The 139,085-nt window shown below is 56.4% G+C and overlaps 3 protein-coding genes and 1 long non-coding RNA gene across 14 annotated transcripts; 2 read left to right on the forward strand and 2 right to left on the reverse strand.

The window, feature by feature from the left end:
* Positions 1 to 5,848: 5,848 nt before the first annotated feature.
* LOC134478168 (basic proline-rich protein-like) lies at positions 5,849 to 22,611 on the reverse strand. Of its 3 annotated transcripts, XM_063258631.1 has the most exons (3): positions 20,916 to 22,611; positions 8,127 to 8,272; positions 5,849 to 6,493 (listed from the first exon to the last, which is right to left on the reverse strand). In XM_063258631.1, the coding sequence occupies exon 1, from the start codon at positions 22,609 to 22,611 to the stop codon at positions 21,394 to 21,396; it is 1,218 nt and encodes a 405-aa protein (XP_063114701.1). In that variant the 3' UTR covers positions 5,849 to 6,493; positions 8,127 to 8,272; positions 20,916 to 21,393. The 3 variants fall into 3 exon arrangements, with proteins under 3 accessions (XP_063114701.1, XP_063114694.1, XP_063114696.1); XM_063258624.1 differs by lacking the exons at positions 5,849 to 6,493; positions 8,127 to 8,272 and adding an exon at positions 18,564 to 20,443; XM_063258626.1 differs by lacking the exons at positions 5,849 to 6,493; positions 8,127 to 8,272 and adding an exon at positions 18,564 to 20,732.
* On the forward strand, positions 21,478 to 73,813 carry Gng12 (G protein subunit gamma 12). 5 transcript variants are annotated; one of them, XM_003478823.5, is made up of 4 exons: positions 21,478 to 21,616; positions 40,566 to 40,617; positions 71,778 to 71,893; positions 73,040 to 73,813. In XM_003478823.5, the coding sequence occupies exons 3-4, from the start codon at positions 71,801 to 71,803 to the stop codon at positions 73,163 to 73,165; spliced, it is 219 nt and encodes a 72-aa protein (XP_003478871.1). In that variant the 5' UTR covers positions 21,478 to 21,616; positions 40,566 to 40,617; positions 71,778 to 71,800; the 3' UTR covers positions 73,166 to 73,813. The 5 variants fall into 5 exon arrangements, 4 of the variants coding, with proteins under 4 accessions (XP_003478871.1, XP_012998415.1, XP_012998414.2 ...); XM_013142960.3 differs by lacking the exon at positions 21,478 to 21,616 and adding an exon at positions 22,445 to 22,854; XM_013142959.3 differs by lacking the exon at positions 21,478 to 21,616 and adding an exon at positions 39,528 to 39,551.
* Positions 73,814 to 82,824: 9,011 nt separating this feature from the next.
* Positions 82,825 to 85,314, reverse strand: Gadd45a (growth arrest and DNA damage inducible alpha). Its single transcript, XM_003478824.5, has 4 exons — positions 85,134 to 85,314; positions 84,832 to 84,933; positions 84,463 to 84,691; positions 82,825 to 83,494 (listed from the first exon to the last, which is right to left on the reverse strand). Exons 1-4 carry the CDS (start codon positions 85,175 to 85,177, stop codon positions 83,381 to 83,383), a joined length of 489 nt encoding a protein of 162 aa, XP_003478872.1. The 5' UTR covers positions 85,178 to 85,314; the 3' UTR covers positions 82,825 to 83,380.
* A 16,107-nt stretch (positions 85,315 to 101,421) lies between these two features.
* Positions 101,422 to 114,415, forward strand: LOC106025570 (uncharacterized). 5 transcript variants are annotated; one of them, XR_010050670.1, is made up of 5 exons: positions 101,422 to 101,501; positions 102,836 to 102,913; positions 105,059 to 105,108; positions 105,319 to 111,026; positions 112,400 to 114,415. It is a non-coding gene; the product is annotated as an uncharacterized LOC106025570 (long non-coding RNA). The 5 variants fall into 5 exon arrangements; XR_010050666.1 differs by having other exon boundaries at positions 105,815 to 111,026; XR_010050665.1 differs by having other exon boundaries at positions 103,078 to 111,026.
* The last annotated feature ends 24,670 nt before the right edge of the window (positions 114,416 to 139,085 follow it).

A 139,085-nucleotide genomic window follows, 5' to 3' on the forward strand; every position in this document is an offset into this window, starting at 1 on the left:
ACACAGCACCAAATGCATAGGACATGTTTGGAGATATAAAAAGGAAAAAAAAAGTGGCATCGCTGATATTAAGCTGATCAGGTAAACTATTGCTGTCAATAGTGCTGATACTAATCCATGCACTCATTTATTCATTCAACAAATGCTTAGTCTAGGAGCAGGGTGCTGCTATGGAAGGCACTCAGATGACCCAGGTGACTGGGTCTGGGTGGCTGACTGCCAGGCTAGCTCTGCTATTGGTGAAAGGAATTCCAGGGAGAGTGCTCGGTCAGCTCAGGGATACACACACCCTGCATCTCCTCAGCCCTCGAATATCCAGAGTTCGCAGATCGGGTTCCCTTCCATAATGCAAGCAAACATGGCCCACTCGCCAGAACCACTGCGCTGCATACACTGATGGAGCTGCACGCTCCGTCCAGAACCACGGTGCCCAGGCAGGGCTGGCCACAAAGTTTCCTTTAAACGCCAACTCTGCCCGAGCATGCATGCTGTCATCTGGCACTTGGGAGGCTGAGGCAGGAGGAGCGCTGCAAGTTCCAGGCCACTCTGAGCTACACAGTGAGCTCAAACTCAGCCTGGACTACACAGAAGACTCAGTCTCAAAAACAAAAAATAAATTAATTAAAAATAAAAGGCCAGCTCTGACAGGTAAAGGGTTCCACACCTCCATCCTGCTGATAGTCTCGGGCAAGTCTGCTTGGGGACTCGGAGTGTCGGCCTGTGACGGGAGCCGGTCTTGTTCTCCTGGGTCTTCCCAGTGCCTTCCAGAGCAGCACCCAGCTCCCAGACTAAGAGTTTGTTAAATGAATAAACGACTATATGGATTAATATCAGCTCAGATCTTGGGAGAAGCATGTGACCATCCTGAACAACTCAGCAACTGTGTCTCAAAATATAAACCACAAAGGGCTGGGGTGGAGCTCAGAGAAGAGGGTTCTGGGTTCCATCACCAGTGCTGGGGGAAACGTGATTTGCAGAGAACACTAATTCTCCTGAGCAACCTTTACAACTACAGTGGGGAGGGAGAGACGCCCCGGGTGTCCAGCTCCCAGCCAAGGCGAGGCAGAGCAGGGCAGCCTGTGTCCCTCCAAACAAACCATCTCTTCTCCCTGTCTGTTCCAAGTGGGCACCCCGTGTGCCACACATGAAATCACATTTATGCACCACGTCCCCCGCCCCATGTAAGTGACGCAGAAGGGAAATCTCCGGGGCCATGGAACAATCGTGTTGCGCTGACCAAACGCAACACTCCAGCTCCACGAGCTCAGCACGCTCCATCCGGCTTCCCTCAGCTCCCTCGGAAGCCGGGATTCTCTCGGGATAAAGTCCGGTGACCGCAGCAGCCCTGCCTGTCCGGCCCAGCCTCCCCCGCACCACAGGCACCTGCTCCCGCAGGGCCCAAAGGCACAACCGTTCCCAGACCTTGCCATGCACCGGCCCCGCCTCGAATGCTTCCCACCCGACGATCACCCCTCACTTCTTCCAGCCCGTCCAGGTTTTCCTGGCGGAGTGGACTTTCCACTCCAGACCGTTTGAGTCCATTGCTCCCACCCCAACCCTCGAGCCTCGCTAACACACTCAGCGCTCTCCTGTTCTTCACTGATTTGATGCCACCTGCAGTTTCTCCTGAGGTGTGCAGGTGCCGCTTAGATCTAAGGTGGCTCCCACGGGCCTCGTGGGCTGCAAGCTGACTGGCTGGGGGCTGGGCTCACACTGTGTCCCTCAGGGGATGCATCCAGGGTTGTGCTCACAGCTGACCGTACTGTAGGAGGGGGGCCTGGCTGGAGGTGGCACTGGGGTGACCCAGGGGGGGTCCCTGGCTCCTCCCTCTGGCTCTGCTTCCTGCCCGCCATGGGGTGAGCGCTCTCCTGTGCCAGGCGCTCCCACTGTGCTGATCCTGGCTGTGTCCTGAGGTCCCCAAAGCCTCACGCAGTCACAGATGGGGCTTTTCAGAGGGGCTGGGCCTAGAGTGTGTGACGCTGAGACGGTGTGATAGCAGGATGAGGTGAGAGCTGCCCCCTCCAGCAGCCTGGATGACACAGGGGACAGAAAGACACTTAAGGTCCCTTGTTCCTTTGCTGCCTTGTGAGCACCTCCAACTGTTCTCCTCTCTGACACCAGCTCAGAGTCCGCTGATGATGGACTCAAACCTCTACAAACTGTGAGCCAAATAAACTTTTCCACTTTAACTTTGGGTGTTGGGTATTTTTACGAGAAAAGTAACTCAGATAACCCTCAGCGCCTTTAAGTGGGATCGGGCCAGCGTCTAAACGGAAACATCATTGCTTGCTTATGGTTCATGTCTCTGTCACAGAAGGGAAGCCCCTGAAGGGAGGTGCTGCTTCGCTCCCACCCTGGGCGCCCAGCGCCTGGAACAGTGCCTGTGTGCACACAGCGGAAATGTCCGTCTGCACGCTGACTTCCCGGCACACTCAGCCGCTTCCCTGCCCCGGGCACCCCATGCACCCCCCAAGCGCCCACCTCCAAGTCGCTGCCCTCACTGCCCTCCTGCCTCCAGGGAACCTCTGGCCTCTTCCATGGTTCCCACCGCACACACAGGAGAAGCGGCCAGAAAGGACAGGAGGGGGTACTACAAGGGAGAGTGAGAGAAACTTCCAGAACAAGGTCACAGCAGGAGGCAACTGCCACGGAGAGCTCCGGAGTGGGAGAAGACCTTCCTCTCCAGAGGGAGAGGCCGGCAGCCACAGCTGAGGTCACTAAGCCTTGGCTGAGATCTGCGTGTGAGTGTCTACTTGATTCCCACCAGAATCAAGTGGACGCTCGTGCCCCTCCTCCCTCCACCCAAGCCGCTCTGATCCCAGGGTCCAGGTGCCACTCCACCCTCCAAGTCCAGGGCCTCCACAGCCTGGGGGCAGCCTCTCGGGCCCCCAATTCTATAAAAGAGGGCTCAGGCTTTTCAAACTCTACCTGTCCTGCAGTCTAACAGCAAACTCCTCAGGAAGCAGAGCAGGGCAGGTTTTCCGGGTGCCTTTGAATCCTGGCCCCAGTTCTCACCCCCGCCTGGACGCTGACACAGAGGGTGCTTCCTTTACACACTCGAGGCAGGAGGACGTGGCCAGGTCCCCTGTGGCCCATTGCCTGGAAACGACCATCTCTGGGCTCCGCGGAAGGCGAGAGAAGGGAGCTGCGTGGCCGGAGGCAGAGGGGAGCGCTCGGAACGCCAGGCTTTCCCCCAGCCATCCGCCTCAAGCCTCTGGCCAACACTGACTGAGGGCTTCGACGTGGGGATTTCTTTTCTGGCTCGGGTTAACCCAAGCAGAAGAGGATTCACTGGCAGGGTGGCAGAGCTCAGAGAGATGGTGAAGTAGGTCTGGGGTGCAGACAGCCGTGGAGCCCCAGGCCTGCGAGCACCTCACCAGGTTTGACTGCTGGGGTAAAGACGCTGCCCTTTTCCCGTCCCCGTCCTCATCCGCCCCTGGGTGACTGCTTGGTGGAGCTGTCTCCTGCGCAGGGCCAGGGCTGCAGAATGGAGCGGACCCCCAGACAGAAGAGGGGAGACACTGGGGGAGGCAGCGGCCTGCACCGCGTTCTCTACACCCCGAGAAGAGAGGATCACCTCTCCATGAGACGCCCCCAAATGACTCCCGAGAACCACAACCCCAAAGTCCCCTCCTCCAAGGCCATTCCTCTCCTCTTGTGCCAACTCTTAGGGCCCAGTCCTCAGACCTCTCCTCTACCGCACAGCCCCCAGCGAGCCCAGCCAGGCCCAGTTTTAAGAATATCTGTGTACCAAGGCTGCCAACCTCTGCCCCAACCTCTCCAGTCACTCGGCCAGGCCCACCTGACCATGAGCCCTCACGCCAGGACCTGGCAACCCTGTATCTGGGAAATCCTGGCTTCAACACCGATTCCTGATGCCTGCCACTCCACAGCTGATGTGACGGGTCCCGTGGACCCTGCATCCATCTCCTGTCTCCACCATCACTGTGACCAAGCAGCCCCATTTCCTATGGAGCCCGCTCTCCGGAGGGTCTTTATGGGATGTGATAAAAAATACAGGCAACGCCACCACTGGGCACCATCCGCAGAAAGGCAGCTCACAGAAACAGGACACTGGGCCCTCGTCCACCTCAGTCACCAGATCTGGCACCATGTGACTTCAGGCTCCTCCCTAAAGCCAAAGTGACCGGGAAAGGGACATATTTCAGATCAGTTCAAGACACTGAGGCAGCGGGACAGTTCAGCTGAAGCCCTCAGGAGAGTCCTGCAGAGCCGCCCAGGATGGGGTCAGGAGGGAGGGAGGAAGAGTGGTGGGGGGACTCACTCGCACCTGGTGAAGCCTGCATTAAACTCTGGACAAGGTGAGCTCCTGACCCTAGCCCAGCCTGGAGGTGCCTGTGTGCCTGTGACGCCTGTGCCCAGCGATGTGCGCCTGTGATGGCAGGCAGTGGCTCAAATGTCCCGGAATCAGGAAGGACAAACAGCACAGCTCCCTGACTTCCCAGCAGCGCACAAGAAGGCGGATTTCCCGGCTTCTGCAGCTCGTGCGGGCCTGTCCCTTCTCTGCCTCAAGGCCTGCAGGTGCCTCACAGGCAGGCTCCTCGGACCCGGCCACCACGTGTGACTCCAGCGTCGCTTCCAAGCTCAGCCAGGAGGATGCCTGCCCCCGAGGAGGGCAGGGACCGTGGGAATGAGCCCTGCTGTGGGAATAACCTGACACTGCAGTCCTGAGCTAAGTGTCTGCCTCAGTCTAGGGCCGCGTGGGGACAGGAGGAGTCATGCATCGCACACATCCCAGGATGCAGGGGGCTGGGGACCCCAGAACCAGGTGCTGCAGGTCCAACCTGTGCTCCCAGGATACCCCGGGCCAGCACACGCCAGACACACACAGCCCTGGCCCAGCCTGGGGGGACCAAGCTCCTAAGGGTCCTCCACCGAAAGGTGGCCAGGACCCAGTGGACAGAGCCCTGGCCAGGCACCCTGAGAGGCCCAGCAGTCCCCCCTGGGTCAGAGAGAAAGTGTGACCTCTAGGTGTGGGCTTTCGTGAAGAAAGGTCGCCACCTGGTGGACATCTGGCCACACTTAAAAATATGGGAGGAAACTAGAAAGGAGGAGAGGAAGCAGAGGAGAGGGAGGAGGGAGAGGGGAAGGGAGGAAGAGAAGAAGGGAGGGGAGGAGGGGGAGAAGGAAGGGGAGGAGGGGGAGGAGGACAGGGAAGGGGAGAGAAGAGGGAGAAAGGGGAGGAGGGAGAAGGGGGAAGAAGGAGAGGGAGGAGGGAGGGGGAGGAGGGAGAAGAGGGAAGAAGGAGAGGGAGGAGGGAGGGGGAGGAGGGAGAAGAGGGGGAGGAACACGCTTCTCTGCCATCCTAGGGCTGCTCCTCCCTGCAGAGGCGCCCAGGCCGCCAAGTTCCCGATCATCCCAGCATAACGCGGCTGCCACCCGCACACACACATTGCATCCCTGGTTTCCTCATCTTAGCAGAGTCACCTCCATCCACCAGCTGGTCCAGCGAAGGAATCGGGGAGCTGTGCCCGGCACTCCATTCCTCCAGTCCTGTCCACACCATCCCATACCTTGTCCTACAAAGTCTGCCTCTAAAAGACACCACGAGTGATCCACCTGGACTACAGCACTGATGGAAACCACCACCAGCCTGTCCCTCGCCCACCGCCCTCCACTCCTCCTCTGCGGTCCAGCCCACTCACCTTTCTATCGGGTTTCACAGCATGCACGCCCTTCCCTGCCCCAGGACCTTTACACCTGCTGCTTTCCCAAGCTGGCAGTCCTGGCTCCTCTGCTTGCTTTCCAGACACAGCTTGGAAATCCCAAGTGGATTTTAATGTAAATTAAGTCTCGGACACTGTTTTTTGTTTTCAATTTTTATTTCTCTTAGCACCCACTCGCAGTACCCAGTTCCAGCCACTGTGGGCAGGTGGTCCATGGACAGAACGTGTCTCGGTTCTTTTGCTCCCTCGTCTCTCCCTCCAGGGTGATTTTTATGACATCTGGACTCCTGTTGTCTTCTTTCAGAGTGTGTTCCTTTGTGCGCTTGTTTTAAACACCTTTCTGCATTGAGTTTTTTGTTTAAGTTTTCCAGTTCCCCGCTCATTTCAAGGCTTTAAGCTCCATGAAGGAGACACCAGAGCTGCTGGGCTGTCCTGTGGTCCCTCGTGCCCAGCACAGAGATCACACCGGGTGTTTCTGAAGGGTGGAGGAAGCTTCTGATTCCGATCAATATAATGACTCAGGGAGTCCCGTCCTGTGCTATTTCATCAGGTAGCTTATTAAATATGCTACGGTCGCTTCCCCAAAGAGAACATGTGGACGGTGAATAGGACCATGAGGGGGTGTCCGGCACTGTCGGCCACTAGACAGATGTGAATTTAAAACACAGTGACAAAAGCTGGGCGTGGTGTCGCATGCCTGTCATCCCAGCACTTGGGAGGCTGAGGCAGGAGGATCACTGAGAGTTCAAGATCAACATGGGCTGCAAAGTGAGCTCAAGGCCAGCCTGAATCTGCACGGTGAGACCCTGTCATCAAGTAAATAGGTACATAAGTAAAACACAGTGACATATTACTACCCTCTGTCAGGAGGGCTGTAATAAACCATGGTGGTGACAAACACCACTGCAGAGATGAGTGCTCTGCCTTCACCATCTCGCTGGTGCCAACCCACCATGGCCAAGCCACCCTGGGAAACGGTTCTATGTGCCACTGCTGAAGCCAGAGAAAAGACTGATGCTCAAAGCCTGTACACAACCAAGTGTGGCAGTGCACTCAGGAGGCTGAGGCAGGGGGATTCCGAGTTCTCAGACACCCTGGATAACTGACCCTGACTCAAAGTACAATTGAAATAATATTCTTTACGATGGTCATCCAGAGTTAACAATGAAAGTGCGGAAATCTGTCCACAACACTAAAGACTCAGAATATTCAGCCAAGGCCCTGGATCCCACAGCAATGTCCTGCATGAGTCCAGATGAAGACCCAGAGCCCACGACAATGCCTCCCACGAGTCCAGCTGGAGATCTAGAGCCCACTAGAAGGACTCAGGCCAGTCTGTTTTATGGATCTGTGCTGGGAAGGCCCAAAGGTCAGTGGTAAAAGCCAGGAAGTCCATGCCACTGGGGTGAAGGAGCTGTGGGATGAGGGTTCTACACTGGAGCCAAGAAGTCACACTCACAACAAAGACCAGGGCTGCCCTGAAAGCACCACAGCCATCCTCAGTGACACGGAGGCCCCAAGCTCCTCCAATGATAAGCACAGTAGAATACATGCCAGGAAACCAGCATAACGAGTTCATCCTGGAGACCAAGAAGTACACGTCTTCCCCTCCGGAGCCAGGAAGCGATGCTCAATGTAAGGACCAGAGCTCCCTAAAGTGAACCACTGCCACCTCACCAACAAGGTCCCAAGCTCCTCCGATGACAGTGGTTGAACTCACATTGGGGAAGCCAGCATGACAAGCTCCTCCAGGGGAACCAGCAGCTCAAACAGCAACACTTAGAGAAACCCACAACGCCTAACTCATCTTTTCCACCTCTCCATTTATGCTGGCAACTTTCCTCAGGTGGATCACCTACGCTCAGCACCATGCTGATTTAATTCAGCCTGCGTTGTTAACCACCAATTTTTAATCCATAGCATGTACACAAATGTTCATTTACAGTAGCTTAATGACATCGGTCAGAAAATGCAAACAGTCTGCATGGTGGGTGTGGATTTAAATGCTAGAGACCAGTGCCATGGAACACTGATGAGGACAGGAGAAGAATGAACCACAGACTTGAGTTGAATGGATCTCTAGAGAGTTATGCTAGGGGGGAAAACCCCAGTCTCTACAGGTCATGCAACTTATGATCCCATCTAAATGACACCTTTCAAGACAGCACAGCTATGAAACGAGGAGGCCATGCTCTCTAGGGGTTTGGGCCTTTAGGGTGGGGCTGCAAAGGCCAGCGCTCGGGACCCCAGAGAGGGGGACTTTACTCTCCGTCTTTACTCTCCGTCTTGCGCCCAGTCCCAGACCATGCTAGACTCTTGCACAATGTTACCAGCAGGAGAAACTGAGGCAGGGCACCTTCCTGTGCTGTTTCTTAAGACTACGTAAGAACAAAATGTTTCATCTTAATAAAATTTCCAGTGAAGAAAGTCTCATCGCACCTTCAGGGCGGCAGCTCCGGGCACAGGACATGGGACCACGGCCAGGGTGGAATCAAGGAGCCCGTTGGAGTTCACTTCACATCTCCCCGATGCTGTCCCCTGACGCGGTGCTGGCTGTCCCTGTGTCCTGCAGAAGTCAGCTGCACCTGCAGAGAGAGGAAGGATTCACTCCACATTTTTTTTCTTCCCGAAGGGTTTTGGTGGCTCCAGGCTCCACTGCTTGCTAAAACAGTCGCCACCTCCAAAGCTGGCTGTGGCAGCAGCATACAACTACCCCCGTGGTACCCAGACATCAGGGATCTCCAGAGAGCCAGGACAGAGACAGCTCCCCCTGGTGTAAGGTCAGTTCTGCTTGGTAAGAGGCAGATGGGCCCGCACCCCACCTGCTGCAGCCGCCAACATGGCCGGGCTGCCTCCGCTGTCTGCACTCAAGGAGAAGGCCCTTCAGCAGTAGTATTTCTGCAGTTTTTCCGATCCCATGTCTTAGTCTGAGTCACTCCTTTCAGTCTAGGTCCTGATACTTGTTTTGTGTCTAAACAAAGGTCCACAGACGTAACCTGCAGGCCAGGTGTGGTGACACCCACCTGGAATCCCAACGCTCAGGAGGCTGAGACAGGAGGGTCACCACGAGTCTGAGGCCAGCCTGGACTACACAGTGAGTTCAAGGCCAGCCTGGGATACATAATGAAACCTTGTTTCAAAATAACCAAAAAAAAAGGAGTATGTGAACAGACCTTGTGGATCAGTGTTTTCCAAGTTCAAGATCCTTGAGCCGTTAGCAACTCAAAATCCTACCCACTGAGTAGGCAAAATCCAGGATTGGTGTAAAAGATGAAATAGGAGAAAAATATCAAAGTGAATCATAAATCGTATTTAAAACTCCAGGTGAGCGTGACTGAGTAAAAGGATGACACGGTCTTGACTTTACAGAACCAGCAATAGGCAGTGCTTGAAATATGAGCATTTTTTTCTCTACTAAATAGCAGGTTTGAAAAGTGAACCTATTTTTAATTCTCACATTTCCATGTCAACCCAGAAAAGAGGACACCTCAGTTTCCAGGAGGGAGGACACGGCTCTGTGACGCTGTCCCAAGGAGGGAATGAGCAGGTGCTAATCCCGTGGCTGTGTCTGAGCCACATTGGCCACTGGCTATGGGCCACCTGCTGCCACCTGTGTCCTCTCGAGCTTTCCCATTTCATCTCCCTTCCCTGGACTCCAGGGGACAGGTGCCTGAGCACTCCCATCACTCTGGGCAGCTTTCCGTCCAGCTCGCTGGGCCCTAGCCACATGGGTGACACCAGTCACCCCCTCTCCACTGTCCCCTGATTACATCTAGGACCAGAACCATCGCGCCACCTCAGGGCCACATGTGATTGCCAGAGCCTGGCCTCAGGGCACTCCTGCCTGGCCATCAGATCCATCTGCTTGTCTGTCCTCTTCTTGGCCATGGACCTTAGTTACACCTCAGAGGTTCCCAGCCCAAGCTGTACTTCAAACTCTTAGAAAGGCACACATGAGCTTCTAATAAATAACCAGGAAGCCACAAATACGCTCCACGGCCACAGCCTCTCCTCCAGAGGCTCAGCCCCCTGAGCAAAACGTTTTTAAAACTGAATCTGCACTGGAGGCGGACAAACATTTTCTTGTCATTCTTTATCATCATCATTATCATCATTATCATCTCCAGTTCTTGGAGATGGGGTCTCACTATGTTGCCCAGGCTGGCCTGGGATTCATGGGGATCCTCCTGCCTCAGCTTCCCAAGTGCTGGAATTACAGAGCCACCATGCCCGCCTCCTGCCATGATCCCATCAGCACTACAGCACAGCAAGGATTTCCACAGCATTGACACTGCATCAGTGGGCACAGGCTGACAGCCGTGACATGCAAGAGACGGTCTAAAGTGGATGGGAAATGCATGCGTGTGGTGTCTTGCTAAGGTGATACCACCCTATATAAAGGACCTGAGCACAGCATGATTTGGTGGCCTCAGGAATTCCCAGCACTTAGCCATATCAGGCCCTGAGATTTGATTTTATGACTGTATTCATTTCTTTTGAGACCAGCCTTCTGTTGAAGTCTAGCATCGAGTAAATAGCTTGGTAGACCAGATGTCTGTAAGTGGAGCTCACCCTGTAGGGCTGGAACAGAGATTCCAGTAAGTGTGTGGGAAGTTCTCAGAGCTGAGCTCACACAGTAGGGCTGCAGACAAAGCAGCAGCCAGTGGGCCTCACATTTCCTTCCAATGCTTTCTTTCAAATTCTTTTATAAATTATGATCTAGATGTATGTAACAGCTAAAAATTTAATCTAAAATATTCTCTTTTCTTGAAGAGAAAGCATGAAGTTCCATAGAAGTAAAAGAACAGAAAGAAAAGGTGAGGTGGAGGAGAAGAGAGAGGCGTTCTAAGGAGCCAGAGGGCCGGGAGAAGGCACAGAGGATGGGGGAGCGCGCGAGAGCCAGGCTTGGAGGCACTGGGGCCTCTGCTCAGCTCTGCGGTCTTATTCTCAGCCCTGGCCATGCGCAAAGGCTGCTAGGGGAAACCAGAAACTGTCACCACCTCCATGCGGGCTGCCACCCTCTACCTGCCACGCCAGCACTTCATGCCTCCAGGAGTTGCTGGCCCGTGACTGATAAAGGTGACCGAGTGCAGGCCAACCTCTACTCTTCCCCACACCCCATCCAAGCAGAGACACAGAGAAAGACGGCACAGTTCCTAAGAATCAGGGAGACGGGACGGGGGACAACCCGAAAGGTCAGTGCATATCCCAGCGGCAGGAACAGACTTGGGAAGCTGAGGCAGGCTCGTCTCCCCACCGGGGTGAGCACCTGATCCCCTTTTGGGGTATCTCACTACTCCAAGTGAAGACACCTTAGGAACCAGGAGGCTGCTCTCACAACGGGCCAGCGAGGCCTCCGCTGTGGTGAGGTCAGAGGGAAACGTTCCCATTGTCCACAGTGTGTGTGGGAAAAACCACATTGCCCCGAGCGCCCTAAAATCCCACCCTCACTTGGGACACACCGTCCTATGTGCCGGCCAGGTTCCACCGTGGCCCTGGCGCCCTCTCCTCTGACGGTCTTTATCTGCACTGTCCCCGCTGCCTCCACATCCCTGATCCATTCACAGCGCTTCCCTCTCAGACCACCTTGACTGTAGAGGAGCCAAGATCTCATGGTGCCAGGTCCGGTGACTAAGGCAGGCGGCCCCGGGGGATGCTTCTATTTAATAGAAACTGCCGTAAACAACTGAGCAATAAGGTGATCACGAGTACAGTGAGGCCAGGGATTTAGCTCGGTGGCACCCGTGCCTGCCTGGCAAGCATGAGGTCCTGAGTTTGATCCCCGGTACCAAAAAGAACAAAAACAAAACCAATAAAATAAGAAGCCCATTAACTATTTAAAGAAATTGTTACAGTAATTGACATGTTGCTGTTACAGCCTTCAGAGTAATCCCCTCCTTTCACCTCTTAATGCCACCATTTTTAGCAAGATGTCTGTTACTGCGGTAAGTTTTGCTTAAACATTCACCACCACGGGGTCCCATCACCCCGCATAAGTTTCTATCACCCTAACATCTATCGCTTCTTTACATCCAAAAGCATCAAAAACCCTTCCTTCTAGGTTTTAGCATGCAGATGCAGTAGATGGCTGTCACCTGCAGCCGCGTCTCCCTTAACCGCATGGTGCAGAGAGACGGAAACAGACGCCCAGCGCTGCACCTGTGTTCTAAGGGTGCAGTGAACAAAGACCCGGCTGGGAGGCCGAGAACCGGAGGGACCCGGGACAGGCACAGGGCGAAGCAAATAGCGGAAGACTGAAGAGAGTCCATCCAACAGAAGAAGGGCTGCCGGAAGCCCAGGTTACCAACGGAGAAATGCAACTGGCCGAAGCGCTGCTGTGAGTGACTGGCAGACCTGCACTGCGTCATTCCGGATCCATCCTGGTGCAGAGGACAGAAACCCAACAAACAACTGTGCCCCAGCTCACCGACATCCGGTGCTCTGGACACCAGCTGGGGCTCTGATACAGGCACAGCTGGAGCCAGGGCTCAGCCACAGCTGTGACCCAGGTGCGCTGGCCCCAGCCCGCAGCTTCCCACAACCACCTGCTGTTCTCATGGGGGCACACGCACTGGGCACGAAACACAGACCCCACCCGGGGCAGCTCCAGGGGTCCTGGCCACTCTGGGTCAGCTGGGGAGGCCAAGCCAGCAGTCCTGGGGAGAAGGTTGTCTTCTGTCAGTGCTGCTTGGTGTCTGTTGAATGGCTGAACTTTCTTATGCACATCCTTTCTCCGCCCATCCACCTGGTGACAGGGCCTCGTATTTTTCAGAAGACCTGCGGATCCCAGGTGCCTCGAAGAAGACTGAGCACACACAGCCAGCAGTGGCAGAGAGACCTGTCCCTCCAAAGTCCATGCCCCGAGTTGGGGGGACTGGAAGGCTCCGCCCGAACTCCAGCTGAACTGGCGTGGGCTGAACCTGTACCCACATGGAAAACCATGTGCGTCCCACCAGCCCCCGTGGAAGTGTTTCCCTGGGAGACCTCTGCAGGCCCGAGGTCTTGCTCATTCTGGAGGAGCCAGGGCTGCATGCGGGCGCCCTCTGGGGCAGCTCGGGGCTTCTGGATTGGAGTGCGGTGGGAAACAGGTTTGATTGCACGCCTCCTCAGCCCCAGCGAAAGCACTGAGGAAGGCTAAAGAGTCAGTCAGCTGCAGTTCCTGACACAGTCCAGCTACAGCGGAGAAGGTTTGTCAGTGAAGATTTGTAAGAACACTGTCCATCTCTTATGTCCACCTCTCAGACCAGTTAAACAGCTGAAAGATTGGAAATCGGGAGAGGGGAGGAAAGGAAAGAAAAAGGGATTAAAAAGAGTGGAAGGAAAAACACAAACGTAGCTTTTGTAAATGGGGAGAAGAAGAGTGAAGGGAGGAGAGAGGAATGGAAAAAAGCATGAAAATGTATCGGTACGGGTGCACCTTCTCCGCACGACCGTGACCTTCATGCATGGCTAACATGCACTAATAAAAACTATAGATCCAAAAAACCCAAAAGGTGTTGCTGGGGCAACACCCAGGTCTGTCTTGGGCAAGAAGAGCACCTGTGCTACCGTGAACAGCAGAGCAGAGCCCTGGTCCCCAAGCCTCCCTCGTAGGAAGAGAGGACAGGGTAAGGACTCCACCGTGAGACACAGAATTCCGTGTGCAAAGCAATTCGCAAGCAGCAGAGACTACGAATCTCCAGTGGAATCCAAGAGCGTGGCCTCGCCAACCAAGAGCTCCGGCAGATTCACCCACGAGTGGCCGAGGCCATGCTGCCAGCTGGAGCCCTGTAGGCCCTCACCCCGCGAAGGAACAGACCTGACCCACGTCCTCTCGCTTCAGAAACAGAGCTGTCGCTTCATTTCTCCGCTGAGCGCTCCAGGCTTCCCCCACTCTGGTCCTGGTCCGGCTTGGAGCCATTGTTCACTCGTCCTGTATTCAGTGAGCACTGCGCTGTGTCAGGCAGCGCAAGAGGCCCTGGGACACTGCAGCAGGCAGCAGACATGGTCACTGTCCTGGAGGACCTTGTCGCCTGGGTACTAGGTCACAGCGAGGGAGCAGTACGAGCCCCCCGAATGGCGCAGGGTGAGGAAAGCCGTGGGATGAAGGACAGGAACAGTTTCCCCTCCTACCGGAAGCACCCAAGCCAAGAAAAGTGCAACAGATGATCTTCTCTAAAATACTGGCGAAAGGACAGGAATCCCTGAGAGTGGGAGAGATGGCCAGAAGAGGGGCTGAACCCCACAGCACCCCTGGAGGGAATTTCCTGGCCAGAGCACAGAGGAGGACTTGGGAGGAGCCTGAGCGGGCTTGGGGAGATTGAGCAGGAGTCACAGGACTGCAAACCAGAAAGAGGGTGCACGTGAGGAGTAGCCCAGGGATGGAGGAGGCCCGGGGCGCAGAGGTGAGGGAGATGGGCTGGAAAACCTCAGTGTGGGCTGCATCCATGCAGATCCCACTGACAGAGAGAAAATCAGCCACAATCCTGCCAAATAAAACAAGATCTGAGAGGATTAACCAGTTTCCAACCAAGTTTATTCCAGAATAAAGTTCCAAATTATTCATAGGAGGACAAAATTACCCAGCAGAGTCCAGCAGGCCTCTGTAAGGAGATAGTCAGCCGAGCTGATCCTCAGGCCAGGGGTGACTCTGTCCGGAAGGATGCGCGACCCCCCCTGGAAAGCCAGGAACATGGGAAGAGCCCGGGGAGGCCTGCGCAGGCCTGACCTCTCGAGGTGGACACTTCTGCGGAGGCACCTTTAGTACCTTCAGAATTCAAATGTGTCACCCGTGCTTGGTCATCTCAAGATACGATCCACAGACAAGAAATGACCCCAAGTTTTATTTTAAAACACTATCTGGATAACTGCATAACAATCACCCAAGATTTCCGAACTCTAACACACCGGAACACTGGAATCCTGGAATAGAAAAAGGAAACCTCAGCAGAAGAATAATTTTGAGATTCGCCCATGCTCAGAAGAAACCCTGTGGACGCTGGGGGCTGGGGTGTCGGGCGAGGCGATTTCCAGGCTCACGGTATCCACGGCTACAAAGAAGCAGCTGTGTTATCAGAGGCCAGGGGTAATAAACGCTTTCCTCCCTGGAGCAGGTGCAGGAGCTGAGGTCCCATCCCCGGCCAGTGCAGCCAGCTGTCACCTCACAGACTGCTGCTGGCCAGTTCGACCATGCCCGATCAATCTTTTCTTCAGGAAAGAGCTAAATGGGCACTGGGCAGGAACGGTCTGCAGATACATTTAACTTCCTGGTATCCAAGCACGTTTTCTACCAGGGCCCAAGTCCAATGCTCTGGACTAAGTTTCAGAGATGCGTGAGTGCCCAGCGTCGCTCAGACTGGTGTTGGTGACCCTAAGGCATGTGGCAGCTTCAAGGCTGGGCAGTGTGGGTATGACACAGCAAACCTCCCGGGCCCCACTGAGGCCTGGAGGCTATGGGGCCTGATGTGAGATGTGACGGAGGGACAGGAAGGCAGTGACTGTCCCACTGGCTCCTGGGCTCCCCTCTGGGAGCAATCTCGCTCCCTTCCTCTCCTCCCAAGGACCACTGTGCCCCAGACTTTCCCGCCACTGTGTCGGACACACTCAAGCCAGCGGAGGCGAGCCTCAGTCCTCCCAGCAGTCCTCCCTCAAGCGCCATAGCACCTAAGTGGACACTGTACTGCAGGAGGAGGGACAGAGCTGCAAGGGCAGGGCAGGCTTTCCACACTGAGACTTTGGCCACCCAAGTGTGAGTGTCCTCATGTCTTAGTTTTCTCTCATTGCTGGGACAAAATACCAGACACCCAAAATGAAGGAAGGAAAGGTTTCTTTAGCTCACAGTTTGTGGAGGTTTTAGTCCATAATCAGCTGGCTCCAAGGCAGGGTGGAGTGGCACAGGGACAATACTTCAAGGCAGCAGCCAGCAAACTCAGCCAGGGCAAAAGGGGCAGAGTAAGCCTCTTCTCCTCCCTTGTATTGTACACAGGCCACCCCGTAACCCTTTCACCACAGGGTGGTTGTAGCACTCACAAAATCTCCTGCTTCTTCTTGCATAGGTTGAGAATATTTACAAAGTAAGAACCCTGGCTCCCTGCTGAGTGTCTCTTAAACTTCTAAACTGTTCAAGTTCACACAGTGTATGGCCCCTAACACCTCACTTCCATCCCTTCCTATAACCCCTCCTCAGAACCCAAAGGCCTTTACCATAAGCAGACACCACTATTTTCAAATATAAAAACTGACAGATACTGAAATCTTAAGCACAGGTCAAATGCAGCTGCAATTTGCACACTGAAAATGTTTTCCGGTCCAACTGTCCACCCTAGAGATTGCCACACATCTTCTTAGAGACACTGATACGTACTTTAGGCTGTGGCCCATCACAGCTGTCTGTCCTGTCCGGTCCTGTTCTTTTCTTGTCAAGCAGAAGTTCTCATAGACCATAGGTGCATGATGACTGTGGCTGTGTTCCAATAAAACTTCATAAAAACAGGCAGCGCTTTGCCTCTGTGGCCAGAATTCACCGACTCCTGACCTGACCTACACAATACCCTTTGAATTCATTGTATAATATTCAAAAAGATGCATACATGACATTAAAAATGCACATGATTTCACAGAAAAGCTACAGCAAAAAATAAATAAAATAATAATTAAAAAGCTACTGGTATAAAATGCTGGGTACCTGAAATCCCACTGTTACAAGCAGCTGACTTAGAAATGTTACTGGCAGTCAGAGAGGGCTAGGTCCCCGGGGCAGAAGCCCAGACACCTTGCAGCTGTGGGGGAGACATACACCTCCTGCTGTGGGCCAGACCTCAAGACAAAAGAATAAACAAATCTCAGTCCTAAGGATTGATATTCTACATAGTTCTCTATCACTCTGAGGAAGCCAGGAGCCACCATTCCAACCCCTCGGAAAGAGTCACTGCTGTTAAGCATGGCTGCTCTCTGCCTGACCGCTTCCCCACTTGTTCCTGATTTAATCAACTTTACCTGAGAATTAATCTTACTGTTAACCATAGTTCTGTCCCACCTCATGCCCACCTCGAAAGTTCTGTTTTCTCCCACTTTGGACCCACCTCACTTTGTGGTTTTGCTCTATAAAAGTCCCTAGGAAAGACAGAGACCCCAGCAACCCGCTCAGGACCCCCTTCTGTCTGTCTGTCTGTCAGTCTGTCTCTCTGTCTCTCTCTGACAGAAACTTTCTTTCTCTCCATAAATATATTCTGCTCTTAACCTCTGCTGTTCCTAAAATTCATTCTTTGATTTTAGAGAACATTAACACATCCCAGACATCTAGCAGGTTGGGAGTTCCATTCCCCTGTATCACCGCCACCTCCAGAAAGTCATTATTGATACTTCACCAAACGTGGCAGATGTGAAGAAATACCTGTACAAGGCTCTTCACACTCGCACGGGAAACCTCCCTGAGCTCTGACACTCTGACACTCGGGCATCTGTCCTGTGGTTGGTCTCACTCTGATGTCTGTCTGCTTTCGTGGGGTGCACTGCTCCCAGCCACACACGTGACTTGCTTTCCCTGGGGACCCCCTGCGTCCCCACTGGCTAGCTGGGGGCTCAGGTGCTGAGCCTTGGGCTTGACTTCTCATATACTGACAACAGTACCCACAAATTCTGCGCCTCTTGGTCATAAAGCAGAAAACTCCACAAATCCTCCGATGAAGTCAACTATTAAGCATCCCAAAGGAGCATCAGCTCCAGCTAGGAAACCCCATCCAGAGTTAGAATCTGCCTGAACCACTCCCACCAGGCTCCAGCCATAGAGGACCCGCCCTCTGGTCCGCCTCCATGGGTCCTCCCAGCTCCTGCCCTTGGCCTTTCCTGTCTCAGCAGGCTCCCTGGGGATTTCCAAGCCTGGGATCCTTTCCTGAGCTCCCTGCTGCATGGGACACGACAAGGCAGCCTCTGACGGAGCAGAAAAACCAGTTTGAGAAACCCCAGCCCAGGTGGCCACAGACTCAGGAGGAGACGGCTCTCCGTCACTCCCAGGGCAGGTTTAGACCGGTGAGGTCCAGGCAGGACCAGTGGAGTCCCCAGTGACCACAGTGGTGGTGGTCATCCTGGGCATGGTGTCCTGAGGGGTGTGGACACCTGGGCACCCAGAGACCAGCTGAACCCTTGCTTCTTCACCCCTTCCTGCCCTCTCTGCTTCTCACTGTAGTCGGGTGTTGGTGCCCAGACTGAGTCAGGTCCCAGTGCGTTCACGTTCATGCAGGAACTGCACCGACCCAGGGAGACTTCACAGGGGCTGAGGGTGGGGAAAGCCACTTCGGTGAGGTTTCACTGCCTGTTAGAACCCCGTCCTTTCGAGGCCAGAAGTGAGAGCTTGTCAGTGGCCAAGCCTGGATGAAACGTCCTCTGCTGGGGACGGGGCTTTCATATGGTTTGTGTTTGTTTCAAGCGCCCCCGAAGGAGGAGGGGGGAAAACGCAGAGTCAGAACACAAAAAGGGGAGGAAACCTGGAGAAAGAAAACCAGGAACCTAACCGGCTTGTAGCATCCGGAAGGGACAGGACACTGGGTTACCGTCACGCCACGCCGGGAGGCCAGGTCAGGTCCACTGAAGGGCAGCCGTGCGTCACCACCCTGGCCACCCGACCCAGGGGATGTGGGAGGTCGTCTGGCTGCAGGGCATGCTGGGAGCTTATCCCAGGTGCCCAGGCAGAGCTGACGCAGGACTCCCTGCCGACTCCCGGCCTGGCCACCGGGGCTGCTAGGCCCTGCCTGGGGAACCACTCTGCCCCTTCTTCCAGTCCCATGGGGGGTGGAGGTGCAAGTGTCCAAAGCCCCAGCAGGAGCCCACCATTCTGGGGTCCTTACCTCTGCGAGTTCATGCTCTCTAAAATCAAAGAATGAATTTTAGGAACAACGGAGGTTAAACAGTAGAATATATTTATTGAGAGAAAGAAAGCTTCTGTCTGAGAGAGACAGAAGGGGTCCTGAGCGGGTTGGGCAAGACTGTCTTTTCCAGGGATTTTATAGAGTAAAACCATGAGGTGAGATGAGTTCAAGGTGGGGAAAAGTGGGAGCTCACAAGGCAGATGGGCATAAGGTGGGACAGAACTATAGTTAGCCAATAAGATTAGTAGTTCAGGTAAAATTAAGTTGGGGACAAATGGGAAAGCAAGTTACATACGGAGCGGCATTCTTAGAGCTGTAACTTTTCCCCTAGTGGGATGGGATTACTTTCTCAGGGTAATAGGGAACTAATTAGAATATCAGGCTTTAGGCTGTGGATGCATTTGTTTGATCCTTTGTCTTGAGGCCTAGCCCACAGCAGGAGGTGTCTGTCTCCCCCACAGTCCTAAGGTATCTGCTCTGGCTCCTTTGAGGACCCAGCCCTGTCTCACTGCCTATAATATTTCTAACCAACTCAGTCTGCAACACCGGGCCTCCTGTGCCGCTAATGCTCATTCTGTGCAGCTGGACCTGACACCATCCTGCGGGCGGCCCACCAAGGCACAGGGTGCATCTCCATGTGGCCTGCCCGGCTGGTTTCCACTTGAATCAGCATTACATCAGCCCGAGCCCAGAGAAGACACCCAGCGGCAGGCCCACGTATTCCAGGCAGGTGGAATTCTTGGGCCAGCCACTTCAAAATTCTCCAATAATTTATGACCATTCACTCTGTACTGGGCCTCACACATCAGGCTGCAGGTCCCAGGAAGAAAGGACAGGGACATGGGAAGTGGGACTGGAAAGCAAGAGAGGTCAAGCCAAGGCCCGAGAAGAAGGCAGGAGTTTGGCCCGTCCATGTGAGAAGCCCTGTGGTCAGCGCAGAGTCCTGAGCTGGGGCAAAGAAGCTGGAATAATGTCACCTGCTTGTCACCTGCATGCTCACCTGTCACCTGAAACCTAGGTGGAAGGCCGGAGGACACAGAGCCTCCAGCTGTCCTCACACTTCCTGCAGCTGAAGGTGGCACTCTGGGACACACAGGTGTGACAGGCAGCAGGCACATCTGGAACCTGGTACCCCAACTGGTGACAGGGTTCCAGGGGATGTGGCCAAGGTGCCAGCAACTAACAGAGCCAGGCCAGTCCTTGCACAAGAGACCAATGCTCAGCAGCAGAGTCCCTGACCCCAGGGGTGACGTAACTACCACAAGAAGAGACAGAAGCAAATCCACCAAAAAGGGGGGAAAAAACAACAGCAAAAGGCAGGAGGTGTGGCCATTGGGAGGTGGAGGACGAGTCCTGGACCTCAGGAAGCACGAGGATCTGGGCGTGAAATCCTGGCTCTGTCACTCTCGGCATGGGCTTCTCTTCCCTATGCTCCAGTGAGGCCCGCGGCCTGATCTCCGGGAAGACAGGAGGCTCACACATGCAGAGCGCCTGCAGCAACATCTGCCCCGCAGGAAGCTCTGGTTAAATGTTAGCTCTTGTTATTCTGTGTGGCTCCATCCTTTCCAGCTGCCGGGTGCAGAGTCCTCGGTGGCCATCTAGTCCTGGGCTCTGAACTGCCCTGCCCTGGGAGGTGGGGCGGAGTCTACAGGACCCCGCCTTCCCCTGGGTCTGCACACACCCTCCCTCCTGAGAAGGTGACTCTTCTGGCTGATGTGGTGCATGGGACCTGCTAAACTGATGACGGTAAAACATTCATACTTGTTCCGTGCCCACCTCTGTTTTTCAAAACCGGTTTCCACCTGCTGTTGGTTGACCCCGAAGATTCTGAATGTACGGTCTAGAGATACAGTGGAGCGGACCAGCTGTCTCTTACCTCAACTTGCCATAGGCCAGGATTTTCATCCAAGATCCCTGGAAACGGTCCACGAGAAAAATCAAATAAACCAAATAAACCACAGGGATGTTCGAGAGAGACGACCCTGTTTCCCACGGTCCCCACCAGAGCCACTCGGCCGTTAAGAGTTTCCCTGGGCCACTCTTCAGCTGTGGGCAGCGGCCGTCACTGCATCACTGCCCATACTGTGCAGGCCCTGGCAGCGGCCCCACTCGGCAGCTCAGTGCGCCGGTTCAGGATCAGGCTCTGCCGCTGGCATAGGTGGGGTGCAGCCCCCGACTCCTCAGCCAAGTTTTTCTCCTAAAGCTGGAAAGGGCAGGAGGACCGAGGCTCAGACACAGACACGCAGGGCCAAGCACCTGCTGGCCAGTGCTCCCAAAGAGCCCAGCAGCCACAAAGCAGGCAAAGCCCTAATCCCGGCCCGAGCCTCAGCCACCCGTGGCTCCGACGCCAGGGCCGCTCTGGCTCCAGCGACCAGCCTGTCCTCACCTGTTAGCACCGGCTCTCTGGCAGAAAGCTGATGCTTGGCACAGTCCGGAAGTGTGTGGAGCAGTGAGATTTCTGTTCCTCCACTTGCTGTGCTCTTTCTAGAGCTTCTAGAGAGCCTCTCTCCACAGTCTCCTCCCGTGGGCTCGGGTGTCCCCGTCACCTTTACTTCCACGCTGGCTCCAAAGCAGGTGCTCAATACCGTTTGTTGAATGACTTATGAATAGTAAGAAGCTTGGAAGTAAAAGCTGCTCTTCCATCCCAACCCCAAATCCATCCAGAAACGACCAAGCAAATCCAATTAATTCCTGGGTATCGGCCAAGTTCTGGGCCTCGCGAAACCCCAATTCCCGCGGGGGGCAGAGCGGCAGGAAGCCCAACTATACTCACTCGCGGGCACACTTGTGGCTCAGGGCGCTTTCAGAGGCCCCGGACTGTATTCCTGGGAAATCTCTGGAGCTGAGCCTGACGTGGGCGGGGCCTAGCGCGGCGCGTCCGGGCCGCCGGGGTAGGGTCGGGCGCGGGCCGGGGCCTTGAACGCCGCGCCTCGGGCCCTGGGGGCGGGGCCGGGGCGGGGCCGACGGGGCGGGGCCAGAGGATCGGCTCGGATCGGGTCGGGTCGGGCGGGCTGAGAGGATCGGATCCGGAGAGGCCCAGCCCGCGGAGACAGCAGCGGCGACCCCACGACTCGCGCCCCGCGCCAGGTGAGTGAGTGCGCGGGCGGCTGGGAGCTGGCAGCAGGGGGTCGGGAGGTCCCCGAGGCTCCCACGCCCCGGGGTCCCCACACCGGGGCCCCGGGCACCCGCGCGCGCCACGCCCCTCCCGGGAGGCCCTGAGCCCCCGCGCGCCCCTGGCGGCGGCCGCGATCGCGGGTGGGAGGCGGAGATCGCGGCACGCGCGGGTCCCTTCCGAAGACCCGGGCGGTTTCTTTCCTTTTCACTTCGGGCGCCTCCGCCAAAGCGTCCCCGCCCCGGTCGTCCCTTCCCCGGGTGTCGTGCGCGCTCGGCTCCGGCCGTTCCCAACTTCGGGAGGGAAGCCTGGTGCCGCCCGTGGGCTCGGGAGAAACTTCTGGCGTGGGGGTGGGGGACGCGCCGGGCCTGCCGGCCGCCCTGGGCGGGTATCGGGGTTGCGCACAAACAAGTGGCCGCCGCGGGGATCCGGGGAGCGCGGTGCTTGCGCCCACGCGCCGCCTCCAGGGCTGCGCCAAGCGGGAGCCGCCGGGACTGCGCGCTGGGGAGCCGGCCGGGCTCCGCGTTGCTTCCTCCCCGCCCCCTGCCGTCCCGAGGACGCCGCCTGCTTCCCCGGGCGGCCGCGACCTGGCCGGATGCGGTGCGTGCGGTGGGTCTCCGCGACTGCCGGGTCTGCGGGTTGCGCCCTGGGGTCTTCGGCCCGGATCGGGGCGCAAGATCGATCGTCGCTGGGGACCAGGAAGCCGCCCTGAAAGACTTGGCTGAGCCCTGCTGGTGCCCGAGCAGCCGCTTTGGAGTTGGGAGCTGGTTCTGCGTACATTAGCAAGGCCTCTGTCCCAGGAGCTAGCGCGGGGCTGGCGCACAGGGTTCCTAAAACCAGCGAAGTCTGGAGCAGACTTCAAGGCTGAGAGGACTTGGGGATCAGAGGCCCGGGCCAGATTTCCAGCACTGGGAAATCCTGCTTTCAACCCCAAAACTGCTGCCGAGTCACTGTGCAGGGACCCCAGCATGGTGCCGGGGCGCTCAGATTTGTCTAGAAAGACGTGAAAATGGAAATCCATGTTTCACGAGACTGCAGAGATGGGACCGAGCGCTCGCTGGGTAGGAACCTTCTTCCCATCCTACTTGAAAAACGAGCTCTCGGGCAAGGCCATGTTGTCACTTGTCACCGTGGCGCGACAGGTTGTGAGTGGAAAAACTCGAGCCAAGGTCAACTGACACCAGTTGCGTGTCCCTCCCCAGCAGGAAAACAGGTACTTTGTAGAGTTAAGTCATTGACGGGCTTGGACTCCCAGTGGTGTTGCCTTTGGTTGGGGTTTTGCTCCTCTCCAGCCTAAGTGGAAGGGTAAGTGGTGAAATGTTACCGACTCTGTTTTTTGCAAAGTCCATGGACAGTGGTTTCGGTTGTGCATTTTAGTCTCTTTAAGGCTGATGTGTAGGATGAGGGCTCTAGCTGTCTCTATCTCTAGCATTTTAATAAAAGCCTGTTACACCATCTTCCTAGAGCAATCTGGCTGGATCTCAACCACAGTTAATGTGCAAAGTGATTAGATATTTTATTTATCGGGCCGGCCCGATGGGCAGAGTGCTGGATAAATTCTAAAATGGCAGCTTGAAAGCTTGGAATGAAAGAAAGGGCAGTTTTAAATTTAAAAATACAGTCCTCGATGCACGTGAGTGTGAATGTGTGTGTGGCTGAGTGTGATATTCACCACCACAGAGCATCATAATTATTCCTAGTTTTTGCTTTGGGTGCTGAAGCCCAGCCAGGGAGTCTGAAATGGTTCACTGTCTTTTAAATTCAGGAGAGAAATTGTGTTTCAGGTAGTCCTGTTTATTGGCCTAGGTCTGACTTTAATTAAGGTGTGAACCATGTGGCCCCAGGGTGTCGGGTCATTCTCCTGGCACTCTCAGAGGCCAGCAGATAAGCCCTGAGGATGGCCGGACCCAGTGGGCGTCTCTGCTTTATTTTTGAATTCTGGCAAGAGTGGGCATTCAGTTCATTCAGGGAATCTGCACGTCACGCCATTGACTCATTGCTAAAATTTGCAAAATTAAAAAAAAAAAGCTTCCATTTTTAACCCAAACCCTTTCCAAGCATCTGTGTCATCACTCTTTTTATTTATTATTTTGTGTGTGTGTGTGTGTGTGTGTGTGTGTGTGTGTGAGAGAGAGAGAGAGAGACAGAGACAGAGAGAGAGAGATAATGCACCCCATGCACGCAGAATTATGCTCATCAGGACCCTGGCTCAGCCCCTGATGACTCCAGATTTCTCCTAAATGTCCCTGAGTGACCCGGAGCCCTTGGGGTGTGTATGTGATGATTTACAGTAACTGTCCGGGCAGGGTGTTCATGGGGGCTGCTTCCTGCCTGTGATACTGCGCTGGAAGGTGAGGAGGTCTGGGTGGAATCAGTCTTGGGTGGTTTACTCCTGAGGGTGGCTGTGTAGTGACACCTCCGGGGCCTCGTCCTGGGGGTGTCCACTGTGGACCAGTGATTTTGTCACCCCCTACCCTGCCCCGTACCCCCACTAGAAGCTGTGAGGAATAAGCGAGTCAATCTAGGCAGAGTGTTTCGAACTGGGCTCCCGAACCTGGCCTGTGGTCCACCAAGCTCGGCAAATATTCACATTAAATCACTTCTCTGAAGCTTCTGTTGGGAGCCTGGCACTATTTTTAGATCATGAAAACAGCTCCGTGAAATTTTCACATTTCCCCCAAATCTGAAATGGCTCGGTCATTTTAAAAGCCTGCCAAATAGCAGTGGCACAGAGAACACCATAATTAGGCAGCCTCTCTGTGTCTTTCGAGTGTGAAAGGGATGGTGATATTAATATATTCAACGAATGAATTCTCCTAGGGCTCCATTACATTTTCCTTTCTTATTAGAAATTTTAAAAAATCAGTACTACCTGAAGCCTGTTACAGATTAAATGGGGGGAAGCTGGCGTGCAAGTTATACCGCATTATTACAATTATAATTACATAATTAGCTTAAAATTTTGTAATGTGTTTTGGAGAGCCCAGAAGGAAATGTAGACAAATGAGATACCGAGTTCATGGGGCCCCTTTCCTGCTTTTTTACCCTGGTGAAGCTGACATGTACAGAATAATGTGTGTCTGTAAGCGCTCCTCAAAACCAATTCTGCTCACTGACTTCCTGTTGAAGGATTTTGTTGTTGTTTTGGGGGATGGGGAACACCCACATTCCAACCTTGAAAGGCCTGGAGTTCAATGCCAGCTCCTTTGCAGTGAGCCTTAGCAGTCAGGTTTTGCTAGGTTTGTTTATCTCGGTCAGAGATGCTTGCAAAGTCCGGCTCCGGCCAAGTCCACCAGCCTTGACGTTGTGGCAGTAGCTAGGTCTGTCCAGCACCTTCAGCCCCCAGCACCTTGGTGACCGTGCGGGCCCCTGCCTAGCCCCTCTGGTTTGCAGCCACCCTGGTCCTTATGTGGGGCCAAACCTAGCTGCCAAGGCTGTGGCTTCTGCATGCTCTGCTGGGAGTGAACCAAAGGTGGGGCTCCTCGGGTCCTGGGAAGCACGTGTCCGCTTCCCTGGACCCCAGGAGAAGCCTGGCCGATGCAGACCCGGAAGTGGCCTGCCAGGTGCTGTGAGAGCCTCCCCCCCCCCCCCCGATTTTCCTGTCTGAGTAGTAGATTGGGGCTGAGGAGAGGGTGGCAGGACTGCGCCCAAGCTCACTTCCAAGGTGCCTCTGCTTCCTGCCAAGTCCCTCTTGAAAATCATTTCTAGCGTCGGGTAAATGTTTGGTTTATTGTGTCATTTTATTGGGCATCATAAACATGCTTAGCTGTGAGCGTCTGGTTGCCGTCCTGAGACAGGAAAGGTTTCTGTCTGCTCGCAGCTGAGCGTTTCCTGGAATCACTGTCACCCCTTGCAGCCAGCCGGGGCGCAGACTCTGGGACTTTTACTCTCCGAGGAAGGATGAGTCCCCGAGAGGACTTTTTCTGGGCCTCTCAGAGTAGCTGGGAAACTACTTGGCTTTTCAGATTCCTTAGTGGCTGCGGACCAACGGTGTTGGGGCCAATTTTCTGTAGAACGCGCTGCCACCGCCCCACGGGCCAGGCCCTACGTTGGGCCTGGGGCTCCCACCGTTGACTTTGGAGAAAGAAGTTTGGGACCTGGCTGAGCAGTCAGGACTCTTGCACCTGTGTGCAGAGGATCACCCCATCCAGCGCTGCTCCATGGGGGGGACCCTAACATGGCAGCACCTCAGGCCTTCACTGAGCTCCTGCGGGGGAGAAATCACTGCAGAGGAGAGAAGCAGGAGGCTTTTGTTCCCCTGAGGACTCCAGCTGAAATCCTTTCAGTCTCAAGTGAGCTAAATCTGGGGCGGAAGGGAACCTGAGCACTGTGGATCGAGGCTCACATTCACCCCAGATCTCAGGGAGATTGGGGAACTGGTCCAGATTAAAGTTGAATGCTCTCACAGGCTGAGGCAGGGCTGCCCTTCTCCCTCCTGCGGGTATGCAAGGGAGAGGTTGACTGTGGACACAGAGGATTCAGTGTGACTGTCTTCCCGGGCTGCAGGCCGGGACAGAGCTCAGAGGCATAAGCACCGCCTGGCAGGTGCAAGTCCTGAGTTCAACTCCTGGTACCAAAAAAAAAAAAAAAAAAAAACCCAGGTAATAAAATTAGTTTTGTCAAGCGTTGTGACGCACTCCTCTATCCCAGCACCCAGGAGGCTGAAGCAGGAGGATCATTGCAAGTTCGAGACCAGCCTAGGCTTCAAGGTGAACTCAAAGCCAGCCTGAACTGCACCCTGTCTCAAAAAGACGAAAAGAAGGGTGCAGATTTGCCTTTCTATGGGTTGGAGGCTGAAATCTGCTTGGAGAAATTAAAAAAGCAAACAGGTACGGACTGGGCTGTGCCAGTATGCAGAGCTGCACCCTTCCGTGGTCAGGTCTACAAGGTGAGCTCCCACATAAAAGCACAGTGTGTCTCCAGGCAGCCAGAGTGGCCTCCAGGTGCCTGCGCTGTAAATGGCGTGGAGTGAGATCCTAAAGCAGCAGCGCAACGTGCGCTAGCCAGGGGCAACCCTCAGTCCTCTCCTAATCAAAGGACTGAAGCTGGGCACCACAGTGCATGCCTGTCATCCCGGCACAAGGGAGGCTGAGGCAGGAGGATTGAGACCAGCCTGAGCTACATAGTGAGTTCAAGGCCAGCCTGGACTGCACAGTGAGACTCATCTCAAAAACAAACCAACAAATGGATCTTATTTCTAGGAAACTGCCAGAGGTACCCATGGCCGCGTGTGGATATCTTCGTCTTCATCCTCCATTCTTTGGTGGGGTAGGGGAGGGCAACTCTTGGGGTGCCATTAACACCACTCACTGTGGTTGCACGGGAGCATGCTCAGTACTGCCTGGTGCATGCTAGGTGCTCCCAGCACTAGGAAGTCCATTGCACATAGAAGGGCTCAGTGGGGACTCCTGGGTCACAGAGGGATGTGTGGTCTTTGCTGGCCGATGTGGGCCCCTCGGGAACAAGACAAAAGCAGCAGTGGATGTGGGGTCCCCTGCGGTGACCTCAGGTATGGAATGAGGGACATCATTGTCACCTGCAGGAAATGGAGGAATGAGCTCACCGGCACCTGCTCCTGGGGGTGGTCGGACTGGCATGGCGCAGGCTAAAGGTGCCAGCGGGTCCCCTCCTCAGCCTCCGTGTCTCCCAGAGGCCAGGGGTTTCCACTGAATCTGGGTCAGCACAGCCTTCTTCCAGCAAATTCCAGGTCCCTTTTCAGGTTGGGATTCGGATTCAGGGGTCTCATGGTCAGTCCCTCAGGCGTGGGCTCTGCGGTGTCCCATACCGCACACGGGAGCAGAGGCCTCGCCACGGCCGGCCATGCAAATCCAGGGCAAATGCACATCCTGGCACTGTAGCGCTGACATCTCCCCCCTGCATCTTCCCTTCCTTCCACCCCACGGGGGCACAGGTTGGCCCGAGCCACCCACAGGTGACAGGGCAGGTGCTCCTCCAGTGTCCATGGGAGAATTCACCGTCTGACCCAGGCGCCCCGCTCAGTTCCTCTGCACTTATCCTGTCCCTCGTGCTCCAGGGAAAGTCACCCACATCACCTCAAAATTAGGGAGCTGGGTATGAGGGAAACGCCTGCCATCCCAGCACTCAAGAGGCTGAAGCAGGAGGATCACTGCAAATCTGAGGTCAGCCTGAACTGCACAGTGAAATCTCACAACAAGGAACGAAAAGCGGGACCAAAGGTGTCTCGCTCCCATCCCGTGCTCCTCAGGACTTCTGTGCACTGCCAGCTACAGTTTGCAAATGCAGTGAGGGAGAAGACCTTGTGTAAATTGTACATTCGTCGTGAAGGGTGGTATTCTATGTGGATCGTTTTGTGTGGACTGTTGTATGTGGACCGTTCTATGTGGACCATTCTGTGTGGACCATTCTGTGCTTCAGATTAGCTGGAGCCCTTGACTATGTAGAGACAGGAGGTGTGACAGGTCTGCTCCGGGGGGAATGCTCAGTGTTTTTTTTTTTTAATTTGTTGCAGTAAAAGCCACGTTGCCCTGCATCCCCACAAACTCTTCCCCCTCACTTCGCACACACGTCCCACCATCCTGGTCACTTCTTGGGCAGCTCTGGTGTTCTCTCTCCTGGGTGTCACTGTCCTGGTGACCTGGATGTCCTAAACCTGTTTTAAATGTTCCCCTTTTGCGGTCCTTGTGACTCTGGGGAGGAACTGGAAGTCTTGAGGTTTCAGATCCGGTGACTGAAGTGGACCAGGACCCAGCATCGTATTTTCACGAGCTGTCTTTCCGCTGGACGGTGCAGGGAAGCGGCAGTCAGTGAACTTTTTATTACACTTTGCAAAAATACTTAGGAAAGGAGACTCCAGAACTGCTTCCAACACCGGCAAGAACAGCGGGATGAGGGCACAAAGTGGAAGGGAGGGTTTGGAGGGCCTTGCTGGCCCTGTGCCTTTTACTGTGATGCCTGTTTGTTTTTTATTTAGTTTTTTGTCTTTTTGAAACAGGCTGTCACTCACTGCAGTTCAGGCTGGTCTTGATCCCACCGTGAGCCTCCTGCCTCAGCCTCTGGGTGCTGGGATGACAGGTGTGTATCACCTGCCCCACCCTGCCTGTCTCTCTAACACATCTCTGCACACTGAGGTACATGGTGGCATTTTGGGGCCCGAGTATAGCCAGGGCTGCCAAACTGTCAGTTCGAAATCAAAGAGAAGTGGAAAGTAAGGTTTCTGCCAGTTGCTAATGTCTGGATTATAAATAGTTTTCTGCTCTTGGTATTATTAAACTGGGGCTTCTCCAAAACCATGATCTCCTAGTCTAGAATTTCTCCCTCCTCCACCGAAATGAGGGAGGTGGACCGAGGGTGTGAATTCCACTGACGTTCCTGCCGCAGCTCTGAGAATTCCAGAGTTTTCCACTCGCCTGCCCGTATCTTCTCTCCTCCGCAGAGGCGGTCAGTGCCTCGGTCAGTGCTGCGCTGTCCCGCTGACTTCCTGCTGTGGGCTCCTCCTGTCCTCTGGATTTCACCACAGGAGAGCTGGTGGCTGGGTTTCCAGGGTGAAAGAGGGACAAGAAATTCAGCCCAGAACACCAGGCAGGCCCTGTGCTGTGGGGATGGAGTGGCCTGGTCTTGCACCTTTCTTGTTGTGTTTTTGTTTAGGGTTTTGTTTGTTGGTTTGTTTGTTGACACAGGGTCTCATATGTAGTTCAGGCCGGCTTTGAACTCACAGAGTGGCCCAGGCTGGCCTCAAACTCACGGTGATCCTCTTGCCTCAGCCTTCTGAGTACTGAAATGACAGGTATGTGTGTGTGGGCCACCACATCTGGCTTTTTTGAGGTGCTTTATGGATGACCTTGGGGTGTCATTTTAATACAAAGTTCACCTTCACCTTTTCAAGGCTGAATTCCACAGAGAGAGAAATTATGATTGATGGAAAGATGAAGGGTTTTTGGATTGTGGAAATTCCTAAGAGGCAGTCTTGTATCACATTGGCCTTTATCTTCATAAGAAAAAAAAACCCGAAATGAATGAGGCACACAGGCACCATCTCCCTCTCCGCGTCCCCAGTGATGGCCCCAGCTCCTCCTCCGCACCCAGCGTCCACGGCCTGGGCCCTCGTGGATGCAGCCTTGCTTTGGTGTGAAGCTCTTGGGTTTAGGGCTCTCCTGGCGTTGCCCACACAGGGACGGGTCTTGGCGTTCCTCTCTCCTGGGGGCTCACGGCGGCACCTAGCATCACAGTTGGGCACCTTTGGGTGCCAACCCACTGTACCTGGCAGGGTCCCTGTGTCCGGGGCCCGCTGTGGACACCGCCCCCATGTCACGAGTGGGTCACAGTTCCTTGGCTGTGGCAGCGGACACCCACCCTGGGGCACTGACAGCACAGGAGTTAATGCAGGCTCAGCTGGGGAGAAACCTGCCCCTTAGGTCACCATTGCCCACCCGCAGAGCAGACACAGTAGCCCCTCACCCCAGCCATCTCACAAGTCCGACAGACACTGCCCTGACACTGTAAGGAGCAGCAAGCCCGAGCCCCAATCAGCTTCTGTGACACAGAGCTAGGGAGGCTGAGGCAGGAGGATCACCACAAGTCAGAGGCTAGTCTGGGCTACCTAGTGAGACTGTTTCAAAAAACAGAAAAGAAAAGTTTAAAGAATACGACATTATTAAATACCAAAGGCTTACTAAGCTCTAGCTGCGGGCTATTCCCACCCCGTGGACTCCAAGCTGAGGGAAAGATTTAAGAGTTGCAATGGGGGGCCAGACCTAGAGCCACTGCCCCACCCTGCCACGTGCAGCCTGGGACCTTGTGGAGTGGCCCTGTGTGACCTTGCAGGTGGCCTTCTGTGACCTTGAGGTTCCTCCATGTGGAATGGGGGCAGCGGCATCACCTGCCCCCCCCCCCCCCGGTTATCCACAGCTCCTTGGAAACCATGCATGTAACCGCTGGCCGAGTCCCTGCCGTGCCCGTCATGCTGGTGACCCCCATGGGCAGGGCCACCTGCTATGCTTCCAGCTTTCCTCTACATCAGTCACGTCCAACTCGAGGCCTGTCTGTATTTCTCCTCCATTTAAAAATGTTATCATAAACTTTAAAAAATAACCAGGCATAATGATGTGTGCCCATAATCCCAGCACTTGGGAGGCTGAAGCAGGAGGATCACCATGAGTTCCAGGCTAACTGGGCTACACAGTTCAAGGGCCAGCCTGGGTGACATAGCAAGACCTTATCTAAAAAAACAGAACAAGAAAAGTAAACGAAGTTCTTACATACAGTGGCTACAGTGTCGCCCAGCTAGGTCCAAGACTGTGCTGTTTTACAGGAAAAGAAAAGCAATGGAAAGAGGGTGTCAGGTTGGACACGCTGGGATGTGTTGTCCCCTGAATCCAGTGGCCTTTTGTCACCTTTAGGTTGCCAGTGACAGGCACTGTCGGGGAATTGCCGTTGGGTTAAACAGCCTAACTTCCAAAGCTCTGCACTTCCGGAAGCTTAGCAGTCTGGTTAGTGCCGCCTTAGGGAAACTGAGGCTCTGTGTGGCCAGCGTCTGCCTCTGCCTGGGACCCTGGGCCTAGCGGGTGGCGGAGGCAGGAGCGGGTGGCAAGCCTGGAGTTCTGCTTCCTGCTGCTGGCCAGGTCTACACCGCCAGCCGGGCAGATGGCGGAGTGGGCGGGCGCAGGCCTGGGTGCACCCGGCTCCCCGCCCGTCTGCCCCTGCTGCCCACAGGTATTTAGGGTCACAACAGGGCAGGGCCTCCCAGGGCGGGACGACGCCTGTGAGTCACTGCTGGGCAAGGGGCAGTGCGGTCAGGGTCACACGGACAGGGCAATCTTTATCACAGGCGGGGCCAGGGAGCGAGAGTGCCCAGGACCAGGACTCCGACCAGACCCCGCTGCGGCTGAGCGGAGGCCAAACTGCCGACCTCAGGGATGGGTCGCTCCTGCCTCTGGTCGCTCCTGCCTCTGCCCGTCCCCACTGCTCCTCCTCTTCCTCCCCCTCCTCCTGCTGCTGCTCCTCCTCCTGCTCCTCTTGCTCCTCCTCCTCCCCTGCTCCTCCTTCCCTGCTTCTCCTCCCCTGCACCTCTTCCCCTGTTCCTCCCCCTCCTCCTTCTGCTCCTCCTCCTCCTCCTCCTGCTGCTCCTCCTCCTGCTACTCCTCCTGCTGCTCCTCCCGCTGCTCCTCTTGCTCCTCCTCCTCCTCTGCTCCTCCTTCCCTGCTTCTCCTCCCCTGCACCTCTTCCCCTGTTCCTCCCCCTGCTCCTTCTGCTCCTCCTCCTCCTCCTGCTGCTCCTCCTCCTGCTACTCCTCCTGCTCCTTCTCCTCCCCTCCTCCTGCTCCTCCTCCTGTTCCTCCTGCTCCTCCTCCTCCTGCTGCTCCTCCTCCTGCTGCTCCTCCTCCTGTTCCTCCTCCTCCTGTTCCTCTTCCTGCTCCTCCTCCTCCTCTCCTACTCCTCCTCCTCCTCCTTGCAGGAAAGGATAAGGCAAAGTCACTCTCTGCACAAGTAGGACAGGGCTGCCTAGGACAGGAAGGCAGGGGTGACCAGGGCCGTGGCTGGCAGGCTCATCCCCCGCCATTCTGGGTCAAGAGCAGCCTGAAGCCTTTTCTTGGCTCCCAAGATTCCTACCTCCCCACCGTGGCTGTGGTCATCACCAAGGACACTCACTGCAGCTCTATGAGAGGGTGGCTGTGTGCACCCTGTCCTGGGTGGAACCCCCGCCCCCAGGGCCTCTGGGCACAGGATTCCCACCAGGCATCACCCAAGGCTGAGGGCTTCGCTTGTGGTCACTAAATCCATGTCGGTGGAACTACATGTGGCCCCTGTGCCTGAGGGCTGCCCTGTGGACGGCCACTTGGGCTGGGGAGAAGGACAGGGCCATCCTTGCCACCACTGTTCCCCGGAGCCAACCCACGAACTCTGTGGGGCCACCATCAGCTCTGTCCTGTGCAGGGGCCAGGTGGCTCTCTAAGGTGAGGAGCCAGACAGCTTCTCCCCCACAGGAACCCTGGCTCTTCCTGGCCACCACGGTGACCTGCCACGGGGTTCAGGGTCCGCCTGTGCCTCGGTCTCCCCCACTGTCATCTGTGGATTGAGATGTCAGGAGGGGCTCACACTAGGGAACGGGGTGGGGACCCCCAGGAGATTTCTGGTTTTTTGCTTTGCTTTGCTTTTTTAAAGTAGTTTGGGTTCTGGAAACAGTTTGGCTTGAAGAATAGTTGTGGGCGTCTTTTATTCCTCCAAGGTGCAGCCTTGGGTGACCTTATAGTGTTGGGGTCTTGTTAGGACAGAGGGGCCCCCAGCTCACAGCCCTCGTGAAGCAGAAGCCAGGGATCAGGACATTGGTGACTCACTACTGAGACTCTACTCTGGGTTGTTTTATTTTATATGTATTTATTTAGGTGTCACGACCCACTCACGACCCACGCTTGCAAGGCAGGCACTTATGCCGCTGAGCTAAATCCCCAGCCCTGTACTCTGATTTTAAAAAAAAAAATTTTTTTTTTGGTTAGACAAGCCCATAATTATGCAGTGTCTTACACACAGTAGTTACTGGCTCTTGAAAAAAATAAAAAACAAGCAGCCCTTAATTATTTTAGCTCTCCATAGCCTGCGTCATAATAAGATTAACGTTCTCTTCGAGTTACGGGAGTGTTTCCGTGTGGCTGCGGTGTGGTCTGGTGGAGCCTGAGGGTCAAGAGTGCGAAAGACAGGCCACGTTGAACCGAGAAGTGTCCATGGTGTGCCAAGAGACTGAGACTGCTGCAGGTCTGGGAGGAGCTCTCCCACGGGCTCCTGGGCCCTGTGATGTTGCCAGCCTGTGTGAGTCCATTGGGACTCGGGGCACCAGGTGAACGGGAAAGGGGACCCTCCTGCCCTCTCCTTGATCGCAGCCTCTGCTCTGGTGGCTTTGGGCTTTGTTCCCGGACAGCGGTATCCAGCTGGCAGCCACAGCCCATGGGGCCCCCAGACTGGACTGCGCTATTTCATAGGGAGGGGAACAGCTGGGGAGCCCTGGGTGTGACCCAGGGTGGGCTAGAACACAGGCCTGCCTGGCAGCTGGCTCCGTGGTGTCTTGTGAGTCTGTCCTTTAAGCACCAAAAGCCCTGGTGTATGCATCCAATCCAACGGCACTGTCCACCAACCCAGAGGTCCCCTGGGATGGCTGCGGGGGACATTGGTGGGAGCGCAGGGACACACCTGGCTCTCCACCCAGTGCAGTCAAATGAGCATGCTTTGCAGAGCCCAGGTTGCAGAGCCCAGGATACCGCTGATAAATTGTGTCAACTCCAGAAGTCTGGAAGCTTCACTGACTCTGCAGGGCTCGGTCCTCCGGGGTAGAGGAGGAGCCATCACCTTCAAGAATGCTGTTCACTGTCCAGTTGGGAAGCTCAGAAATTTAAGTGACCCAGCAGGGCCAGGGTCCTTGCTTTGGAAACATCTTCAGGCTGTGCAGGAGGAGGTCAGGCAGACAGTGAGTGCTACTACCGCCGGGGTGCAGCCTGCGTACAATAAAGGCAGCCGGCGCAGGCGGAGGGATCTCGTCCGGCGCAGGCGGAGGGATCTCGTCCTTCGGAGGAGCTGCAGACTCGGCCGCCAGCTTGGATGTGGCCTGTGGCTTCTGGCATAGACTGTCGGCTTCAGCTGGGACTTTGATGTAGATTCTTCAGTGCTCTGTGCAGCACCCTCGGCCTCCTGGTACAGACCTGCCCAGGGCAGCAGCGGGTATTCCTCTCACAGTACCACCCGGTCTCGCCTTGTGCGTTCCAGTGATGATGGTGAGATGATCCATGCTAGGCACACACCTGTGAAGGACTGCTGCGTGGAAAACGGTTCTGCTTCTCTCTGCACAATGCCCCTTCCTGTGTCCGGTGGTTCTCTTTGCCCTGAAGCCTGCTCTCTCCAGAGCCTGTGTATCCGTGGCTCCTGCTTTTGATGATTCGCTTGGGCACATGCAGGGCTCCCATCCCCTCATTCGTGCTTTGTTTTGTTTCGAGTTTGGAGACAGGGTCTTGTGATGCAGTTCAGGCTGCCCCGGACTCACTGTGTAGCCCAGGCTGGGCTCACACTCCTCCTGGCAGCCCTCCTGCCTCAGTCTCCCAGGTGCTGGGATTCTAGGCTGTGCCCCAGGCCCGGTTTCTTCACCCCCTTACTTTTAACCTGTGTCTGTATTTGGGGTGGTTTCTCCCTAACTGCTCCCCGTAAACACTGGGTTGGGTGTTGAAACCCTTCTAACAGCCTTTGTCCTTGTTGACACTTGAGGTGATTACTGATAAACAGCCAAGAGCTGTGTGGCGTTACTGTCATCGTCACTGTCATTGTGTGGACGTCACAGGGTGCATTTACAATGACTGTGCACTGTTTGGTGTCTGCATACCTAGGCAACTGGATAGCACCTACAACAGAGGGCTGTACATTTGGGCAGTGGTCACTTCGGGCAGGTGTCCCGGGGCAGCGTGCTGTCCCTGGCTGCATCTTTGGCTGGACCAGGACCAGAAGGAATTGTCCTGGGAAAAGCTGGAGCCATCATGCATGCCCCAGCGCCTGCAGACAGCCCATCACATTTTATCACGCACTTGTATTTTTTTTAACTTTTAATAACAGCTTAAAACAGAAGCACGGGTAGCAAAATATGTATTTATACCTGTGTCTTGCAAGCTTTTCCTGTCTTGAAAATTTTAGTTTTATTTGACTTTTAAAACTTTTGGTCATTGTTAAACCTAAGAGAGACGCACATGTTTGCCTGGCACAGAGCCAGGGACACTGTTAACCTGCTCACTGCCCTCCCTTTCCGGGCATGGTGCTGGGGGACAGTGAGGTCCACAGCTGGCCCCCCAGAGCTCTCCTGAGGGCCAACAGAGCCTGCATGACGCTTCCACCCCAAGGGCTGCAGTCCGGATGACCGCAGAGGCGGAGGCAGAGCGAGGTGGACCCCAGAGCCACCCACGCGGAGTCATCTGTGCGCTTTTCTGTGACTGGCAGCACCAGGGTTTTCTCCCACCTCGTTCCCATGGACACAGGCAGCGTGTCCTCTGTCTAGGACCTCTCTGCATCCTCATGGCTCCCAGCGACAGGAATGCCCAGCTCCGTCGTCCTCCATGGGCCTCAGGAGGAGTGCCCGCCGCGTCTCCTCCCTTCTGTGCTCTGTTCCATCTGAGGTCGTGGTGCGAGTTCCCTCTGTCTCTGCTGCCCTAGCACAGCCCTGCTGCTCCTGAGCGCTTGGTAGTGTGGTCTCCGGAGTGTGTGGTGCACAGTTAGTGACACAGCCAGGTCACTTCCGCATAACTCCATGTCTCCGCAAGGGCTACAGGGACTGTGCGATCACAGAGGAGCTGGAGTTCCTCCCCGCGCCTCACCTGGCCTCACGATTGCGGTTAGAGGCACACGCACATAGGTGGACCTCACTGAACACTGTTCCCGGAGCCAGCTCTGAGTCGTTTATGGATGAATGAGAAAGGTGGCGGCTTACGGTGGACCCTCACTTACCCACCCTCTGAGGCTTTCCACAGACACCTGAGCTCCCGACCTTTCTCCCTCCCATTCTCTCCGAGGAGTTCTTCTTACCACTTCCTGCAAGGCAGATCCCTCGTGCTGGTTCCCGGGGAGCCTGCACCCCTTTCACGGCGCAGGGTCCCTTGGCAGGGTGCACACTGTCAGCGAGGTGGAATTTGTCACTCAGCGCCCTGTAGCCCACGTGCTCTGCTGCTTGCATGGCTTCCAAGATACCAGTGTGATTTTATCTCCGGTCTGCTCCACCTCGGGGCTTTTTTTTCTGCTCCTGCCTCTCCAGATCATTCTCTTTGACCTCCTGAATTCCCAGTGTGATCCACCCAGTTACAGGTCTCACTCGCTGCTGGCTTCCAGCGCTGTCCTGGTCCCCGACTGGTTGGCATCGCCAGGGTCCCTGACCTGGCTTTCGAGGTACCTGTGTCCCTTTCTGTTCCCACTGCCCGTCACACCTTTCATAGTGGTCCCAGGGCTCCTGGGTGGTCCCTGCCACCCACCGCCTCCTGGCTTTTTTCTCTCTGTGCTTTTCAAACCTGGAGGTTTCTACTGGGACCCTTGGGAGCTCAGCGATTCCTTACGATTCCTTACGCATCTGTGTTTGGCTGCAGGAGCCCATTTCTTGTGTGTTTATGTAAATTCGTTGTCAGTTTCCGTGTCTTTGCTTTCTCACCCGTTCCATGTGTCACTTTCTTTCTGCAGCACAGCCCTGGGCAGCTGATTAAGAACCCTCAGGCTTCTTAAACTCCTGGCCTGACGCCGCCTGCCTGAGGGCTCTGGCACTCACCGCTGGGCTCTCTGAGTGTGCCTCGTCTTCCGCACACCCGCAGTTTGCTCCGCTCTGCGTTTGCCCAAACGGGTGACATCTGGCTGCCCAACTGGGGTGCCTTTTGACCCCATGGGTGCACAGGGTGCCCCGCTGGACATGGGGACCACAGGGCTCACATTCAAAGAGGAAGTATCTTGTAGGAGAACCAACTCCCTTGGGTGACAGAGTGCTTCCTTCACGGTCAGTCTCTCCTCTTCCTGTCCACCAGCTCCCACTCCCCGGCAGTTAGACGGGGCTCCGTTGCAGGGGCTCCGTTGCAGGCGCAGACCTTTCCAGGCTGTTCAGGGACTCGGGGACCCTGCCGAGTGCTTTCTGGTCACATTCTCCCAATGCTGGGCTTCGAGCTGGTTGTTGACCTGGGCGCTGTCTGAATTGCTTCTTGGGGATTCGAGACTGAAGGATCCCTTGCTTTGGGGCAGGAATTCCAGAGTCACCTTGTAGGATCTGCAGGCCAGTTCCCTCCTCTGGAAAGGAGAGATGGCGGAACAGCCTGGGCCAGGGGTTCACTTCTTCCTGAGTCTCCTTGGAGAGTCCTCAGTGTCCCGTGGGGCCAGGCGTGGTGGCGCACACCTGTGATCCCAGCACTCAGGAGGCTAAGGCTGGAGGATCACCGTGAGTTCCAGGCCCACTTGGGTGATGGAGCCTAAGACCCTGTCTCAAAAAACTAAGAGAAAGGAGAGGAGGGAGACGGCACGGTCCAGAGCTCTGCCAGCGGCCAGCCGTGATCCCAGGAGTGACCGCCGCAGGCCCCCTTTCATTCGCTGGACTCTGCTGCTGCTCTGCAGCCCCAGGATCCGAGGCAGGGCCAGGCAGCCAAGCTTACTACCACGTGGGCCCCTCAGTGCCGCTCCCTCCGGGCCACAGTGCCCCAAGCTGTGCAAACCGCAGGCTGCAGGCTGCTCCAGTGAGGGGCAAGTTCTCTGGGGCAGGCAGCGTCGTGCCGTGTTGGGGGCATGGTTTATCCGAGCCAGGGTCCTCTGTGTCGCTGAGGCTCCCCACACAGGAGGAAGTGGACAGAGCCCGGGGATCCCCTGCCCTGCCAGCTTCCTGGGTGGGGTTCTCAAGGACTCAGAAAGGAATCCTCAGCGCCCAGTGTGTGCTAGCCGCTACGGCACTCACAGGCTACGGGGGCCCGATCACTGCCTCCCTGTCCCCCTCCAGGGATAAGGCCCTGCTGCATCCTTTGGCCAACAGAAGCTGTGCCTTGTAGGGTGACTGCGTGTTGGGTCTGACGCAGCAGGGGGGTCCGATCGCAAGCCCGAGCCACATGGGCGGCACCAAGCAGAACCCCATGACCCAGCAAGTGATACGTGGCTCCACCCCTTTCTCCCAGGAGTGGGCCCTGCTGACCACCCCAGTTCTCCTTCCTTTTCTGACGCTGAGAGACGCAGCCCGGGATTCCTGTAGGTTTTTTTTAAATAATGCTCGTCAACCTGGGCTGTGATCCCAGCACTAAGGAGGCTGAGGCAGGAGGGTCTCTGTGAATTCAAGGCCAGATTGGGCTACCCAAGGAGACCCTCAGTACCACCAAACAACAGCAAGGAAAACCGACTTAAAAGAGCTAGATGAGAACACTTCCCATGCTGCAGGAAGTGGACTTTTTAAGGAGGGTTTTCCCCAGGGAGAGCTGGAGCAGACAGGCAGTGGCCTCTGCGAGGGGCAGCAGGGGAGTGGTTAACTCTGGTGCTCTTTCTGGCTGTTTCCTGAAGATTTCGAGTAGCAGGTGGTGACCAGGCCCCCAGTGGGTTCCCTTTTGCAGGTATTAGAGATAAGCCCCGAGCTGTGCCAAGGTCCCAGAGCTCTGAGAGTCTAGGTGAGCCCAGGCTGTGGCCCTTGGGCCACAGGGAACTTGGTGTCAGTCCTCAACACACCCCCTGCATCACATGTCCTGTTGCCCACTTTGCACACTGTGCAAACTCTGAACCATTCTGGCTTGTGAGGTCCCCCACGTGGTCCTTCATGGGATTTGGACTCCCCAATCTAAAACTGGGAAGACCAAGCCAAGTGGATCAAGATGACATGGTTTCCCAGTCAGGCATGGGGCCCATGGACAGAAAGGAAAGAGTTTCACCCAGCTCCTGCTGCCCAGATAGTAAGGCCTCACCCACCCTTCAGGAGCTTCTCTCCCAGCATCCCGGGCTCATGGCAGCCCCAGGGCAGGGGACTCCTCTCCTATCCACCCCTGCTCATTCTGCATATAACTGAGTTTTCAGGCCGCTTCCTCCCGGAAGTCCTCCCTGATTACCCCAGGCCGGTCCAGGACGGCCTCTGTGTCCCCTCCCAGAACTGCCTGCAGTCCGTGTCACCGGTCTGTGTGGCTACCTGGAGGAGGGGGACCTGCTCTGCTGTCTCGGGCCAGCAGCAGGCCAAGGGCGGTGCTCACGCACAGAGTAATACAGCTGGACTGCATTGCCGATGCTTTCTTTCCGGACTGGGTCCCGAATATCTCTGCCTCCCTCGATCCCTGTCCTGGCTTCCTGTGAGTCTTCACGGTTAGGAAACACGTGGTCTGTTTTTATGAGTCTCCCCCTGGATCGCCAGGCCTGCCTGCGCGTTCCTCAGCCCTTGGCTCTGCTGTGTGGGACTCGCCCTCTCCGGCACACCGTGTCTACCATCCAGGTACAGCACTGCTTCCCAGCTCCTTGTCCTGGGCACGGGGCAGGAGGAGGAGAAACAGCTGCAGGAGGTTGGGGGAGGCCAGCAGCACTGAACGAGGGAACCAGGGAGGGAGGGTCCTGGGGGAAGACGCGGTGTCCTGCCAGGGAAGCACTAATAACCCCCGGCCTGTCACGCTGTTAACCTGCACTCGGCAGGAGGCTGAGGCAGGAGGATCACTGTGAGTTCCAGGCTAGCCTGGGCTCCATAGCTCAGCCTAAAATGCACAGAGAATAAACAAAGTAAATAGTAGTGTATTTGGGGCTTTGGTTACCAGTGTTTTGGCTGTGTTTATCACACACACACACATGCAAAGCTATCTATGTGAGGGAGCCGTCACGGTGACCTTCCCCATCCTAAGCATTTCACCGCCTGTGTACTGGGTAAGATTTTGGGAGAGGGAGACTTTGAGGCACCCGGCTCCACGGCTTTCCTGTCCATCTCGTGGTGCCGGATTGGGTAAACAAGGCAGCGGTGGAGGTGTTTTCCCGGGGCTCCGTCTCCTGTGCACCCCGTTTCCCACCCGAGCACCCCACTCTCCCCTTCTGCCCTCTCGGGTCCCCCTTATCATCCCTCCCATCCTTTTGAGATCACACGCTTCAGGAGGGTGCGGCCAAGACCCACCTGGCCCGGGGCCCAGCACTGGTGGTCACTTGGTACCCGGGGCCATCCCTGTCCTCTGCATTGGCCTGGACCGTCTAGGGCCTCTGGTCCTGGTGTGGAAACCGAGGCCGCATCCTACAGAATTCGGGATCTCGCCAGGCTGAGGCTTTGCCATTTATAGTGAGGCTGCGGCCCAGAGTGGAAGGGAGACTGTGACCCGGGGAGCAGAGCTATGTGGGCTAACAACACACTCCTCCCCAGGAGCCAGAAAAAGCTCTTCTAACCTCTGACCCAGCAGAATAAATACAGCAGCCCTAGGACCCGGAGCCCCCACCCGGCTCGCGGTGTGCTCATGTTTGTTTAATTCCATTTCAGATACACTCTCCAGCCCAAAACCTGAGGACCTGGACCGCACCAGAGCCTGCAGGTGAGCTCTCTTTCCATGTCACAGCAAAGCCCAGGGCATCACTGTTGAGACAGCACTGACCCCCAAGGCTGGCTGTGTCCCTAACCCTGCAGTGCCTGCCTCTATCTAGCTGCCTTTTTTCTAATTTTTTTTTCTCCAAAATGATTTACAATGTTTCCATTCCTTACAAAAACAGAGCCGGGGGCCCTGTTCTAAGAACACCGGCTAGACCCAGATTGCATGCCAAGTACTGTTAAAATGCAAACTTTTTTTGGTCAAGAAACTGTTTCCAGGCCTGGGTTGATGGTTGTGCGTCTCGGGTTTCTTCAGCCGAGGAATTTGGTGACCCCTCACCGCCCAGCTAGAGCACAGGCTCAAAGCTGCGGCCTCCTAGAGCTGCTGTCTTGCTTTCTGCTTTGTTTTTTCTCTCATCTCACCTAAATGTGATTGCTAAAGGTTGGTAGTTCTGCCGTTTGCAAATGTCCTCCAGAGCCAGGAAAGAAAGTTCTGTCTAAGCCGAGCATCTAGGGCTTCAGTGTGGCCCTGCCTCTGGAACAGCAGGGCTCGCCTCCTGTATGCAGTGTGTATGGGTCAGCTTCTGCCATGTAACAACCATGCCAGAATGGACTCACTTACAATGGAAGTCATTTATTTCTCTTTCAACCTCCTGGCTTGCTGATTTGGGCTGCACTCGGCTGTGTGTCCCCTCTGTGGCTGGCTGGCTTTTCAGATGTCAGGCCTAGGCCCCTGGGGCTCTGATTCTGAGGGTCACCTGGCTGTTGGCAGACGTGGCAGCACTGGCTACGTTCTGTGCATCGCCATCCCTCAGCTGCCTTAGTCCATGTGTAAGATGCTGAGACGGGGTGGGGAGAGAAGGCATCCAGGCCGAACCAGCAGCGACCCAGTGTTCCTCAAGCTAAAGCAGGCCTGTGGCTTGCCTGGGTTCGAAGGGTAAACATACAAATTATCTTCTTTATTTTTATTTCTATTTATTTATGATCCCAGAGATTGCGCCCAAGGCCTTTGCACTCAACTACATCCCTGGCTGTTTTTTTAATTTTTTAAATTTTGAGACCTGATCGTGCTAGGTTGCTTTAAGTTGAAATCTCCCTGCCTCAGCCTCCCAGGGAACTGAGATTACAGGCGAGTGGCACATTACTGGGCTGAGTCTCCTGGGGATGAGAGGAACTACGGAATCCCATTGCAAGGGCAGGGGGGCCAGGGGTCCCAGAAACAGTGATGTGGAACAGGAAGGGTGTGGGGCAAAGGGCTCCAACAGTGCCCCCCTTGCCCTGTCCTGCTGGCCGGGACCCCAGAACCCAGCCTCACACTTCCCTGCGTGGGGCTCCCATGAGCTCAGCAGGTGCCTAAGTGGCAGCGCCAGCACTGGGTCCTCACCCTGCGCCGTCTTCCCCATGGCACCACCCACTGTCCCTTCCCCTCCCCTATCTGCCCCCAGGGCCTGAGTTTTCCCTGCTGTGGCTCAGTCAGTGCAGTGCGGGTCACAGAGAACAGGGTTGGTGGGGAACAGCACCACCCGGCAGAGTGGTGACACCACAGGGCCCTCAGTGTCCTGTCCCCACCCTGGGGCCCTGTCGGGCTTCTCGGTGTAACTGCCCAGGACCCAGGGCTGCCCAGCTCATCGCCCTTGCTCTGCGAAGCCACCTTGTACCCAGCCAAGGGGACCCTTGCAGCCTCTTAGGGCTCGCAGTGAGGGGTCCCCCACTCTTGGTTCCCTGAAGGCACCTTGTAAGTCTCTGTCCCTGTCCAGGTCCCCTCAGGCGTCCTCTGCTGGGGCTGTGCGCGGTCAGCAGCCTCTCGAAGGACCCCATCACCCTCCTGCCTCCCGCAGTCACCTGCGCTGCTCTCTGGGACAGTCGTCGGGCCCCCTCAGCAGTGTCGCCTGCAGTCCCAGGGACTCTCGGGGTTCCCAGGCCTCTCTCTCTCCCCCAGGCCTTGGTGAGTCGAGTATCTGTGGATCCCCACCCGCCTTGGCAGTGACCTGAGCCGCCCGGCACTGTAGCCAGGTGACTCCCTGGAGCCTATGATTTTCCCAGCCTCGGGGACTTGGGTGTCAGCCCTGTCACAGAAGCCTCCGCTAACCGACCAGCAGGACACAGCTCTCCCAGCTCCTCCCCAAGCCCAGGTGCTCACACCTGGGATTCAGACGCCAGATGGACTGATCCAGCCTAGCCGACCTGCCCTCCCAGCGGTCCTCTTTCCGGGGTCAGGACTCTGTGTGTTCCCTGGCTGTGGAGCCACTGCAGACTCAGCCTGAGGCCTCTAGCCTAGGCCCAGGAGGTTTTGCCCTGTACATCAGCGTGTACCCGGGCTGGCTCTGCTCAGGGCGCCCTGTGGAATCTGCAGCCTCTGCAAAACCAAGCCTTGCTGGACACGGTGGCCCACAGTGGCAGATGGTAGCTCAGTGCGCTCAGGACGCTGAGACAGGAGGATCGCTGCTGCAAGTTCCAGGCCAGCCTGGACTACACAGCACGAGCCTGTCTCAAAAAAGCTCTGCAGGCAGCAGGGATGTGTGATTTGGCCGGGGTGCAGATTGGCGCCCTCTCCAGGTCGTCTCAGACGCACCTTGTGAGCACAGAATGCTCGGGGATGAGATTTGCCCTGCAGCAGGAGCGGGCCGCTGCCCTCCGCGCTCTGCTGCTAAACCAGGGGGTCCCCTAAGTGCAGGCCAGGAGCTCCGCCCTCCCCAGGGACAGGCCCCCTCCCCCTCAGCCTGTGGGCTCCCTTCGGACTTCCCTGGGGCTTGTAGGGGGGACCAGGAGGAGCCCAGGCCTGCGCCGCTCTGCGCTGCTCTGAAATCCTTTGGATTCTGCCAGCTTTGCAAAACCCCGGCTCTGGCCTCCGTTCCCGGGGACCAGAGGCGAGCAGCGCCCCCGCCTCGCACGGCCCGCCACGCCCCTCGCCCCCGCTCTGCAAGGGTGCTGGGAGTGGGCCTGCGGGGGGGAGGGGGCACGCGCTCACGCATGCGCGCACCGTGCACCGCGGCTCTCCGTGGCGCGCTGGCCAGCCCCGCCCCCTAGAGGAGACCCGGAGAACTGCTCCCCTGAGTTTGCCTTCTTTTCCTCCCCAATACAATTGCCGTGAAGGTGGAGCTGCGTACTCTTCTTTGTTGTACTTTGTTTTGTTTCGTTTCGTGTCGTTTTATTTCAGTTTTTAGAGACAGGATCTCGCTGTGTATTCCAGGCTGGCCTTAAACTCCCTGTATAACCCAGGCTGGCCTCAACCTTCATGGTGATCCTCCTGCCTCAGCCTCCCATCCTGGTGGCCAGCACCCCTGTTGTTTAGAGGAGCTGCACACAGCATTGGCCTTTCTCTCTCTCTCCCTCTCTCCCGCCCTCCCTCTCTCCCTCCTTCCTTTTCTCCTTGGCCATTTTTTCCCCACCAGTATTGCCCTTTGATGGAGCAGGGGACCCGATTCACGCCATCAAAGACTGGATGGCGACCTCAGAGGGGTACCTGGGCGCCCCTCACTTCCGGACACTTCCAGGCTTTCCCTCTGGCTCACAGGCCGCAGCTCACTGAGCTCCAGGTTCTGCTGACCCAGAGGACGGGGTGCAATTGGGCAGGGGATGGACGCAGGCCCCTGCAGTGATGAGAAGAGAGATTGGTGCCGTGTGAAGGGGCAGCTGCTGCTGCGCCCCGTGAGGAGATCACTCGGCGCTGTATCCGTCGGTGGCCGTGGGCACCCTAGGGGTTTGAGGACCCCTAGAAGAGGCCAGCGGGTGAGTGAGGGCTGTGCAGGGCCCTTGTGTCAGTTACGGCCAAATTACAGAGTACCTGGAACTCTTGGTGCTCGGAGGTGAGTGGTGGCCCTGGCACAGCTGTAGAGACCTGTGTCTCACCTGGAAGAGACACGACAGCCTGCTGAGTGGCTGTCTACCAAATAACAGGTCCCTGCTGCCTGCCCCTCTCTCCCTGTGTCTCTTTCTCTTTTTGAGGCAGGGCCTCACTGTAGTTCTAACAGGGCTTGAGCTTACTTGGATCCCAGACTGAGCTCCAATTCAGGAAAATCCTCTTGCTTCGGCCTCCCGAGTGCTGGGATTACAGTGTCCGTCGTGATGCTCAACTTGGACCTGACTCTTAAAAGTCACTGTTTCGAAATACAAAGATAGGCTGCAGAAGCCTCCAGGTTGAAGCAGCAGAATGAAGTGTGTCGTTGGGGTTTTATCCTGCTGTCGAGCTCTGCTGAGGGGAATTATGAGGTCTCAGGCCAGGTGAGAATACATCGTTGTTCGCTGCCTGCTTTGGCTCACCGCAGGAAGGCCACACAGGAGAACTACTTATTCAGGACCTCGAGGGATGCCCTGGGGAAAGCAGCCTCCCCCACTGAGGTCAGGCTGGTGGGGATCTGCTCCCTGCCATTCCTGGGGGTTTCCGAGTCTGAAGCTCTTGTCAGAGGACTAGTTAAAGCAGAGGCCTGTAAAGGGGTTGTCACCACCCGCTCCAGTGGTTCTGCTGAACAGGAGCAGAGTATAAGATGGTGCTCTGGAAGCCCGGCACTTACTTTCCTTCCAACTCGAGAGGCTGAGGCAGGACAGTAGTTGAAGGAGATGTAACCCCGCCGATTTCTGCTCTCTTTTATCCACTTTGAAGTGATCGGCACATTTTCCAGGTCGTGCAATTCTGGAAACACAAAGAGGAAAACAGACGCCCCAGCTGGGGGTGGGGGGAGCACATGACCCTCGGACTCCATGTTGCCCCCGGGCGGCCCCCAGCTTTTCTCTTTCTATCTTGGATGTTCTGAGCCTTCCAGACCAGGGCCGCAGGCAGAGGCCACAGCCTCAGGCCCCTCCGGCAGCCAGGGAGTTGCTCGAGTTATTTCCAGGTATGGGCTCAGGGCAGAGGCAATCGGGTGGGCGAGGCCATGCTGAGAGCAGCGCTGATCCCCGAGTCTGGAGTTAGCTGAGCGCTTGCTCATGGAGAGAGGGTCTGGAGAATAGGCTGACTGCTGACCGGGGCAACGTGTCTGAGAGCAGCCTCAGCACACACTGGGCCTTGCACAGAGGAGCCCTGGGGCCTGGGGTTGGCCCGAAGCAGGGCTGTGAGTGCCACGCTCCCCAACTGCTGGGGACCCCAATGTGCAGGCGGTCCTCCCCCCATCTCCTGGGAGCACAGTCATCCTGCAGCTCGGCCAGGCTCTTCCGCACCGTGGTCCTGGGGCCCCATTTTGTTTCCAATGCTCATAGTGTGGATTCCACTGCCAGCGCCTCCATGACCCCACTGGTCACTCGGGGACCCCAGCCAGCCTGTGCAGACAGCAGCATGACTGGTCATTTCTCTGTGCCTCAGTTTCCTCCCTGCAATGTGACCATCCTTCAGATCCCTGCGCGTGACCGGCCACGACCACCAGGGGGCCTGGCCAATGGCAGAGTCACCCAGGACCTGGTGCCTCCCCTCTCACCTCGTGCCCTTGTGCCTGAGGCCTGCAGAGCAGGGAGGCCGGGCTTGGCTGGGCAGACCACCGAGCCAGTGCAGGAAGGCGTGGCCATGCACTGCTGCGCAGAAGCAGAAGGGAGGGGTGGAAGGGCAGGTGGCTCAGGGGGCACCTCGGGGCTCCTGAGTGTTGCTGAGACGTGGGGTAGGTGACAGCGATGTGTCCCCAGATGCCCCCGGCTGACACGGTGCCCAGGAACCATCACTCAGGTCCGCATTCCTAACCTGAAATGGTTCCAGGCAACTGCTCTAGGAGGCATGGTGGCTCATGTGCTGCCAGTGTGTGCCCTGTGCTGGGCAACCCCAGGACCCTCCCCGCGGGCCGCTCTGGGCAGCTGTGGGCAGCTGTGCGGCTGAAGAAGTGCAGTGTGGAGTACGGTGCTGTAGTCATCTGTGCCTGCAACCTCAGCCTTGGCTCCATGCCGCTGAGACGCCCCGAGGCTTTGCACCTCCCTTTACCAACAGAGGCACGAGGACTCACAAAGCTTGATCAGTGACACACATCTGTTGTCCCAGCACTCGGGAGGCTGAGGCAGGAGGATTGCTGTAGTTTAAGGCCAGCCCGGGCTACCTAACTGAGACCTCGTCTCAATAAATAAACAAAGGAAACATTTAACTGCAGCAGCCTACATTGACTGCAGCCAGACGTCAGGGGACAGAGGCTGGAGCCCAAGGCGGCCGTGTGAGCTCTACACCAGTGCTGCCCACCCTTGAGGACCAAGTCTGTCTTTGGCAGACTGGGTCTCCCCTTGATGCTCCCCCAGACTCTCCCCCACGCCAGCCGGGCTCCCCAGCTCACACGACCATGGTGGCTCTGAGAACTGCAGGCCAGGGACGGCAGATCGTGGAGACAGCAGCACTCTCTGCACGTGGGTTGTGTTCTGTGTAAAGACTGAGCGTCTTCCAAGGAGCAAGGCTGCCGTGCAGCCAAACAGAAGCTGGCACAGCCTCGTCCCAACACCGGGACAGACAGTGCCTCCACTAACCACCACTCCTTGCTGCAGCCCCGGGTGTTCTCAGTCCCAAGCACCCTCAGCTCATCAGAGGCAAGTTCAGTTATTCACTTGGCAAACATCCCGAATGCACTTTGCCCAGGCCTGTGTCAGAGGCCAAGGGTCACCTGGAGCCCTGGAGTGGACTCTGCAGTTCTTCTGCTCCGTCTGCATTTCTTCCTTTGCCGAATATTAAAAAGCGAAGAAATAAAGGAATGCACGCTGATGGAAGGGCAATGGGCTTCTGCACACCCAGAAAGGCTGTGGCCTCTGCATGGACGCCCACCTGTGTAGAAGACGAGCTGGGCGCCTCTCCGGCAATGCAGTGATTGCTGCCCTGTCAGTCAAGTCACGGCTCATTTCCTTACACTGAGCTGGCTGTGCTGTTTTTTTCTCTCTTCAGTTGGCTCCAGGCAGTGCAGCCAAGGCCGGCTGAGGCCATTCTGACGGACTTGGGTTTCCTCATGCTCTGTAAAAGACGTGTCCCCAGATCTGAGCGCGGCGGGATGGCAGAGCCAGTCAGCTCCGGGAATGTCAGCTGGGCGTGAGGATCGGATACAGAGGCTGTGACACCCCAGCGCACAGAAGTTTACATGTCAGAAACGGAAGCAAAGCCCCCAAAACCACTCAGTTGCTACCTTTCTTGAGTCATGCAGACTGACCTTTCTCCATGTCTTTCTCCCTGCACTTTGCAGAGATGCTTTTCTCCCCACCTGGCCAGCTCAGGTTACTCTCGGAGTTCCTGCCATCCTTACAGTGGCTCATCCTCGAGCTACGCCCTTCTTCACAGGATAGTAAATCCTGAGAGCCTCGGTCCACACAGCCTCACAGGGATTGGACTCAGGAACCCTTGGCTGCCCTTAACTCTGCAAATATCTTGCTGTCTTCCCTCATGCTGTGGGTCGCTTTGGAGGTGGTGGATTGGAATTAACTTGCTCGGATTCCAATAACTTTCCAGTGGGATTACAAATATAAAATTTTTGAGTTGTGAGGAAGACCAAAAAAGGATTACAGTACTTGGATTACAATATTCGTGTTTGGGATTACAATACCTGTGTGAAAGGAAGAAACCAGAGTTTGTCCGGCTCCTCCACGACACGGGAGGAATAAAAACTGCCAAGAGTACATTGGCAACTGGTACCAGAAAACGACTCCAAGCAGCCTAAGCCGAAAAGGAACTTAGCATCTCACCTGAAACACCTGCTCACAGTCTGCCAATTCAGCGATTTATGGGGGTCTCGAGCTCTTCTCATCTTTTTGGCCTTCTACAGATAACCTGCCTGCTGTCCTCATGGGCGCAGAGAGGCTGCAGGCATCCTACCTTCTCATGCAAGTGCCAAGGCCAATGAAGAACTGTTCCTCGACCTTCTGAAACCCTCACCCCCCACATACACAGCCTTACATACATACATATACATACACAGCCTTACATACATACACACACATACATAACCTTCCCTCGCGCCTCTTGGTAGGAACCAGGGCACAGGCTTAGCCCTACACTCACCCGTGGCAAATGGCCAAGACCACCCTGGAGTCCCCACAACAGCAACTGTGCTGCAGAAGAGGAAGTGTGACCACTGAGAAACCATGGGGGACCCTGTACTGAGGGGAGGAGTGGACACATCCGAGTGTTCACAGGGGTCCACTGCTGCCGAGTCACCAGGCTTCCTGGAGGAGCCAGTGGCTCAGTTGGTTTAAAGGGCAGGGTGCAGGTCATCTGCCTTGGTGCTGGTGTGAGAGGGTAGGAGGCCTGCAACCTTTCTGTGCCGGTGAGGGCAGCAGACATGAAAGACACTGACCACAGCCAGGTCATACTCTGGACTCAGCAGGGACAGCAGGCTGCTGTGTGTGACAGAAAAAGGAGCTGCCAAGAGGACCAGAGGAGAGGGCAGGGGACGCACACTGACAACTCCTGCTAGAAGCTGAGGTCCAGGTAGGGTTGAGCTGCTTTCTCCTCCTGTGGCTTTCTGAGGGCGTTGAGGGCCTACAGTGTCCGGCAGTATCTGGCAGGGGTGACAGCGCTTGGCCAAGGCAGCTGCTCAGCCTAGTGGAGGAAGCAGCCTGGGTCAGGACTCCCTGGTCCACCGCCTGCTCCTGACACCAGCTGCAGTCCCTGAGTGCCCAGCTAGGAGCCGTCTACACTGACCAGGGCCAGGCGCTGAGATGAGCATTAATTAACTCACCTCTGGGGACCACAGGAGGGGCTGAGGCCACCTCTCTGGCAGCTGCAGGTCTGCCCTCCCGAGATCAGATGCGCCTGCGTGCAGCCCGCCAAGACCATTGACGTCAAACGCACAAGCCCAAGGCCAGGCATGGCATCTTCTGCGGCAGCGGAAACACCCCAGCACCTGCCCCGGGAGAGGAGGATACAGGGTGCTGGGCCCCTAGGTAGATCTAACCTGTTCTCCCAAGGGCAGGGCACAGAGGAGCCTCTGGCCTTTCCCAACAGAGGCAGGTTCGCTCCCTGGAGCTCCAGTTAGGTGGTGTTAGAGTCACCACGGAGCTAGAAGGAGGCTAGCAGAAGAGGCACATGTGACGCCCATCCTGTGCTCCTCACTTCCCCGTCACTGTCCTGGGCTCTCTGCTGTGTGCTGACCCCACTCAGGGCTGCAGAGGCGGCCATGATGGTGGAGGACAGAGGGCTGGCTCCCCTGGAGCCCGGGTGCCTGGGTTTGGTCTCAGAGAGGTTCCATGACCAGCTCAGGTCAGCCCTGCCCAGGGGGCCTCACTGAAGCTGGGGTGCTGTTCATAGAAGCAGGAGCCAAGTCCAGGTGGTTGGGCCCCCTGTGGGTCTAGGGAGCTGTCACAGAGCTGCAGGGCCACCCTTGACCTTTGGCCTTGGGCACCCATTTGCAGGTGCCACCCCTCCCCCACCACTCTGAAGTGGCTGAGCCCCCCCAGACCCCGGGGGTCAAGGTCCAGCGGCCCGGGGCCAGCCCACGATAGGCCAGAGCCAAGGTGCCTGTCCCCTCTGCGCCCCCACCGCCAGGGGGCATGAAATTCTGTTCCCCAGGGAGTTGGCTACCAGGTCCCTGCACCACAGCACCCTGCGCATTGGCCCTGCTGCAGGGAGCTGCAGGTTTCACAGTTACAGCCATGTCATTCGGGATCCACAGACCCAGGCAGGAACTGATTGCATACTGGACCCCCTATTGCCAGTGCGTGTGCACGGCTGAGCGCCCGCAGCAGCCCAGTGCCTGCAGTCAAAGGCTGTTACAGGCACTGCCCAGAAAATCGGAGCCCAAGTGCTCGCACCCTCTGTACCGCTGGGCGCGCGGAGGGCAGAGGGGACGGGTCACCATCTGGGTCGGCATGGTAGTGGCTGCAGGGAGCCACCGGCCGCGGGTGCTGCGCTGCGGGAGGAAAGAACGCGGGCCCCAAAGGGGCTCCCTGGGAATGCGCGGCCGGAACTGGCCCAGGCCAGCCCGTTGCCATGGAGACGCGGCGCTCCGGGGCACGGACCCCTGCCAATTTGTAAGTCAGGCTAATGACGGCGATGGCGACGAGGCCTGCGGGCTGCGATTCTCCACGCTGCCCCTCCGGCCCTGGCTGCGTGGCCACAGGAAGGGTCACGGAGGGCAGGGGGGCGGAGCTCAGGACGGGCCAGGAGCAGCGGGACGCCCAGAGCAGCCCTCAGGGCGGGGAGCAGGCAGAGGGTGCTGAGCCCCGTGTCCCCGTCCTCCGCTAAAGCCCGCAGCCCGCCGAGGACATGGGATCCGAACCCAGAACCAGGCGCGCAACCCGCAGCCAGGCAGTCTGTGGCTTTACCTTATTAGGAAACCTCGGCTGCTCCTTCCTTTCTCTTCTTTTAGGGAAGCGCTGGGCTCTGGGCCTCGCTCCCCGGTGACTCAGCCGGCCCAGAGCTGAGGCTGCAGCCTGCCCCGGGGCACCGTGTCACTTTCAGGGACTCAGAGGAGATGTCAACTCCAGATCTCGGGGGCAGGGCCCTGGGTGCCCTTCCTTCTGTGGGGGGTTGGAGGGAAGGGACAGGATAGGCAAGGTGCCGTCCCACAGGTTGGCAGCAGGATTGCTGAGTCGCCAGCTGGCACCAGGCAGCGGCAGAGGAGGATCCCAACCAACCGGTCTGTCCTGCCTGCAGGCGCCTGAGCGGATCCTTGGCCCAGCAAACTGGACCCTCCCGTCAGAGGCATCACTCAGCTTTCCAAAGCACTGAATTCTTCCCTGGCATGGTGGTGCAGGCCCACCATCCCAGCACTCTGGGAGGCTGAGGCAGGAGGGTCACCTCAGGGTGATAATGAGTTTGAGGCCGGTCTGTACTAAAGACCCTGTCTCACATAAAGGTGAACTAAATCCAACCCTCAAGCTCCAGTAGCGTGCAGAGCGTCTCTCTCAGGAGAAACGCAAAGTAAAACTGAAGAGCAAAATAAAAGGCCTGATAGGAAGCAGGGAGGGAACCAGGAGATGGGGGGGGACTATCGAGGTGCATGCACAACCCCACCCTGCCATGCACTGCCGGAACCCATCTCCTCATAGTTCCATTTTGCAGATGAGCAAACTGAGTGCTGAGGGCAGCACCCCACATAAACCGTCATCGTGCATGTGAGGGTGACAGGGCCCCAAGCTGGAGCTCTCTGCCTCTAGAGAGCATTTCCAGATTCTTCTCTTTCTTTCCAGTTTTTAATTTTTTTTTTCTTGAGGATGTCACTGTGTAGCCCAGGCTGGTCTTGAACCCTTGGCAATCCTCCCGCCTTGGCCTCCTGAGTGCTGGGATGACAGGGTGCCCCTCCGGGGCGGCTCTCTGGGCTGTCTTTTCTTGTCATGGACTGCTCCTTACACCCCTGCTCAGTGACTTGGGAAATAGCCTGGCTTCCCCACCCCAGGAACTGGGCAGAGGGTGGGAGGCATGTATTCTGCAGGAGGAGTCCTGGGTGAGAGAAAAACATGGAGCGTGGGGGAGAGGCAGAAAGCAAATCAGACCAGGTCACTGGGGCAGGAAACAGCTGTCAGCAGGAAAGGGCCCAGCTTCCGGGCAGCTGTGTGCTAACCGGTGATCCACAGCCCGGCCAGCTCCGGCTCTCAGGAACAGGACCAGGCAGTGGGATTCTCTGCAGGGGCTGCAGACACAGGTGGGGTGAGGGTGGCGCAGGCCAGTCACCCCAGCCCTTGAGAAGCTGAGGCAGGAGGATCACTCCCAGTCCAAGGCCAGCCTCAGCTACCTAGCAAGACCCTGTCTCAAAAATGGCATAAACCAAGAGCTACAAATGCATTTCCGACTTGCCCAGGCTCATGTGAAATTAATCTTTCTCAGCGCAGCTCAGTCACACACAGTGTCCGCCCGGAAGCGGTGGGACTGCAGCGCTCTGAGTTCCTGGCCTCGGATGCTGTGCGCTCTTCAGTCCGCAGGTTAGGGATTGTTCTCGGCTCAGTGTGCTTGAAGTCTGGACCCAGAAATGTCACCAGGTGGGACCCCAGTCAAGCTCTGGGTCACTCAGACACCAACTTCTTTTTCCATTCATTTGCAGGGAACAGACAAAGCCCACCCCCAGTTCAGCATTTTCAGAATAACCTGCTCAGGAAAGGTCCAGCTGCTGCCTCCTTTGGAGGTGGAATTCAAGCTTCCTGAGGCCTCTCACACCCCATCTCTGTCTCCATTACCCCTTCCTTAGGCTCCAGGGGGACGGGTTTTTAGATAAAGATAAAACTTGGCACTTCCCTGAGGTAAGGACCAGCTGGGTTTTCAGCATGGTTTTTTGGTTGGTGGTGTTGTTTTAGACCGGGTCTCCTTGTTTCGCTATGGCTGGCCTGGAACTCACTACAGAGCCCAGGCTGGCCTCGAACAGGTGGCGATCCTCCTGCCTCAACCTCCCTCGGTGCTGGGAATAGAAGTGATCAACACTGAGCCCAGCATTCCATTCGGCATAATATTTTGCACCTAATTTGAAAATCAAAACACTAACAGGCAAATTTAAGCTGAACTCCCTATTTTTAGAACAGTACTAAAAATTACAGAATTTATTTTCAGCCATATGGCTGCACAGAAATGGAGGCCGTGGGCACCTGGCCAAGCCGGTGGCCACAGAAGTGGCCACCTCCCACCTCCCAGTGCCACAGAGCCACCAGCACCTCTGGGGAATCCAGGACTAGGCAGAAGAGCAGTTGCAGGCTTAGCATTTCTTGGCTTTTTGCTAATTTCCTTGTAGTTCTGATGAATGTGGGAGCTCTCTGAGCTTGCTGGGGGAGAGGGAGTAGGGCTTTTTTTTTTCTTTTTTTAAATTAGGAATTGAGAAGAAAAGTCCCCTTATGCATTCTTCCAGGAATCAACTTAATTATGCCTCTGTCAGCAGGAAGTTTATAGGGGAGTCAATTAAAAAAAGGAGCCAGCCTGGCCTTTAATTATCTCAGCTGGTATTCAGCCTTCAAAAGTCTGCGACCTGCTGAGTGTGTTAATTTAACCACTTCATAGTGTCTGAATCCGCCCTTCCACACCGGCCACCTCCCCTGGGGAAGGAACGGGCTGCAGAGATCTCTAACCCTCCCCTCTGCTGCTTAATACTGTGAGCTTCCATTATGATGATTATCGTCATTATCATGATCGTTATTATTATCTTGCTTTTTGAGATAAGAGTCTCACTTGTGTAGTCCAGGCTCGCCCTAAACTTGGGATGATCTTCCTGCCTCAGCCTCCTGAGTGCTGGGACTTCAGGTGTGCACCACAACACCTGGCCCTCATCCTGTTACCTGTGTGTCAGTGTCCGCGTAGGAGGGCCCTTTCGCCTTATGCACTTGGTAAAGACTCGCGTGTGACATGCAGTGTTAGTAGCTGCTGGCAATGAGAACTTCGCTCCTGGGTTGGGTGCAGTTTTCCCGCTCCTCCTGGGGGCCAGTTGTGGTGAGGTGCTCCTGGAACCCCAGCACCCTGGGAGGCTGAGGCAGGACAATTGGAATGTTAAGCTCAACCTGGATAACTGAGTGACTTGCTTTAGCAGTCTCAATTTTTGCAAAAGGCGGATCCATGTCAGCGGCGTCCCGGGAGCCTGAGGTCTCAGAATCCACCACTGACTTAGGGTTCAGGGTTAGTCCTGGCCTGCGGCATGGCCTCCCTGGCCGCCGTGGCCATGTCTGTTTCACACCTGCAGCGGTGTCGGCCCCAAATCTGACTCCTCGCCTGCTATATGGAAGCATCTGCGTCCTGCATGGAGCGCAGTTTGTGTTATTACCCGTTCACGGTGTGCTGTGCGCTCTGGTGCTATTCCGCCCTCCTTCCCACCTCTCCCCACTCAGGCCAGGGACTCAGGGCTCCTCCAGGGACGCTGTTCCAGGGGCAGCCAGTGTCACTGCCCTGGCAGCCACCCTGCCACTGACCCTGGTCACTCATAACCGGCCGGCACCTGCATTTCGCTGGATGCCACTGCTCTTCTGTCTATTGTAAATTCAGTTTTCAGGGCCAGAGATTTTAGCTCAGTGGCACAAGCACTTGCCTGGCAAAGTGTGAGATCTACAGAAACAAAAATAAATAAATTTGGTTTTTAATTTAGTCATGTCTCCAACAGTATCATACCTATAGTCACTGCTTTGGTAGGAAATTACTATTTTTTCTAACAACCAATAAAATAAAATAAATCTACTAAAATGAGGACTGGGTCACCATGTGTCACTGACGGTCTCTGTGGGTATCCGAGAGTAGAAAAATACTCTTTGACCCGGCGACCAGTCCAGCACTGTAACTCACCAGTGATCTCTCCCTGAAATGTAACGCATGGGTCTCGAGTATAATGCAAAATGCACTTTTTGGCCTTGGTGTGCGAGGAGTCACCCTGCACTGGGGTTCTGTAGCTTCTCGTCCGCCCTCTGGACCCCTCCTGGCTCCTCCTGGAGCTAAGCTTTCTGTTCCAGAGAATGTGGGTGCCCCCAGCAGCTCCTTGTGCTGTTCCGGAACTTTGTTCCCAGCTGTGTCTTGGGAACAGTTAGAGCCCAGGAGGAATCCTGTGAGAATGCCGTACAATATTTCTTTCTTGGAAGATTCCCAACACGTGTTTATTAACTGAGTATAAAAATCGTGGCATTCTAGATTCCATCAGAGAAGCAGAGGCAGAAATGGTCTCATGTTTCGTGAGAGTGAAACATTTCTTGGTCTTCATTGATCTGCACATGTTATAATGAATGTGGCTTTTTGCATTTTGTTTTGGTTTCTGCTTTTTTTTTCTAGTAGCACCAAGGATTGAACCTGGGACTTTTGCACTGAGCTATATCCACAGTCCTTCATAAAAAAATTTTTTCAGGCAGAGCCTCCGTAAGTTGTGTCACCCAGGGTGAACTGGAATTTGCGATCTTCCTGCCTCAGCCTCCTAGGGTGCCTGGGTTATACAGACATGCGCCCCCAGCCAGCTGTGGTTTTGTGGATTTTCTGCACGCTGTTGAAGCTGTTTCCAAAAAAGCGGGAGACTCGCTCACCCTTACCCCTCCCCAATCGGGGGGAGCAGAGGGCGTTTGATCCCTGACCTCCTGCCTGGGCCCCGTGCCTGCTGGAAACCGATTTATGCAGGGTCACCGCTTTGGAGGCTGCCCTGGAAAGACCATGTCCAGCAAGAAGCCAGAACTCCGCGTTTTTATATGAAAACTACCGGTTTCTAAATGTTGGCTCTGCTGTCTTTTTTTTTAGTTTTTATGATTCTTGGTGGGCCAAGTGTAACAAGTCCATCGGCCAGCACCGGCCGCCACTGCCGGTCTCTGGCTTTGGCCTTGGACTTCATTTCCCGGTCCGATTTTAGAGTCTGCCCCAACTTGGTAAGAATTTTTAAATAACTAATCCTGCCATCCATGGCCTGTGCAGGTGCTGTGCGCTGGAGTCCAAAGGGACCTGTGAGGCGAGGTCATCTCTGCTCGGGGTGGCACTGGACCCCAGCCTCCCCTCTAGCAAGTGCAGCAGGCAGGGGCCACTCACCAGGCTCTTTGGAAGATGGGCTGAGGTTGTGGCCCAGCAGTAGGGGACATGCTGCCTGCACACAGGAATGACCATGCACACGAGGCGGGCCACAGCGTCCAGGTCTGCGACCTACAGGGGTCACTGGGGACTGGTTGTCCACTTTTATCCGCTGTCAGCAGTGGGCAAGTGAGACAGGGAGCAAGACAGACAGAAAGACAGACGCAGAGACAGAGAAAAAGAAAATCACCTTAAATTAAGATGCTCTGCAGTTCCGTTCTTAGTGCTGATCTTTAACTTCAGAAACATTTCATTTCTCCTTTCCCCAATCTGTAATATATACAAATGAACCGACTAGGTAATTGGTTTTCAAATTAGATAATTTTTTCTAAATTAATACATAACCTTCTCTTTTTTTGTCTTTTTTTGAGACAGGGTCTTGCTATGCAGTTCAGGCTGGCCTTGAGCTCACTTTGTAGCCCAGGCTGGTCTCAAACTAGCAATGATCCTCCCACCTCAGCCTCCCGAGTGCTGAGATTACAGGCGTGAGCCACCACGCCCGGCTACTTAACCTTCATAGCCACGTTGAAGTAGAAACAGTCAGGAGAATTAGACAGGGGAATAGATTTATTTTTGGTTTCGTAATTGTTTGAGAGAGGGTCTTCCTGTGTACCCCAGGCTGGCCTGGAACTATGGGGATCCTCCTGACTTGGCCTCCTGAGTGCTGGGATTACAGGTGTGTAATCACAGGTTTGGGAGTAGTTTTGTCTTGTTCTGTGCTTTTGTGTTTTATGTTAAGAACCGGCTGCAGGAACTTCCGAGTGCAGGTGGTTCCCACTAGGCTCATCTTTATTCCTGGCTCACCTGCTAGGCTGTTGTCTGATCTGTTGGATTGTGCCAACCTACACCCTGTCAGCTGGAGGCCTCTCCTGCAGTCCTGGCGGCTGGCAGGCTTAGGTGAGGGCTGAGGCGGGTTCTGGGTCTAGCGAGCCCACACTTCCACTCCGATGATGCCATCTTGCTATGTTCCCCATGGTAGATGGGCCAGTGTATATAGCAATGTAGTCTTTGGAAAGTATTTCTGTGATTACTTATGGAACTGGGGTTTGACCGTAGGACCTCACGATGAGCCACAACCTCCTCCCTTACTGATTTTTTTTTTCCTCAGAGAAAAGGATTATCTAGGGTGAATTTGAATTTGTGACCCTCCTGCCTCAGCCTCCTAGAGTGCTGGATTACAGGTGTGCACCACCACACCTGGTTGGAAACTTCCACCTTCAGTGGCGTGTGATGATTCCCCAACTGGCATGCTATCACTTACTTGTGTCTTTGTTTTAAGAATTGTTTTCCTCATTTTTAATTTTTTAGTAAATAATTTTGCAGTGATTCCCCCAGGCACCTGCTTTGGTTTATTTCCTTCAGGTAAAGTGCTTCCCTGTTAGACCATTGGGTCAAGGGGGTGATGTTTTATGTTTCATTCATCTAAGGTGGGGCTAGGATCTGACCCAGGGCCTTGTACCTGCAAGGAAGGGCTCCTCCGGGAAGTGCAGCCTTGAACCCCACTTCCTGAAGGCCAGGCGAGGTTTCCCAGCACTGATAACATCCCGTCTGGCCCACAGGACACCCCTGTCTCCTGCCAGTGCTGGTACCTCCCTCGGGGGTGCTTGGTAAAGGTGGGGATGGCGGATTAGAGTCGCTCTGCTTCCAGAGAAGTCTCGAGGAGCCTCTGGGCAAACGCTGGCTGGGAGGCGAAGCAACGGGGAAGGAGCCCAGAGGCCGGCCGGCTCCGTGGGAAGGAGGCTGCGGTGCGGCGAGGGGAGCTGTTGCCCACTGAAACTGCAGCCATGGGAGAAAATGAGGGGGTCGGGGCTCTGAGAAGACGCAGGGGAGACTCCAGCTCTGGAGGGGGGGAGCCCTCCATCGGTCACCTGTGCAGCCCCTGCAGGGCACGTGGGTGCATGTGTATGTATGAATGTGCATGTGTGCATACATGTTGTGTGTGCGTGTGTGCAAGTGCATGCGCGTGCATGTGCGTGGAGTACATCTGTGGCTATCATTGTGCCGTGCGTGGTATTCAGTGCAAAACGAAGTCACTACCTAAAGCCCGGCCCGGTCCTTCCACACAGCGTAGAAGCCCAGCGTGTCGCCTCGGCAGCCAGGGACCCGGATGACAAGGCACCAGGCAGGAGGGGGAGGGGCAGGGAGAGCAAGGTGTCCCGTGGGCCGCATCGGGCCCTGCTCCCGGCCAGGGCTGTGACCCACACCCAGCGCAACAGCAGGCCCTTCTACCCTCCTGATCCCTGTGGATCCCTGCGGTCAGCGGGCTCCAGGGAGCCGCCATAGTGGGCAGAAGCGCTCCTGCGCGTTAGGGTTACCTTGGGCTTGAAGGGCAAAGACGCTGGGCTGGCCTCATCCGAGCCGGTGCCTCACAGGTATAGAAGAATTGGGGCCATCAATAAACTGCCGGTGTCACGGGTGCAGGGACCACATAGCCCAGAGAGGCCTGGTCCCTTCCCTCTGGGCCCCCGCTCTTCCCAGGACCCCATTGGGTTCCCTCCCTCTGAACCAACTTTCTTCCACCCACGCACTGCAGCGCCCCCCTGGGTCACGCAAAAGAGTCGGTTGCCCAAGAAAGCTCGGTGGAGTAAGAGTGTCAATCCACAGGGGATTTAGGACCCACCGTGGTGCTCACAGTGAAAACCGAAAGAGTCCTAGCAGCAGACATTTTGAGGATGCTTCAAAGCCTATCAGAATTTCAGGAAGGGACACACTAGTCCTGGGTTCGAATCTTGGCTCTAGGACCTGGACAGATGTCAGCAGTGTTCACCACCCCATGCCTCAGCCTCAGTTTATCCATCTGGAGGTAGAGAGCAGGATATCCCCTTTATAGCATTGCTGTCACATGCTTCGCCTGCAGCCATGAGCTGCTCATGTCCTGCCTGGGGAAACTGAGGCAGCACGGACCCCAGGGGTGTTCTTCTGGGCTCAGCCTGGACTGCAGCCCCCCGGATCTTGAGTGTCCTCCGAGCTCCCTCATTTCCAGGTTCTTGGCTTGGGGTCCCTGGTGTCCCCCAGGGGAGAGGATGGCATCACTGGCACAGGCAGAGCCTGGTGGGGATGCAGTGCCCAGGGTTGGACTCCAACCCGAGCCTGCAGACAGCTGCATTACCCTGGAGTCCCTGCCACCCACAGGGCAGGCACCGCTGGCCCCTGGCTAACACAGGGCTCATTTGCATAGCATAACAGGAAGCAACCCCAATGCAGAGCAGCCTGGCAGGGCACAGGTGGCAGCAGGTGCCAGGTCCCCGAGCCTCGGCCATGCCCTCAGCCTCCGTGCTGGGCTTGGGCCAGCGCCTCTGAGCTGCCTTGGCCCTGCCTGCCACTCGGGAGTCTTGGCTGTGTTTGTCACCTCCCTGGTGCTGGCAGGCAGGACAGGAAGAGGGGGTGGCTGGCAGGGACCTGTGTTGCCTGCCAGGGAGGAGACGCCTCCTCTCCCGGCAGATGTGTGAGTCACCTCAGGAGCCGGGAACAGGCTCCATCTGCCTTCCAGACGGGCTCTGCTGCGCTGCCCAAGCTGGTCTCAAACTCCTGGCTCCTGTTGTAGGTGGCTCAGTTACATTGAGCTTGATACACAGCTGAAAGGGGACCAGGCCCAAGACAGGGGAGCCTAAGCCCCAGTGCTCACAGCTCCCTCTGACTGTATTATTCAAAGTGAGGTCCAAAAAAGCACTGCACCCGAGAAACTGCTGGGACGATTCCGTGTCCCAGAAACTCAGGGAGGCCCTGCCAGCCCCACAGGGGGAGAAAGCTGCTCCTTCCTGCGCACCTGCAGGCCATACCCGCTCCAGGGAGGCCTCCAGGGGCCTCCAGGTACCTCCTGGGGATGCGTGGGCTGTGGATTCAGAGCTCCTGGACTCCAGCCGTGCTCACCACTCCCTCGGGAAATGACACTACTTCCTGTGCCAAGGGGACAATCGTCCAGGGAGCACAGGATGGCTTGAGCCAGCGAGGCCGTGCATCTGAATGACCCACAGTGCCACTCTGTGCACAGGAAACTGCTCCTTAATCTAAAGACTTGGAGGAAGGGCGGGGCCGTGGCTGCAGGCGGCTCTGCCAGGGCCAAGCAGCTGCTTCCTGCCGCTAAGAGCAGTGCCCGAGCCACATCCCCCACGGTGCTCACCACGCCGCCCTCCCCGCCTGCCAGCCCCAGATAGCAGCAGCTCAGGTCCAGACCGGGGCCTGCCTTTCTGAGGGGAGCGTGCTATCCGGTTTGGCCACATGTGGGGGTGGCCCAGAGAAGTCTGCAGAGACAGCAGGCAGGAGGGACAGGAGCCTGAATTCCTAGAGACTCCTGGACCTGCACTTGCAAGAGGGCAAACTGCACCTGGCCCAGTCACCTGTCACGGGGCTGTCGCCTGGGCTGCTGCTGCCGAGTCCAGCTCCAGGACAGAGGTCAGACGCTGGGGTTTTCTCAGCCCTCCTGCACATGCTAAGCTACGAATGCATCTGGTTTCAAAACATATCTGAGGCATTACCTTGCCATTGTGCTCTGCCCATCAGTTTTACATGCCTCAAACTGAGAAACTAAAATCAGAATCACCTGTCCTTGGCCTAGACAAGCCTGGTTGTACATGATAGATATATTACTGATGAAAGCTGCAATTTTTAGCTGGGCATGGAGACACAGACCTGTAATCCCCAGCACTCAGGAGGCTGAGGCAGGAGGATCACTGAGAGTTCGAGACCAGCCTGGGCTCCAGAGTGAGACCCCTATCTGAAAAGTAAAAATTTTATTAAAGCTGCAATTTGCAGAACTCAGTGAGATATGATCCCTTTCACTTAAAAACCCCTATCTGTGCAGAGGAAACCAGTTTCTAAGGGACAGGAGAAAGCACATGGTGGTGAGAGTGAGATCAGAGAGCTTTTATTCACATTCAGATGCAATCTGAACTTTGCAGCCTACTTCGTTCCTTATTTGAAAACAAAGAAAGTGCACAGGCTGGCCCTGGGGTAGTCCTGGGCACAGGGTCTGCATTGGCTCCCTGGCTGGGCTACGCTACCGCTGCCCCCTCCTGCACCCTGTCCTGTCCACTCCAAAGCTGCTGTCCATCCGGTGGGTCACAGGTCTCGTCCCTGTGTCAGGTCACCTCTCTGCTTCCGCACTGTTCACACTCCTGGACTCAAAGGGAATCCCAGCTGAGACCCGTCACATCCAGGCACCAGCTCCCCGGGATGAATGCAGCCACCAGTGTGCTGCAAACGCAGACTCATAAATGTGAAAACTGAGAACAAAAACAGTGCCGCGGACGCCATGCTCTCGTTTGTTAAGTGAATGCTCGCCGTCCCCCCCAGTAAGCGAGCACTGAGCCATCTTATTTTAGTTTTGTTCTGCTTCATTTTTGTGACAGCATCTCTGTGGTGGTTCAGGCTAGTTTTGAACTCACTGTGTTGCCCACACTGGGCTTGGACTCATGGTGATCCTCCTGCCTCGGCCTCCTGAGTGCTAGGATTGCAGGCAGTGCTTGACTATCTTTGTTTCCCATTAGCTCAGATTGGGTGGAACGTACAAGACAAGCATCAGGCCAGGAACCTCGCCATCAACCAAATGGCCAGGCAGTGCTGTCAAAGGAGGATTTACAGGCTAGAGATGACATTAACACACCAAGTGTGTGCCCAAGGATGAAGATGATGGACTGGGGCGTGACCCAGAAGGGCTGAAAACCCACAGAAGTTCTCCCACAGACAGGATCCCCACACGACGTTGTGAAATTCTTGAAACAGTGAACCAGAGGCCGCCAGGGCTCCAGCTTCTTTAAGCAGAGCTCTGTGGGTCCCAGCGGTCTTCAGAGTTCTGTAATCCGTTTAAAGAAAAGCACCCATGGTGTTGAATTAGCACGTGGTACTTCCGAGGAATTCACATCACTGTTTTAGATGAACCGGATGGCACTGAAGTATCTAGAACACACTGGATGACAGAGTACGGATCGCTTCTCACCCCCATAATTTAAACTGTGCTTGTTTGCTGATAAGGTGGGAGCTTTCAGGACTTCCTGTCCCCTTCCTTGAATTCCCTCAGTCTTTTAAAAAATTGGTTAATGGGCCAGTTTGCTTTTAGAGGGAGGACTCTAGTCAGTGTAAATAGAAAATGAGTTAGAAGCTCAGCATTAATCCCAGCACTCAGGAGGCTGAGGCAAGAGGATCGTTGGGAGCTGAATTGCATAGAGACCCTGTCTCCAAAAATCAGAAAGAAAGACATCACCTTCACTGCAAGTGTGGTTCTTTTTGTTTGTTTGTTCTTGCTTTTGTTTTTGGTGGGTGCTGGGAATCGAACTCAGGACCTCACACTTGCCAGGCAGGTGCTATATCCTGGCCCCAGGCTGGTTCTAGCTTAAACCCTGAAAGAATCAGAGTCACGGGGCTGCCGGGTTTCTGACATGGGCCTGGCTGGGGGCTCAGCACCTGTGGCTCTCAGAGGCCCTGCTGCCCTTGTGTCGTGCTTGGAATGTGGTCTTGGCACAAAGCACGAACTTCTGCGAGCTCTGCACAAGGAAGGAGGTGAAATCTAGGGATCACCACCGTACGTGCTGCACCCCACACACACGTTTCCCAGGCCAGAACCCTGCACACTCGCGTGCCGCACGCATGGGGTCCCCGTGGGCACCCGTCCCCATGATCACACTGGGTTTCCAGGGCAGCCGTTTTATCGCAGGCCCCCTGTGCTGTCTGCCGTGTTTATTGTAGGCTTCCATTTCTCTGTCCAGCCGCATGGCACCTGCCTGGCAAAGTGCGAGGTCATGAGTTCAATTCCCTGTACCAAAAAAAAGAGAGGCGGCTAGCTCAAGACCCAAAGCTCATCTCCGTTTCAGACAGGTTGTGACGTGGTGGTGACATACCTCCCCACGAGGCTCCTAAGCCAGTGCCAGCCTGGGCACAGGGAGGGAGAGGCAGTGGACGTGCAGCCCCTTTGTGTCTGCCCCTGGGTGTGGTCCATGTCTGAGCCAGCTCCAAGCAGCCCTGTGTTGCACTGTGCCTGGAGAGGACAGTGCCTTTGCAAGCCCAACTCTGTGCTGACTGTAAACGCCAGACCCAGCCCAGCCAGGCCATGCTGGACTTCTCTCCCTCCCTCCCTCCTGGGCCTGCTGGCCTCAGCTGGAATCATGCTGGGTACAGAGTGTGCCAGCTCAGGGCAGCATAGCCTGGGACCCTGGTGCCACACACGTGGCCGTCGAGTGCTCAGACAGTTGTTCCCAGGGTCAGTTCGGCCCAGGGCTCTAACCCAGAGCACAGGAGCAGCAGGAATCCCGTCCAGTGGCCCAGAGCTCTCCCCGGAACCAACCGAGCAGGTGGGCTTGGTTGGACCAGTGGCCAGTGTCCTGGAGGAGACCTGGGGAAGGAACCGCAAGGGACACTCTGGTTCTGAGGTAGTGACCCCTGGGCACCTGGCCCCTGGCAGGCTCCTGATGGCTGCCCTGTCGGCTGCAAACCACCCGTCCTCATCTGACCTCAGCACCCACAGAGCCTCATTCTCAGCATTCATCAAGCTGAGAGAGAAAAAGCCGTGGGTTGCTTCCCCTCTAGGTGAGGTTATGGCTTTGAAGTCAGAAAAATGTGGACTAAAACTCCATTTTGAACCAGGCAAGGTGGCATACACCTATAATCCCAACACTTGGGAGGCTGAGGCAAGAAGATTACTGCAAGTTCAAGACCAGCCTGGGCTAAATGGCAAGTACAAGGCCAGCCTGGACTGCATAGCAAAACTTGTCTAAGGAAAAAAAAGAAAAGAAACTATTCCTACCACTTAATACCCAGCAGATCTTGGGCAAAATACATGATCTTTCTCATGTGGTCTCACCCCATCCAACCTCGTAGGGCTGCAGGGCGTAATAAAGGGCTAATGGAATACCGGTGTCGCCATGGCCCGTGGTGATAAATGAGGAAGATGATTCCTGTTATACTGAGCTAACAGGAGAGGGGAACAGTATTTATTTGCAGTTAGTTGCGTAACAACAGGCGTTCAGAAGCCAACAGCCTCTAAGAAGAAAGGTGCTCCATTCTCTTGGAGAAGTCCACAGTTGCTGTTCTTGTCAGGAGCCAAACAAACGAAAAACACAGACGCTCTCAACAAACCCTGCACATAGGGTTAGGGAGCCCGCCTGTGCACCTCCGAGCCCTGAAACCTTCTGGGTCATCAGCAGGGAGCAGGAGTCCATAAAAGGTCAGCTCAGTCACTGTGCACAAAGGTCAGCTGGCTCAGCTGTCCCACCCTAGGCGTGGCCTCCTTGGGCCTCAGTTTCTCCCTGTAGGAGGGGGGTGCAGGTTGAGCCTGCCTCGTGGGATCTCCTGGGCTACCAGGATAATATGTCTGGCCGGGAGCCTCCTCTCTGGCATTTAACCTCTGGGAGCTGCTTTTGTGATTAGGATCTTTATGACCGGGGAGCACAGAGCCCAGCCCATTGGACTTTCCTCCGGGAATCCTGGGAAAATCCGGGACCCCAGGAGCCGGCTTTTATGAGGAACAAGTAGAAAAGCAGAACTGGCTGTGAGCAGTTGGAGTCCCATATGCCTGTGACACTGGGCCGTCGGCCGTAGCCACTGCAAACTGAGACACCCTGCAAGCACAGGGCACCAGGCTCCAAAGTTCAGTGCCCAAAACGAAACCTCTGTCAGTAACTGAGATGGGTTTTATGCCAGCATGGTTCTGTGGTGCTAAATCAGTGGTATTAGAATGAATTTCACCTTTTCTCCTCTACTCTGTGCATGGCCACCAGCATTCACAAGTCACGGGCGGGGTCAGCCTCGGTATCGGGCAGCCCTGGGTCTAGAATTAGAAGAAGTTTGAGACAATCAGACATTGTGGTCACCAGGACAGGGCGGTGTCGCTCAAGAGAAAGGTCATCAGGAAGATGAGGGAGAAACGGGGGTGTTTCCCAGGTGTCTTGGTTGTTTTCCTCTTTGCTGGGACCAAACACCTGGCACTTGCGACTTAAAGGAGAGGTTTGTTCTGGCTCAGTGTACAGAGGCTTCAGTGCATGGTCGCCGGCTGCAGCCAGGGTGGCATGGCAGAGGGGCTGGCTGAGAGCTGCTCGCTGCATGACGCAACAAGCAGCAGGAGGAAAGACGAAGAGTCCAGAAAGAGATGCCACGGCCCCTGGTGATGCCACTTCCTGCCAGGCCTCACCCCCTGACAGCAAGCCTGCTAGGGCTTCAGCAGTTTGGGCCATGCGTCGTGGCCAATGTGCCCTCCTGACCCCACTGGGCTCCTGCTGTGTGCATTCTCAGGTCATCATGGCCACAAGCTTTCGAGGCAGGCCTCTGGTTTCCTGCCCCATTTTAGAGATGAGGGTACTGAAGCTTGGCTGCCCCCTAGCCTGGGTCCCGGGTCTGAGAAGGGTTGCGCGTTGTCATGCAGGGCTGGCATCAGGCAGAGCATGCGTGGGCTCCCTGCCTACCCTGGCTATTCTCAGCAAACCCCAGATTCCACCCATAGCAGAGGAGTGTGGCAAATACTGAGTGCCCTGCAGAGTCGGAGGCCGCCCATGCACGGGGGGTCAAGGGCAGAGAAAGGAGTTAGGGCCCCTAGGGTCACAGATCCAGCGGCAGAGACCTGGTCTCCACGGGCAGAGCCAGCCAGAAGCACCTGGCGCCTCGTGGGTCAGGTTTGGCATCAGCACCCAGTTCCTAGGGTTCGCGGCCAGGGCTGGAGGGTGCCAGGATCAGCCTGGTGCAGGGCAGCAGCCACCTGGATTCAAAGGCAGTTGTTTCCGTGGCACTGCTCGCCCCACAGGGCCCTCGGAGTTTCGCGCATCCCGTGTCTCAACCACGGGGAGCCCCGTCTGGGTTGGCAGTGGCCCCTGCCGGGCCAGCCGCGTGCAACCTGCTCGAGGCCAGGCATGGAGCTCAGCTGCTCTGGGCCCCTTCTATGGTGCAGGTGCAGGAGGGGCACAGCCCCAGAAACGCTGGGGAAATTAAACCCTACCACGGTACAGAAAGTGTGTGCACGCGTTGTCTGCACCACTGCCACTCTGGGTGAGGCCTCCACAGTGCCCCTCGTTCCCAGAGGGCTCAGAGGTTTCGCACTCAGGTTTCCTGTTCTGTTGGTCCCAAGCACTTGTCCTCAACTCCTAGCAGCAGCCCAGCCCTGAGCGGGGTCCTTCACCTGTGGACTCCTCAGGATCCAGGTTCAGTCCCCTGGCCTGGGCAGTACCTGCAGCATTTGGGTTGCTCAGCAGTGGGGGCCTGGTGAGACTTGGGTCGGAGCCGAGGTAGCCCTTTTGCAGACTTCGTGGTCCGGTACAGCTCACAGAAGCGCGCTACAGTTTGGTGAGAGTGCTAGCCGCTGGCCTCACTGCTAGCAGGCTGAACCGAGAAAGGAGCAGGCTCCCGTTGTGCCCCGGAACTGTCCCCCAGGCCTGGAGGGGAGCACGGGGTCCAAAGGCCACCCAGGTCCATATCAGCTAGAAACTGACCCTGTGCCCACCCCACCAGCTGGTTGAGGCTGTGCTTTGCTTTGCTGGTGGTGCTCCAGCTGGAGCCTTTGCACTCAGCTACCCACTGAGGTGCCCCAGGCTAACCTCGAATTTGCAGTCTTCCTGCCTCAGCCTCCCAGCTGCTGGAATTACAGGTGTGCACCACCAGACCCAGCTAATCACTTCTTTAAAGACCCTGTATCCAAATCCAGTCAGCTCCAAGGTGGTGAGGATTAGAACCTTGGCATATGAGATGGGGGCAAGGTTATGGACTTCAACCCGGGATACCGTCCAATGGTTTTTAACTCCACCCTGCCGCTGAGGAAAACATACCAGGAAGAGCTAAGAACTGCTGCCAGCTCCACCCCTTCAAGAGCTGTAGAGTGCTTCATGCATGGTGTAGAGGACGGTACAGGTATCAAGCACCCAGAAAAAAAGTATTCTTTTTGTTTAGGACATTCTTTTGCATTGTGCTTGTTCGGTTGGTTGGTGGTTTTGTTGTTGTTGTTGTTGTTGTTGTTGTTGTTGTTGTTTAGTTTGTTTGTTTGATTGTTTTGCAACAGGGTCTCGTGTAGCTCAGGCACCTTTGAACTCACTACATAGCCTCAAATTCACAGTTGCCTCAGCTTCCCAAATACTGGAATTACAGGGATGTGCCACCACGCCTGGCCTCACATGTGCGTGTGCGTGTGTGTGTGTGTGTGTGATGCCAGGGATCAAACCCAGAGCCTGAGCCTACTAAGCAAGTTCTCTCCCGCCAACCCCCCAGTGCATTTATTCCCGAGGCAGGAAGGTCAGACCTGAAGCCTATGGTTTACAAGACCTGCCCAGGGCCTTGTGGCTGGGAAGTGGCAGGAATGGGACTGAGGCCAGATGCCCTGGCTTGGCCTTGAATGTGTCCCTGAAGTTTGGTATCCAGGGCATGGAGCCAAGGCAGTATCCCCAGGTCACATGGGCAGCTGCCAGGCCAGGCACTAGCTGGAATTAAAGAGGCCCTGCTGCTCAGGCCCAGCTCTGCAGGATTTGGGGATATTTTCCGGAAGCCTCCCTACTAAAGCTGCTGGTCGGCTCAAAGCGCTGTCTCTCTCTCTCTCTCTCTCTCTCTCTCTCTCTCTCTCTCTCTCACTGCAGAGTTAGCTGCATGTGGCTGGCCCCGTGCCTTGCAGTCCAGGTTTACCCTGCAGGCCCTGGTGTGGCCGCCCAGCCTTGAAACCTTTCTCTCCTTTCCCAGAGGGCACAGGAGCCCAGGTTGGTGTGGAGCTGGGTTCGCATACCCAGGAGCATCGCACTGCATCCTGCTGTACCCAGCAAGCCAGGGAGCCCGGCCACCCTGTCCTGCTGCTCCACAAATGGCCCAGGGCTAGAATCAGACCCTGGAAGCCCAAAGCAGGATCAGAGCAGAAATGGAGGCCTGGGGCTTGCTCTAATTTTTTTCCAGCCTCTTTTATTACAGCCGCAGGGTGTTTGCTCAGGAGCCTTGGCAGCTGGCCAGTGATGAGGCACTGGCTGGATCCTGGGTCTCCCTGATACCTTCCTTCCAGAGTGTTCAGGCCTGCACCCCCCACCTCCACTCTGAAGCCCGGAGACAAGGCTGGAATGCAGGTTTCCCTTGTGGGACATGCGGTGCCTAGCAGATGCCACGAAGCTGAGCTTCCAGATGAATGCTAGCTTCAAACCAGCGCCTAGGTTTGCCCAGCTCCACTGCTGTGCAAAGCTGTCCCCCGATGTAACTCGGTACCCACAAAAGGCTTGGATGGCAGCCGCACAGCAGCTCCTGGTCTTGGGGCTCAGAGCCACCACAGGCTGACCTTGCCCTGTGGGGACCAGATGGGCAGGTAGAACCCTCTCACCTGGAAGAGGAGGCAACCAGCAAGCCTGGTGCAGTTGGGCCTGCCAAAGTCAGCCCCGCCCAGGACCTCTGCCTGCCCCTGCTGCACTGGTGGAGTTGGTCAGAGTCGCCCCTTTCCCTGGAGCTGGTGGGAAGGGCGGCTTCCAGAGAGGAAAGACTTCTCAGCCAGTTCCAGGAGCACGAGCTGGGTCACTTCGAGGCCAGCTCTTCCAACCTCGGTTGCTTCCTCTATAAAACCAGGACAGGGCAGTCACAGCCCATTTGAGGTTACAGAGAGCCTTCCCAGAGTCACACGGAAGCAGCCTGTGCCCACTCAGGTTCCACACAAGTGCCAGGAAGCTGCACTTCTGCAAGCTCTGGACAGCCCAGGATGGAGACCCAGATCACACCCTCCAGAGGCTCGGAGAGCTGTGGGGCTTTCTTGCTGGGCTGCAGCCAGCTGCTACATGGTACGGCACAGCTGCACGTGGTGGGGGGGGCACCTCCAACTCTCCACACTGCAGCAGGACCCCTGCCTGGACTCGGGGTAGCCAGTAAAGAACGGCTCAGAGCACCTTGAAGAGGCTCAACTGGAAATGACAACTCTGATCCGATTTCTGCATAGGAACAAAGTTTAAATCAGAGATTCTCCTCTTTTCCCCTGGCCCCTCCTGTTAGCTTCCCCAAGCTATGGTTGGACACTCAGTAGACAGCAGTTTGCGTTTAGGAGGTGAGTAAAGCAGCAAAATCTCCGTGTCCAAGACCTGACCTCGTTTTCTAGACTTGGCGACCCGGTCCTGCTGAGGGAAGGGGGTGTCAGGGAATGAGGCAGACTGGAGTGGGAACCCAGGAGGAAGGAGTCCTCTTGCATGTTTGACTTCTCGGTAGGATCTGTGACCGCTTCCTGTTTATTCCCAGCAACACACTGTACCCAGGACCAGGCCCACTCAGTGAAAAGTAGGGTGAACCGTCTGGACTTGAGGAGCAAACTCGAGGCCCCAGATATTCAAGCATCACTTGAGAATCCCAGGCCAGCCAGGCAGCATCCCAGATCACCCCATGTTTAGGAGGTGTTGTGTGGATTTTAGGGGCCTTTCCAGAGTGAACAGGGAGTGGTGCTGAGTGACCAGAACAAGGTCCCCCTCACCGTCCCATAACTCAGCCATCAGAACTGGAAGCTGCAGTGCGGTGGGCTTGCAGGTCTCGCTGTTGTAGTTTGTTTGCACCCACTGAGCTGCGCATGTGCAGTCTCAGCTCCTGCTTGCTTGTAGCCAGGTCAGGAAGGAGGAACGCCCGCCTCGTGTGCAAGAAGTCGGTGTTCCCACACTGGGCAAGGAGCTCCCTGGGCCCGCTATAAACTCGGGGGCTGCAAGCTGACAGCCTCACAGCTGACAGCAGAGCACTGTGTCCCCATTGGTCGTGCAGTTGCAGGACACCTGCCCGGATCTCAGAATCATTGCACCCGAGGTGTCAGGAAGCAGAGGACCTTTATGGTTCATCGTATAGGCCTCAGGGAGACGTGGGTGGCAAAACCCAGACCTCCCAGGGAGAAAGCGGCCCGAGTCTGGACAGGGTCTGAGAACCTGCGCTTTGGTCACTGTCGGTCTGGCCAGGCGCCGGGTCCATCCTGTCCCCAGCCCGCCGTGCATGAGCCCCTTATACCGTTGCTCCCAGGCTGTCCTTACTCCCCAGTGTTCCAACCAGCACTGACACAGGAGCCCAGAACCCACCACACCCCTGGGAGGGGACCCTGAGCCTCTCCTTGGGCTGGATGGCATGCCTGAGGCGTCCCAGGCTGTGTTGACACCAGGTCACCTAGGCCAGGACCGAGCCGGGGCCACCCTGCCCTGCACAGCCTCCTCCCAGCTTCCTGCTCCGCAGGGCTTCCGGTTGCCAAGGGCGGTGCCCCAACTTCATGCTTGGGGTTGCTGGCCATGGGGTGGCGAAGGGCTGGCCTCGAAATCGCATCCATCCATCCATCCTCCTGCCTCAGCTCTCAGGTGCTGGGATGACAGGTATACACTTGTTTTCTTTCTGTTACAAGTGAGAGAAGCTGGGCTTGTAGAGGGGCAGTCCCTGTCCCTGGAGTGGCCCAGGCCAGGGTCTGCCCACAGCAGTTCTTTCCACACATCTGTCCAGGTAGCCTCTGACATCAGAAGGCATGAGCCCCACCCAATCCTCAGACTCAGGCTTCAGGGACATGGGAAACGTGGCTCACTGGGGAGCCCGCATGGTGCTGGCAGTCTCTGCAGTTGGCCTGGCCCAAGCCCGGGCGCAGCTGTGGGTGTTGAGTCAGCTCGGCTCGGCTGCCGGCAGGCGCCGAGGTGGCCCGAGCGTGCAGAGCCCTGGCAGGCGGGGTGGCTGCCCGTGTCCACCTGCTCTCATGAGTCACGCAGCTGCCAGGCTGCCTCGCACCTGCCAGCTCTGCGTCTTCCTCCAGCTGCACCCTGCCTGGGACTGAACTGCGCTGGGCGGAGTCCCTGGAAATGGGTCCTGGGACCCCAGTAGGGCCAAGCTTCTGTTGCTTTGCATCAGGCAGCCGGCGAGAGGGGGCAACTGGAATCCAGGGCTGGGGCCAGAGAGCAGAAGTGGCCCTAAAATCTGAGCGTGACAGGGTTAGCAATGGCAGAGCCCCCCAGGGAGGGCGGGGAGAGGTCAGAGAGGGATGGGCAGGGCCGTGGGCATCTCCCGTGATGCATCCTGCAGGCCCATCTCCGGCTTGGCTTGTTGAGGCAAGGTCTTGCTGTGTAGCCCAACTGAGCGTGACCTCATGATACAGCCAGGGCTGACCCTTGATCCTCCTGCCTCAGCCTCCTGAGTGCTGGAATGACAGGCGTGGCCACCACCTCAGCTACCTTTTCCTCAAGTAGAGATGTACCGACGGGCCTGACTCACACCATTCAAACCCTGGCGCGTCCAGCAGCACCTGGAAGCGCTCTATGTTCGGGGCTCCCCTGACGTGGGCTCTCTTGCTGCTTCCCGTTCCTGATCTTGCAACAGCCTGGCAGCTACAAAAGAGGCCAGGAGGGAAAAACTCGAGCCTCCTGATAGAGCGGATGGCAGCACCTGGCCCCCAGGAACAGTGACTGTTTGCAGGCAGCCCCCCACCTACCTGAGCCTCCTGTGCATGTGTCTCCTCCTAGGAGACGTCTCCAACAGCAGCTCTTGGGGGGCGCAGAGGGGGTGCACTGATTTCACTCCGGGAGCTGGGTTTGTGCAAAGATTCATGTCTCGGTTTAAATGGATGAAACACCAGGACACCGAGGCCGTGTGGACCCTGCGGAGGGGCCTTTTCCTAACACCATCTCCTTTGCAAACGCATCCATGTCCCTAAAAATAGGGATCCTCCTGCCTCAGCTGGACTCCTCAGGGAGATTTCCCTTTAGCCTCTTCCGTAACCACAGTATTTTTTAGTCAATGTTTAAGTGACTTAAAGGTAACTGTTACTCACTGTTCTTTTTTAACTAAAGATATTTATTGGTACTTTTTAAATACACACAAGGATGCCTCTTATCAGAAAGGCTGTTATTCGCCTTTAAGAAAAAAAATCTCTTTAGATTTTAGGGAGGGACCGGTAAAGATGTCCAGCAAAACCGCCAGCACCAACAACATAGCCCAGGCCCGGAGGACCGTGCAGCAGCTGCGGCTCGAAGCCTCCATTGAGAGAATAAAGGTGAGGCCAGGTGGGCTGGGGTTCTCAGCTTACAGGTCATCTCCCCCTGCTCCCCTGGACTGGGGCGCCGGTCAGAGATGAGACGCCCTCTAATTCTGCTTTCTCTGGGACTTCCTGGGGCAGGCCAACAGCACAGAGTTTTCGTTTTTATTTCCTACTTATTTCAAAAGAGCTAAAGTGCCAGGCACGGTGGTACATGCCCATAATCCCAGCACTTGGGAGGCTGAGGCAGGAACGTCCCTGGAGTTTAAGGCCAGCACATAATGAGACCCTGTCTCAAAAACAAAAGAAGAGCTAAGTTACCAGATGTCTGAATGGGCCCCTCCTGGAACCCTGGGTAGGTAACAGCTGTCTGTCCCCAGGGCGAGCACCAACAGCTGCAGATACTTGTGGAAGCCAAACGCATTTCTTAGGACCCCAGAGGGGGCAGGGCAACCAGAGCCCTGGAGAGCTGGGACCCGCGACCTTCCCAGCTACAGAGCTGTCACCCGATTCCTCAGGGAACCAGTTGTCTGTCTTCAGGGTGGCCTGTGCCCCACGCTCCCTGCCTCAACGCCCAATCTGGTCACCCTGCAGAGTCCCCACCCAGACACCCAGAACTTGCAAGGCAATGGTGGCTCCTGCACCCCGCTGCCACCCATGTACCCCACTCCCGCCTCCAGTCCGCACTTCCTTTCTCAGTCATTCGGGGCTTCTGAGTCCTGGTCCGCTTGCTTAGATAGAAGGGAAGCTGCAGCCCCACCTTGCTGCCCTCCTGCAGGACTTGGCCCCCTGAGGGCTGTAACAGCCTCGCCCTCTGGTTCCCAGTAGTGGGCGCCTGGCTGAGTCTGCTGGCCCCACTGTTCTGCACTTGCATGCACTTGCACGCAGGAGGCCCCAGCATGTCAAGTTACCTGTGACAAGGTCCCCCTGGGCCAGCATCCGTGTAGGGAGAATCCTGGCCACTCAGGTTGCAGGACCCTGGTCACTTGCACTGGGACCTTTCCCAGAGGGTCTAGGCCTCAGGTCCACCACTTGGGCCCAATGCAGCTGCTTCTGGTCTCATGACCTTTCCTGCCAGCACCCTGCCTGTGCAGCATGGTCCTGGGCTGCCACCCTCCCTCCAGGGGACTGAGGTGCTGTCCTGTGTCTCCTGCTGTGTCACAGGTGTCTAAGGCGTCTGCGGACCTCATGTCTTACTGTGAGGAGCATGCGAGGAGTGACCCTCTGCTCATCGGAATCCCGACCTCGGAAAACCCTTTCAAGGATAAAAAGACCTGCACCCTGCTCTAGTGGGGGAAAGGCGCCCCTCCCCTCCCCCTCCTTCCCCCTCTTCCTTCCCTCCTCCTCCCCCTCCTGCCTCCCTTCTCTCCTGCCCTGCCCCCACCTTCTCCCAGTCCAGAGCAGCTCCTGCCCAGCTCTGCCTTGAGCTCTCCTGCACCATGCTCCTAACTCCGACACTCTTCTCGGGGAAGGACGGACTGATGTCTCCAAGCTCCCAGCTGCCCTTTCTTTGCAGTGCCCCTCACTGATTTCCGGCAGGATGCGACCTTGTTGCCCAGGCGGGAGCTTCGGGGTGGGGTGGGGTTGCTGGATGAGGCAGGTGGTTCTGGGCCTCGCACAAACACCGCTCTAGACGCCAGCCTGCAGATGCTTCAGGGAAGCTGAGACCCACATTGGCTGAGCACCTGTCAGATTAAAATGCCAAGAATGACTTCAATCCCACAGCCTTTGTGCCACAGGAGGTTCCTCGGGCCGTGCTAACCCGTCAGCACCCGAGGGAGGACTGTAGGGCGTGTCTGTGTATCTCTGTGTGTGCACTCATCAGTTTGTTTCTTCATGGAAACTGTCCTGTCTGTGTAACATCGGTTGCCTGACACCAGAAGTTATACCTGTATCTTGAGTTCTATGTAGGAAGAATAAAAGATTATTTTCAACCTAGGCATGCACATCTGTCATTCCAGCACTTGGGAGGCTGAGGCAGGAAGATTTCTGTTAGCTCAAGGCCAACCTGGACTACACAGGAAGACCCTGTCTAAAAGACATAATTTTCATACAGTGATGGTACAAAAAGAAAAGAGAGGCCAGCGTAAAGATTAGAGACCTTACAATCAACAACTCAGCCTCCCCTCTCCTGAAATCCTGCTGCACCCTAAGCTGCTCTCAGCTGCGCCAAGCCCAACTCAAGGCTCAAGGCGGAAAGCAAGCCCAGGGGCCAAGTGTTATTCACAAGGAGCTGGGGACCTAGGGGCCCCGGGTTTAGGAAAGGAGAGGAAACGGAGGGGAGGGTGCACCTGGAAGTCTCACCTCAGGATGGGGCTCAGACACCTCACCCCAAACCATAGGGGACCCCTGAGCCTGGGCAAGGTGGCAGTAGAGATGTTAAAAAGCCCTCGTCTGGCTGTGAGATCAGCGCCCCTTGAGGTCCCTGTCTTACTGTGTCTCTGCCCAGATCCTGCTTTCTGTGGTGACAGTCCCCTAGCAACTCCGGGGACTGGGACATGGTGGGAAGGTGACACTACACCTGGGCCCTTATGGAGTCGGGGTTGGTGCCGGGGTCTGGGTGAGGGATCCAGCCGTGCGTTCCTGGCATCCCTGGTCCCACAGCTGCATGCTGAGTGCTGGGTTTCCCCCGGACACTTCCCGGGACTGATTGCTCAGTGTGCAGTTTGCTGCTATAGTTCCGAAGCCTGACCTGCTGCCCACCCTCACTGCTGCCTCACAGGGCTCATCCTGGGGTGGCACTCGCGCCCCGGCTCCCAAGGCAGGTGAATCCCTGCAGAACTGGCAGGGGACAGAATGGGGGCTGCAGGCTCCTGGGAAGTCGCTATTGGCCTTGGCTGCGTGGAATGAAGACCACAACCGGAGCACATGGAGCAGGCGCAGCACGGTTCCCGGAAAAAGTGGCACCGGTCGCCTGCAGGCCCCAGGGGAGCTGCAGTGGAGGCCACTTTACTTAGAAGCCCGAGTCTATCTGGGGCAACGTGGGTGTCTGCTGGTGCGGATAGGGCGAGCAGGCGGCGCTGCTTTATCTGCACCCCTTCTGCAGGGAAGCCAGGGCTTAACTGCCCACAAGGCTCGGCCCCAGATAAGGGAAGCCTGGGCCCAGAGCCGGATTCTTCCTGCTACCGCCAGGGTGAGGCGTCTACACAGCACCCAGCCTTGTTTCCATAACAACCTGAGTGTGCTCTGGCTTGTGCTCCTTAAAGCCTTCCATTCACCCTCCAATTTTATTTTATTTTTGCCTTTTTGAGACAAGGTCTCGCTATGCACTTCAGGCTGGTCTTGAGCTCACTTGGAAGCCCAGGGTGGTCTCCCACTTGCAATGATCCTCCTGCCTCAGCCTTCCGAGGGCTGGGATGACAGGTGTGCGCCACCATGCCTGGCTCCATCATCAGCTTCTCAGGGCACCTGTCTTCTCTGCCTTGCACAGAGAGGCCTTAGACTGTTGCTAGCCAGGGGAGCAAAAATCATGGCTCCAAAGCTTCGCAGGGAAACACATTTTCTTTAAATAAGGGAAATATTTACTGGGTGACCATAGCTCTGGGTTGTAACTGTTTTCCTTTTGTTTGAAACAAAAAACAAAAAACAGTCCAGTGTTTTAATGGCTTCCCTTACTACAGTGACAAGGACCATCCCTCTAGAGGAAAAGCTGATTTGTTTTTCCCGTGTTTGGGCTGCTTATGTTCCTCCCTAATCTCTAAACTATCAGGGGAACAGAGACGCTGTGTAACAGCGATCCAGTGATTTCGGCGCCTGGATTTAATTTCTGCAGTGCAAGGCGCCCAAAGTTTCTCTTCAGACACCACCTTCCAAACCAACCTGTTTGTCCCCAGCTTGCTCCCATCATCAATCCGCATCTCCCAGAAGTGATTTGCAGCCCCACACGCTCGAAGCCCCAAGCCCCAGTCCCCGTGAGTCCGCATCTGATCCACCAAGAGTGAGATCTGTTCCTCTCTCACGGTTGGCAGTGACCTCTCTGTCCAGCACCTTTGTAACCCTGACACCGTGACCGTGCTTGGAAATCAGCTGTGCCCAAGGCCTGGAAGCCTCCCCTCCCCCGGCAAGGCCACAGGTTTGGAAGGTGTCTCCTGGGCACGATGGCTCTGCTGGCCGGGTCAGGGCCTGGCTGTGTCCCTCCAGCCACATCTCATAAGTGGGTAACAGTCGGTGTCTCTGCCCGCGTCCTTCCTTGAACCCACATTTCCTGAGCAGCTGCTGGGTGGTGCGAGGCAGCTCTGGTGACGCACACGTCACTAAGGCCCCCAAGCTCCTGCACCTAGAGGGGCAGGCGGATGGCGGGGTACACACAAGGTCCTCACAGAGCCGGGCCAAAAGGAAGGTACTCGGCCAGTGTCCCCATCCTCTGTGGCCATCCTGGGGCAGGAGACTGGTGAGGCTTGACAGGAAGAACATGAGGACACCCATGGACCAGGCGGGCTCCCTTCCTGAGACCTGGCCATTACCATGGAGACAGGTAACCAACAGGACGGGATCAGCCATGGTGACACGTGGCTCCTGCTGTTCCCTCTCTGGCAGAGGGTGAGCCAGGCAGCTGGGACTCACCTGGCCCGAGGTGGGAACACATGGGTCTCCCACCCTGATAGAGCCCTGGAGGACCCAGGGATCGGCTGGGAGGGCGATGAGGCGGGACAGACATCAGTGCAAGGGTAGATGGAGCACATGGCTCTGGCTAGCGCCTGGGACTTTGCCTGTGTGACTGTTGGTGTCCTGACCCCAGCTGTCACCAGCCTTTGTTGGCAGGAGACACAGCTGATCACAGTCACATGGAGACGCCCCTCGGCCACCTGTCTGCTGCTGTTCTGTTTGTCTGAGACTGGTTCCTGCCGTGCAGTTCAGGCTCCCTTTGAACACACCATGTAGCCCAGGCTGGGCTCAAATTCATAGCAATCCTGCTTGCCCTCAGCCTCCTGCATGTTGGGACAACAAGGGTGACACACCACCGTGAGCCCTCTTTCTGGGGTGCGGAAGACAGATGCTCATGCGTCCTCCATGCACAGCTCGCAGAGCCGGGTCCCCGAATCCCGGCAGCTGTCTGGGCCTCAGCCTCGGCTCCACCCTGCCACACTGGCCAGTGTGTGCTAAGGATCAGCATGGGACTTTCGGGGTTTTGAAGCAGGTCTCCATCACCCTCAGGGTCATTCCAAGACCTCAAAGTCTGAAACCCTAAGGGCTCCTCCAAGCTCCCCCTTTCCCAGCTGCCTGGGGCACAGTTTTGTTTATTGTGGCGGGGTCTCACTATACAGCCCAAGCTATTCTCAATCTTGCAGAGACCCTCCTGCCTCTACCTCCTGAGTGATGAAATGACAGGCGTGCACCACCACACCCAACCTGGTGGACACTTGTTTATAGTCATTCAAAGACTCAAAACAGAGTACATAGAGACTAAGCCTACCCCCCACTCCCTAAAACTCAGTCAGTAGCTTTGATTTCACTTGGTTATCATGCCAGGGCCTAGAGGCCTCCTTTGGGAGTTAATTACCCATCATATCCCACACTGGCCCACTCGGACCCACGCCCTCTCCCAAGGTCAGCTGAGACCCCCGCCACAGCCGCCAGCTCAGCAGCACCACGGCCTGCTGTGCCCTGAAGTTGCAGGAGAGTCTCTGACTAAGCAGCAGGATCACCAGAGTGGACAGGTGGCCAGGCCCGGGACAGATCTCTCCTTGAGGCCAGGGTAGCAGAAGGAAGAGGGAGGCCAGGTGGGTGGTACACACCTGTGCCCCCCAGTACTTGGGAAGCTGAGTCAGGAGGGTTGCCACAGATTCCAGTGCAGCCTGGGCTGCTGGGTGAGAAGGAGGAGCACTTGGCAGCCGTCCTCCCTTTATGCTCTCAGCGCCGGGGCCCTGTCTGGTGCATGGTGGCCAGCCGGGGAGTCCAGTCCATCAGCGTGAACCATGCATGGCTCAGAGATCTGAAGTCACTGTCAGGGCAAAGTCCTCTGAGCTGCATCTGTGGGGGCGAAGTCCACGCTCAGGAGAGGCCTGTAGAACATTCTGTTCCCATCTCCACCTCTCTTCCTAACCCTAATTCTCCAGGACACATGCAGGCCCGCTGCTCTGTGGGCCCCTCCAGCTCCTAATCATGCTTCAGGACCCTGTTAAGCATGTCCCTGTCCTGGGAGGCTTCCTGATCACCACCCAGAGGGCGCACACATGCACACATGCACATACACATACCCACACACACCTGCACATGTGCATGGCCATTGACTCTGGGAGTGTTGGGCTCCATTGGGCTTCGTGTATGTGGACCAGGGATTCAGAAGCGTGGCCCAGTTGCCTGGGGGAGATGAGATCTCTGTGCCTGCAGCAGAGGTACTGAGGAGTGAGATTCTCGGGAGTGGAGGATAGGTCCAGGGGTCCATCCACGTGGAGAGGAACACAGGCACTAGGGCCTGGTGGATGGTGACCACCAAGTGATCTAGGACTCCAGCTCAGCGCTTTCTGTTCATCTTACACAGCCCTCGACTGCAGGGCCTCTTTACCCCCCTCTTCCCTGCTGTGCTACCTTGTTCTGTTCTGAGACTACAGTGTCTCCCGGGTAGCTTAGGCTGACCTCAAACTGAGGCAGTCCTGCCTCAGCCTCCCAAGCGCAGGGCCTGCTCCGAACACCTGGCTCTAGCCCCCTATTACAGAAATCCCAGGCTTGAACTCAGGGATCCTCTGCTTCTCTAGCTGCCCGGATCCCTGCCTGGGCTCCCTGTCCTGCCCAACCCCCACACACCCATCTCCCACCCGCCCCCACTCTCTGCCAGGCACAGGAGCTGAATTGCAGGGTTTTCCCAGGTGGCCGCTTCTGCCCGAGGACGATGATGGAACTCTGCTCACTGGCAGCATGGAGGCCACCCAGTCTCCACACCATCCTTTCCTCCAATAGAAATTCCTGGATGTTTGCACAAACGCTCAGCGCCCCCCTGACTGATGGGGATCTAGACTGGGAACAGTCCTGTCCCGTCCTCTCCACCAACGTGTCACTTCCTAGCCCCCTCCTGCCCTGTCCCCCTCTCCCCACTCTGCCACACTTCTCAGATCAGTGAGAGATTGGATGGGTTGGTCTCAGCTCCCCAGGTGGGAAGGAATCTGGGCCAGGGCGATTCTCAGAAAAATTCTCCCCTGCCTTGGAGATGTCCCCACAGCTCTGGAAAAGGACTGGGAAAGGACTAAATTTTAAACTAGAAAAAGCCACCCACACCTGTGATCTCAGCACTCAGGAGGCTGAGGCGGGGGGATCCCCACGTTTGAGCCCACCTCGGGCAGCTTCGAGACACAGCAAGGCCTCAAAATAAAAATTAGAATACAGAGCTGGGGGTGCAGGCAGTGGGAGGCCTTGGGTTTCATCCTCGGCCCTAACAACAAGAACAAAACCCAGAGATGGGGGCAGGGAACAACTATTTCCCTGGGTTCCCGGGGTTCTGTGACTGCCATGGGTTATAGTAGGCCTGGTGGCAGCCTGAACCTACATACTCTCACCTTTGCGGGGCTCACATGCACACGCACCCGTAAAGGGTAAGCAGCCTGAGAGGCACCAAGAGGCTTCTCAGGATTCTGCATTCTTCTCGGGATGTCTGCAGCTGCCAGCAGGGTGATAATCAATGAGACAACCAGTCAGTCAATGAGCCAACCAGTCAGTAAGTCAATCAAGGATATGTGTGCTCTTTGCACAGAACAATGGTAGTTTCAGATCAAAGAGCTGCCTCCTTCCCTCCTTGCTGGCTCTGTCTGCCCCAGGGCTTTTGCTCTTTGAAGTCCCGAAGGGCTGCCCTAGGTCACCTTTTGTTCCTGTATCTCAAGACAGGAGTGCTTGCTTGGAGTTTAGAGGCCCAGGCAACAGCTGGCTTTTTCCTGGACTCCAGAAGAGTGGCTCGTTAGCCCCTGCCCCAAGGCTAGCCACTGGCTATCAGCACTGGTTCTGTTCACAGAGGTCCTTGTCACCCCTCAAGACCCCCCCCTCAAAGCCCCCCCCCCATCGCATCCACAACTCTGTGGATTGACCCCAGAGCCACTGGTACCAGGTAAAGCGTGCTACACCCCCAGCCATTGTTACTCCTGTTTACTAAGAGACTCAGGGCGCCCTGGAAAGTACGGTCCTCCTGCCTCAACCTCCCCAGTGCTGGGGTGACAGCCACGCGTGGCCACCACGGCGGGCTCTGTGTGGCGGGTCTCAGACCAGCAGCTGCAGGATTGATCCTCGGTGAGAGGTTGGCGGCATCCAGGTCCCTGTGACCTTATGTCCAGTGAGCTCCATCTTCTTCTGATTGAGTTCCGACACGGTGTTCACTTCGCACTCTGTGCAATCAGGAAAGAGGACCAAACAGAGCCCCGGAGCCCAGCCCTGCTCAGATCTCCACAAGCAGAGCGATCTCATGCCCTCCATGGACACTAAACTCGGGGCAGGGTCAGAGCCTCGTGCAGTGATGCGGGTTCTGTGCGTGTGAGGAGCAGCAGCTCTGAGGCCTGCTATGTTTCCTTGCTGCAGTCACCTGGATTTTAATAAAAGACACCATGAGAATTCATTGCTGTTGTCATTGTTTGGAGAAAGGGTCTTGCTTATAGAGCCTGGGCTGGCCGCAAACTCTGGGTGATCCTCCTGCCTCAGCCTCCCGTGTGCTGGGCTGACAGGCATGCGTCAGCCCTGACCAGACCCATGGGCCTGCGTTCATCATTTCTCTTCATTCCTATACTTCTTGTCAGTTCAGCCCCTGTCGCCCCGGTAACATCCAGGCCCAGGCTCTGGATCAGGGTCACTTCCTGCCTTCCAGGAGGCCCCTGGCCAGTAGTGATGTCTCCGTGATTCGGATGAGGAGTGTTGCAGAGGTGCTGGTCTCTCTGCTCCACCCACCTGATAACCGTTGGGCTATGCTCCTTCATTCCGCTGTAGAGGAGTTTTACTCACAGCGGTAGAGAAAAGGGATTAAAACCCCATCTTTAATAAGAAGGTTAAAAATTCCACTGTTGAGAGGCAGCTAGCTTTGGGGAAGCTGAGGCAGGAGGATTGCCATGAGTTCAAGGCCAGCCTGGCTTACATAGTAGCAGCCTGTTTTACAACACAAAGCAGAACAAAGAACCCCCCTGGGTAATGCTCTCTGCTTTTACTTAGCTTCTGGTGACCAGAAAGCCAGCCCTGGCCCAGCCATGCTGGACTTCACAAGCCCACAGCTACAGACCACACAAGGCCAGGCCCACCCCAGCACCTGGCACAGTGCAGTGGCTCTGTGGCTCTGACTTGGGTCTCTCTGTCCTGAAAGCCCGCGGTCCTGAGGCACAGAGGGGAGGACAGGAGGCCAGGGAGCTGCGCTTCCCTTCCTCGGCTCTGCTGCCCACTGTCCCAGCAGGGGGGCCACCCCTCCCCCCAAGCCTTTCACTTCTTTTGCCTCTTTCCTCTCTGAAGTCTTCCTGCTGCCCAGATGGAACAGCCCAGGGCCAAGGCAGAAATGCTGAGCTCAGGACCTGGCGAGGGATGGCACCCCCATCCTCAGCACAGGGAAAGCCGGGCGTCCCTCCTGGAGCCCTCCCCTGGGCCAAGAGCCCGGACCTGCTGACACCTGCAGCACAATGGTGGCACTAGCTTCCCCAAGGCCTCCACAGCCCCACAGTGCCAAGAGGGAGCCCTGAGCCAGGAACTCAGGGGCCTTATCTTCCCGCACCAGAGGCGCAGCCCCGTCCCCCAGCTGGTTCTGTCCCTCCTGGCCCGACACCCTCACCAGCGCAGCTGCAGCAGCGTCTGTCTTCCCTGCAGCTAGAGAAACCTACTCATGTCTCTGCAGTGGAGCCGGGGATGGTGGCAAACTTGTCATCCCAGCACCGTGCAGGCTGAAGCGGGAGGATCATTGCCCAAATTCAAGGCCAGCCTGGACTACATAGTGAGACCCTGTCTCAAATAAATAAATCAACAAATTCTTCAGTAGAAGTCTCACCTATCTTGCAGGCAACTTTTTTTTTTTTTTTTTTTTGCATCTGTACATGATATATCTTTGGTACATTTTAGGTACATACCATGATCACATTCATCATAGGGCTGTGTACCTGTACGTGATAGAACTTGATTTTTTTCCCATTCCCCTACCCTCTCTTCAACCCCTCTTCCCTCATTTACAAAAGCTTTGTTTCTGTTTAGTTCTTGTATTTTTTTTTCTTGTTCCTCTTTCCTTTCCCCCACCCTCTCCCCTTCTCAGTGAAACACTTTCTTTCCATTTCCCAATGTCTATTATACATTTCAGCCCTTATTTACACTTTCAGTTTTTTACACCAGAGAAACCATTCCAGGAACCTTGTTATTTCTCATTTTGAGACAGGCTGTAGCTAAATTGCCCAGGCTGAGGTCAAACTTTCAATCCTCCTGCCTCAGTATTCCACAGTACTCAAATTACAGGACCACACCAGCAAACCAGGCCTTTTTTTTTGGGGGGGGGGTGTAGTTTTGTTGTTACCAGATTGCTTAGGCTGGGGTTGAATTATTTAGATCCTCCTGGCTCAGCCTCCTATGGCATTAGGATTACAGGTACCCTGCAGGTTACTTTGGAAATGCTTCCTGGCTTCCACAGTATGTTGCATAAATTCTTCTAATACCACTATCATCATGAAATGGTTAATTTTACAAGCTGATTCTCTATCCATTCCTTCTAAAGCCAGTCTCAACCCTCTTAAGCAGTTATTTGTTTTATTTGTTTGGTTTGGTTTTTTAGAGAGGCTTTCTCTATGTAGCCCAGGCTGGCCTTGGACTCACAGAAATCTTCCTGTCTCAGCCTCCCAAACTCTGGGATTACAGGTGTGGGCCTCCATGCTCAGGTCTTAAGTGACATTTTGGTGAGTTTCCTAACCTTAAAAAGAGGAGGTTGTCAGCAAAATGTCTGTGCTTCAAATATGTACTAACAAAAAATAATAGAAATAAAGTCCGAGTTAGAACAGACAAGAGCAGGCGTAGAGAAAGAATGCAATTATTCCATTCTGCTTTATTTAGGTATTGTGATTCAAAAACTTGTATAGCATAAATAACTTCTCACGTCATAAAATAACTTAGTACAATTTATAATAAAACTTGTGAGAATTTAACATCTCATTCAAATACAATAAAATATGGTTTTAAAGTACAATGACCCCTTCTGGGTTTTCTTTTACTGGAGAGCACAGACACCCCAAACACCCGCACTCCAGCTGCACATTTCAGCTGGAAAGCTTGCAGGGTCCTAGTTTAGCGACATCCTAAATGCACGCAGAGGTTGCCTTCGGGCTCGGATCTTTGCGAGATTTGCTCCTTCCAGCTTGGATTTCAGTTTCCACACGGCTCCCGCCCTCCTTTCTCCTCTGTTCATCTCCAAAGTCCTCTATCACTTTGGGCCCCCAGAACACGTCGCCGAGCTCACTCAGCCCCTCGGCCTCAGTTTCCCTAATCCAGCGTCCGTGTGTAGGGGGGAACCGCAGTCACTACAAAGGTATCTCACAACTTCAGTGCCGTGCGGCTGGCTTGGTGCTCCTGGGCAGGGCTGCATCACCGCTCCGGAAGATTAATGACCGGAACCCACTGGTCCATGTAGCGGCTCTCCCGGCAAAAACAAATGAGCTGGCTGAGGGCCGGGTCTTTCCATGGCGACGCATGTGGATTCTGGGAACAATGATGCAGAGGTTAATGTCCCGGACAAGCAACCCGCAGTGACTGGTCCTGACTGCTTCTGGCGGGAAGCCATGGGGCACCCTGCATGCTGGCTATGGGACAGGGGGACGGGAGATCGGCACACAAGAAAGTCAGGCACCGCCAAGGCAGCTGAGTGTTTTCAAAACTGTCAACAGGATCCCTGCAAAGTCTGCATGCAGGGAGCTGCAGAGCCTCTGCTGGGTTTCCAAGCCCCCTTCACGGGTGTGCCACCCAGACCTGTGCCCGGCACAACAAGGAGAACGTTTACGATCCTGCAAAACAGTCCTCCACTGCGTGCGTGAGGAGTGTGAGGACTGCCACCTGTTATCCTCCCAAAACACAGAGCAGCACTTTCCAGGGGCGGCAGAATAACGGGGCACCGCTTCCCCCTAACCAGGCAAAAAAGGAGTGAGGTCCGGAAGCTCACGCCAGCACATTGAACTCGGAAAACGCAACTACCAGGAGTTTCCATCCAGAACATAAAAACGCAAGGCTGCAAAGAAAACCCCTCTGCACCAGCCCCCCAAAAGCACTTCTAAGGAAGGCACAGGTCCGTCTCCTACACCCTTCCTATTTTTAGCGTGCCCTGGCAGGGAACCAGGCCGGCTTCTTACTGGGGGGGGGGGGGGTGAGCCAGAATTTCTGTGGCTTTATCTAATCTGCCCTGCTAAAGGAATTAGTCACGCGAGCCTGTGCGAGCTAGGTGGGGAGTCGCCGGCCCTGCTGACTCACACCCTTCCGCTGGGCAGCCGCCAGCATGCTTAGACATGCTGGTCCCCAGAAAGTCCCCATGATGAAACTGGCACTCCTCGGCCGAAAGTCGGCCGGCTGCTGCAGGGGGCAGGGGTAGCTGCCCTGCCCGCGGTCTTTGGCCCTGTCCCTCTCTCTCCTCCGCCATCCCGGCTGGGTACACGCTGTGCCTCGACCCTATTGCTCACCGTCACCAGCACGCAGTGCAGGTCTGGGGGCTGCGCGGCACCCTCGCCCCCCGCGTCAGCGCCCAGCAGCAGCAGCTCGGCCAGGCGGCCCGGGTTGCTGACCCGCAGGATGTCGATGTCGTTCTCGCAGCAGAAGGCCTGAATCAGGGTGAAGTGGATCTGCAGGGCCACGTCCCTGTCGTCGTCCTCGTCGGCCGCCAGCAGGCACAGCACCACGTTATCCGGGTCGCTGCGGAGCACCGGGTGGGGAGACGGGGCGTAAGTGCAGAGGCCGGGCCGGGTCACCCCGCGGGGCCCCGGGGCAGCGTGGTGGCATCGCCGAGGAGGTCGCACGGGGATGGCCCGAGGGGACAGCGAGGGAGCACTTACACGTTGAGCAGCTTGGCCGCCTCGTAGACGCCGACGGTGAGGCTGCGCTGACTCAGGGCTTTGCTAAGCACCTCCTGCAGGGCATCGCCCACCGTGTCCATCCTGCGTGCGCGCGGCGGGCGTCAGTGAGAACCTGGCCTTCTCCACAGAGCCCCAGCCCCGCCCCGACCTGCCTTTCCCGGGCCCGGCCCGGCCCCGCCGCCGCCCCGGTCCGGTCCGGACGCGCCCGGGCAAACTTTCCTACGCGCGGCCCCCTGCATGGGGATGCGCGAGGACGGCCACAGCCCCGGCCGGCCGCTCACCTTTCGGTTTTCTGCTCTCCGGCTGGGAATTCCTCCAGAGTCATATTGCAACCGCAGGTCCCCCACCGAGAGCGCGGGTGCGTGTGGCACGCTGGGTCCCCGCAGCCACTGGGTCCCTCGCGCCGGGACGAGCGCGACACCAGCTGGCAACTGCCACCCAGCCACTGAGGACAAAGGGCCAGGCTCCCGGAGTTATCTGGCCAAAGCTCCGCCAACCACAGCCCGTCTCATTTGCATGTGGCGCGGCCATTGGGCTATGCAAATTAGGTGATGTAGCAATTTGACCCCAGCTCCCGTAGCCGGGCTGAGAAGAGCGGAAGAAGGAGCGGCTTAGTTACTCGGAAGGCGGGGAGAGGGGCGGGGCGGGGCCGAGCCTGCAGGGGGCGGGACACTCTGATGGGAGGCTCGGGTCACAAGGGTCGAGGGGTCGCGGAGTGGGGGCTAGGGGAGAGGATGCCAGGGCCTGGAGGTGACTTTGGCTGGGACGGAAGCATTCAGCCAGTGTTCTACTGGGTGCACCTTTTTTAATGATGGGTTCGTATCTTTTAAGGGATTGCTGTTTGAATATTTCCAGAATGCACCCAAGTCTGGTAATTATTAGTAAGCGAGTTATATTTGAAAAAAAAAATTTTTAAGAAGAAAAGTGTGTCCAGACCTCCCGGGCAAAGTTTACCCAGAAGTGTTGTTTACGTAAGTGCAGGCCAGGCTGCTCATTAGTAGTAGAATTACTCCGGTGCCCTGATGGCGGCTTTGATTTATTTTTGGAAGGCTGTGAGGGTTGGAAGCGCAAAAAAGAAAAACCAACACATTTGTGTTTAGCAGTGGCAGCGAGCCAAGGTGGAATCTTTTCCAGAGAGAGCAGAAAGGCTTCCCGTCTGACTCCGGAACCCCTGAGCTGCCCGCGAGCTAGGGGGCCAGGTGCCCAGGCTGGGTCCCAGCTGACGCCCATCCAGTCCCCAGAGATGGGCGCTGGGGTAGGCGCTGTGTAGCAGCTGCTGAGAGCATCTGTTGCCCACAGAGCCAACCCTGAGTGCCCACACCACTCTTGGTGACTTCACTATGAATTATTGATCTCGGCTGCTGAATCACAGAGCTGCAGCTACGGTGGGACAGTGCAGTCAGACGCTAAATGTCACCCGTGAGATCATGCAAGCTGGAGGAGGCAAGTGGAGGACAGACCTTTGTCACTGCAGCTCGGAGTCACAGTGGCCTAAGAACAAACTTTAACTGACAGGCGGTCCTTGCATACTCCCAAGTTCCTGCCTTTGTTTTATAAGTTCACACATAAAGACAAAACATTTCAGAGACCCAGGGAACCAAAGTGTGAAGGTGGAAAAGGCTCACACACACACACACACACACACACACACACACACACCCTGGCTTCAAACCCTGCTCAGCTTACTACGGTTGTGGTACAGCTGGCCACTGTAGAGGTTGGTTTCACAAAGGGCAGAGGGAATCTGCACCCGCATGGTTTGGACATTTTAGACCAAATATTTTCCAGCTTGGTTGATCTTGCTTTTTTATTTTATTTTTTTTTTCTGAGTGCATGTTTGCAGTTCACCTTTGCACTTGTGTGTGTGGAGCTGGCCCAGGCACAGAACACATCTGCACTCCTCTTCTCATCCACTTTCATCTCCCTTCTCTGTCCTCCTCTCCAAACCTTACCCTTTGAGAAAAATCTGCCTACTCACTTTTTATTATCTCTCTTTTATTGTGCTTTTTATAATCTCTCTTTTTTTTGCACCAGGAATTGAACTCAGGACTTTATGCTTGCCAGGCGGGGGCTGTGCCACAGAGCCTTTTCCTTGTCTGTATTTATAATTTCATATGAGAAATACCATGGAAGCTGGGTGTGGTGGCTCATGCCTATAATCCCAGCACTCAGGAAGCTGAGCCAGGATAATCATTACAAATTTGAGACCAGCCTGAGCTACAAAATGAGCTCAAAGCCAGCCGAAACTGCATAGTGAAATCTTGTCTCAAAAAAGAATGAGATACCATAAAATATCTAAGCTTGCATGTTTGATTTATTTCACTTTGATTTATTTCATTATGGAAGACTCAAGTTTATCCTTGTTTATGACAGAGTAGTAGTCTGTGGTCTGTCAATACCACATTTTCTTCATCTCTTCCTCTGTTGATGGATATGGAGACCATTTCCATGATTTAGTTCTTGTGAGTTGTGTGCGAATCACTGTAAAAAGGATGTCCTTTAACTCTTCGGGGAAGATGCCTAGATACTGATCATTGTTGAGTGGAGACTGATTTTCTGGCCCGTTTGGCATACGGTCCCCAAGTGCACTGTCAGCTAGGGACAGTGTTTGACTAAGTGGGTGTCATCAGTGCCTGGTTCCCCCAGGGTGCTGCGGGGGACAATCCCAGCACTAGCTTCCCTGGTGCTGGGTTTGCCCTGAACATTGAGGTGAAGATCTTGCCCAGTGCCTGCGGATCCCAGGTTTGCTGCCTAGAGCTGAAAACAAGAAAAAAACAAAACAAAAAAACCCTCACCCTGCGCACTGAGGCGCAGGCCAACCCTGAATGTCACATGGAAGTGGCTGAGCTGTGCTCTGCAGACTCAGGGCTTCCTCCAGGTTCTGCTGGACTTTTCCTCCAGGTTCTTGGGAAGAAGTGTGACGGGGGGGGGGGGGCTCACCCCATCTCTGGGCAGCAGCATGATGACCTCGTTCGCTTGGTGTCGGCAGCATGGACACAATTCCCCAGTCCACCGGAAGCGGGGGTGGGGGTGGGGTGGGGTGGGGGTGGGTCCAGAATCTGAGATAAACAAAATCTCTGGATCCTGCAGTTCTGGGGGGTGCCCCCCTCCCCTAGGAAGTCCGAACCCCTGGGTCCTGTGACAAACCAAGCCCTTTCCTGTAAAGAGCCTCTGCTCTGATTGCTGTGGCCACGCTTGAGCTGGATTTGGGGACAAAACAGTTATTCCCTGTCATCAGCGAGCCGTGCTGGAAGTCCCATGACTTTAGTCATCCGAATGGCAGCCAGGGACAATGGGACAGGCATTGTGCACAGCAGAGTAACAAAACCCAGTCCCCGGAGCCCCGCCCAGCAGTGATCTGCAAAGTGAGAGTGCGGGGCACTCGGGAAACGCAAAGTCACGCCCTCAGGTGTGGCAGGGGTTTTCTCTGTGAGGTGACCTCATCCTCTGGTATCCGGAGAGAGTCTTGTCACGCCTGCCTGGGAAGCGTCACCTCAGGGTGCCTGGCTGCTGAGTCTCCCCAGGGTGCTTTGTCAGCCACCAGAGCCCCAGAGCTTCTGCGTTCAGTGGCTGCCAGACCATAACCACACAGGAAAGCTGCGGAGATTGTTTCTGTCTGTCAAGGATGCTTGTTTCTTCAGGGAGAGTTGACAGCCGGAGATCCATCCGGGGAATTTCTCCAGCTCAGCATAAGAGATGGAGTTTTATAGTCAGTGTAATGTCTACCAGTATACGAAGTCATGTTTTAAAGTACTCCAGGATCTGGGCATTGTACACACACCTGTAAATTCCAGCACTCTGGGATGCTAAGCAGGAGGATCCCAAATTTAAGCCCAGTCTGACCTACTTAGCAATATAGTAAGATCCTGTCACAAAATTTAAATATATATATATATATATATATATATATATATATATGTATATGTGTACATATAGGGTTGGCTAGTTCAGTATAAAGGTCCTGGGTTCAATCCTCAGTGCTGAAAAACAAAAACAATAAAGCACTAGTACATGTCACCCATGTACTAAAATTGTGTAGGATCAGAAGGACATTGTCATATTAGTAAGAATGTCAAATGGTTCTACTTGGAAATGGAAGCACAGACTCAAGAGTTGTTACATTATCACCCCTACTTGATTTGCATATTACAAATCTTTTTGAGAACAATCGTGGTGGTTCACACCTGTAATCCCTCACTTGGATCAGCACTTGGGAGGTTGAGGCAGGAGGATCACAAGTTTGAACCCCATCCGGACAATTTAGCAATGTAGTTAGAATTTGTCTCAAAACATTTTCAAACCAAGGCTGGGAATGTGGCTTAGCATGGAGGTACTGGGTTCAATCCTCAGTACTGTAAATAGTGAATAATTGGGGTCACTGCTTGGGAGCCCCGCAGGGATGGGGCTTCTCCCAGCAGACCTGACTAGCAGGGGAGGGATCCTCTCTTGGAGAGACAGGCCCCAGTCTCCGTCCTTGCTCTCTCCTCAGGGAGTGAAGGACACCTCAGAGCGAGGGATTTCTCCTCGACCAAGGAGACCTTGGAAGGCCACCTGCAGCTGGGTGGTGTCAGCCCTCGAGGCCCTCAGGAGCCGGCCAGACTCCTGATGGACAGAAATTGTGAGATTAAAAATAGAAGTTCTGGGGCTGGGGATTTAGCTCAGCGGCATAAGCACCTGCCTTGTAAGCGGGCGGTCGTGAGTTTGATTCCTGGTACCAATAAAAAGAGAAAAAAAAAATAGAAGTTCTTTCAGCAACTTTGTGGGAATGCGCTGCCTCCCATCAAAAGCTAACGTAACGCCTCTGCTGGCCTCTCTTCTAGCATTTACTTGTTTATTTGGGTTTTGTTTTGTCTTGTTTTGTTTAGAGGCAGGGTCTGCCTTTGCATTTGTAATATGCAAAGGCAGGGTCTCACTATGTAGGCTGACCTTGAACTCGAAGCAATCCTCCTGCCTCAGCCTCCCAAGTGCTGGGATCACAGGTGTGTGCCCTGGTACCTGGCTCTGTGTGTGTGTGTGTGTGTGTGTGTGTGTGTGTGTGTGTGTGTGTGTGTGCCTTGCCCTGGAGACACTCTAGCTACTGAGAATCACCTAGGTAGAATCAATTGTCCTGTGGTTTTGGGCCTTGGACCAAGGGTCTCAAAGACCAACAGAGCAGGCCCTGAGGTCAGGGTCTGAGGAGAAAGAGGCCCTCTGGGAGCTTCCTGCGCCCCTGTGCTGGGAAACGCCTAGCAGGCATCTGCCCGGAACACCGTCCTCCTCCGGGGCTCTGAGGCAGGCGGGCACCATCATGGAGGTCAGCACAGAGAGGCTTCAGAAACCTGGAACTAGGATTCCGTCCAGCATAGCCACCCAATCTGGCCTCCGGGCATCTCCCAGAATAAGTCAGACTTCTGGGTCTAGGAATCCATGCACACTGTTTACAGCAGCATAATAGCTGAATCCTGGAAGTGGCCTGTGTGGTTTGGGGGTCGGGGACTTAGCTCAGTGGAAGTGTGTGCCTGGCAAGCTCAGGGTCATGAATTTGATCCCAGGGACAAAAAAAGGTAATGTGGGTATTTACATGCCATGGAGTACTGCTCTGCCCTGAAGAAGGACAGGTCAGTGGGAAGTTGAACCCACCTTGAGGCCATGATGGGAGTGAAATGAATCAGACACACAAGCTTCAAAGTGTAGATAAATTAATCAGCAAAATAAACGAGAGATCACAGGAGACAGGGAGAGAGATCTTTTGCAAACGGGAAAGGGAGGAAACAGAGGGAGGGGCACCATGGGAAAGGATAGAGACACATTTGAAGGGGCTCCGACTCCCTCGGTGGCGTACGTGGTCACTCTGAGCTGCAGACGTGGTGGGCAGAAAGGAAGGCGGGAGGCAGGGCTGGCTCAATCCACAGGGCTAGGGGCGCCCCTGCGGGCTGGGGTAGGGAAGCAGACACTTATCCCCCACCTCCCACAGGCCTGGGGTTCCTCTGCAAAAGGCACCCAGGGGCTCTTCCTGACCGTGGGCAGGGGTTGCACCAACTCTGCCTCCCCGTGGCCCTGCCCTGCCTGGGCCGCTGCTCTGGACTCCAACCCCTGTGCAGGCAGTGTTCTGGGTTTCAGAGACAGGGAATCCCTATGTAGCCCAGGCTGGTCGCAGACACTCAGCAGCTCTCAGCCTCAGCCTCTCTAGCACTGAGATTACAGGTGCACACATGGGGCTACATTCCATGTGGTTGAAGGAGCACGCACAGAGACTGAACTAGAGCCCGGGGTCAAGAGCCTTCCCTTCCTGATTCTTTTCATGCACGATGGTTCACAAACTCAGGTTCTCCATGATTCTGGCCATAAACCGAACCCAGACAAGAACTGAATCAAATTTCTGGGTAAACTCAACCCCGAACCTAACCATTGCGTTTCGGAGCCCTGCAGTGGCCTCAGCCTGGCTGCCCGCTGCCCTCTCCGTCCTCTGCTTCTGCCCGAGACCTGGATCGCACTGCCTGCTCACGGTCACCCAGTCTGCTGTCCAACCTACTCTGCCCATACAGTACACAAGGCAGCCTCTGCTCCTCTGTGATGCTGGTCCCAGCGTCCATGAGGCCACTGCAGACCAGTGCTGTGAAATCCACTTCTGCGGAGTTGCTCCCAGGCTGTGGCCACTGGTGGTCACTTCAGGGTTGTGTCCTCCCAGGAAGCTCCTCAGCGGCCGGGTCAGACTCTGCTCCCCAGCTTCCATGTGTCAGTGTTTTGAGACAGGGTCACAACTGTGTAGCTGAGGCTGGCCCTGAATTCACAGCAGCCCTCCTGCCTCAGCCTCCCGAGGGCTGGGATTGCAGGTATGCGGCACCACACCCAGCTCACAGTGAGCTTTCTGTGGAAGAGGGATTCCCTTTACCACGCATACTGGGGGCACAGACAGGCAGAGGCTGGCAGAAACTGCCACAGTAATGCATCAGGGAGGGTGACGATGGCAGCCTGGAAGTGACATGGCCACCTGCCCCTCACCCATGGCCCTGGAGTCCCACTGTGGTCACAGCTAGAAATGGAGAAATTTGTTCTCCAAATTCGGGGGGCTTGGGAGCACCACCCTCCATGGTCCTCACCCTGCAGACACCACGCTCATCCCCCCAGTTCCAGTGGCTTCCATTCCATCACCCACTTTCACCTGTGCCTTGGGGGGGATTGTCCCCTCACACTTTCCTAGGATCTTACTAACAAAAGGACTTCCTTCTAGCCTACAACACTCACTAGCATAGTTTCTTACAATTAAAGATGACAAAATGTCATCTTTAAAATGTGAGATTTGCATTGGCTTCTAAAATGTTCCAGAATGTTCTAGAAGATTCCTAAGTTGTGCCATCACCAATACTACATAATGTTAGTGACAACATAGTCCTGCTTATTTAAGGACACTTACTTTATTCCTGCTCAGACTTATTATTCATTAATAAAAACAGCTAATTTGTTAAAACTTATCATATCCTGAGCACTCTGACAAAATGCTTGTTTTCTATGATGCCATCAGAACCTTGAGATACCTCAGAGGGAGGAAGAGGCCACCTTAGTTTTATTGCTGTAGACTCTGGGGGAGAATGAGCTAGTTCCTAGCTCCGACAGAAGGCTGAGTCAGGACACACTAAAATCCAGAAGGAGCCAGATTCAGGGGTAAAGGCCTGCAATCCTAGCACTCTGGAGGCTGAGGCAGGAGGATGACAGGCTCCGAAGGCCATCCTTCGACACTGTGTCCTCTAGAACATTCTCCAGAGTCAGGCTGGAGCCACCTCTGGCTGCTTCTGTCCTTTTCTCCACAAAAGGCATTTTGCCTGCTCACTGGAAAGGGTGAAGGAGATGCACACACACTCCCATGCACACATGCACCATGACACCCACTGTCCTTTTTCCTCTCTGTGTCGCTTTCTTCTTACTGTATTTATTTTCATTTTCTCTAACATTAGGGCCATCAAGATTCCTAGTTCTCCACTACTGCTATGAAAAGCCCCTCTGAATTTGCTTGTAAACACTGAGGACCGAGCCCAGGGCCTTGGCACTAAGCTACAATCCCAGCCCTTAAAAAAAATTGTTTTTCAGTTTGGAGACAGGGTCGCAGTAATTCCCTACAGAGCCCAAGCCGAGCTAAACTCACCATCCTCTTGCCTCAGCCTACCCAGCCCCGGGATAAGAGCCCTGGGAGCAACCTGGGCCTCTCCCCAGATGCGCTGAGCTGCTACGGTTCACAGGTGGTAGGCCTGCGGAGGGTTTGATAAGATGGGGACTACGTTTCTGCCAGGCAAGCGGACTTGCGGTCGTCTATGCCCTCCTTGGGCATTTGTGAGTGTGCGTATGTGTGCCTGTGTGCGTGTGTGCATCTGTGCACGTGCATCTGCATACCTGTGGGTGTGCGTGTGTTTGTGTGTGAACGCAGACAATGGCCCTCTGCACAGCTGGGAACATTTTCTTTTCTTCCATTCCCCACACGCTTCCTGTGTTTGTGAGCTGTTTTCCAATCAGCAGCTGCAGCCAACGTCTGCACCCCCACCCTAGCCCTGGCTGAGGACAGAAATTGACCTCCTGCCTGTCCTGAAAGCGCCCTCCGGCTGGCCAGGGCACACCCGGTGTGTGGCCCCTACTGGCCTCGGGTCTGGCCCAGGGCCTGGGGTCCCGCTGCCACCGAGCAGCAGATCAGGCCAGTGCCCTCTCCCCACCACAAGTGTAAGCAGGCACAGCTGTCACCCGACCCATCTGGCCTCTGTTGCGCAGGGAGCCTCTGGTCGCCTTCCAAGAGCCAGCTACAGAGAATACTCTCTCCTCTCCGGCTGGGTCACCACCCGCCCTCGGTTTTCTAGTTCTCTGGGAGGCTCTCCAGACTTGGGAACCCCGATTTTCAAACCACTTAGCAGATTAGCCCTGCGTGAAAACCTTGACACACTGGGTCTTGTCCGAGTCCGCCCTGGAAGTTACCCGCAAGGACACACACATTCTTGTTAGTGCTTTTAATTTTATTTGGGGATGTTTTGCTAAGAAAGTGAGTTTTACTTTCATTTTTTTGTTTGTTTGTTTCCGTTTTGAGACAGGATCTGGACTTGCTGCCCTTGGACTCACCAAGTGGCCCAGGCTGGCCTTGAACTCAAAGGAATCCTTCCGCCTCAGCATCCCAAGTGCTGGGATGACAGGTGTGTGCCACGCGCCTGGAAATATTTTCCACTGAGGAAAACTTTATCTCTAGGGAGAAGTGTGTGTACAATCTGAACTTCCACAGATCTATATGCTCCTATAAAGTGGTCAGGTCATAGGGCCCTGTCAGATTTAACTAAGTAATGGTGCCTCTGTAACAAGACAGCCAACACTTCCCACACTGGAAGAGTCCTCCTACCCTTCTGCTCAGCCCCCAAGTTCCCTAGCAGCCGCAGTTCAGGGTCTATCAGTGTAAACCAGCACAGATGACTTTTTGGTCTCTTTTTTCTGTATTACGAGTGTTGGGTTTCAATGCATGTTGTTTTTGTACTGGGAATCGAACTCAGGACCTTGCAGTTAACAGGCAGGCACTTATGCCACTGAGCTGTATTCCTAGCCCCAGGCATGTGTTTTGATCGAATTCATCCCCCTTCCTATCTGGAGGTAAGAAAACCCACAACACGGTTTTTTAGAAGCGTCAGTATTCAAGGAGATGAGACACACCCGTCGAAGTCATCACTTCCTGCCGCCCCTGGAAGCTGTACTAGTTTGGTTTTGCTTTGCTGAGCCAGGTTCTTGTGGCACGTTCACAGCTGGCCTTGAACTCACACACTCCTGGGCCGCCCACCCCTGTCTCAGTCGCAGCTGTGTCCATCTGCCCCTGCTCTCTGCCCCAGGCCAAGTCCCCTCCTGGCCTCTTGGCAGCCAAGGGATGAAGGCCAGGCCGCCTCACCTGATGGCGCCTGCCTGGCTCACTGCCAGTGTCCCCGTGTCCCAGGCTCCATCCCATGCCTTCCTGTGCTGGCCACACTGAGCTGCTCCTGGTGCCACCAGGCCTGGCTCCACAGGGCCACCTGCACTGTCACACAAGGCCAGGTTCCTGCTGGGAAATCTGACACCTCATGCTCACCTGAGCCCTAGGAGTTGCCTGCTGTGCCCTCCCTTCACCCTGCAGGGATGGCATTCTGTCCTGCTAGGCCAGTGTGTCTGTTGGGGACAGGTCTTGCTCAGCAGTCCAGGCTGTCTGTGAAATTGAGGTCCCTCTGCTCTCAGACACCTCCTTTCATGCTTTCCTCCACTGGAAGCAGAAAGTACGCAGCACCCTAGGCCCCGGCAGCCAGGCAGGGCCACAAAGCTCAGCACGGCCAATGGAGATGAAACCACCTTTGACTTTTCCAAATCAAAAGGCAGTGCTGCCCCGTCGCCCCTCTCTCTTCATGCCTGGAACTCAGCTGTGAGGCTGTGGCCCTGCTCTGCATGTGACTCCTCCACATCCCTTTGCCAAAATCTTCCATTTCTGCCCTGGGACGTCCAGTGATGCTCTTGTCCGAGCTTCCCAGGTGGGACTGGACACCTGCACCTGGGCAGCGGAGCCTCTGGTGCTTGGTGCTGATTGAATGCCCAGGACGGGGAGAGGTGGTGCTGGGAGTAGCAGTGAGGGACTCCCGGGCCCCGGGAAGGCCACGGTGGACAGGCCCCGGTGGCTAGGCATTTAATCCTCAGTGCATTTGGTGACTGAGGGCCGGAGACCCAGCACAGCGCCTGCCTGGCAAGCGCAAGGCTCTGAATTCGATCCCCGGTACCAAAAAACAAACAAAAAACCCCAGATTCTGAGCATTTAGTGATGGATGAACTCAGCTGAGTTTTGTGTTAGCTTTAAAGATGTGTTTATTTGTGCACAGCTGTGATGCATGGCGGCTCCCCTCACTGTGGGGAGTTGGTCTGTGGACATGGGGCTCCTCCAGAGGGTCCCCTTCAACCCAACCTCCACCCTTCCTGCAGCTCTGGTCCCTTCCCCTTTGAGAACGCTCTGACTCCTTCCTATTGTCTGTCCTCAGTGTTGGTCTTCACTTATACCGTGGGTTTCTCATCTAAGAGAAACCTTGTGGCCCTTGAGCTCAGGGATCTGATTTATTTCCCTGAACATAATGATCTCACAATGCGTGCCTCTCCCTACAGATGACACAAGGGTGGCCTTATTCAGGGCAGAGTAGTACTCCATAGTGTATAAATACTGCATTCTCTTTCCCCTACACTGCTGACAGACACAGAGGCTGCCTCTGGGATTTAGCTGAAAGTGCCTTTGGGGCCACCTAGAGTGGTGAGGTGGGTGCTGGGGCTTCCACACAGGGCCACTAGCCAAGGACAGAGCGTGAGGAGGATGAGGACCAGAAGGCGGGGAGGGCGTCATGCTGAAGGAATGGCGAATGTCCTGAGCTCCGAGAAGCTGGCTGGGTTCTAGGAGGGAGGCGGCTCAAGGGGTGGCTGGAAAGCACCCACAGGGGACATGCAGAGGGCCGACATCTCAGAGCTTCACAGATGCTCTCCAAGTACAGGAGCCAAGGCTTGGCCAGCCCTCGACAGGAAGAGGATGTGTGTGAGCTGAGCATGCGGCACACACTCGGGAGGCTGAGGCAGGAAGATCACTGCATCTCGGAGGCCAGGTCGGGCTATATAGAGAGTTCAAGGCCAGGATGAATGGCACAGCAAGACCCTGCCTCAGAAACCCAAAAGGAATCAGAGGGGAAAACGTCTAATCTGCTTTTCTTCTGGTAATGCAGGCCATCGCCTGGCTTCCTCTGCCTTGGTAGAGCCACGGGGGGGGGGGGGTAAGAAACCAGCGTTGCCGTTGCCGAGGTCTGGCTTCCCGCCTGGGCAGCGCGGCTGGCCAGCTCTTGCCCGGTTCTGGCTGCAGCGAGCAGAGAGCGCGGCAGCTGGGGAAACCGGCTTGTCTGGCTCCAGGCAGGGACAGGGGCCAGCGACTTCCCAAAAGCCCGGTCTAGCCAGGCTGGGCGGTAGGCTTGATCCCTGCAGGATGACCAGTGGGGGCTCTGGGGGCCTCACTTTCACTTCTGCTGAGAGGGGACACTGGCTTCCAAGGCTGCTGTCCCGGGTTGGTGTGTGCATCCCAGGCAGATACTGGGAACTTGGAGGCGCAGATGGTGCCCAGTCTGCTGAGGTCTTGGTGACCAGAGGTTTCCTGAGGAGTAATGGATCCCACAGAGCCGCAGCCCAGCTTGGCAGATATGAGCCCCCTGCGATGCCTAGTGCACATGCCACCCCTGGGGAGCCTCAGTGATGCCCAGAGGTTGGGAAATGGGTAGATTCCTGTTCCGTTGCTGCATGTCAGGTGCAGAGCCAAGGACCTGCTCAGCCAAGAGGGGCAGACCTCGTCCCATACGGAGACAGAGTCTTGCTAGGCAGCCCAGGCTGGCCTTGGACTCACTGTGATTCTCCTGCCTCAGCTTCCCGAGTGCTAGGGTAACAGGCGTGTGCCACCAGGCCCAGTTTACTGCATGAAAACACTGTCACACTGTCTCACTGAGCCTCCCAGGAACTAACTCCTCACCACCCTCGCCTCCTCTAGAACCCCCTTTAAGGGGTAAAGGTTGGCACCGTGAGAGACCACAGGACCTTCCTGTTGGTAATGTCAGTACCCCCTGCAAGCGGTGGGTAGCAAAGGCCCTGGCCTCCACACCTGGGCGGAGCAGGGAATCCGATCCCATTCCCTTGGCGCCAAAACAGCAGCCCATACAAGGCCCCTGCCCACTCACAATGCGTTGTGCAGGCTGGTCCAGAATGCTTGGGTTCCAGCAATCTTCCTGTCTCAGCCTCCTGAGTAGATGGGACTATAAGCAGGCACCACAGGACTACAAGCCTGGCTCCTTAGGGAAATTTTATGGTGAAAAGTTAATTTTTCTGTTTCTTCTATTTTAGCACAGGCCTCCTCACAAGCTTAGCTTTGTAATCCTCTTTCTGCTGAGTCATCAGACGACTATAGCGATCCAGTCAGCCTTCCCGGGGCTTTCTTGGAAACGCTCAGGGCCGATCCTCCGCTGGGAAGGGGAGGGAGGTCTGGCTCCTCTCCAGCTCTTAGAGAATCGACGCTTAGAATCGAGCAGTGCAGGAGGGCCAGGCAAAGACCGGACAGAGTGCCAGGCAAAGACCCGACAGAACAGAGCAAGGGAGGGAGGGAAGGAGAAAGGGAGGGAGACATTTTTGTCTCGGCCCCCTCTTCCTTCCCTCTGCCCAGCAGACCCAACGCCACCCCACCCCACCAGGCTGCATCCTCTGCAGGAGCCACCGAGTGCTACAGCCCCTCCACAATCCTAATTCACACTCCATGGGTCACTGTCACCGTGCCTGCCACCTTCTCCTGGGCACCACAGTCCTGTGCACCCAGGGTGTGCTGAGAACAGCAGTGAATGCTTAAACCATAAAAGTGAAGGATGGTCAACAGGGACCCCTCCCCAAATCCTCCTGCTGATTTGCACACACTGAGCCAGGCACCCCATCACTTTCTGCAGTGGCTCTGTGTGCTGTCTCCTGAGGGTTCTTAGGAGGGTGATCAAAAGTCACGGTGGCCACTACTGCGAGTGCTGTCCAGCAGAAAGGCAGCTCCTAAAACACGATGCTAGGTCCTTATCCACCTCAGTCACTGGATCTGGTACCGTGTGACTTCCAGCTCCTCCCTAAAGTCGAAGTGACCAGGAAAGGGACATATTTAAGCCGATTCAGGACATCGAGGTAGCCGGGACAGGGTAGCTAAAGACCCTCAGGAGAGAGCACTCCAGAGCTGCTGCAGAACGTGGTCAGGACAGAAGAACACATGTGTGCAAAGCTAGGGAGATAAATAGCAATGAGCCTCTCACTGTGACACATTGTTTTATTTATTTTTGGGGGGGGGATGCCGGGGATTGAACCCACGACTTTGCACTTGCCAGGCAGGCACTATGCCACTGGGCTAAATCCCCAGCCCCCACCCGTGTATTTTAATTTAAACATTCCCTGTATGTGTTGACCACACCATGCCCACAGATAACGCCATGTAACTGAAAGGCTATGTTTATCTGCATTGGTGGATGGGCTGTTAACTAACTGAGCCAAACGGTGCTGGGCAGAGCAGGCACTCAGCACATAATTAGCCAGTGGGAAGACAGGTGACAGGAAGTTGTCAGAGGCTGCCCAAGTTATTCACATCTGTCCTTCCAGGATGCAGTGTTCATATCTCGCCGGGTGCTCATTAGGAACTACATTTCCCAGCATCCCTTGTACCCGAGGCCGCCAGTGAACATGCGTGGGCCTCAGCAAGCAGTTCTGTCTCCCCTCAGTGGGCTGCAGAGGTCTGGGTAGGGCCGCTCCAGCACCTTCCTCCAGATGCCTCGTGAAGCAGAGCCACATTTTTGTCTCTCGCAGACCCTGGGCCTCGCTGCTGTGTCTGAGAGCCGGGCCTGCAGGGACACTTGCCGCTTTCAGGATGCACCAGGCTGTGCGGGTCTATTCGCGTCCCCTTCCACCTGGGCCAGACGGGCACAGGCCTCCATGGTAAACCCCTGCAAAGTTCAGACCTTCCCGTATCACCTCATCTTAGCGGAAAGCCACCAAGGGGACCCGCAAGGTGGTGGCGGCTTTGAATAGTCCTCGGCAGCTTTGATAAGGGATGTCGGCCGCGATGGGCCAGGGTCCCTGAGGGCCACGTTCGCTGCTCTTGGGAAGGCGCCTACCAACACCATCCTCAGAGGCTGAGCCGAAACTCGCCCAGCCTGAGCCTCATGGGGACTGAGGGGAAGGGGACTAGTCTCAGTGGATGGCAGAGAGTGGAGGAAGAGCCCAGGGCCAGGCTATAGGCGCCACCATCTTGAAAGATGGCGCCTCCTGAGCGCTGCCATTGGCTGCCTCCACGCAGCCCTGGAGGAGGGCAAAGGACACTGCGCCCAGGGCCCGCAAGGCTTCCCTGGGTGGAAATGCCCATATTTCAATGCCACTGATGTAGGAGAGGAACAGTGAATGCATCAGACCAGAAAGATGACAAGATGGGCCTGGCAGGCGGTGGAGTCCCTTAGTGGCGCAGTGACCGGAAGGGCTGCTGCTGGCATCCCCGCTGACCCAGAAGAGGGGAGGAACTCGGTGCTGGATACAAGGACTCAGGCGCTGGTGCAGAGGGCGGGAGGAGGCAGAAGGGAGCCAGCGGGAATCACTGCCCAGAGATGGGCATGTGGCTGGTGGCTGGAGTCCCAGCTCTGGAAGCAGCCACCGTATTCCTGTGCAGGGGGCTGCAGACTGGGAGGCTGGCACGTTGGAAGCAGACTGTCCCGCCGCAGTTCTGGAGCCTGGATGTCTGCCCCACTCCTGGTGTCCTTTGCTGCCTCGGCTCAGCATGGCTTGCCTGTGCGTCACCCCATCTGCTTTGGTCTTTGGCGGGGTGCACTTTGTAACCACGTCAATGTCCCCGGTGGCAGGGGTACAGTCACATCACCTGGCTTCTCAGTGGTCCTATCACCCACAAAGAGCTCATAGTCCACCAGGTCACCTTGGGGTCTCTGGGGGACCTGGCTGCTCTGTGGCATGTGGGCTCGGAAGTGACCGGCTGTGTGGTCTTGGGAAGGCATCTTAATGTCTCCGGGCCCAGCAGCTAATGCACATCAGGGTGGTCACTGCACGGAGACTGCCCTCAGGAGTCCCAGCCTGGAGTCTCCTCCCGTCCCGGGGTGCCCCATGGGGACCCGTTCCTCCCCTCACCACACCCCCAGCGCCTGGGATCTTTTGGGTTCATTGTCTGTACTTTAGGATTCTGTAACTGGACTTAATTTTTACTCTGAGCCAGGGTACCCGCGGGCGACCAAGACTAAAGACCGAAAATAAAGGCTGTCAATTTGGGGTTTCCAGTGCTGTGCTGTGGGTCGGCTCAGGCCAGGGCTCGGAATGGGGCTGTGGGAATATTCGGCCCAGGGGTTTCGAGGAGACCCTGATGTCCCAGTGTCAGCAAGGGTTAGACAGGTGACTCTTGACTTATCCCAGGACATGAGACCTCTGCTCCAGGATGCTTGCCCAACACTACCGGAGGTTCCCACTTTCCTTCTGCATAGAAGGATCTGCTGCACCCTATGGGGTCCCCCAGCTTCCTGGGGAGCTTCAGATCTGTGCCCAAAGCGCCTAGCCTGTGCTGCTCTGCCTGCCCTGCTCCTGCTGGGAGGTGCGGGGTTGGGGCTGTTTTCGATCCTGTTTGTGTTTCCCCAGGCACAGTGTGAGACCTCATGCTCTAGGTCCCCATCCCATGTCAGGTTTTAGGAATCTAGGCAGGATGAAAGCTGCTTCCTGAGCCCTCGTCTCCAGGCCAGGCCAGAGCCATGTGCCCCTCCCGCTTTGGGAAAAGGAGTTAATATTTAAAGTGTGTTCCCCATGCTCTTGTGGGTGGCCAAAGGCATGGACAGATGGCATGGGCCAGGGCACCTGGGGACACCCCATTCAGCTTTGAGGCAAATTGGTTCTAGGGTCCCAGAGGCACCTGTGACCCCAGCAGCAGGGACAGAGTCCCCCGAGGTCAGTGTTTGGCTTCTCCCTCCTGTGTGGCTGAGGTTCCATGGGGACCAGTTAATCATCTACACAGCCGGCTGCCTCCACCTGGAACCGGTTCTGTCACCCATGCAGCCAGGCCAACACCTGGTCACTTCCTGCCCACTCGCCTCTGCCGCGCTGCCTCATCTTCCTAGAGGAGAGACAGGGTGAGGACCCCAGCTGCTGGGCTGCCACAGGGATGGGTGACAGCCCCTAGATAAACCCCAGGCCAGACCAATGAATGGTCAGGCACTCTTGTCCAGGAGCCAGTGGTAAGGGCCACCAGTAAAGGAGTCAGGGCCCTGGCACAGCACCTGCCTACATGGCCCTGAGGGCTATGCCCAGGGACAGCCCCTGGCCGGGCACTGCCTTCCCAGGAAGGAGGCTGAGCACCTGTCCCCCACTTCCCCCTCTGTGTCCCCTGATTCCCCCTCTGTTGCCAGGACTCTACCTCATAATCTGGCTTGCAGCACTGACCACAGCTCAGGTCCGTGGGAAGCGGCAGCAGAAGCGACAGAGAAGAACCCGTTTCCCCCACACTCGTGGGGTCTCGCTGCAGTAGTGGCCAGGACAGTAGTGGCAAGGGAGGAGGGTATGATCTTAGGGATCCCCTCCCTCAGGCTCCCACAGGACTCAGTGGTGGAGGCAGTGACCCAGTGACCCTAAGGGGCTGTGTGGACGGTACTGGCAAGCTGGGCATCTGTTCCAGGCTGGGGACACGGGCACTGCACCCTACGATGCTGTGCAGGCAGAATGGTGCACACAAGCCACTGGGGCAGGCATGATGTCTGCACTGTGTTGCAGCTGGAAAACCGAGGCACAGGGTGGGCACAGACCTGGCTCCCCGCAGAGCTGAGCCACCGGAAGTAGAGGAACAGGAAGAATCTAGGTCAGCCCAGTTATCTGGCCATGGCCATGCTGGGACATCGTCATGGTGACCCAAGGACTCATCCCCACCTGCATACCCCCCCCCCCAGAGCTATTGAAGGGTTTAATCAGAGAAGGGAACCAAACAGATCCTGTTAAATTTCCTGCCCCAAAACCAGATTCTTCGGTCAGTGCTGTCCCCAGGGGCTGGGCTTTGCTCTCAGCCCTGCCCCATGACTGACAGACAGGATGAACAGGCCTCTCCTAGCCCCCCCCACCCCGGATGTCCCGCAGGAGTCCTCTGGTTGTGTGAATGGGCTTGGTTTTCTTTGGGTTCATTGATTTCTTCTCTAGCACCTTTGCTGGCCCTGTGGGTTTAGACACTGTCACACCAGCGCCCTGCAGCTGGTCTCTGCTCTCCCTTTCTCTTGCTGATCTCACGGGGTGTGTTTTGTTTTTGTTTTTGGTGGTTGCTTTGTTTTGCTTAGTTTTTGAGACAGGATCTTGCTGTGTAGCCCACAATGAACTCAAAACTCACAGCAGTCCTCCTGCCTCAGGCTCCCAAGTGCTGGCAAGACAGGGTGATCGCCCAGCCCCCATGGTTTAAAGAGCATTTTAAACCTTTGCTTGCTAGATGACACCTACAGCGTTGATCGCCAACAGCGTCCCCAGCTCTGAACCCACGGACCTGACCACGGCCAGCTGGACTCAGGTAAGTTTCCTCCTGGAGAGGAGCTGGTGGCATCCTCTGCCTTTGTCCCTGCTCGAGCACAGTGCAGTCCTTGCTGCTCAGTGCTGCCTCCGCTTCCGGCCCCCAGGGCTTGGGCTTGGGTTGCTTCTCAGTGGGACCTCCGGCTGGCTGTCTCCTCTCCACAGCACCCCTCTCGGAGCTGGAGTCACTCTGTGAGCAGCGAGACATCCACTTCGCTCTCCCCTGCCCCTGACATGCCCTGCCCTGACAGATAGAGCCCAACTGCCTGTTCCCTGCCGTCCTCAGCTCCCTCGGTGCACTCAGCACTCCGGGCCTGTGAGGTGAACCCCTGTGGGCCTTGCTTGATGCTAGAATGTCCTCCTGTCTCAGCCTCAGTGGACACCTGCTTGGGGGCCTTTCCCCACCACCCACCCTGAAGAGCCTCCTGCCACCATCACCCGCCGTCCCCGTCATCTTCCCTTGCTGGCTGGGACATAGTGAGACCGCAGCTTACAGGCAGAGAGGTTTGCCTAGCTTGTGGCTTTGGAGGGCTCAGTCCACGGCCTAGGTTCTTGGGCGGAGCAGCATGGCAGAGGGCCTGGAGAGGGGAGCAGCTCACCCCACAAGGGCAGGAGGCAGAGCAAGAGGGAGGAGCCAGGGGCCAGGGCACACCCCTCCGGGTCACTCCAGCTGGTGCCACCTGCAGGGAGACCCTGCTTCCTAACAGCATGGCAGCTGTGAGCTCATCCATGGCCCAGTTACCTTCCACATGCAAGGGACATCTGGGGACGTCTTAGCACCAAACAGCGAGGTCACCGTGCCCTGGCCACTTGTCACCATACTACCTTGTTACATTTTATTCACTGTCAAGAAACAATGCCGCAAATGCCTGCACTTTGCTGTTTCCTAGTTTACCTAGTGTCTGCCTCTGCCCCACCCAACACTGTCTGTCTATCTGGCTCTGCTTGGCTGTAAACCATGCTTTTCCCTCTCACTGCCTGGAGAAGCCCCCCCCCACACACACACACACTCCTGCATCTTGAATGACACCAAAGCCCCGCACTGTGTTCCAAGCTCCCGAGTCCATCCTGCCGCCGCTGGACACCCTGGGAGGGAGTCAGGTCCCTCGGAAGTGGGGATCCCAGCTGACAGGCAGAAGTGTCAGGTTGTTCCATCCGGGAGTGGGTTGTCTCCTGAGGAAGAGGGCAGGAGCCAGGAATGGTTGCTAACGCTGTGGCCAAACCATCCCGTCGCTCCTCGCGCCATCCTGCAAGGTTGCTCAGAGCAAGCGGGTAGGGAACTGGCACCACACCCAGGCCTCTCCCTCTGCCCCTGGCACAACTGTGACCACGACCCTGGCATGGCGGGGGAGGTGGGCAGAGCATACACGGGGTCCTGGTCCCCTCTGGTTTCTGTCTTGGTGTCACCTCTGTGACAAGGGCTGAGACCCAAGCCGAGTGTCAGCTTCCAGCCTGGGCGTCCAGGGAGAGGTGCACCGTTGGACTGTGAGTGCCCCAGGGTCTGCAGGACTTGGGTCAGGCGCCTCCCTCACCCTCTGCTCCTCAGCCTAGCCTGCAGCAGCCCCCAGGGCTTGTGGCCCCCTGTACACAGCAGAGCCTGCAGAGCTGTGACGTGGTGATATGGGGGAGGGGATGAGAGGGGACAGGAGAGCCCACCAGGAGAGCGGCATCCTCTGCACAGAAAAGAGGGACGGGGACCAAGCGTGACAGTGGGAGCTGCCCACCCTCACAGGAGGGACAGGGCAGTGTCTACACAGTGTCCCACTTGGTTCCCAGAGCTGGACGCTGTCAGAGAGACCCCGGCCTTGGGGGCATTGTCCAGCCCGGAGCTGAGGTTGTGCAGGACTTTGCTTCTCGCTGGTGCCCTCATGGGGCAAACCAGTAGGGCCAGTCCTGTTCCTGGGCCTACAGGAAAGGCCGGGCTATTTTTAGCTGTGGGAGGTTGGGTTCCGGGAGGGCTCCAGCCATATTTGTCACAAGCTGTTGACACAACACAGCGTCACCAGCTGGGACATCTGGGCTGAGCTGTCTTCATTAATCAAGAACTGTGGTTTCTTCCCAAGATGTGCAGATTTTGTGGGCAGCCGGCAGCCAGGACCTGAAACCCAGATCGAACGTCATAAAAATAAGTGCTTTGTTCCCTCAGGACTCTATGGGGGACCCTGAAAACAGGAGATGCTGTTTTGCCTGGCTTCGGTGAGCTATTCTTTTGGTACAGCGCTGCTTTGCCTGGCTTCGGTGAGCTATTCTTTTAGGAAAAAAATATTTTGCAGTCACAGTGTTGTGTGTCACAAAAATAAATTCTGGAGGTATACGCACAGCCGGGGGCAGGCCAGGCTTTCAGGGGGCTCTGCCCACAGACCTGGGGACTGAACCCAGCACCTGTGCACCCCGCCCCATCCTTAGCCTTATCCGGAGGAGGTTAGGGTTAGATGAGAACGACCCGAGGAAGAGGAAGTCGTGGGAGCAGAGATGAATGAGACAGGGAGCCAGCGCCAGGGACCCCAGTGACAGCGGCTTCCAGGGATGAAACCCCTGACCTGCGACTGCATCTGTGATCAGAAAGTGTGGACACAGCAATGGGCAAGTCCGAGGCTGAATCAGAGGCCAGGACACCAAGCAGCACCACAGACTTCAAGCCCAGAACCCAGGTTCAGGGGCGACCGGAACTTCTACAGGAAAAGTGGAAAACAGCTCCACAGACCCCGAGCCGGCTGAGGGGAAGCTGTGCCTGTGCTGGGAGGCTGGGAGAATGGGATGTGAGGGTGTGTGTGAGTGTGAGACTGTGTTTATATGTGCATGCGTGTAAGAGTGCCCATGTGTACGTGGCAGGCGTGTGTGCCCATGTGTGTGTGACCATCTGTGTGTGGCTTTCACTGTGGTGCTGTCCTGTGCCCTACAGGCTGGAGCAGCACTGGATCATTTGGACCGTTGTGTCAGCAGCCACTCTCTGAGCTTGGGGACTCAATGGGACAGAGAGGAAAGGACTCCTGTGCCACCCCCAGTCTGTGATATGGAAAAGAAATATGTTTCCCTTTTTAACCCACTTCTTTTTTGGAGACAGAATCTTACTAGGTAACTCAGGCTGGCCTTGAACTCACACTGTAGCCCAGGCAGGCCTCGAGCTCCTGGCATGCTCCTGCCTCAGCCCCCCAAGCACTAGGATTGGCTGTGTGCAGCACCATTCCTGGCTAGGAAAGGGACACACTCTGCCCTAAGTCCCAGCTGTCGCATGGTCTAAGATGCTCTCAGACTTGACAGCATTCATGGTCCTCACTCGGGTGTGGATGTGGTCCCTGGGGCCCAAGGGTGCAGCTGCGTAGACTCCTCGTGAGGCTGGGACAACGGGGAGGCATCAAGGGTCAGCCCTGGGAGGAGAGAGCCAGGCACTGGGAGTGGGAATGCCACCCCCACATCTGTCCCTAGGCCAGGTGGAGCTTGGGCTTGTGTGAGGGATGCAGGGACTGCAGGAGGACACAGAAAGGGGCCCCCTGGTGCTGCTGGGGTCGATGGATGGGGGACGGAAGAATGGGGACCAGGAGACCAGGGGGGGGTCTGTTTCTGTAGGGAACGGGGTGGGGGTGACAGAAGGACAGGAGGTTGGAGGAGGGGAGGCAGCAGGGTCGCAGACCGATGCCACGGGCAGAGGGAGGGAGAAGGGGACCTGGCTACGCACAGCATGCCTGTAACCCCAGCACTCTGCGAGGCTGAGGCAAGAGGGCCTCAAATTCGAGCCCAGACTGGAATATGCAACAATTTAGTAAGACCCCGAATCAAAATCGAAAATGGTCAACCATACTTTAAACAGAGGAAGCTGAGGCCCCAGCTCTAAAACCTGCACTCTAGAAAGTTAATTTTGGGGGCTGGGGATTTAGCTCAGCGGCATAATTGCCTGCCTTGTAAATAGGCAGTTGTAAGTTCGATCCCTGGTACCGATAAAAAGGAAAAAGACAAAAAAAAAAAAAAAAAGGAAGAAAGAAAGTTAATTTTTTTCACAAATAAAAAATCGAGATCATGTAACAAGTTCAACTACCGGGTCACCAGGGGTTTGCACGGCAGCTCCTCCAAATGCCAGCCAACTCTGTTGCTGAGCCAAGATCTTTGGCACCAAGTGGCACTGATCATTCCATGGCATTGAAAATGTGAAGGCAACCAAGGAAGTCCTGGTGCCACGATTCTTGGGGGAGAGCCAGAGGGAGTCAGAGGCAGTCACCGAGCCCGCCACTACCTTGAGGACATCAGGTAGAGCCTGGTGAGCGCTGTGACAAGAGCAAAGTGGGAAGAGTGAGACTGAGAGGGACAGGACACGCCTATTGCTCATGGGCAGGAAGACCTCTCTGGGATATGCTGTGAACAGCCAGAGCTGCTGGGCAGGCAAGGCAAGAGAGAACATGGGAAGTAGAGGCACCAAGCCATGCAAAGGGCCTGTGGTGAGCTGCTGGGGCCAGGCAGCTTCCAGCAGGAGCCAAGATCCAGCTACATGGACATGGGCCAGGATAGCCATCCACATGGTGGTCTCTAGCCTCCAGCTCCTCATGACAGCATGAGGAACGGAAATGGTCCTGAGTCCCTCCCATAAAGCCACACCAGCCAGGACAGCCAGCCGTGTCCCTGTCCTGAGCCTGAAGTTTGATTAACGCCTCAGAGGGCTTGCAGACTCGGCTTCTGCCCAGATGCAGGCCGCCCGGGTCAGCCATCCCTTGGGGCCAGTGGCTGCATCGGGCACCCTGTCGAGCTCCAGCAGCAGCAGAGCCCGTCCTGGGGCCACAGGAAGCCCCACTGCACCTGGTTCCCACGGCACCTATGTGATTCTGGGAAACAAAACCCCATTTCAAGCGAGCAGCACCACAGGCTTGGTATGGACCACGAGTTCTTAGCAGCTTCTTCCCAGGCGCCCCAATCCCCCTGACATGGGGTCCCTCAGCTTCCTGAGCAAACAGCACAGTCACCACAGTGGCAGTGACGGGAAAGGCAGCCTCTACTCTGTCCGCAGTCCCTCGAGGAAGATAAAAGGTCAGGGCCCCAGAACCCCTGCCCAGCCCCTCCTGGGTCCCCCTGTCATTCCTGCCCTCGGGAGGCTGAGGCAGGAGAGTCGCTGACAGTCCAGACCAGCCTGAACTGCAGCAAAACCCTGCTGCCTCAAAAATCCCAGCATAACCAAAAGTAGAGCAGAAAGGGTGTCAGTGGCGAGCAGGCCCTGTGACCTGCTGCCCAGCCTTCGTCACCTGCTCACGGTGTGGGCAGCATCACCAGGGGCCCTCCACACGCTCCCCACCTACCCTTGCTTCCCAGGGGCCCTTAACTGCCGTCAGGGAGGAAATGAGGTCCGGCCCAGAGCCCAGTGTTGCCGTGGCCCCAGATTTCCTGGCCCTGCAGACTCAGCCAGGCCTGGCTCTCCTTCGACAGACGCAAAGAGCCAGCCACACCTCAGAGCCGCTGCCATCCCTGAGGCACAGACGGGAGGGGACAGCGGGGCCACACCAGGTCCCGGGCGCCTCAGAAGCCCAGCCCAGGAAAGTGGATGGCACCCGGGGCTCTGCCTGGCAGGCGTGGGTGGTGCAGGAGCTGCTGCAGCTGGGCAGGGAGGATGGCGGGGGGGAGCCTGGCTGCGTCCTCCCGATGAGCACACTCTGCTCTGTTAAGGGACAGTGGTTCCATGTCTGCCGTGGGTGACCAGTTCACCCCAGGCATGGGTGGGACCTGGCCTCTGCGAGGAAACCCAACTCCTGGGGAGGCTCCCATGTCTGTCTGGGTGCTGTACCCACTGGACCCCACACTGGCCAGCATGGCCAAGCCAGGTCACGTCCATGGGTGCTGAAGAAATCACCTCTGGCCTGGGGTGGTGGTCTCAGTGATCAACTCTCAGGGAAGCAGAGCCAGCCTGAGAGTACCCGAGCTGGCTGCGGGCATTTCCACTCCTGCATGTCCATGCCTCAGCAGAGTCTCCTCACCTCCCACTCACAGGGAGGAGAAGTCTGACCCGTTAGGGGGACTCAGGGAGCCGGGCCTCGGCTTCCCTGCTCAGCCGCCGCCTCTGACTCTGTGTCTGTCTCTGTGTCTGTGTCTGTTTCTCTGTCTGTCTCTCTCTCTCTCTGTCTCTCTGTCACATGCACGCCCCTGAAGGCCATCAGGAGGTCACAGTCCCGTTGTCACAGGAGTGCCCTGTATGACACTGTAGTTTCCTAGTAAACCATGCTGAGTGGCACAGAGCAAAGCAGTTCCCTCTCCACATCCTCGGCATCTCGGAGACCCCGGGGAAACCCCCTCACTCTGGAGGTCAGGAGAAGCCACCAGAAAGCAGGCCATGTCTCACCCACTGGCCACCAGCAGGGCCGGACAAGACCACCAGGGCTCCTCTCTCCAGACACGGGCGGGCGAGGCGCTCACAGCCCCACGGCTCCCGCTAGCAGCTCCTGGGGCGAGGCCTGGCTGCACTCACACCCAGGCTCCTGTACCCTGCCCCTGCCCACTGTCCCATGCGTCCTGCAGGCCCCAGGAGCCCGGCTGTCCCTCGCCCAGACAGCAGCGTCATCTCTGTGTCTCTATGAGAAACGGCTCTGGCCCATGTCACGCAGCTCCTCACAGTCCCCAGACAGGAAGGAGATGGGGTCAGGACTGGAACCCAGCTCTGGCTCAGCCTTCAATAATGGTGGATGGTTGACAGACTAATCAAAGGGCCTGAGCACACCTATAAGCCCAGCCCTGGGGAGGCTGAGGCAGGAGGATCCTCCTGAGGTTGAGGCCAGCCTAGGCTACCTTGCCACACCCTATTTCAAAAAAACCAAATAAATAAATAAAAAGCTCTCCCATCTTATCTTGTGTAATCCCTGCCACTCCTCCAGGTTGGAATTCTCACTCCTGTTTTCAAATGAGGAAGAGATTAAAAGTGAGTTGCACAATTACTTATCGTAAACCCTAAAACTGTGCCCTTCACCCCGCAGCCCCGAGCCTGAGCACCTACCCCAGGGAAACAGAGACCTGATCCAAAATTGGCACTTGCTATGGGGAAATGTTCAGCAGCTAGGAAGCACCAAATTGGGGTCAAAAGTCAGCTTTCCGGAAGCGGTGAGGCTCATCTGTATTCCCAGTGCTCAGGAGGCTGAGGCGGGGCAGCCGTGCAAGTTTCCCGGGATCAGGGATTTAACCCCAATGTCTGCATCATAAAAAGAAGGCAAACCTCAGAGAGTCCATCAGGCCACACTGGGGGACCAGAAACCATGGCAGGCCCCTTCCCAGTATCACTTGTGCCTGGCAGAGAGTTAGGATGGGGTCATGACATTGTTTTGTTTTGTGATAGTCTCACTGTGTAGCTCAGGCCTGAAACTCACAGTGACCCTCCTGCCTCAGCCTCCCGAGTGCTAGGATGACAGGTGTGCTAGTTACAGCACAGGTTCCAGAGCCAGTGTGCATGTCTGGAACCCAGCTGCTCACTGGCTGTGTGGCGTGAGCTCTGGGCTCCCGTGTGTGTCACCCTGAGCTGCCCTGGAGTGCGGTGAGCATGGCGCAGGCTGCACTGCAACAGATGGCAGCTGGCATGGCCAGAGCCTCGCCAGAGCGACCTTCACCAGCAGGTGGATCAGAGTCACCTGGCCCCGCTTCTTCCTCCAGGGACAGGAAGCCAAGGCCTGGGCAGGGGCAGCAGCTGGCAGGAGGCAGGTGCCTGGCGGGTGGGGACTCTACTCTGTGACTCACAGGGTGGAGACAGGACTGGGCCTCTGGGCGCCGGCGCCAGGTGTCTGGGCCTGGGCTGGCGATGTGGCTCCCGCAGAAACCAGGAGCGGGGACCCTGGCCATCTGGATCGTATCCCGCCCCGCGACACCATGACGGTGGCAGACAGGAGAAGGAGAGGCCAAGGGTTCAGTCAGCTGGGCTCTGCCAGCCACATGGCCTGGGACTGCTGTGGGGTCCACACTCGGTGTCCTGGCATGACACCCCCCCACCAGGCCGGGCACAGAAGGGCCACGAGCACCACACCAGTGCTTCACCTGCCCTTGGGCACCTGGCATCCCCAATGGGAGCGCATCACATGGAGAGACGAGAACAACCCGGTCCCTCTGGGGAAAGGTGCTGGGAGGGCGAAGTCACCATCGCCAAAGCCGGGGCTCTGCTGCAGGTGAGGCAGCCTTGGAACACAGGGACCCTGGCCCTCACTCGGGGCCTGACCCCCGGCTCATACTATTACCCAGGGAACAGGTACCCGTGCAGCCAGGTGGGGAGCACAGCTCTGTCCCTGCTTCCTTGGGCACCGGATCACAGCTGGTGCCTGGCATCGTGTGTTGCTCTGGGGCCAACAGATCCAGGGCCGTCCCGGGTGGAGCAGGCTTGGGCCCGGGCCAGGGGTCACCAGGGGTGCATCCTGCCCCTGAGCAGCCGATGGAGAACTGCCACCCGCCCCCCCGCCCACTCACCCCAAGCCTGGGGTGCCCCGCACCAGCCTCTGTGTGGGTACCACTCGACCACCCGGGCCTGTGTCACTCACATTGGGGCCAGCACTGTTGGAGGAGCTGATCCCCCAGAGTCTGGCCCGAATCTGGCCCATGGCACTGCCCCTGCCCTGTGGTGACTGCCAGGCGCCCAGAGCTACGGCCGCCAGCTTGGGGGCGTGGACCCTGGCAGAGGCCACACCTGTTAGCAGGGAGTAAGCGACACTTGTGGTTGTACCCCAGCGCCCAACTGTCGCTGTCACTGGCAGGCATCCCCTCTCCATCCTGGGCCCTGGAGCCGCTGCTGCTGCTGCTGTGGGAAAGGGTGCGTCTGCCTCAGACCAGAAATTGGGGTCCTGGGGTGCCTGCTCCAGCTCCCGACCCTTCAAACCATTGCAGCTGCTGCCTGGCTCAGGCCAAGCCCACCAAGTATGCGGCTCTGGTGTCCCCGGAACCCAAGTGTGGGGCGGAGGCAGAGGCTGCACTGGGCGGAGGGCCAGGAGGACAGGTGCGGGTGGCCGAGGCTCGTCCTGTCCCCTCCCGTCCTCCCCCTTGGCCGCCTGTGTGTTTACAGCATGTTCCCGGGGTGGCATTTGAAATATTCCAAACATCGGCATCATGGTCACCGTCCTTCCACGCAGGAATGCGGGCTGTGGGGTGGACGGGCGGGCAGGGTGGGTGACGCCGGACGGGGCGGGGCTGCTCTACTGGAGCCACATGGAGATCACCAGAGATGACCCCTTGGCTCTCCGGGGCTGCACAATGGTGATAACCCGGGCCTTGCAGGAGCAAACAGGCCGGATATGAATCCCGGCTCAGCCCGCAGCAGGGGCTGGGGACTGCCCTGTGTACCCAAGAGCTGTGTGCCTGGGCGCCCTGCTGGACAGGCCCAGGACAGGCCGCTCTGCCTGTGGTGAGGTTGGGAGGGCTGGGGTGGGTACGCCTTGCAGTGCCTGAATCTTTAACTCTTATTTTTATGGTACCCGTTTGCGGAGTTCAGTGAGCACGTCGTGGAGGGGAGTTGGATGTGGACACACGGTATCATGTTTGTTTTGTATCATAGGACTCACTATGCAGCTCCGGCTGGCCTTGAATTCACTATGGAACCCAGGCTGGCCTCAGCCTCTCAGCGATCCTCCTGCTCAGCCTCCTGGGCGCTGGGATTATAGGATAGTCCTCCTCCATCAGCTCTCTACCTTCGGCCCGGGGCTGTTTCGCTTCTCACTGACGCTAAGCGCTGAACAGGACAAGGTCTTGCCCCTGCTGTCTCTGAGGCAAGTGCTCCCCTTTCCACACCCCTGCCCTGGCGCTGCACCCAGCCTTCCTATCTGTCCTGTCCCTCACCTGCAGCACACCCCATGCCTTCAGTGGCCTCTGTGGCCACCTGCCCTGTAATAGTGGCACCTGGCCTCGGTCAGCTTTCTGTCACTGGACGACACACTGCCACCTACAGGTGAGGGAGGAGCTGGTCCTCAGGCTCAGGGCCTCAGGGGACGGTTGCTGCTCCGGCTCCGGGCAGGAACAGCAAGGCAAAGGGGCCTGGCAGGGCAACACGCTCACCTCACAGTGCTCAAGGAACAGCAGAAAGGAAGGGACCAGGCCAGGAGGATACGGCACCTGAGCCACACCTCCAGAGCCCGCCCAGCCCCGAAGCAGCCGTGCTGATGCCTGGACAGTGGCCAGGCCCATCAAGTGGACGACATGGGCCTCGCCCTCCTGGAGCTGCTGCTGCTGGCAGCTCCCGGTGTCTGCTTTCTCACTTCCTCCTCACAGGAAACTCGTGGGCTTTGGTCAGTGACAACAAGGAACACGAGACTCTAAGGGGCTGAGAAACTGTCCCCACCTGACACAGCAGGAGTAGCAGGCTGGCACTGCAAGTCCCATCTCTCAGGCACCCTGGAAGCCTGGGCTCTGGGGCTCCAGCCAGTCCTGCCTCAGTTCCCCACATCCCTTGGGTGTTTAGTGGTGGCTGTTGCATTGGAGGGGTGGCGTGGGACGGACTGGCCAGTGCTCCCAGGAGCACAGTACTGGGCGTGGTGGCCGCCTGAGCCAGGCTGGCCCTGATCGCTCTGTGGCAGTCTCATCCTCTTCCTCCCCGCCCATCGCATCCTTTGGGCAGGGACAGGCCTGGGGGAGTTGCAGGGACGTAGAAGTCGCCTGCCTGCAGGACTGGGGTTTTCCAGGCCCCACCCTCCAGTGCCTCCTCCAGGTTTGACTGGGCAGTGTCGTGGTGACCCTGCCCACCACATCCCAGGAAGTGGCTGGCAACAGGCATGCCCTGCAAGTTCCTACCTCAGGGGCTGGGGGTGGACAGCAGGGTGAGCATAGTCTGGCTCCAGACAGAGCCCAGGAATGCTGGGCTGGGCAAGGGGAGCATTTGTGTACTGTCCTCGCGGTCTGTCCTTGGAGCGGCTCTGTGGTGAGACAGGCTGCAGGGCTGGGGCATTGGTGCCACCTGGCTACCCAGGCCTGCAGCACCCTCTGCCTGGTGGTAGGGCAGTGCTTACAAGTGTGGGTGCAGAGAGGGTGCAGAGGTCAGGGGCACAGGTGCGGGGCGGGGGGGGCAGAGGTCAGCGAGTGGGTTTGGGTGGTGGTCAGCCAGGCCCCTGGGGGAGCTGGGCTGCCCAGCTCTGCCCACAGAGAGCTCCGCCCACCACCTAGCTCCTCCTGGACCACACGTGCCATCTCCCACGCACAGCTGCGGGGCTGCTGGCACTGTCCTGGTCCCCAGGGCCACATGGCTACTGGACCCCAGGAGTATGAACCCGGATCCCGGGTGCCAGGACCTGTCCCATAAACCTTGCCCTGCAGGGCCTCGGGATGCTCCAGTGAAGGTTTCCCCAGCTGCCCAGTGCCTGGCCCCTGGCCATCTGCGCCAGGCTAGTTGCCTGGCAGCAGTAAACTCCCACCTAATCCCTCCTGAGGAGGCTGATCCGGTGTGACCAGGAAGAGGCTGGAACATCCACTCCCTCACTTCTTCCCTGAATGCTTCAGATGCGGGGGGGGGGGGGGCTGACCAGTGAGGTGGTATGACCCCAGCTTTTCCGGGTTGGTTTGTTTCAATAAACTTCTTGCCTTGGGACACTTCAGAATTATTTGTTTGGTTTTGGTACCAGTGATTGAACTCAGGACCTCGTCCTTGCAAAGCAGGTGCCTCTGCTACTGAGCTAAATCCCCAGCCACAGTTTAGAATTATAACAAAATAGCACAGGAGAGAGTTCCTGCAAACCACATCAGGTTTCCCTTATCAACATCTTACATCAGGTTGGTAACGTGTCATAATTAATAAACTGGAAGCGATGTATTACTATTAAAATCTGGACAAGGGTGACTCCAATGCACGGTGAGTGTTTAAATAAAAAATTCACTGCAGTCAAGGACCCATTGCCACGAATGCCCCTCAGACTCCTCCCTCAGCTGCAAGCACACCAGTCCCAGTGTCCTGGTCACCTTCTGAGCCGCTCTGGGGTCCCCTCTCCTGAGGGTCTTCACAGACATGATAATGAAACACACGGTGACGGCTGCGGCCCAGTGCTGTCCAGCAGAGAGGCGGCTCCTAAAACACGATGCTGGGTCCTCATCCACCTCAGCCACCAGCTCTGGCTCCGGTGATTTCCAGCTCCTCCCCAAGATCAGGATGACCAGGAAAGGGAAGCATTTTAAACTGACTTGGGGCATTGAGGCAGCCAGACTAGTGCAACCAAAGACCCTCAGGAGCAAGCTCTCCAGAGCTGCTACAGGACGCAGCTGGGAGGGACATATGCACTGGAAGTGGTGGGGTGGGTTCTGAGGAGAATTTAGGGCAGTGTCTTTCACTGTCATAAAGGTTTTAAATATAAACATTCGCTGCATGTTCCAATCACACATCATATATTATTCAGATTTCTCTGCTTTCCTCTGATGTCTTCTCCTGTCCTGGCCCCAAGCCAGATAACACGCTTCACACAGTCATCCTGTTTCCTTAGGGTTCCCCTGGCTGTGACCATCTCTGGCTGTTTTTTTCCTCTAAATTCCTCAGAATCCCACAGGTAGGACTTGCGCTCTGAAGGTCACAGGCACAGGAACCCCAGGGCCAGGCTGTCTGTGACTCTGGTGCAGTTAAGCAATCCCTTGGTGAGTCCCCCCTTCTCCTAGGTAAGTCGGAGAAGGCAACGGGACCTGCCCCACGGTTGTTTCAAAGTAGGATGAGGTCTGTGTCCCCAGCTTTTCCGTATCACACTCCCCTAGGAAACCTGGATATGTGTATTACACGTAGACAGACCATACAACACGACAGTGGTGTAAACGGCTGCCGCTACCCACAGCCAGGACTGTTGGGATCCGGTATGTCTTTGTTTTTGAGGCAGGGTCTCACTATGTAGTCTACACTGGCCTTGAGCTCCCTTTGCAGCCAGGCTGGCCTTGAACTTGCAGGGATCTTCCTGCCTCAGCCTCTGAATGCTGGGATGACAAGCGTGCGCCACGGGCCTCGCTGCAGAGCGATCACATATGGAGGCGCGCGTGGCCCCCAGCCCTGTGCATCACGGCAGGGAGTCCTGAGGACGAGGAAGGGAGGGAGCGCGCTTAGATTCTGCCTGGGCCCGCGTGCATGGCCGGAGTTGGTGTGATATTCGTTGCAGTCGATAGAGCCGCGAGCAGGGCCCGTTTGTGCAACCCTTGTGCCTTTCCAAAGGGAATGCGGGTCCCCCTGCAGCCCTTCCCAAGGGATGGACCTGGGTGACTAGAGAGGGCCAAACCCCAGACCAGGAGCTTCGAGTTGAGGAGCAGGAGGCCGCCTCTTTGGCGCCACCGCCTGGTGTCGGCTGGCCGGTGCACACTGCAGCGCCGAGGCCGAGACCTCCAGGCCACCCCAACAGGCAGGGCAGGGTCCCTTGGCCATGGACAAGCCCAGGACTGGAGCTCATCTATTAAAACCAGGGCCCCGGGGGTGGGAGAACCGAGATGCACCGAGAATCTGGAGGCAAAACTGGGCAGCGGCCCCTCGAGGTGACCCCAACTGAGCCCACAAAAAGACACTGGGACCCGCAGCTGCAGGGGTCAGGCATAGCTATCAGCGCTCCTAGAGCTGCGCGGTGCCTACGAGGGACAGGGTCTACCCGCCGGGACAGCTGGGCACAGGGCCAAACCCTGGCCGGCCAGGCCTCCCGCAAGTGGGGCCTCGCTGTCCCCGCCCCATCCCAGCCCCCCAGCTTCTCCTACCCCAGCCCACTGGTCCCTCCAGCGTTTTTTCCTAAACGACTCACTTCTGTCTTTGGGGCCCAAGGGTGCTGCCCAGGACGAAGCACAGTGCTTTCGGAAGTGCTCACATCATCTGGCGTGGAAGCCCTTCCTCTCTCCTCCTAGGCAGCTCAATTCAAAATAACTCTGGCTCACCTGACATCCCAGCACTCGGGAGGCGGAGGCAAGAAGACCGACTTAAATTCAAGACTGGCCTGGGATCATGTGTCAAAAAGTGAAACAACACAGTAAAGTAAAATAATAAAAGAGCTCATGATGTCTGTCTCCCATTGCAGCAAAACAAAACAGCACACACGAGACTGTGTGAGGACTCTGCCAGCCACACTGTCTCCCAAGATTCCCGGGGAGGACCCAGGACCACCCGGTCTGTATGTGTCCCTGGGGCCCATAAGTACCGGCACCCACCCAAACACACAGGCGCGTGCGCACACACACACACACACACACACACACGCACACAAGTATCACCAGGCCACACCTGCTCCAATGGGATACAAACACCAAAGTTAAACAGTACACATGGGCACCTCGGTGCTCACACAGGACCCTAAAAAGATCCTCAAATCCATGATGCGAAGCTGGGTGCCCTCAGTGGCCTGCAAGGGCTGCCCTCCAAACCCAGAGTGCTGGGCAGGCGGGAGAGGGGACAGGACAAGCCTCAGAGACCACACAGGCCGTGGGGAGGGTGCCCTGGCAGGGAGGTGCCCAAGAGTCCCAGAGGCGGAAGGCTGGGTGGGCACTGGGACTGGATGATAGAAGGGGAGATTTTCCTATCTAAATGTCACAGGGAAGCTGGTGAAGCGGCATACATCTGTCATCTGAGCCCCTGGGAGGCTGAGGCAGAGGGTTCACCATAAGTGAGAGGCCGGCCTGGGCTGTGCATTGAGTTCAAGGCCAGCCTGACTGCTTACACCGAGAGACCTGTCTCAGAAAAAAGGCTGGGAGCGGCTCTCAGTGGTCCAATTCCCCAGCACCCCAAAAACTGTGCGCAAAAGGCCATCAAACCAAACCTACAGATGGAGCCTGGATGCACACACAGACCAGAGCAGCAGGCGGGGGAGAAGCCTCACACACTTCAGGGCTCCAGCAGCCAAGGAGGTGCCACCCAGGCTCCCAGTGGGGGCTTCCGGGTCCCCCTTTCCTCCCGTAGCCTGGAGCAGCCCTGCTGGTTCCCTGCTCAACCCAGGCCCTGGGAAGTTGAACCGCCTAACTCCAAGGGGACCGTGCTTTGAGACACTGCAGGTGGCTCCTCTGCCCCACTCCACGCACCGACCATGCCCACGCCCACGTCCACGCCGGATGGAGGGAGGCACACCTGCCCGGCCTGGAGGTGTCCTCCTGTGTCCTGCTCGGCCTCATGCTTTCTTCCTGCCCACTACGCCGCAGGTCCATCACCCTCAGCTGGCTCGGAGATGGATTAGGGTACAGAGCGTGTATCTCAGAGTGTCCCAGAGTCAACGTCCCAGGAAAGGAAGAGGAGGGAGGGGAGAGGTGTAGGGAAGACTGGAGCCAGGGCAGGCGCGAAGGCAGCCTCGAGGAGTCCAGAGGCACCAGCACTCCAGGGCCTTCCTGCAGCTGGACTGGGCAGTGCAGAGGGCTTTGTGTTCTGGCCGGAATTTTCTTCACTAAGTGTGGGTCTTGTCCTGGAGCACTGTGGCCTCGGGCCAGTGACTTGGAGGCAGGCAGTCCCAACCATCTGCCCCTCTATGGCACCGAGAGAGCCCACTTGGCACCCGACCACAGGGCCCCAGACCACAGAGAGAGGGTGGAGGAGCAGGATGCCACAGGACAGTCACTGAGTGGACCTCCGGTCAGGACCCAGCTCAGCCCCTTCAGGTGCTGCAGCTGGAAGAGCCGCTGGGCCCAGGATGAGTGCATGGCCCCCTATGACGACCCCAGTCTCTGACACCCGCCCCAGCATCACCCTTGGGACCTCGGAGGTTCCCTGCACCTGTGAAAATCCACTCACTTCCACACTGAAAATACAGTCTTGGTCCACACCCTGACCCATGGTGTGTACCAGACTCAGGCAACATGGGGTCCCACTTGGGCCTCCATGCCAGTACCAGGACCCGTCTCTGGCTACAGTGGACAGTCAAGGGACTGTCAAGGAGGGAAACTGCCTCAGAGGACAAGTGTGAGCCAGGCTGGGGTCCATCAGAGCAGAGGTAAAAGGAAACCTGTTGTGCCAGCACTCAGGAGGCTGAGGCAGTATGGTCGCTGTGAGTTCAATGTCAGCCCAGGCTTCTCAGCAAAACCCTGCCCTCCCCCCCCCAAAAAAAACCCAACCACAACAGAGCAAAAATCCGGGCAGGGTCTGAGGTCACCTGGGCAGAGACCAGAGTGGAGAGAGTCAGGCAACAGGAATGGTGTCCGGGAAAAGCCTTCCTGACTCCCACCTACACCCAGGGCTCCAGGGCCAGCAGCCAGCAGGGCTGAGCAGGCCCTCGGAGCCACCACTGCTCTGGGGAGGCCTCTGCAGGGCTGGTGGCCCTGAGACACTGCCCACTCGCCAGAGCAAGTCCTCAGGTCCACAGGTACAGCTGGGCCCTGAGTGCCGATGCCAGGCTAGAAGCACTGAGGCCAAGATCCCACCATTCCCGGGCGCTCATCCTGACCCACGCTCAGCCCACTGCCTGTCTGTCTGTCTGTCCAGCCTCAAAGGCTCCACATAGAGCTGTGCAAGCTGAGCTGGGTGCATGAGTGAGGGCCACCAGTGCAGCAGCGCAATAGGAGTTCCAGCCACTCCCACCAAGGCAGCCATGGTGCCAGGCCCAGAGAAGAGGGGGGGAGGGGAGGGGAAGAGAGGAAGGACAGAAGACAAGGAGGGGAGAGGGTGGAAGAGGGAGGGGAGGGCAGTGAATGACGTTGCCAAGCAACCATCCCTCACTCCTCCCCCAGTCAAAGGCGCCCAGCCTGGAGCTGCCCGCCAGAGATTGTACTGACACTGACCAGGGAGGCGGTCACTGGTGTAGGAAGGACATGGTCCCCAGTGCTGAGGACCCGGGCAGCCCTGGACCCTGCAGCCCGGGTGCAGCAGCCCTGCTCCCCCAGGACGGCATGAGGTCACTGCAAGGCTGAGGCTTCCAGAACTGACTCTGGCTGCCTGGGCTCCTGGGTGGTGGCCGAGGGCCAGGCCCATCTGAGTCCCTCCAGGCTCGGTCCCTGTCTGTGGGACGCAGGTGTCTAGCAGCAGGCTCGGAGTCTGGCACTGGGCCTTGGGGACAGAACCTGGCCTGGTCCCCAACCCACAGCACTGCAGTCACCCCAGTCCACCGTCGGGCAGCGGAGGGGACCTAGTGACGCGGGGCTGTCATCCACCCTCCTGTCTCTACTGTCTCTCTGTCTCTTCTGTCTCTGACATCTCTGCCATCTGTGCTGTCTCTCCGTCTCTGCCGTCTCTCCCGTCTCTGCTGTCTCCCCCCTAGGGCCCCTCTGCCCCGCTCTCTCGCTCTCAGCTGGACCTCCCTGCTCAGCACAGGTCCCTAGCAGGAATCGAGTCTCCAGAGCGGGAAAAACTGCAGCTCTGGCTCCCTTTGAGCCCCACGTTCCGGAGACCCCCGCGGACCCCACGGAGCAAAGGTCCCCGGCCTCCCGGCCACAGTGGGGCGCTGCCCGGGAACTGGGCCTAAGGGAACGGGGCCCGGCCTGGTGTGAGCCTCGCCTGGACCGAGGTTCGGCCTTGCCGAGCTTGCATGGCTGCTCCTCCATCCCGCGGCATCTGCTGGGACCCGGGGCTGCTTGCAGCCGCCGCCCCTCCCCCACAGGCTCCTCCTCGGCCGGGTGCAGCGCCCTCGGCGGCCGGGAGAGGGCGCGCCGAGCCCGAGGAGCGCGCACAGCTGAGCCGCTGCGCCCTCGCCCAGGCAGGTCAAACCTTGGGCTCGCTTTGCACATGCTCTGGCCGTCCTCCTAGGCTTCCTTGCCGCTTTTTCTTTTCTTTGTTTTTCCCTTTTTTTTGGGGGGGGGGTAGGTGTTGGGATAGGGTCTCGCTGGCCTTGGGCTCACTGTGCTGCTCCTGTCTCAGCTTCCTGAGCGCTGGAATCACAGGTGTGCAGCTCCACGCACGGGGCCGCCCTTCCTCTTTTTGCAAAGGCCCTCTCTCAGGTCTCTGCTTTCCGTCCTCTCTCTGTCTTTCTTCCCAAACTCAATGGCCTCTGCTCCTAAAGGGCCTGGCCAGTCCAGCGCATGCATCTCCCACATGCAAAGTCCTCAAGGTGTCTCCATTCATTTGGGCCATGCATGCCACATTCGGAGGCTCGAGCATGAAGGTGGACACTTCGGGGGACGCTTTCTGCAGTCCATCACAGTTAGTAACATTACAGGTGAAAAGAAAAGCCAGGTGTGGCAGCGCATGCCTGTCATCCCAGCACTGGGGAGGCTGAGTCAGGAGGAACCTGGGAGTGTGAGGCCCGCCTGGGCTACATAGTGAGACTTCAAAAACTTTTTGAAAAAGATGAAGTCAAAGTGCCAGGCTGTGAGGGAAGCAGCTTAGCAGGCAGCCCTCCTCCATCCAGGCGCCTGGAAGTTCAAACCCCGGGTCCACAGGGAGCAGGGATCAGCGGCAGCCTGGGACTCCTGCCCGGGCTGTGACACCCTCTCAGCCTGTCCCTACCCAGAGGCCGCTCCCCCTGCGCTGGACACCGTGACGGCTGTACTCGCCCGCTGGCCTCTCCTGGGGCTTCTCACTGCCCTCAATCAGGCGAACGTGGCACAACACGCTCTCCTTGGCCCAATTCACCCGGCTCCGCATGATTCCAAGCCCGGGTGGGGCCGTGTCGCCTAGGTCTGCACCCTGGGTCCGAGCTACAGAGACCCTGGCTGGTGGCCGGAGCAGCTCCTGAGCCCCGGGAAGGAGCCTCGCTGGGCAGAGGTGCGGGCAGGAGCATGGCACTAGGGTCCGCGGAGGAGCTGGGCAGGAGCAGGAATTTCCAGCTCGACAGAAACCAGCGCGTGCGCGGTCAGAAGCCCTGGGTTCTTTAGTCAGCAGAATACTGGCCCTGACAGCCCAGCGCTGCCCGGCCCGGCCCAGCAGGGCCACACCTGGCTTGGGGCTGCCGCCTGCAGGGGAGGTGGCCTCGCCTCTCCCTGGCTCTGATGTGTGCCGCCTGAGTCGGATGCATGGCCAGTGCCCTGAGACGGCCGACACCCAATTTTATTCTTGTTAAACGTGTGTGTCGACTTATTTCACTTGAGGGAACGGTCTGGTCTTGAGGTGCATCCATTCGGCTAAAAGCGCCCCAGCTTCTCCTGCCTGATGGCAGAGGAGAAGGCCACTGTATAAAAGAGCCGATTCTCCCTCATCCACTCATTGGAAACCCAATTTTATCTTGCAGACATTTTATACTCACAGCAAATATCTCCACAGTGCACCCAAGTCCGCCACGGAGGACCCTAATCCCAGCCCAGCACAGCTGTGGGGGTGAAGAACTAAGCCTGCACTTGGGAGGCTGAGGCAGGAGGATCACCTCGAGTTCAAGGCCAGCCTGAACTACAGAGCTGGATCCTGTCTCCAAACAAACAATGAAAATACGTCTGCAGACTAAGGGAGGATTCTATTTGGGGTCACATTTTCAGCCCATTTTCAGGTCCACTGGCTCTGGGGCAGGAGGCCACGGTGGAAGGGCCTGTCGGGGGAGAGTGGCTCACCCCAGGGTGCACAGGAAGCAACTAGAAGGGCCGAGCCAGGGAGGGGAGGACCCGTCCAGGCCACGCCCCACCCACAGGCCCCGCCCCTGACAGCATCCTTAGGGGCAGGCGAGGCTTTAAGGGACAGCTGGATACAGGACTGATGAATCAGGCTCGGGTGCAGATTCGCCCTACGGGTCCGCGTTCGTCCCAGCTAAGGGGCTGCCCTTCTGGCTTCCGGAGCACACAGCACCTCGGGAGCCCCTGATCCTGCCCATCAGGTGAGCAGGCCTGTTGCCCGCTGCACGGATTCCCCACTAGCGTGTGAGCTGGACATGGCGGTGCACGCTTGAAATCTCAGCACTCCTCAAGCCCAGCCTGAGTAATTTATCAGCCTAGCAGAACCCTGTCTCAAAAAAAAAAAAAAAAAAAGGTGGGATTGTAGCTCAGTGTGAAGGCCTTGGTTTCCTCCCAGCATGGAAGACTCACACACACACACACACACACACACACACACACACACGTGTGCACATCGTACATGCTGGACATTCCTACGTGCACACGTGCGCACAGCAATCAGTGCTGTGGTGACCTAAGAACTGGCAGTTTCGCCCAGAGGAGACCCCCACCGGGCGCTCCAGCTCCGGCTCCCAGGGAGGCCACCTTGGATGGAGCTGGGGACGTCTGAGCTCCGATAAGCTGGCACAGGATGGGCAGGTGGCCTCAGTTTCCCCGTAGGCTCTCTACAGCCCAGCAGCCTGGCGTCTTCCAGAGCCAGAGATCTGAAACAGAAGCCGTGAGCTGTCTGCTGGGCCCTGCTTCCCTGTCCCCAGCCAGACTCGGGTCCCGTGCAGGATGGGGAGCTCTCTGGGGGTGCCCCAGGCCAGCCATGCTCCCCGTACTCCGGCTACTGGACTTGCACCACACACCTGCCAGAGTGCTGTGAGCACCAGACTCCCAGCCCCCAGCCCTGCATTTGTCCTGAGGGACACACGACGGAAACACGGTGATGTCCACAGTTTAAAACTTCATCAGGGTAAAAGGCACAGCCCCGGTCCCGCACAGCCTCCCCTCACTGCACACCCCTCCCTCCATCCGGCCACGTCCTGCAGCGGCTCTGGAGAGCTCTCTCCTGGGGTCCTTAGCTGCTCAGTCCTGGCTGCCTCCATGTCCAGAATCCATTCAAAACGCTTCCCCTTCCTGGTCGTTCTGACCTTGGTTAGGAGCTGGAAGTCACATGGTGCCAGACCCAGTCACTGAGGAGGTCGAGGACCCAGCGTGTGTTTTGGGAGCTGCCTTTCGCTGGGTGGTGCCCGGCAGTGGCTGTCACTGCAGGTTGGATCACTCATAGAGACATTCTCAGTAGCCTCCCTGGTTACCATGGAGATGGTAAATGGCTATGAGACTCCCCATTGCCTCTGTGCCCTGCAAAGCACAGATAGCGTCTGCTCCTTGGGGAGGGGACCACTGGGCTAAGCCATGGGCAGCAACCCCATTAGAAGATAGGCTGGCCTTGGCCTCATAGTGACCCTCCTGCCTCAGCCTCCTGACAGGCGTAGGGTGACAGGCGTGCTCATTTACAGGGTGTTAGACATTCGTACAGCTGCAGTTCCAGCTGTGTCCTGAAGTCCCCCAAAGCCTCATGCAGACACAGGCAGGGCTCTTCAGGGGGGCTGGGCCTAGAGTGTGTGACACTGAGACACTGCTGGCTACTCAGCAATCCTAGAGTGTGTGACACTGAGATGGATGCCTGGTGCAATGCCGGGATGAAGTGTGAGTGCTGCCGCCCCAGCAGCCTGGATGACACAGAAGGGACAGAGTGCTGTCGACACCCCTTGCCGCTTTGCCGCCTCCTGCCGGCTGTGAGCTGTTTTTCCTCTGCGATGCCACCCTGCCTTGGAGCCAGCTGACTAGGACCGAAACCTCTGCCGACTGAGCCACACTCGCCTTTGCCCCCCTGACTCAGGTAGATGCCGCTTCAGATCCGGTCCCTGTGCCTTAATCCGATCGCTGATCTCTTTGTCTCCGAGCTGCTGGAGGTTGGTTCTGAATATACTCTGAGCCTGGCACAGTGAGAGGAAGGGAATTGCTTATTTTTGTTTCTTGTAGGCGTTTTATTTGTTTCACTCTTGTTTTTTTCCTACTAGAATTAAAACCAGGGCCTCACCTACCGGGCAAGCAGGCCCCCTCTGAGCTACATCCTCAGCCCTCGTGTAAATTTTATTGTGATGCAGGGTCTCACTAGTTCCACAGCCTGGCCTCTGACTTGGGATCCTCCTGCCTCAGCCTCCAGGGACCAGGGACTGCAGGCACACGTCAATGGCAGCACTGATCTTTCTCTTGGATAAAGTCCACTTGTCTGCTTTGCCTTTCCCTCTGTGTCTTGGTGTCGGGTCAAAGAAGGCTGCGTCTGAAGAAAGGTCACAGACGCGTGTTCCTGTATTTTCCTCTGGGGCTGGGACTCGGCTTGAGTCAGTTTCTCGGTGGGTGAGAGGGCTCCGTCCGCTTCTGCTGTGAACCCCTGTGCTCTGGAAGAACCCTGAGAAATTCTATGAAGGTGCCATCTAGAGTTAGCTTTGCAAACGGATCAATAAAGCCTAGAAGCGTCCATGCACAGACATGGAGCAGGGAGACAGGACCCTTCACGTCGCAGGCTGTGACACTCTGGGAGCCCCTGCCCTGCGCAGTCCTGACACCCTCAGCGGCTCTGTGCCAGCGTGCTCCCCCCATCCATCAAGAGTCCTCTTAGCCAGATGGAACGGAAGTCAGTATTGTTTTTTCTCTTGCTGACTGATGCATTTTCCCACCAGTCTGTTCTTAATCTTATTTCTTGTCTTTTCTTTTTTGAGATAGGGTCTCGCTGTGGAACCTAGGCTGGCGGCAATCCTCTTGCCTCAGCCTCTTGAGTGTGGGATCATAGGCTCCACGGTGATTCTTTGTGATGAGCAAACACACGTCTTTTTTACCCCTGGGGCCAAGGCAGGAAGAGAGGGTGGCCCAGCTGCAGTTTGGGAGATGAATCGGGCGGGCCAGGTCCCTGCCATGTGAGTCACTGTCTGTCCATGTGACCCTGGGCACCTCCCTGGCTTCTGTGAGTGGGAAGCTCCCCTCTGGGACTTAGGGAGGCCCAGGGGAGCCCAGCACGGGTCCTGTGTCCCGGCCTCACCAGCCTCCTTGGGTCGGGGAGCTCGACATCCTCACGGCTGCTGAACCTGGTGTCCTGGCCTGGAGGACACACTCTCTACAGAGCTGACCAGGCCAGGCCAGGCCTTAGGAGCCTCCAGGCCTCCTCCACCTGCCCCCTCCCCATTCCTGCCTCTTCCTGCCACGCATTCTCAGGAAAGACACCAACCTCCTTCCACTCCTCAGAGCGCCCCTGCCCTGTGCACTGGGAAGCTCACCCGGGAAATAATACTCTGAGAAGAATTTCCATTAAACCAGTGTGGTTGTGCGGGCCTGTGATCCCAGCACTCTGGGAGGCTGAGGCAGGAGGGTCTCAGCCCGGGCAGCTTATTGACCCAGTGAGAGCTTTGGTTTAGTGTGAGGGCCTGGGTTTGATCTCTAGCACTGTGCATGCCCACACTCGTGCACACACACAGTTTACACACATGACATCACCTCAGTCCATAGAACCCTGGGAGTCGACTGTCGCCCCATCCCTATGGCTCAGGGGGAACCAGAGGCTCAGAGAGGCTGTCTTCTGTGACCAGGTGACCACAGGGGTCTTAGGTGCTGCTGTCCTGTTTACGGAGTCAGCATAGTCTTCCAACAGCTCGTACGTAGAGCAGCATCACACCCTTGAACAGGGAGCTTTTGGTTGCAGTAAGCAAAAAGTGAACTAGAATGGCCCAATCCACACATGTGGACACACAGGGGACATGTGTGCTGCAGGGCCCGGGCTCCTGGGCTATCCTGTCACAGCCATCAGGAGACCTGCTGAGAGGGGACCTTCGCAATGAACATGTCATGCACGTCTCTGGCTTCCCAGTGTGGTGAGGGCTACGCAAGCCACGCCGACTGGACTGCGGGGCTGCGGGGCCAAAGAACTGCAAGCCTGGCTGGGGCCCTTGGCTGATCACACGTCAGTGTTCACGTCTGGAAAACCGCAGTCCCACCAAGAGCCAGCTTGTGCCTCAGAGCAGGAGGAAGACAGGGACACTGAGCTCCTGCCCTCTGAGTTGGTCAAACCCTGGCCTCCTGGATGCCAGCACCACTTGGCTGGACCCCCAGGCTCCTTCTGAGTGCTGTGTCTGCCATGCCTCATGGCTACACACCATGGAGCGGGGCTCATCAAGGGCCAGGCAGGAATCCAGGCTGCGGTGGCCTTGGGACCCAGTCCATGGGGCCCCAGCAAGACCCAGGATGAGCCTAAGTAATTCCTTTTTATTTTTACTTTATTTTATTGGTCTTTTTGAGACAGCGTCTCATGATGCAGTTCAGGCTGGCCTTGAGCTCACTTTGAGCCCAGGCTGGTCTCCAACTCACAGCAATCCTCCTGTCTCAGCCTCCCGAGTACTGGGATGACAGGCATGCGCTCCCATGCCCGGTTTTTTAATTCTTTTTTTAACATGTGCTCTGTAGGTGAACTACCTTCCACAGTGAATGCAGCAGTGATGTCCTACAAACACAGACTAAAGAAAATAAAAACTAAGCCAGACATGCATGGCTGTCACCCCAGCATGTGGGAGGCTGAGGCAGGAAGATTGCAAGTCTGAGGCCAGCCTGGGCAGCTTAGCACAACCTTGTTTCAAATAAAAATTAAAAAGGATTGGGAATGTGCTCAGAGCACCACGCTTGCTTAGCAGGCAGGAGGCCTTGGATTCAGTCCTCAGGACCCCCCCACCCCCAAAAAAGCCACTAATTGAGAAAACATGGCTGTCCAGATAAAGTTCAAAGTCCTACATTTGACACCGGTCAGAACCTCCCCTGCACGTTCCCAGGCCAATCCCAGAGAAAACCTCCATGAGGATAATCAGCTCCTTGTGGGGTGCACTTGACTGTGCCCCTGAAGTACATGGCATCAGGAGACTGAATTTGCAGTGGGGGTCAGGAAGGTCAGGACCCTGGAAGGGCTGGACTGGGCCTCACACACAGGGAGAAGGTGACTGGGCCCAGTGGGGGTGGGGCTGTGCTCCCCAGGGGTTTACTGAACTCAAGGCTGGCATGCCTGCAATGAGGGCTGGCTGGAGGGGCCTCCCAGGAGGGGTATTTATTTTTTTAACCAAATCCCATGTAGTAGTTTATGGGGTGGGGGTGGAGACAAGGTCTCAATGTGAAGCCCAGGCTGGGCTCCAACTCCTAAGTGTTTTCCTGCCTCAGCCTCCTGAGGGGTACGGTTAGGAGTTGTGAGCCAACACACCTGGTCCAAAGTCTTTGCCGATCCACACATAACAGACTTTCACACCTCTTAGACGATTTCTGTGTGGTGTGCAGGGACCAGCAGGTTGGGGGCTGGGGCCAGGGTGCAGCCCAGCTGAGAGCCCAGGTTGTGGACCTTGGGGGTCTGGCTTCATGGGACGCTCCTGGAGACTTTAAAGCGTGGCCAGGATAGAGAGCCAGGGCCACAGCCAGAGAGGCAGCGCTTGCCGAGACCTGCAGACCTCGGAGGGAGAGTGGGGAGGGTGGGGGGGCACAGGAACCGGTCGAGGGACTCTTGCGCAAAACTCCGCCTCCCTGGGGAACAGAAAACAGGGAGAGGTCGGGAGGGGCTGCAAGGAGGCTGGGGGCAGGGTGCAGGGTGCAGCACTCCCCAAGACAGGGACTGCAGACCTGGGGCAGGAATGCGGGATGTGTGGGTGACATTGGCCTGCGACATTCAAGTGGCGCCACCATCCTAAGATAGATGTTGAGCCAGATGTGGTGGCGTACACCTGCGATGCCAGCACTCAGGAGGCTGAGGCAGGAGGATCCCGGAGAACCAGAGGCCAGCCTGACCTGCAGAGTGAGTTCAAGACCTGTCTGAACTGCACAGTGAGACTCTGTCTCAAAATATAAATAAATATAAATATAAAAATCCAGGTTTGGGTGTCAAGTGCCCTGCTCCTTCCAAGACTCCAGAGGCAATCTTGCGGGCTGCCTGGGAAGCAGACAGGCAGACAGGCCAGCCAGGGACGCCAGCTAATTAGGGCCTCACTCTCCTCCTCCCTGGGCTCCAGCCAACCTCCCCACTCAGCAAAAAATTCTTCCCCTCCCCACTTTGTTCCTCCCCCTCCCCCTCCTTTGGCCTGCAGGGAGCTAAGGCCCCGGCCCTCCATCCCCACCCCCTTCTTTTTTAAACTTTGAGACAGATTCTCACTAAATCACTGTGCTGGGCTTTTGAATTTGCAATCCTCCTGCCTCAGCCTCGCAGAGGGATGTCTGGGATGACAGCCTGCACCACTGGGCCCAGCTCATAAGAGCCACAGAGGCAGGAGAAGGTTCAGGGAGACACTCAGGCTCCTCCTGGGATCATCATGTTTCTCACTTTGTCTTTTGCTCTTAATCTCATCCAGCATAAACTACACGAAGCCTCTCAAAAGGTTTGAGGCAAACTGCCTGGAGTGGAGGGGGCCAGGACCCGATTTCAAAGGAATTGGAGATTCCTAGGGCTGAAAGAGACTAAGGGGCATCAAATTGAACCCCAATTCCAGATGACAAAGCGCTGGGCTTGGTCATGCACATCCATCATCCCAGCACCCAGGAGGCTGAGGCAGGAGGGTCTCCATGGAGTTCAGGCCAGCCTGGGGAAGTCAGTGCCCACCTGTGCTCGGTGCTTGGGCTCCCGGCCCATGCAGGAAGCTCTGATGAGTCACGTGGAGGACTCGAACCCCAGCAGCAACCCCAGGCCTAGGCCAGATGTCACTGCCCCAGCTGAGGCTGCCAGTACTTCCTCCTCCAAGCTGACACTGGTCAGGAAATCGACTCAACCCACCAGGGGAAAATGGGCCCTGCCACCTGGGCCTCGCTTTGTTTGGTTTTTTAAAGAGAAATTCTTGAGGCCCAGGCTGGCCTTAAACTCAGATCATGGAGCTCCTCCTGCCTCGGCCTCCCCAGTGCTGGGACGACAGGCTCACACCGCCATGCCGGCCTCCTTCCTGTCCTTCCTCACCTGCTTTCTCTCTTCTTTTCTTCCTCCCCACCCTCTGCTGAGCTGAGCGGCCGCTGGCCTGTGCCTGTCAGATGATACCCAGACAGCCAGGCTGCGCTGGGTAGCTATTTATAGACAGCCCCGCAGGGGTGAGGGTTTGGATCCAGCCCGGCTCCCCGGTGAGAAGCTTCCAGAGCACGCTGGTTCTCACCCTTACTCTGTCATGGCAGAGGCCTCTGAGCATCGCAGCCCTCTCTGAGGTTCTGTCTAATCACTGAGACCCCTTAGGCTCCGAGAATGTGTGGCTAAAAATGGCAAAGCCCCCTCCGCCCCTCCCCAGGGGGACAACTTTTGTTTTTTTGGTTTTTTTCCCAAATCCATTTTATTTCATAGAGAAAAAAAAGAAAGAAAAAAGAAAACAAAATTTCAAAACACATCATCAGGGGTGACAATGGTCTACACATTGCCCACTGTCACCCCCAAATCATTCACCCAGAGCACAGGACATCTGCATGTAGTTATCTGATCAACACTAGCACAAATCTTTCTCTTCAGTGACCTCAGAGAAATCAGTAGTATAATTAATTGCCCTTCTTCGTGGCTAAGTAGTACTCCATTGCATAAAAATACAACTTTTTTATCCATTCCTCAGTTGATGACCATTTAGGTTGTTTCCAAGATCTGGCTATTACAAATTGTGCTGCTATAAACATGGGCACACGTATATCACTGTGATGTGTTTTCAGTTCTTCAGGGAAGACACCTAGAAGGGGAATGGCTGGGTTGAATGGCACCTCCAATCTTAGTTTTTGAGGCCTCTTCACACCGATTCCTACAGTGGCTACACCAGGTCTGCACTCCCAGCGGCAGTGGAGAAGGGTTCCTTTCTCCCCACAGCCGTCCAGCGTGTGTTATTGCTTGATTTCTTGATAACAGCCATTTCTTGATAATGTCTATTTTTGAATTAGGTCTTTAAATCTGGGAGGGCTGATTTTTTTTTTTTTTAGTTTTATATATTCTTGATAGCAATCCTTCATCTTAGAAACAGCTAAAATAGATTTCCCCCCACGTTGTGGGCTGTCTCTTCACTCTGTTGGTGATTTCTCTTGCTGTGCAAAAGCTTTTCAGTGGGGTGAGATCCCATTGTTGATTCTTTTCGACAGTTCCTGTGCAATCAGGGTTTTGTTCGTAAAGCTTGCCCTGCACCAGTGTCTTCAAGAGTTTTACCTATTTTGCCCAGGAGACTGGTGGCCAGGAGGCCACGCTGACTCAGCTTACCAGGGCCTGGTTTGTCCTGGGGGAGGCTTCGGCCCTGGGCCATCCCTGCTCTGTAAGGACCGGGAGAGGAACCTCGGGGTGCTGGCCTCGTGTGCCTGCTGCCGCTGGGCGGTCACCTTCGTGGCTTTCGCGGGCATTTCCGGTCTTTGACACTGCTTCACTGGCAAAGCTTGCGTTTCCTCACATTGGCTGCAAAGCCGAGGGGGAGAAGCGGAGGCAGGTGGGGTGGGGGCCGGGCAGAAGGCAGAGCTCGGACGGAGAACACTGGCTTGGTCAAGGCTGGATCCCCAGCCCTGCACTGAGGATCGACAGAAGGCCAGGCACGGTGATGCTCAGCATTCAGGAGGCTGAGGCAGGAGGATTCCTGCAAGTTCACGGCCAGTGCAGGCCACACTGTGAGTTCCAGCCCGCGGTGCACAGTGAGACACTGTCTCAAAAAGAAAAGAAAAAGAAACCCTGAAAGAGGAGTCTCTGTTCTCTGCCTGAGGCGTGTAATAACGTTTGCGAGTTCTTTCCTTGTTAAAAGAGAAACAGAAAGGCAGAGGGCCTGTGCCCGGATGTGCTCCTCTGAACACAGTCTGCGGCCAGGTGGTGGGGATGCCGGCCATCCACGCCTGCACCCCTGCGCTGGGGAAATCAGCTGACGCCGCATAGCCCTGATGGAGTCACAGGCTTGGCGGAGGCCACGGCCCATGCTGGCTCATAAAGCCACTTTACAAGCACACCGGAAGAAGAGCCTGGAGCTCTGCCCCAGCCCCGCACAGGCGTGTGAAAGCCCACGGGCAGCGCTCCCACTGGCGGGGATGCAGCGGCAGGGCCTGGAAGCAGAGTCCAGGCTGGAACCGCATATGCGGTTTCTAGGAACAGAAGCAGCCCCTGAGTACATGACTGCGAGCCAGCTCAGCACACGTTCAGGAGCAGGTGCCCAGCACCTGACCTCAGCAGTGGCCAGGTATAGAGCCCAGCAGCCCAGCACTGTGCGTGACACCCCAGACATCAGAGCTTGGGGACTCAGAGGGAGGCACTGGGCTTCTCGGAAAGTGCTGCGGATTTAACCCCAGCTGTGCAATTTACGAGCTCGCTGGCCTTAAATAAAGCACTTAACTTCGTGCCCAGCCAGCTTGCTGGGTTTTATAGCAGAGTGCGTCCTTCTTCCTGCAGACAGTTACTGTCAGGGTTAAGTGACGCAGCAGGCGCGTGCAAGGCTTCGCGAGAGAAATAGACCCGAAAGATGAGAGTTCTTTTAGTTAGATGCGGAGATGCACTTCTGAATCCGGGCACTCGGGAGGCTGAGGCAGGAGGATCTCGAGCCCAAGGCCAGCTTCAGCTATTTAAAATTGTCTGTTCTCAAAATAAAAATGAAAAGGGCTGATCCCGGGCATGTTGGTTACACCTGTAAACTCATCACGCTGGGAGGCTGAGGCAGGAGGATCTCAAGTTCAAACCTGGACAACTCAGGTAGACCCCATCTCAAAATTAAAAAACAAAATAAGGCTGGGGATGTGGTTCACTGAGAGGGCCCTCGTCAATCCCCAGCACCAATGGATACATGGTACGTAGATGATTAGTGAGATTGATCAACAAGTTCGAGGCCATAGCTGGGATGGATGCCTGCTAGCACACCCAAGCCTTGGGTTCCAAACAAAACAAGGCCCCTTCCCGCCAACTTTCTTTCTGTTTTTCGCTCTGCATACGGTTTACAAACCCTGGGTGTGTGAGGGCAAGGCAGGCCCGGTGACACCAGCCTTCATGGCTTCCTTTCTCGGCACACACGCATCGCTGGGACCCCAGAGAAGAAGTCACAGGAGGTGAGTGGGCCTGAGCCCTGAGTTCTCCAGCCAGGCCGGACCTGAGGCCTGGGCAGCCCACGTGGCAGTTCTTCCTCACAAGGTCGTGCCCCTGGGAAGCCTGAAGGTGACTCAGGTCACCTCCATAAAACCCTCAAGGGCTCTGGAGGAAAAGGCTTTATGAGCCCATCCCGGGCGTCCAGACCCCATCTCCTGGGGATCAAGGGACGGAGAAGGAGGCCGGGCCCAGGGGACTCCAGCTGGCTGGGCGTCACCCTTGCTGTGGGAAGCAGCAATGCCTTCGCCCACTCATGCCCTCAAGGAGGACACTGGGGAGCTCGGGAGACGGGCAAGGTCACCCCGCAGCCTACGCCCCAAGACCCAATGCAATGAACAGAAACACAGCAGCAACCAGCACCGCCAGACCCTGTGCTCGGTGGGGGCATACCCACCATGCCTCAGTTTACCCTCAGTGTCTCAGCCCAGGTCACTCACCCATCACCCAGCCCAGGACATCAGAGCAGCAGGCATGCAGTGTTCCTGGGTGGGGCACACTCAAACCCTGGGCCTTCACCTGGTTTATTTTCTCCAAGCCCCAGGTGGGCTCCATCTAATTCATTTCTATCTCTCCATCTATTTTCTGTCTCTCCTGTTAGGATCCACTTCTGTGAAGGGCAGTGTTGTGGGGGGCGTGGTGGCACAGGCCTGTAATCCTAGCACTCAGGAAGCTGAGGCAGGAGGATCCCTGTGAGTTGGAGGCCAGCCTGGGCTACACAGGGAAACCGTTTCAAAACAAAACAAAACACTGAAACATTATCTCCCCTGCTGCCCCCCTTCGTGTCTGCACAGGGGTCCCTGTCAGCCCCCTGCAGAGCCAGCAGAGGTGACCACAACGCGTTCACGACCTCTCCTTTGCTATGTCCAGTTTTCAGCTCGTGGGGACCCCCGCTCCCTGGGGGGACAGTGGGTGACACTTCAGGGAACCGCGCTGTCCACCCACCCTCTCTGCACCGGGCAGCTGTTGTCCTGTCCCTCTGCTCCCCGAGGGACGCGGGAGGCGCAACAGGGATTTCAGACCCAGGTTTTATAGCTCAGCAGAGATCAAAGAGAGCGGCCACTCCCGTGCGTTGGCCTGCTCGAAAGCTGGGTTCCACCTGTGCTATCGGCCACAGCTGAGGCTGGGGACAAAGGTCATTGCAGGGTGACCAGGCGTCTGCACGCCACACAGCGTGGTGCCGCTCAGATGAGTCTTCCAGGTCTCCACACTCTCCGGGTACAGCCCTGGCCAATACATCCCCTCGGCCTCTGCTCCCTCCAGCTCTGTGGCCTCTGACACTGGCAGACAGAGGGAGGAGGATGGGGGACGGCAGACAAGACAAGCGGGGGAGGGGGGCAGGCAAGGAGGTGCCGCCTGTCATCCCAGCACTCCGGAAGCTGAGGCAGGAGGATCTCCAAGAGTTCAAGGCCAGCATGAACTATATGGTGAGATCCTGTCTCAAAACAAGAACAAACAAGAAACCACAAATGTGCACTCTCCATCTGTCTCTCCTGTGGGCCAACACAAACTCCTCAGAACGGCTTTGTCGGAAAACCCAACACAGGGCTTCGATAAGCAGAGCCCCACGCCACTCTGGAACCTCAACTAGTAGACACTTAAGACCCGGCCGCAGACCTTGAATTATAAAGAGGAAGGGAGGCGGCCAGAGCCTTTTAAGATGCGCCCCTCTCCCTGCTGGACTTGAGATTTTAATACAGCATGGAGCTCTCTGGATGCAGTCCAGGAGAAGAAACAGTTCCGTTTTGGGTTAAAAAAATAATAATCATGACAAGAAGCAATGCCTGCAGAAATGCTGGGTTTCGGTACCTAAACACAATGCGGTAAATGTACCCCAAGTGGTTGCCCTATGACAGCTTTGGAATTCAGTTTTAGGGTTGTTTTCTTTTTTTCCTCCTTGAAATAAAGTGGATTTGAAAGCAAATTTTTAAAAAATTAAAGTAAAAATAATGGAGAGCTTGTGTGGATGAGAGCTCCCCCCATGTCCTCCTCTGTGTCACAGAGGCTTTCTTCCTGTGGAACCTCTGGGGACAGCACTCGAAAATGAGCAACCTGGAAGCCGAGGGCAGGGCGCACGTGGGGAAGTGGTCACACGTGACAGAAGCAGCTCAGGGCCGAGCTGCCCAGCGGACGCCCCGAGAAGCGCTTGCCATGGATTTTGCTTTATGTGGTGACTCAGCCACGGCAAGAGCTAACTTGACCTGTACTCCTTGAGCAGAAGAACTGGAACTGAGGCCCGAGGCCGAGTGTTCACAGGATACACGCAGAAACACCACGAGTGACCGCCAGGCTCCCCTGGGCCCTGAGGCAGTGTCAGCGGGCATGATCTGGACTCAAGTTTCATGTGCATTTTGACACCTCTGGACCCTGAAGTTTGGGGCAAGCAGTTGGGGGCCACTTTTCTCTCAGCTCAGCTTTGCGGCTTAGAGAGCCCCAAGGCTAAATAAATAAATAAGCTGGGGCGGGGGGTGGCTCGGGGGAGGCCTGGGTCCCAAACCAGTCAGAACAAACATTAAAGCAGGAAAATATCTTACAGATGATTAAACCCAACGCCTCTGCCCTAATTAAAAGGTGAAAACTAATGTCCACAGAGCAAGAGCCTCCAAAGGCAGAGGGCTGCCAGCATCCAGCTATCACATCTCCGATTCTAGAGAGATTCGGTTGGGGAGTGAGGACCTAGGACCTGAGTCACCTGCTTCTGAGCCTGGTTTCAGCCCTCCCTGTCCCCACCTGCACTGCCACCTCCTGCGTGGGAGCTGGACCCACAGGTGTGGTCACCACACCCAGGCGAGTGGGTTCTGACCCACTTTCTCCCCAGGCTGAGAGAGGTCTGGGTCCTGTACGGCCCTGAGAACTGTGATCATGTCTGTCTGTCTGTCTGTCTGTGTGCTTATACGTTTTAGGACAATGTGGACCTGTCTGTCTGTCTATGAAATCTTCAGTGCGAAACCGTGGCAGTGGTCCCCTGGGGGTGGATTTAACAACAGCCCTTGGAAGGCCTGGCTCAAGCCGGGTGTTTGTCTCTGCACACAGCGATGGGCTCCTTCGTCAGCCATGACTACAGCGCCTGTGGGAGTCAGCGCACCTGAGTCGCCCATCTCCTCCCTTCCCCTCCCTCCTCATCTCTTCAACCCCTGCCCGTTTGCTGTTCTTTGGGTTTCCATTTGCTTGCCTGCTTGAGATGGGGTCTTATCCTTCTGCAGTCCGGGCTGGCCTTGAACTCACTATGTGGCCGCAGACTGGCTGGAGCTCACGGCGACCCTCCTGCCTCAGCCTCCTGAGTACACCACACTGGCTCCCTTCCCGTGTGAGAAGGGTCCACCTCCCTGCCTCTTATTGTTGACCTTTTATTTGGCTCTTTGTCTACAATCTAGATTTCTCTCATTAGGGAAAGCTGTGCGCACCTACGCTTGTGTCTGGTTGATTTTCCTTAACACTCCAGCCTCCAGACCCACCCGCTGGCCTACAGACGGCTCCAGCTTGCCTTTCTTCATGGCAGAGGAATACTCCATGGCACATAAATACATTTCATCTGTTTGTCCACCGATGGAAACCCAGGCCACAGCCAGGATGCAGCTGTGCTGCTATGACCCTGGGCATGCTGCTATGACCCTGAGCATGCGTGGGCCCCTGGAACTGTTTGGGGAGACCTCAGAGGGGGACAGCTGGGATTTCTAGCTGCAGAGCTTGGAGGGACCGCCATATTGACTTTCCGTTACACTGCAGGTGATACAGCGATGCGGGGTGTGTGTGTGTGTGTGTGTGTGTGTGTGCGCGCGTGTGTGTGTCCGGCAACAGGACCTGAGTTTCCGACTACACGGGGCCCCTGGGCTTGTTCCAGGATGTCCTGACTGGGCAAACGAAACCCCAGGGGAGCTGAGTGAGACACAGGTTCAAGGTGCCAAGCCTCAATGTCCTGTCCTGCAGCTCCCCGCTCAGCCCCCAGCCGTCCCTGCTTTTTCACTTTCAAATTTTGGGCGGGGAGGGGAGCAGAGCACAGCCAGCTTCCCACTGTGCAATCCAGGCTGGTCCTGAATTCACCACCTCGCCCAGGTTGAGCTGAGGCGGTTTGCAGCAACCCTCCTGCCTCAGGCTCCCAAGCGTGGGATCTAGGCCTGCGCGCCTCGCACTTGCAGCAATGCTGTTGACCAGAGTCCCGAGGACCAGCCCGGTCTGAGGGAAAGGCAGTGAGACTCTGCCTCTGTTTTGTTTGTGTTTTCCAGAGGCCACCTGGCTATGGAGCGGACCGCACCTGGTGCCTTTGCTTCTAACTGGGAAATCAGATCTGTGCATGCTTAACACGGACCGAGTGCTGTGGCAGGGTTGGTGGCACAGATTAGTGGCACAGGTTTGGTGGCACAGGTTAGTGGTGCTGCCTCAGGGACTCCCCCAGGCCCTGCCCCTCCGCCAGCATGCGTGGATCCACTGCACAGAGGCCCCTGGGGCTGTGGGTCCCTGCGTCCCTCTCAGCTTCCCTGAACCTCCTGCGGGGTGAGTGGGCCCCTGTGAGCAGTGGAGAGAGGGGACGGCCTCCGCCCATCGGCCCTGGCTTCACATCTATCTGTCCATTGGTCAGTCTGTCTGTCCATCATCTATCCATCTGAGACAGGGTCTCGATACATAGCCCAGGCCGGCCTCAGAATCCCGGTGATCCTCCTGCCTCACCCTCCCCAGGGCTGGGATGACAGGTGTGTGCCACCACACCTGGGTCCTAATAATTATATCCGTGTGTAACAAATCAGGAAACTGAGGCTTGGTGGTGATGGTGACAACTCATGCAGGTCACAGGACTACGAGCGGGGTAGTGGTGGACAATGAGCCGAGGTCCTGCAGCCTCTGTGTTAGGCAAAGTGCAGCTCCTCCTGTGTCATCGGTCACCCCAGTCGCTCCAACTGCCTAGTCTGCAGCGACCAGAAGTCTTTGTGTTATTCCCAGCATTCCCCGGGAAGCCATGGCTTCAAGTCCGGGTTCACCCCTGCATCCTCCATCTTCCTGCCCTCAGTGAGCCCAGGGTTCTCCTCCAGCAGACACCAGAAAGGACTTGATTGGTGCACCCCCTCACTTGAAAGCACCCTCATTTGGGGGTGCACATCTGTCATCCCCCAGCCCTCTGGGAGGCTGAGGCAGTAGGATCACCATCTCCACAACGCAGCCACTTTGTGAGTCCTCCTGGCTCCATGCAAAGGCCTCCAGTTCAATCCGTGGTACTGAGAACCAGAGCAAGCACATACAGACACATGGACCGAGCGGCAGAGGGGGCGCCGACCCCAGGAGCAGAGCATCCCGGCTGTGCTGTGGCTCTGCAGTGTCTCTGAGGTCCCCAGGACACCCCATCCTCCCAAGGTGCCTGGCACACTGCGTGCTGGGCTTCGAGCAGATGTGCAGGGAAGGAGGAAGGGACTCCACGCCACGGCCTCGCGCCTCCTGGATAGCTCACTGCTCAGTCCCCAGCACGCACTGCAGCCCCGAGGCCTCGCCTGGGCACAAGCAGCTGCACAGACACTGATCCGTCGCCAAGATTTACGAATAACCTGGGAACGTGAAGGCACTGGGCAGGTACAGGAAGCTGTGATTGGTGATAAGGAATGTGTTGCATGGCTTCAGAGAAGTCAGGTCGTGAGCCATGCAAAGGGCCTGGGACCTGCACCTGCACGCACTTGGAATAGAAGGAGAAGAACAGGTGTCTAGGGCCCGGAGGACTCAGACAGGAGGGGGATGGGGCTGCCAAGGAAGTGGCCACTTGATAAAGGGCCTTGGTGCCTTTCAAAGATGCTGGGTTTCCTCTTACACAGAGCTGGAAGACAGGGAGGAAATGATCACATAACCAGATCAGATGAGATCTAAAACCCTGATGAGGTAGGAAGCCGGCTCTGGACTGCGGGCTGCGGGGCAGACAGGAGGTTTGGGAGGAGCAGGAGAAGAATCACTGGAATGCACTTGTGGGAGAGGAAGGCAAAGGCGGCAGTAGCCAGCGCTACTTGGGGAAAGGGGATGCCTACACAGACACCCAACAGGTACGCAGCCTGGTACCGTGTGCACACAATCCCAGCACTCAGGAGGCTGAGGCAGGAGGATCGCCCCAAGTTCTGGGCTACATTGTGAGTGCAAGGCAAAAAAGAACAGCAAGTTAAAGCACCACAGCTCCCACCCTGCCCTCGAGGGAGCGCTCACCAGGAACTCAGATAACAGCAAAAGCTGACAGTCATGAAGAGCCCTTTGCAGGGAGCGTCACCCAGGGCAGCTACTATGGGACTCAGTGTGGAGATCCCTGACAGCTCTTCCCCTTCAGGGCATCTTCCCAAAAGAGGTAAAGGCATCCACACCTGAGCTTATAGGAGCACAGCTCACCACAGCTGAATCTTAGACACGGCCTCACAGCCACCAACAGATGAAGGAACAAAGGAAATGTGGTGTTTACGTATGTGAAGTACTACTCTGCCATAAAGAAGGACAAAGGTGAGTCGTTTGTGGGGAATGGTAATTCAGACACCTGAGCTTAACTGCTGCACAGTGTCTCTTACAGAAGAAATGCAGAAATCGATAAACCAAGGAGCAGAATAAAATCCTGACACATGGAGAGGGAGAGACAGAGCTTTTGCAAACGTGGGCCGGAACCGAACAGGAAAGGGAAGGAAAAGAATTTTAAAAAGTATTGAGGCTGGGTATGTGAAGGCCGAGAAGTTTCCAATCTGGGTCCGAG

Source organism: Cavia porcellus, unplaced genomic scaffold (genome assembly GCF_034190915.1).
Source record: "Cavia porcellus strain 051 isolate PalLab524CR breed Dunkin Hartley unplaced genomic scaffold, mCavPor4.1 scaffold_1, whole genome shotgun sequence".
Lineage (NCBI taxonomy): Eukaryota > Metazoa > Chordata > Mammalia > Rodentia > Caviidae > Cavia > Cavia porcellus.

Bases quoted from the DNA above. Each gene is read 5' to 3' on its own strand.
- LOC134478168 (XM_063258631.1), bottom strand. From the start codon at position 22,611: ATGCTGGGGTCCCTGCACAGTGACTCGGCAGCAGTTTTGGGGTTGAAA.
- Gng12 (XM_013142960.3), top strand. From the start codon at position 22,651: ATGGAAATCCATGTTTCACGAGACTGCAGAGATGGGACCGAGCGCTCG. The intron at 22,855-40,565 runs GTACTTTGTAGA...ATTCCATTTCAG, and splicing joins CCTCCCCAGCAGGAAAACAG to ATACACTCTCCAGCCCAAAA. The intron at 71,894-73,039 runs GTGAGGCCAGGT...GCTGTGTCACAG, and splicing joins CCTCCATTGAGAGAATAAAG to GTGTCTAAGGCGTCTGCGGA.
- Gadd45a (XM_003478824.5), bottom strand. From the start codon at position 85,177: ATGACTCTGGAGGAATTCCCAGCCGGAGAGCAGAAAACCGAAAG. The intron at 84,934-85,133 runs GTGAGCGGCCGG...GCGCGCACGCAG, and splicing joins GGAGAGCAGAAAACCGAAAG to GATGGACACGGTGGGCGATG. The intron at 83,495-84,462 runs GTGAGCAATAGG...CATTGTTCCCAG, and splicing joins TGCACTGCGTGCTGGTGACG to AATCCACATGCGTCGCCATG.